This window comes from Squalius cephalus (genome assembly GCF_949319135.1).
Source record: "Squalius cephalus genome assembly, chromosome: 3".
NCBI lineage: Eukaryota > Metazoa > Chordata > Actinopteri > Cypriniformes > Leuciscidae > Squalius > Squalius cephalus.
In genome coordinates, this window is record NC_137124.1 from 10,178,987 (window position 1) to 10,322,192 (window position 143,206).

A 143,206-nucleotide genomic window follows, 5' to 3' on the forward strand; every position below is an offset into this window, starting at 1 on the left:
TCATAAAGCCTAATAGAGTTGATACAGAATGTTGGAATCGCAGAAATGCTGGTAGCACTTTATTTTACAGTCCTGTTCTGCATGTACATACTATGTACATATTGCAATAACTGGGTAATAACTGGTTAATAACCTTAACCTATGTAGTTACGTTATATCCACTAACTTGCTAGTGGGCAACATTACTTTTCCTTCAGTCACATTTACCTCCTTATAGGGTTGAGAAGGGGTTGTGTGTGGGCATAATACTGTATGTTGTGATCATAGTGTGTGTGTGTGTGTGTGTGTGTGTGTGTGTGTGTGTGTGTGTGTGTGTGTGTGTGTGTGTGTGCGCGTGCCAGTGAGGGGCACTTCATGTGTGAAGTACATGTTATATGCTCTTGAACAATGTTTGACGCTTTATGTTTGATATGTCACATATCCTTGAATAATGTTGATATTTTAATCTGTGCTGTATTTATTTGTACCTGGGGACTGCAGATGCAAATTAGCCTAAGGCTAACTCTGGTGTAATGCATCAAATGTTTACATTTATGTTTTTAATTGCACATGGTCCCTTTTAAATAAAAATCAATCAATCAATATATTACCAGTACTTTCACCAGTTGATTTTAGATGAATCCTGCTAGTGCACTAAAAACAAAAAAGGTAACATCTATGATATAATTGATCAAAAATATTCACTTAATCAAGCGAAACGCATTACGTTACACCAACAGAACTAGAAATAATGAAAATTCGGTCATGATTTACTCACCTTCGCGTCGTTCCAAACCTGAATGACTTTCTTTCTGCTGCGGAAACACAAAGTAAGATATTTTTAAGCTTCTTTTGACTGTTTATTTTCATGCAGTGAAAGTGAGTGGGGTCCAAAACAACACCGAACCCTATGGACTTTGCTGTATAAAGAAAAAAACATCATCTTTTTTGTGTCACACGAGAAGTCATACAATTGCCGTTTTTCACCTCGATGTGCAGGTGACACATTTCAGTAGGCCGTGTTTAATGTTTAATGTTTGAAAATGACAATGAAATGCAACGCGTGCAACTGCCCTGTTTCATCACTATTTCATGCAGAGATTCTGACGAGTTTGACAAACAACGGTATTTTTGATATTGAAAGTCACACTTTTGATGAGGATGATATAGAGTTTGGGGATGATGATGATGATGATGATGGTAGTGATAATGGAGGTGGTGATGATGAAGATGGGGTTCGAGATACCAGGGTTTATAAAGTCTAGTGAATGTGAGTAGGCTGTAGCAGTAAAACCGAGAGTCAGGCATGACTGAGCATTGTTCGGTGAGGAGTTTCACATCAACAGGGCGAGAGGGGGCGTTGTGTCGTTCTTTCTCTCTATCTATCTATCTCTTATTGAGAAGGAGGGAGGAAAAGGAGAGAGAGAAAGAGATAATAAAGCCTGTACAAAACCCGAATCAGATGAGAAGACGAGTTTTGTGGTTGAAACTTAGCAGAAATGTTTCCTGATCAAGGCATTTCAAGCGAATACCTTAAGTTGAATAAGATAAGGTGCTATGTGATTTGACTCCATTTTCTAACTCTCAAAAAACCCGATTCACTGCCGTCAAAAGTTGCCCAGAGTCAAACCGAAACCCCCGTCCCCACAGAAAAGACACACACAATCACATATGTACAGACACACACACACAGACACATCTGACAAATACATGTAACACACACACAGGTTTGTGACCACACTCTGTCATCTCAAGAGTGCGACGCCGTGTTTTACCAGAAACCTGTCGCTGTCTCCGTCGACTCTGAAATATCACTGTACCCCCGCTGACATTCATATCGACACTCACATGAACAAACAGCTGATGTTAGAATGTCATTTGTGACATAATTAAAGTATCAAAACTATGTTCACAAATATTGCTCCAAACATCTTTATATAACAAATAATATTAATAATATCGAAATCAAATGAGTTTAGGGTTACACTTTATTTTGATGCTCCACTTTAGACTTTCTACTAACTACATGTCAACTAACTGTCATTAGGGTATTAGTATACTGTCTTCTTAATATCTGATAACACTTTATTCTGATGCGCCACCCCTAACAATCCACTAATACTCTGAGAGTTAGTTGACATGTAGTTTCGAAGTTACTTATAATTAGCAGAATGTGGACCGTCGAAAAAAATTCTGCCCTATTTTAGTCCTGATTTAAGATTATGTACCAAGTAATTTCCAAACCCAAAACGTAGCCTTCGGTTCACTACTGTTATCCACTATCTTTGCAAACTAATAATAATTTTATTTGTTTGTACAAAGAAGCATTTCATACCTCATATTGTACATTTAATTGCAATTCCTTTAATATACAGCTAATATTACAAAACAAAGTCACTAAAATTATTTTTTTTTTTTTTTGGTTTTTTTTTAGGAAATAAAGCATGTTATGTTTAAATAGTTTTTAAATTTAATATAGCCGGAAAGCACATGCTTTCTTCAATTTTGTCAATTTGAATGTGTTTAAACCACAAAACGCTAGTGGTGAAATATGTTTATGTAGAAACGGTGTTGTTTTGTTCAGTCTTTATCTAACATCTACTGACCTGGTTGTTTTTCCCTTCTGATTTTAGTTTTTCCCCAACACTTTTTAGTTCTCACCAAACATTTCTTCGATCTATTTATATTCTAAGTACATATATGTTGATTTAATTAACATGAAATACTTTTAAAAGCATTGAATTGAACGTGATTGTGTAATTGAATGTTATATTAGATGAGTGGATTTTTTTATTATTAACAGGCATTAGAGAATATATTGCTCGTACTTTTAAAGGGTTTTGACGGTTTGTCACTCCAACTTAAGAAAAACTAAATTCATTGTGCTCTACCATTGTAGTTCAATATCTTAATTTTGAACTTTTCTCTACCACAAAATTCTTCTTGTCTGTGGGAGGACATGCAAACGAACAGCCCTCAACACCTCTTATATCAGGGAAAGTTTACAATCAAGAGTTAGACAAAGATTTCTTCCATAAAATCTCTTTCTGTCTCTCTCTCTCTCACACACACACACACACACACACGTTAACGTTAAATTCAAGAGCAGCATAAGGCTTATTGCCAAAGAAAAAACGACACCGGGCCATTAGATACACAAGGTAAGTAAATGAGAACTACATTGGAATTTCAGATTTGACCTATGACCTCACAATAATCAACACTAGATTGTCATAACAATTTACAAGATTTGGTCAGTTTGTATTTTACCTGATGCCCCATTTGTTTGTGTTATAACTGAAAAAATAAGAACTTTGTCTCATATGTAGTGCAGGTCCTGCGTAAAAAAAATATTTTAAGAATATTTTTATTTCTCTGTATAAACCAATTTTAGTTAGCTATCGTGTTACTTAATTCTCAACTGAAGAGCTTAGATTTATGACCTGATCCTGCATGTCATGCCGACCCCGTTCAGCATTTAGATGCTGGAAGAAATTGCCCTTCTTTTTTACAAGCTAAAGTGTGCAGGAAGTAATAGAGTTTTATATAGTACATATCGTGATCGCACATGACACACATACACACACCTGTTAACTTTAGAGTCTTCCTTTTCCTGCCCTGAAAATTAACGACAAATGGCATACAGCCAAGACACAAGCGCACAACAATAATGTATTGTGTGCATAAAATCACACGGAAAAAAATTCAAAGCCGTAGACAAAAAAAGTCACATTTCTGCATTATAACACACACAAATGTTTACAAAAAGACAGACATACAGCAGTAAATATATCAGATTTGTAATTAAGCTGATTTATTTATTGTAATATGGCTTTGCACTGAAAGTACACTTGACAAGCCTTTTTAATTCAACTTTTTATTAGTAGAGAAGAGAACTAAAATGTAATACACACACTGATTGACACTCAAAAGTGTGAAAGCCCCTTTCCGCCACATAAGAAAAACAACCATGCTTTGGTAAATCATAATTTTATGAGATGATAAAAAAAAAGTCATAATTACGAGATGAAAAGTTGAAATTATGACATACTAAATGGAAATTATGATGCAGAAAGTCATAACCATGATATTAAACATATATTAAACCATGATGTTAAACATGATATAATCGAGATTATGGCCAAAAGTCATACATTTCAACGATTTAATCTCATCATTTCTAATGCGTCATAATTTAAATTTTCTATGAGATAATTATGACATAAAAAGTCAGAATTATGTCTTGGTATTTCATGATTTTTTTAAGTCATCATTTTATTTTTGGGCCTGGTTTCACAGACAGGGCTTAGATTAAAGGGGGGGGGGGGGGTACAATGGTGTTTCATGTATTCAGAGTTGTTTACAGTGTTAAAGAGATGGATTCTCATGCTAAACATGGGCAAAGTTTAAAAAAATATTTTGGACGAATAACGGAGAATTTCTATGCTGAAAATCTTACTTCCGGGTTGGTACAAGTTTCGGCTATTTTTTTTTAGATCGTGGATCTAATGACGTAGATCAGAGTGCAACTCCTTATATGAGCATTTCTCTCGGAAAAGCTCGCCCGCGCACACGTCGACTAGAGGAGAGCGAGACCGCGCACATCAACGCGCTTCAACAGGAAATCATCGGCAGCGCTGCATAGGATTTGTTCAAGAATGTCTCCAAAAAAGTGTGTATTTGGATGTGAGGGAAAGCTTACCGTGTTCAGTTTTCTAAAGAACCCAGTGTTACAGGAACAGTGGATGCAGTTTGTTTTTCCGGGGGAGCAACGGAGTGTAGGAAGTGCGGTTGTGTGTTCTGGCCATTTCAGTGACGAATGTTTTATTAACAAGGCTCAGGTCGACGCTGGATTTGCAAATCGTTTGCTATTAAAACGTGGAGCGGTCCCAGTGATAAAAGACCCCATTCATGTAAGTACAACTGGATCAGATTTCTGTCTTTTGCTTGAAATCAAGCACTACCGCTTGACTCTATAGCTCCGCCTCCAGGACCTCGGCTTTTTCCGGAGAGAATCGGAAAGCTGTATTTTTCTTTTCTAAATATAATAAAACTAAACACTTTTTTGAGATATCAAGGATGCACTACTACTCTATAGGTACTCAAGATTAACATGAGATTAGGTGAAACTGTGCATGTTATGTACCCTTTAAGCCAGGATTAGGCCTAGTTTAATTAGGACATTTAAATAGCTTTTATAAACGTGCCTTAGAAAAAACATTACTGGTGTGAATCTTGAGACAAAACAATGGCACTGACATATTTTTAAGATACACCAGTGCAAGTTGCTTTCAGTCAAACAGGCATTTTAGTCTGGGACTAGACTTAAGCCGGGGGTGTATCTCATAATTATGTCATAATTTTGACTTTTTAACTTGTAATTATGACTGTTTAAAGCATGATTTTTTCCCCCAGTGGCATAAATTGGTTTCATAAACAAAAGTCATCCTAAATCACTTTAATTTCCAATGTAAATGCATTTCTACTTTGACCACTTAAACTTGAAAAAGCAGAAAGGGACTAAAACTGGCCTCAGAGAATATAAAACAGTTCTGAGACAATATGAGGATCTGTATGTGTGCGTCTAACCAGGATAAGGATAAGACAACAGAACAGCCTGTTTGGGCCCAAGCTCTAGCTTCTCTACCGACACCTTGCTATCCACGGCCAGATTCACAGCATCTGTGGTGAGGCGAACCTGAGCTTGAGCCGGCAGGTCACTATTAGTGAGCTTCATGGTTACAGAGTCATTTCCCCAGTTCACGGCGGTAACGAAGCGTTCGCTCTGATCCCAAAGGCGGAGAAATGCTAATGAAGTGGCTGAACTGTAAAGACTGACATATTCTCCGTGCAGAAGCGATCGCTCTTTTCCTTTCAGATCACTGAGCGCTTTGAAGAAGTCGCGTACTGCGATACGCTCCTCCTGCAGAGTCTGAATGAGTGGAAGACACACAGTGTGCTGGTTTTAAATTTGTAATTAGTACAGTGATGAGATCACATCTACTTGTTATGAATAGCCATGAAAATAATGATGAGAATGTACCTTTGCTGTTGCATTCGTCGCTTCTACTGGGTTTTCCAAGTCCCACATTGTTTGAAGTTTTTCCTGTAAAGGAGGAATCTTAAGTCATCAGCATTATGACAATAACTTGGCTAAATATAAACATTGCTATTCTCAGGCCTTATTCTTAGCATAGAAAGCTGAGAAACTAAAGACTTTCACCGTCTCGCTGAGAACGTTAGTCAGTATTTTTATGAAACCTAAAGTGAATTTTTGAAAAACAGTTTAAAGTTGGCATGAAATGAAAATGCACCCTAGCTATTTTCCAAATGCATGTTATTGATGTAATTGTGAACAATTAATCCGTGCATGTGTTTATTTTTATTTTATTTTTATTTTAACCTCAATTCTTAAGTCACTATATAAAAGAAAATATCGGTCGCTACTTCCATTTCATCGCAACTTTAGACATTTTTTGGAAAGTTTGTATAGGCCCTAAATATCGACTAGATAGATAGATGTAGATAGACGAATGGATTGATGGTAGATGGATGATATATGGATAGATGGAAGGACAGATAGATGGAAGGACAGATAGATGGAAGGACAGATAGATGGATGGATAGATAGACGGATGGATAGATGGATAAATTCCAACTCAATATTTGAAAGAGGGCCAATTCTGATATTTGTGCCAAAACACTGATTCAGTTTCCCATTTATTCATCCATCTATGCTGTTTTCAATCATCTCCCTTGCATGCTCCACTCACCCCTGCCTTGAGTCCGACCTCGTCTCCGGCGCTGAACACAGGAGTGCCGGGCAGTGTGAACAGCAGTGTGTGAAAGAGCCTCACTGCTGGAGATCCCAGAGACCGTCCTCTCAGCCTCCAGCCCAGACTCGTCTGCAGGTGACCAGAGTACAGCTTCTGTATCACCTGTGCCTGTGTCACGCCGGACTCGGTCAGATCAGCCGGATCAGTCAGGAGCAGGTCAACACCTGAGCGGTTCAGCAGGAGAGAGACTTCATCCACAGGGCCGGTGACTGATCCCATCAGAGCTCTGAGAGAGATCAGGAGAGATGGAGAGGTTTAGGTAAGGGGAAACTGTCCAAAAAATAGTGAAGGCTAGAAAAATAGTTGGTGCTTGTAAACAGAAGAGAATAAATAGATGGAAAAACAATTTGAGGGAGCAAGTTGCAGTGCTCATTTGCCCATCTGGCCAGCAGGTGTCTCTATTTCATTTAAATAAATCAACAGAAAAGAAATTACAATAGGTGCAGCAAGCTATTTCTGAGAAACTCTGTTAAACATTTAAATACACCTAAACTAACAATTTTGTGAATATTTGTTAAATGTCTGTTATGTGTGTGTATGCTGAAAAAAAATGTGTTTGTACATAGTCCTGGCTGTGCAAATTGGAGAAAAAAACTAAGTGGATCAGAATGATCCATGGAGCAACAAAACACTGTTGTAGCCAATCAGCAGGGGCAGTAGGGGGCGTGTCCACTCATGAAAGGGGAGGAGAGAGAGTGAGCCAATCAGCAGTAGGGGGCGTGTCCACTCATGATGGGTGAGGAGAGAGAGTGAGCCAATCAGCAGTAGGGGGCGTGTCCACTCATGATGGGGGAGGAGAAAGAGTGAGCCAATTAGCAGTAGGGGGCGTGTCCACGCATGATGGGGGAGGAGAGAGAGTGAGCCAATAAGCAGTAGGGGGCGTGTCCACTCATGATGGGGGAGGAGAGAGTGAGCCAATAAGCAGTAGGGGGCGTGTCCACTCATGATGGTGGAGGAGAGTGAGCCAATAAGCAGTAGGGGGTGTGTCCACTCATGATGGGGGAGGATGCCAAGATTGATTTAATATGTAACATTATTTTTGTTGCTTTTTGACTGAACCAAGATATGCTGTTGTCACAGCTGATTCATTCATACTTGCGTTCATACCTGAGTTTACGAGTTGGGGGCGTGTCAGTGAGAAACGTGTCGGAATACCACAATAGCTACCACTTATAAGTATTTAACATTGTCAGTTTTTTGTTTACAACAAAATAAGCTAATTGCCTGCACAAAATATGATAGCATTGTAATTTAAACATTTACAGTGTAACGATAAAGTTTACAGTGGCTTCAAAAATAAATAAAAAAACATAAAAAGCAAAACACACCTGATCCACATTCTTTGTTCTAAATCTTTTAAGACCTAGACTTTAAAAACCTTGCTTTATTTTTGTGTAGTTAATTAAGAGAAGGTACATCGCCATCTTGCTCTGACAAAAGTGAATTGAACGCAGCTGATGTCGTAAACACGACTTCCCAACTCGTAAATACGGACTTTCCAGGAGGACTTGAACGCACCAATAGTTTGGGTGTCGATTTCAATTATCACGTGTTTCTCAGAAATTGCTTACTGCACCTTTAAGAGTTTTTATAAGTTTTAAGAACACAACTAAAGAGACGTACACTTTTTTAGTATTATCGGTTTGGTTGAATACGACTTGTATAGATGGCCAGTAGTGTGATTCTGCGATGTCTTTCAGGTCAGACAGGAAAATGCCATCAAATCCTTTAGTCAACCAGTATGCACATGCTTCCTAAAAAATTCAAAACAAATTAAATAGTGGTATCATATACTTTTCTATACATGTTGTAATTCTAATATCTAAAATCTGCAATTTTTCTCATACAAGTTTCTCATCTTTTCATCTAACCGTATTCTCCGTCCACATGAATAGGACTTCCTTCACAATTTCCTCTGTCTTATCAGCACTTACTCTGATTTTCTCAGCAACAGTGGTAACATTCTTGGGTTTTTCATAGTTGGGTGTTAAATTCAGCACTATGGAGATACCTGTGAAAGAGAGAGAGAAAGAGACAGAGCAGGGGAAAAAGAGTGGGAAAATAAGACGATCATCTATAAAGTTTGCACAGGTTTGTATTGTAGTGTTCATTTAATTTTATTTGCATTTACAAAATCCCTCATTTGCTGAAAATAGTCAAAATTGCAACACTTGGCTCAGTCAGCAAAAGCTTCCGAACAGTCTTTTTAGAGTGCTAACAAAATGTTTTTTAAAAAAAATAAAAATAACCCAGTGACTCACTACAGATGTCAAGGGTGAACTTGTAACTTGCAACTTGTTATACTGTAGCACAGAAGAATCAAAGACCAATTGTAAAGTGGCTTCAATGTTTAGATGTCTATTTTAAGGTGTGGATGTTGTCATCGAGGATGATTCAAATGTACAGCTATTAGCAAACCTTCAGTGGCAGTCAGAATTAAAAATGTACTCCTGGATGAAAGGTCATTCAGGGTCAAAGGTCACCTTTTTTATGCGCTTGCTCCAGCAGAGATTTCAGTTCATTCTCAGTGCCTACTTTAGAGTTAATTAAAGTTAGATTCGGTGTATCCGGCCGGTCTGCTTGCACAGTGTGTATCGGACCCAGAACAAGCCCCTTCACCTTCATCTGGCTCAGATAGTCCAGCTTCTCCTCCACTCCTACAGAGAATGAGAGCACGAATAAAAGGAAAGATGAGGAGTATTGCACAGCCTCTTTTTACATTATGAACTTAAAACTAAAGTAGACATTTATAATGCCTATAGTACTAATGTAGTAGGCTACTTTACACACACACACACACACACACACACACACACATATATATATATATATATTTAACTTTTATATATGTCGATTCAGATATATAAGAATCAAAATAAATTTGTTTTGGCTACTGCATGTATATATGTGCAGAAGGGCTGTCAAATTAAAATGCGAATTTTTAATATTCGTCTTGTTTAAAATAAAAATCCATATTAGAATGCAAAAACGGTGCATCTGAAATGTAGGTGTGCGTCACTCAGCCTGATGCAAGATGTGCGACGATGATGTACGGGTCGTTGTTGCGTTTTAATGTTTTTCTTATCCTGTCCAGTTGAATGCATTGGCGCTGTTGCGTTGTTAACTAAACACATTGCAGAAATGGAGACGCTCAGTTCGGAGAAGATCTTGGTTGAGTCAAAACCGTAACCATTTTCTGCGCTCCTTTTCCATTGATTTAAATGTAAATAGACGGTAGAGCGCCAAATAGCGCTAGACGGACAACTTTGACCCTGCACTCGCGTCTCGCACAAGAGAGCCGCGTGTTTAGAAGACATGTAGCAGGCCTAAAGTTGAAAGACGTTTTTGAGATGCTGTGGGTTTTTCGAGATGTGGGTTTTTCCCCCCATTCTACTGCATCTCATGTTTTAAATGCAGAAAGTACTCTGTGTGATCGGCTCTTTGTAAACGGTGCATGAACAGGTGCATGATGCTGTTTTTTACATAATTGTTTTAAATGCAATTTACGAAATTATATTGGATTAATATTTTGATCATTGTGCCCTCTTGTGGCCTCAGGATAAATGCTTTTTTCCCCCTAACTGAAATTATGCTTTTTAAATTAGAATATAATTTAAATATTAGTAATATTTAAGTATACATTTCGAATTTAGTTTTTCAGCCATTTTGACAGCCCTAATGTGCAGTTTGCAATTCTGTAATATACTGTAAAACAAGGCTAAAAAAAACAAAAAAACATAGCAAATAGAATTATTCAAATAAAACACATAGACATGGGGGATGAAAAAAGAAGAAGATATTTCCATTTATCTCACCTTTCAGTCCATTGTCAGAGAAAGCGCTCACGTCAGATATCTTGTACAGAAGACCTTTGTTCCACCAGTTCATCTCAGGAATGGGTTTACAGCGTGGAGCCTGTACTATGATCACTATTGCTCCAGCTAACATGCCGACCCAGCCGAGCCAGAACAGAACCAGCAAAGCCCAACGAGTCCGAATCCACCTGTAGAAAACATGCAAATGATAGATAGATAGACAGATAGATAGATAGATAGATAGATAGATAGATAGATAGATAGATAGATAGATAGATAGATAGATACAACTATTGATAGATAGAATGATAGATAGATAGATAGATAGATAGATAGATAGATGGATAGATAGCATACCCAGTTGTACCAGCGATTTGAATTAACTCGTCTTTAGAGAGGCCATACTTCACTCCAGTGTTGTCTGGGACCGTGACCTTCACGCAGCCGTTGTTTTCTCGGGTCATTAGCTGTTTTGCCTGATCCACCTCCTTCAGTTCTACGTCCTTCATTTCTTTTCTCTTATGTTAGTTTATGTCAGAATACTGAATAAAAACATACAAAGCAAAAGCTATTAGTACTAATTCATTACATTTCAGGCAACAAATGGTTACCATGTATGTAAACTGCTTTTAAGTGAAGTTTATTAATTACAGGCAGCCATAAAAGTTTAATAATGAACAGACCATGATAAAAATCATTCTTTTTAACAATACAAAGCAACATAGAGTTATAATAACTACTGCTGTCATAGCTTCAATAGCACATTATAGTTTGATAACATAGAATAAAAATATGATAAATAAATAATACAAAAACAAAAATACCTGAAGATTGCTCAGTTAAATATCTGTGTAGAGTTCAGGCGAGTCGTCCTCAGTGTTGTCGGGCAGAACACAGTGGTTTGGTGGTCAGTTCACTTTTATGAAGACTTCATTTGTTCCCGCCCCTAAAAGCCAACAAGTACACACACAGCACTGGAGGAGTGACGGTGGTACAGAACCAAAGAAACCACAGAAAATACAAGCAACTTAATAAAATACGTGTTTAAATGTCACGTGTTACCTTTGTATGCACAAACAGCAACTTTTTTTATTTTATTTTGGTCGGGCAGTGAAAGCATACCTAAGCAAACCTATTCCCACAAACACTTGCTTTTAATGCACTTACCACCGAGACAGAACCAGACACAGAGCTGATTATTATGATTTTTTTTCTATTGCAGGAAGATGTAAACGTTCTCAAAGACACATCTTCCCTGTCTCCTTCCCTCAGTTTAAGATGAACAATAGCAGCTGAGGGGAAGAGGAAGAGTCTGAGGAGTGCGGTTTGTTTTCTCAGCTCTGCACGGGGTCCTGAGGTTCACAGATGCTCTGCAGGGGTCTGGGTGGACCTTCCTAAGCCTGTCTGATCCTGCTCTCCAGAACCTCTTTCACACACACACACACACACACACACACACACACACACACACACACACACACACACTACAACCAGATGGAACTGCTCTGTTTTCCCCCAAGCGTGTTTATTGTTTCTGTTGTAGGCTTTGAGGAGTCGGTGTGTTGTGTGAGTTGTGCTTCATTCCAATGCAGGTCACTAGTTTCTGTAAGGTACTGTATTCATTTTTTTGGGAGATGTGAATAGTATGCATACACATCAAATTTATAGTAACGTTTATCTTAATTATTTTCCTGGATGGATATTGGCTGAAAACAAGAATTTGTGTCTAGAAACACAAAGTAAATTAAATAGACAAAATATAACTTGTTATAATGTTTTCCATACAGATTAATGTTTTAATATTATCCCGTATCTTTATCCTGTTAGTATAGTTTAAAAAAAAAAGTTCTTACAAGATAAAACATGTATCCTACTTGTAAAGTATATGGTAGAGTAAATGATTGGGTTATGCTTTATTTTAAGGTGTCTGTGTTACAGTGTAATTATACATAAGTATTGAGTAATAATAATTAACTACATGTACTTACTATAGGGTTATAGGACTGGGGTTTTATTTAGGGTTAGTTACATGTAATTATGCATTATTTATAGTTACTAGTGCAAAATGCCCGTGCAAAATCAGTTTTTGTGTGTGTTTTTAGTAATTGTTGGTTTGTTGTGTTTGAGTGCTCATTGTTACACAGTTACAATTACACAGCAAAAGTTCAGTGACATTTTTATTTGTGCATGGTAGAAAGCACACAGTGAACTCCGAGAAAACGCTATGCTTGAGCAAACATTTTGTGAATAGGCTGTGAAGTGTGAACGCATTGAATAGGATATGTTTAGTTGGTGAATAGCATGGGCTACTATTACACAGTAGCGATAACGTTAAGCGCACCAGAATGAAATATAATATTCAGAAGTAAACAGCATAGCTGACATATAGATTCAGTTAACATCCACAAATGAATAAGCGCATCGATTCAGGGAGCAGTGCAAAGTGCCCGTGCAAAATCAGTTTTTGTGTGTGTTTTTAGTAATTGTTGGTTTGGTGTATTTGAGTGCTCATTGTTACAATTACACAGCAAAAGTTCAGTGACATTTTTATTTGTGCATGGTAGAAAGCAAATACTGATACTGACATAATGACACACAATAAATATGGAAAATTGAACTACTCTATTCAGGGAGCCGGCTACACAGCTAGGGAACTCCGAGAAAACGCTACTTAAGCTCCGTTGCTTTCTTCGACCCTCTCTGTCTCTGGGCCTGCGCTGTGCTCATTCATGAAACATTCGTAAATATATTTTTTTACAGTCTATGGTAAATATATATGAGTAAATAGGGTGAATAGTGGTAAAGTGGGACAATGGGTAAAGTGGGACAGTTAAGCTTAATAATTTATATCTTTGCATGTAAATTATTCCATTACTAAAAATCAACACTGAGCTCATCATAAGCAAGTATGTGATTAAAAAATATAGATTCTGTAACTATGACATCACTTCCGGGGGTGTGGCACACCATATTCAACAACCTTACAGTGAACCATGGGGGTAAAGTAAAATGACATAGCATTCTGAGGTGAATAATGTTAAGATTATAAAAATTAAAACACTTATGGACCATTTGTAATTGTTATATATTTTGTTATAGGATGTAATGGTGAATCAGAATTAGTAAAAATCACATTCATATGAATCTTTTTTGTTTGTTTTTTATGTGATTTTGACACTGTCCCAGTTTGCCATTAGCGTATTGTTAAACTGGGACAGGGTATTACTGGCAAACTGGGACAGCCATTTAAGTCATTCTAATGGGGGAATTGAGTTCCCTTTTTGTATGCCCCTCATAAATTTAGTTAGCTAGCTGGATATTTCAACAAAGATTGTAAACTGATTTTAAAAAACAATGCCAATTCCAAAAAAAAAAATCAAAAATAAAAAAAATAAAAAAAACAAGAAAGATGGAGGGTACAAGCTTGGATGCCTGGACATTTGCAATATTTGCAAAAAACTTTTCAACAAAAAGAAATGAAACTTAGCCTGTCTGTAATAAAATTAGCCTATAAGAAGAAATGTTTATGAAGATTTCTATTTTTTAAATTTATATGAAATAAACTAAACCCAATACAAAATATTGTGGACAGGCGAGGGAGGGAGGGGTGGAAAGAATGTGCTGTACCTGCATCCCTCCTTAAAAAAAGTGATTTTTATTATTTTTGTTGTTGTTGTTTATATTGTTATTGTATATTTAATTCATTGGGCCTACATTTGAATAACAATTTAATGTGTTTGAAGTGTCCCAGTTTGCCAATAAAGGTGTCCCAGTTTGACAGTAGCGCCTGGAAAAATGTGGTTTGGGGTCTATGTGTGTTTGAGGAAGAGTCATCCATCCTGTGTTTAATATTTCTTTCTTTTTTATTCTGTATAGTAGAGTAGAGCACTTAAGCTATTTAGAATAGTATCATATAAGCGGCTAAGACATTTGGATCATAATAAAAAAGTATGCATAATATACATTTTCAGAAAGTGTCCCACTTTACCAATATTCACCCTATGTGAGTGATTTGCGCCTAAAGAGACCTTCCCGAAAACTCTTCTCCTGATTCACAAATACTTCGTAAACGTCAGATGTGATAGTGAAATGTGTGTGTGTGTGTGTGTGTGTGTGTGTGTGTGTGTGTGTGTGTGTGTTAATGAATTCCAATCAGTCGTAAATGGGACGCGCGTGCACGCTCATTCTCAATTACCATAAATCCCGCCCATTAAATCCGACTGACAACTATATATGGGCATCATATTATGACACCAAACAAGGATTTCAACATATCTTCTCAAAAGCGAATGAAAAAGAGAAATTTCTCAGATGCAGAAATTGAAGTTTTATTATCAGAAGTTCATTAAAAAAAACACATTTTATTTTCAAGCGTGCATAGTGGCGTATCAGGTCCTAAAAAAAGGGAAGCTTGGCAGCATATTACAGATGCAGTTAATGGAGTTTTATCTGTTAATCGAACAGTCCCAGAAGTGAAAAGAAAATGTTTCGACATGTAACCCTGTCAAATAAACCCAATTAAGGTGAATTAAAATGAAGCCTTATTAATGAGCAAAACGTTCGGATGTTAAACGCACTATTTACGCGTGGCTGGGAGCAGGTGTAGATTTCTTTCGTACCAACTAACATTTGGAAAATACGACCATCTTAATGAATCCGAAAATTTACACACGATTTACACAAAAATTTGTTCTGCTCGTGTTTCATGAATGAGACCCAATGTGTGCTTCTTTTACCGATATATTTGACAATATCTTTTGTATTTCTAATCCAAACAATCCTTAATTTCTCAATCCTTAATTTCTAATCCTTAATGAATCCGAAAATTTACACACGATTTACACAAAAATTTGTTCTGCTCGTGTTTCATGAATGAGACCCAATGTGTGCTTCTTTTACCGATATATTTGACAATATCTTTTGTATTTCTAATCCAAACAACGTCAAACTTGGCACTGCACTTACTCGTACCCGTAGCAAGACACCTGTCAAGTTTGAAAGCCATCGGACAAACGGTTCGAGAGATATGCGAATAACAGACATACAGACACACACACAAACAGACACACTGACAGACGTTTCTGTAATTTATAGATAGACTACTACAGTAACTAGTTTTTTTGTGATTTCTCACATCAGGTTAAACGTTTAATACACTTTTTATTTGGCTGTTTAATGGGCAAAGTGTTGTGAGTTTGTGCGTGTTCATTTTCAGGTCACGTGATTTTTCCAAGTCAGACATATTCCTGGATCAACATATTTTGTTGATCCTGGAACAACATTCCTGTCTGAAGATGTAGTCCTAACCTTATCCCTATCCCTAAACCTAACCCTAAAACCAGAGGGGAATGATATGTGAATAAAACTGATGTAGAAGCACCTAACCCTGGTGCTAAGCCTAAACTTGTCCCTCAGATCAGATGTGATTCTGATTTGAATCTGATTGATTGGAATGTTGTTCCAGGATCAAGAAAGATGTTGATCCATAAACATGTTGCACTTGGTAAAATCATGTTTACCGTTCATAAAGTGCCCTCTAGTGACCAACTGACCAATACGGCCACTTACAAGCCTTTCTTTATAGCATGGGTGACTAACTGGAGATGAAACCATTCAAAAGTTTACCCAGATAGCAAATGACATCTGGCCCAGTTGTGGCCCACATCTCCCACATTCTTCTGGCCCATATACCATATGGAATGACAGCGATGACTCAACCTGAGTGTGGCTGGCAATAGCATACACATCCTATGGCACATGGCTCAGTTCTGGCAGCGGCAAAGGTCACATGGGTCACACACAGCAAACCACAACTCACACTAACACCAGCTTGATGTATGTAGGCCAGACACTGCCCATATGACTTTGCCGCTGCCAGAACTGAGCCGTATGTGCCATAGTTGGCCCAGATATGTATACTATCTGGGTAGGGTCAGTAAGATTTCTGAAAGAAGTCTCTTCTGCTCAGCAAGGCTGCATTTATTAAATCGAAAATACAATAAAAATAGTAATATTGCAAAATATTATTAAAATTTTAAATATATTTTAAAATGTAATTTATTCCTGTGATGTAAAGGTGAACTTTCAGCATCATTACTCCAGTCAACATTTCTTATTATTATCATGTTGAAAACCGATATGCTTCTTAAAAGTTAGATAGAATGACAAATAGATAGACAGATGGATATAGATAGATAGATAGAGAGAGAGATAGACAGACAGATGGATATAGATAGATAGATAGATAGATTCTATGGCTCATTGTCCAAGACCAAACATATAACATTGTCATATCCATTACCATGACAAACACTCAGAGAGTTGTCAGGACAGAAATATATTTGTAACTCTACTGTCACTTTGATCAATTTAATGCATCCTTGCTGAATAAAAGTAAAAACTTTTTATTTATTTATCTTACTGACTCCAATCATATGAATTGTAGTGTACTTTTGTGTTTAAATATTTGTATGCATGGCAGATTTTTCTGTTAACTTTGAACTTTGTATATTTTATCTACAAAAGTAACGTCTTGTTTTAATTAATATCATTTAAATATCTGGTGAACACTTCAAGATGTTTCTCCTATCCTGTGGTCTGCAACAACAAACAAGTCAATAAATTCAAGACGGAACAACTTTCTTTCGATATACTGTAAGCATTAACCACACCAGTGCAGTAAAGTGGACAGTTTCACACAAAAACAGTAGCCATTTTTAGTGTTTTATTATAGCAGGTGTTTTAGATCTACATGTCTCTGTATAGAGATCATCCTCTATTCTACAACAACTGTGACAACTGGCCTTTCATTGCTTCAAAGTTAGTGCCCCTAAAATCATTCCTATAACTTCAATATAAACTATTCCACTCATAAGACAAAGTCTTTCCAAACATGTGCACAGTGTTGACTCTGATCTGAGACATTAAGGACTGTCTGTGTGTGTGTGTGTGTGTGTGTGTGTCTAACCAGGATAAGGATAAGACAACAGAACAGCCTGTTTGGGCCCAAGCTCTAGCTTCTCTACCGACACCTTGCTATCCACGGCCAGATTCACAGTATCTGTGGTGGCACGGACCCGAGCCTCGGCCGGCAGGTCACTGTTGATCAGAGTCATGGTGTCGGAGCCATTTCCCCAGTTTAAGGCGACCAGGAAGCGTTCGCTCTGATCCCAAAGGCGGAGATATGCTAATGAAGTGGCTGAACTGTAAAGACTGACATATTCTCCGTGCAGAAGCGATCGCTCTTTTCCTTTCAGATCACTGAGCGCTTTGAAGAAGTCACGTACTGTGGTACGCTCTTCCTGTACAGTCTGAGTCAGAGGAGCGAAAGGAAGAAACAGAGTGCAAGTGTTTTTAAAATATGCATTTACTACAGTGATATTAAGAGAAATGTGAAAATGCGATAATGTAAATGTACCTTTGCCGTTACATTGGCATCTTCTGCTTTACTTTCCAAGTCCCACATTGCTTGAATTTTCTCCTGTATGGGTTTAATTATGTCAACTTCATAAATAAAGTAAAGGTTTATGGACATCTTGTTTGATTTTCATTGCATGCTCCACTCACCCCTGCCTTGAGTCCGACCTCGTCTCCGGCGCTGAACACAGGAGTGCCGGGCAGTGTGAACAGCAGTGTGTGAAAGAGCCTCACTGCTGGAGATCCCAGAGACCGTCCTCTCAGCCTCCAGCCCAGACTCGTCTGCAGGTGACCAGAGTACAGCTTCTGTATCACCTGTGCCTGTGTCACGCCGGACTCGGTCGGATCAGCCAGTTCAGTCAGGAGCAGGTCAACACCTGAGCGGTTCAGCAGGAGAGAGACTTCATCCACAGGGAGACCGATGACTGATCCCATCAGAGCTCTGAGAGAGATCAGGAGAGATGGAGAGGTTTGGGTAAGGGGAAACTGCCAAAGAAAATTGCATTTTTGACATTTCTTTACTCTGGAAATTCTGTATTCACTAGCTGTGAGCAGTACCCCACTCTGTCCACCAGGTGTCTCTGTTTAACTAGTTATATTTTCCCAACAGAGTTCTGACCCCATTTAGTTCTTCACTAGCCACAAGCACATACCTTTTTTTGGTCTCTTCAGTTTGGTTGAATATGGCTTGAATAGACGGCCAGGCTTCTGTGTTGGCGATGTCGTTCAGATGAGACAAGATGATGCCATCCACCCCCTTACTGAGCCAGTATACGCATGCCTCCTACAATGAAGCCATAGAATGGATCAAATACATCTGTTTATATGGCATTGATTACACTGTCGTTCAAAAGTTTGGGGTCAGGTATTTCTTCTGCACACCAAGGCTGTATTTATTTGATCAAAAATACCGTAAAAACAGTAATATTGTGAAGTAGTATTACAATTTTAAAAAACTGCTTTCTGTTTTTATAGATTTTCTTCTTGTAATTGCAAAGCTGAGATTTCAGCAGCCCATTCAGTGTCACGTGATCCTTCAGAAACAATTCTAAGGCCCTGTTTACACCTGGTATTAAAGATGCATTTTGGTCGATCGGATCACAAGTAGACGAGGGAGACTCATTCCCGATTACACCTGGTGTTTTAATCCGACTCTTTTAACCACTTTCAACCACTTCTGTCCTGATTTCTTCGAGGGGAGGGTCTATGGGTGGGGAAATGTATGGGCTTTTTCAAATCTTTCGATCTAATGGACAAAATAAGCTCACGCAATTTACATATGAACGCACACGGATACAACAGAAAAACATATGGAGAGCATCAGCTTTAGTTTCTGCTCTGACGGCCGCAAGATGTGTGTGTTAGAAATCAGGAATGGTGAGAGAACATTGTGTTTGGTACGTTTTTCATCTTCAAACCAAACTTGGGTCTCCAGCCGACAAAGTTAAATCCCGTCTGGCCAGTGCTTCCCATAATGTTACATGTTTTATGTCAGTAGACGGTCTTTTGTGGCTGTTTGAACACATTCGATCATGTGAATGCTTACACTACGAAAGAAATCCGGTCGAATGTGAAACCGAAATGCACTTTTTTTCAGGATTCTTTGAGGAATAGAGAACTTTCAAAAGAACAGCATTAACTTGAATATGATTTTTTAACAGTCTTTACTAACACTGATAAAAAGTGACCCCAGACTTTTGAACGGTCTGCTTTTTTTTCCCCCCTTCCCTGCTTAGTCTCTTTATACATCTCTCCTTATCAGCACTTACCTTGAGTCGCTCAGCAACAGCAGCAGCACTGTCGAACCAGACTGAAGCTCCCCCATAATTGGGTGTTAGATCCAGCACTATGGAGATTCCTGAGAGGGAGAGAGGAAAACAAGGAGAGGAGGGGGAGAGTTAACAAACCAGAAGGCTGTTAAATGACCTTTCCTGAGTTTATCCTTCCTGACAAAACCAAAAGCCTAATGTTTGCATTGAATGATGCCTTTATTTTCTGGAAACCACAGTGATGTTCCTGCTAAATCCACACAACGCTGTTTGATTTACTGTCAAGCCAGTCCTCCCTGTTGACACTAAAATGATACAATATCTATCTGTGAACTGCCAGGGGAACATACAGATTGTTTGTGAGGTGACAAAGTTCTGTATATTTCTATATATTTCCAATATAAGGAACTACTTAAAAAAATGACGCTAATTGTATGAAAAAAACGTTTATGCCACGTAGTCAGGGTAAGAGGTCAGAGGTTAAACTGACAATCGTTTCAGACAGCCTTCCCCTTAAACAGAGCTGAAGGATCTTAATGATGAGGTCTATTCCAGCGATTTCAAAAAAGATCAATATGCGATGAGGCTGATATTTTATTTCGAAAACCATCATAGTAAACAAGTGAGGTCACCTTTTCTATGTGCTCGTTCCAACAGAGAAGTCAGTTCCTCTTCAGAGCCAAAGTCAGGGTCAATGGCAGTTAGTTCCAGTGTGTCTGAATAGTCTGCTTGCACAGTGTGTATCGGACCCAGAACAAGCCCCTTCACCTTCATCTGGCTCAGATAGTCCAGCTTCTCCTCCACTCCTGCAGAGAATGACAGTTAGAAGAGGTAAAAAGAACAAGAGGAAGTGAATGAGAGCTCATCATCATCATCATCTTCATCATCAGATAAGCTCCAGAACGGTCTTTTAATTATTAATCTGCTTTGATTAACCACAGTACTGTGCACAGCTGAAGATAATATCAGGGTTTAAGGTCACTGTACTTGATTATCTTAATTTAGTCTACAGTCTGTGTGTGAGAGTGTGAATACTTGCACAATATCACAATTACAAACTCAACCAAAGTTGAGCTTAGAGAGGGCAGAATCTTGCACAGATCAGCACATGCTTACTCACATGAGGGAGTCACAAGACAGTCGGTATCAGCAAATCTGACATTTTTTCTACCTCCAGTTTCACAAACAAGGCTTAAGCTAGTCCCAAACCAACATGCATGTTTGAGCTGTTTAATTGCACTCGCACCGACATATCTTAAAATATGTCTCAAGATGCACATCAGTAATGTTTATTTCTAATATAAAAGCTACTTAAATGCCCTAATTAAACTAAGGCCTAATCCTGGCTTTATCTAAACCCTGTTTGTGAAGTGTTTTATCTTAGCAAAGAGCCAAAATACTGGGACTTTCATGTACTTGATGCCTGTTGTCTGATTTGTTTATTAAAAAGTATTATAGATCATTATTAAAGTATTATTTATCAAGAGCGAATGAAGGAGAGAAATGAAGGCAAGATTTGTTCCCATTTTTCAATGATTAACACAAATAGTAAGCAATTTGCAAATGACTCAGGCATTAAATGGAGACATTCTCACCTTTCAGTTTATTGTCAGAGAAAGCGCTCACGTCAGATATCTTGTACAGAAGACCTTCGTTCCACCAGTTCATCTCAGGAATGGGTTTACAGCGTGGAGCCTGTACTATGATCACTATTGCTCCAGCTAACATGCCGACCCAGCCGAGCCAGAACAGAACCAGCAAAGCCATACGAGTCCGAACCCACCTGTAGAAAACATGCAAATGATAGATCAGATAGATACTTGCACCAGATAGATAGATAGATAGATAGATAGATAGATAGATAGATCGACAGATAGATCGTACCCAGTTGTACCGGCGACTTTCATTAACTCCTCTTTGGAGAGGCCCGTAAATTTGACCTCTGTGTCCTCAGGCACTTTGACCTTTACGGAGCCATTTTTTTCCGTGCCTGTCGGAGTTTCTCCGGTCATCGGCAGTTTTTCCTGATCCATCTCGTTCAGTTCTACGTCCTTCATGTCGTCTTCTTTATTCATGTTTGACGGTGATTTCAGAGCGGTCTGCTTAACCCTCGGTGGAACTACTTATGAAATCACAGCTAGAAAAAATAAATGACATTATATTTTACATATATTTAAGACTAAAATCAACTTTCAAAATTCGTTTTCAAAATCTGACCCTTTGACCTTTTTTTAGGGTTTCATCATTTATTTATGGTCTTTTCTATGGTCTAATATGGACTTATTAGGGTAAATTATTGTTCACTATCATCAATACTTTCTGGAAAAGTACAGCTTTTTCTCCCTGTCTTCTATAAAACTTACTAACATCAACCTAAAACACAGGCAAAAAGGCTATTGTACTGCCTGCCAGTTAAGAACAATAGTGCCAGCTACACAGAAAATATGCATCCCCTAAGGACTTTGTCATTTATGCATAACTCACAGATCGTTTTGGTCTTTGAGTTATTGATTTTACAAAATGTGCATTAAAAATGACCAACAACTTAAGAAAACACATTCGGATGCACAATGATATATTTTTTAAACTGAATTGATGTATTTCCTAGTCTTAAATGAATTCACTATGGAGCCTTGGCAGCATGTGACCTGACATGTGCTAATGTCTCTTTCACTTCCTCGAGTTACCAAAAGTGTCAAGCATATGGCTAATAAATTTTAATTTTATTGGCTGAAGGGGAGGTCATATGTTAATACTAACCTGTCATTTTTTTAAATTATTATTATCGTTTAATATTATTGTATTCTAAATGCAATTTTCGGTGTAATTTATAAGTGACGATACATCGATTGCACATCGACTATGTATCGGCAATGATACAATCATAAATGATGATTAGCTAATAGAACCAACAATAGAACCTCTAAAACACTAACTCAAAACAAACAAACAAACAAATGTCTTAATAAAATCAACAAAAAAAAAAGAAAAAAAAAAAAGATTTTAAACGCGTTTCAAATTTGTTTGCAGAATACCATAATAGGCTACTTTATGTTTTTGCATAATTATGTTTTTATAAAAGTAGGCTATGCTAAATAATGAAAACAAAGAATAATCCTAATGAATGAATAAATGAACGAGACATACCTGCAAAAAGAAGAAGCTTCCGTTTCAAGCAGGACTCGCGCCGTTAAACTCTACAGAGACCACATCTGATGGTCAATCCAGTTTATATAGTGTCGACTCCACTTGCACCCGCCCATTCGCTATCTAAGGAGGAACTCCAAAGTAACTTGGAAACAGATAAGACTATAATAGTCTTCTGCGACGACATCAAAACTACACGCTTTTTTAATGTACCCTACTGAATTTGCATACCGCTCGAGAAGTTACACTACAATCACGACTGTAATACGATCATAGATCCTAAAGAGCTTCCACCTTAAATATTCCCTCCTGATCGAGCGCATCGTTGAGCCTGAGTTCACGTGAGTGAACTGGAATTCATCTTGAACAAACATCCCCATGAGAACCAATACAACTCTCTCTGATGAAAAAGAAAATAGTTGAGGAGAAAAAACGCTAAAAAAATCATAGTAATAAAAAAGTGCAGCAACAGCCATAAAGTGCAATGCTTAAACTGTATTTATTGCACAATCATGTCATAAAACACTGGGTTGAGCTTTCTGTAACAAAGATCCTGCACACAAAGGCTGAATAATTTGATCAAGATAATGTCTGTTAATAAGAGACAGATCTATCAAAGTAAGTTTCCCTGAAAAAAACATTAGAAACAAGATTGCTCATCATGATTGCATGGGTAAAATGTAATATTTTATTGCTATTTAAGGTTACAAAACTTTGGTTCCATAAATGTTAAAAAGCCACAAGCCAGTCACCAATGCGTGCATGATGTGTTGTTGCATGTGAATATAGGCTAAAACGCAGAGGTTTAATTTTATGTTTGTTTTTTCTTTTCTTTTCCAGTTGAAAAAATACATCCCTGCTTGCTTGACAATGGAAGGAGGGAACAACAAAAGTGGGTGATTTATAATGCCACATGCCATACTTTCCAAACTTGTTGTCGGCTCGACCACCATTGTGCAATGTGCAGTCAGTTTCTTTATCTCATGACTGTAGTTGTCATGATTCCTTTAAACAGCAATCTCATCACAATGAACATTGTACTTCCAACTCGACTGTACTTCCCTCGTTAGTCCTCGATTTTTATTTTGAACATTTATGTGGTTGTTCAGCAAATAAATACACTAAACAATTCTCTCTCCTGCCAGTGTTCACATTCCCTCTCAGCCTACCAAGAGAACAATGTGTGAGTGTTTTTCCCATGTGACAGAACAGTATGTTGGCCCCTTCTGCCTCACAGTGAGGAGAATTTCAAACAGTCCCAGGGCAGCGGGGAGGGTCACAGGGATTACCAATATAATTCTCTCTGTACTGGGAGAGTGAGACTGTCTGTTTCGAACTCTGCTTTAAAGAATCCTGTAGTGTTCTAATCTAATCAGCCTGAGATTGTCCATAAATTCCTATAGATTATTGCTTGTTTTATGCATGCATAGTTTATAATTACACTGTTCAGAAGTTTGAGGCCAGTTATATTTTTAATGTTTTTGAAAGAAGTCTCTTATGCTCACCAAAACGGCATTTATGAGATCAAAAATACAGTAGAAACAGTAATATTGTGAAATATTTTTACAATTTAAAAGAACATTTTTATATTTTAATATATATTAAAAATTAATTTATTCCTGTGATGCAAAGTTGAATTTTCAGGATCTTGTCATCTCGGTTGAAATTGTGACACGAAGCGACAAAGCGACATGATCCCATTCATTTTCAATGGAGGGCTGGCGACTTCCGTTAGAAGTCGACAGAATGTCAAGCAACGCGAGTCAGGAGACAAAAATGTTACTTTATGCAAATGAGCAGTGACAGGGGCCCCTAGAATAGTCCCCACCTTTCGCCCCGCTAGTGATGGCCCTGCCCTCACAAAACAAAAACAGCAGACGGAGTGAATGAAATTGCAAATTCACTCTCTGACAGTAGGTGGAGCTTATTGAACAACAGCGAAATAGCATGTCCTTGGTTACCGCTGTACACAAAGCAGCACTGAGCTTATAAACAGGTATTGGGAGGTAGAGAAAAAAGAAAATGCCGTCAAAACTTTTCGGTCCCCACCAAAAAAAGGTTGCCAATCGTGTTTGAAGTAAAAACCGTTCGGTTCCGATTTATGGCCGGTCGATCGGTGCATCTCCAGAAAATATAATTGTTTTTACAGTTGAAATCAGTTGAGTTGATTCATATTTTTATGGAAACCATGATACATCATTTTTTTCAGGATTTTTTGATGAATAGAAAGTCCAAAAAGTCTATTTATTTGAAACAGAAATCCTTTGTAACATTATACATTATTTTACTGTCACTTTTCAATTTAATGTGTCCTTGCTGAATAAAATAATTTCTTTAAAAAAAATCTTACAGACCCCAAACTTTTGAGCATAGCATGTGACTTAAGTCAACCAACAGACATCCATCTAAGGCGACCATTTTAATTCTCTGTAGGTCCTTATAATTGCCTAATTTTATACTTTTGTGTCAAAAAGTATAAAATGATGTTAAACCGTTAATTCTGTCTGTATGCAAAACATGCATTCTCTAAATAATCGAGGGACAAAAGGTTTAGACAATCTTCTAAAAAATACAAGTATGTCTACAATACAAAGCTCTGTCTTGAAACTCTAGATGGCGCAGGCTGATAGGTCCTTAACTCAGTCATATGCAATCACATCATTGTACTCTATATAGGCCACAGCTGATTGGTTCCTGCTGTATCAGTAGCCAATAAGCTCGCAGCTCAACCTTCAAATACTTGGTCAGCTTTTGCAGTAGAAGTGCACTTTCAGAAACCCTCCACCTTCCCCAGCTCCACCTGTATAGATCTGCTATGGTTAATTCATGTATGCTATATTGTGCAGCAGCATGTCTTGCTTGCTCACAACAGCAGTGTGTTGTGTATGTATGTATTGGCAGTAGCAAGTCCCGTACTTGCTCTGCAGCAGCAGCGTAGCAGATATATTCCACCAAGACTAAACAAACACGGCATGTACATTACCATGACAAACACTCAGAGAGTTGTCATGACAGAAATAATGTTTCAAAAAACAACATTTTCAAAAAAGTTGGTGTTCAATGAAACCTATTTAAATATCATTGAGCATTATTAAGTTCAGTATGTACTACATTTGAATGGCTTGTGTAGTTCCAGGGGGACTGTCTGGGATGATGTTGTGACTGGAATAACCTTCAACAGTAACACAGACCAGAGTTAGTGAACAAACTGTTCAAGAACAGACAGTACATTCACATTTTAATTATTCACGGTTCCTAAATTCAGATCAAAAAGTAAATGTTTTACAAATCTAAAAAGTCCACATAAATCAATTTTAGGACAGTGCACTCAGATCTTTTGCAGGTGAGCCGGGGTGAATGCCAAAGGCAAGAGCTCTCTTAGACTGGTCTTCTTATAGGTCCCGTCTGGCTTAGTGAGGTAAACGTCCCATTCAGTGCCAAACTAACACAACACAGGGTTGAGAGAAGGATAAAAAAATAAGAGAGAAAGGCCATGATGTTCAAAAGTAATTACTGATAAAATATGAGCACAGCCATACCTCCATTAACACCTGTCGACATGCACCACATGGTCCTACAAAACTATCTTTGATATCACTGTTGGTCAGATGGAAAGAAGGAAAATAAAAATTCTCAGTGATTCAAATGGCAACATTTCAGTATTTGGAGTCTATGATTTACCATGTGACAGCTATGGCTGTAAATCTTCGGTATCCTTCAGCGACCGCTCTCTGTATCGCATTTCTCTCCGCACACACGGTCAGGCCATAGGAGACATTCTCAACATTACAGCCTAGAACAAATGATGGAGGTCAAGATCGCTCTGACAGCATAATAAGATGATAAAGAGCTGAATATATGGCAGTGAAATGTGGTTGAATCGTGTTGCTTCAAAACAAACACGAACAAGTGCATCTGGTTACCTGTGATAATGGCGCCCCCTGTCGTCAAAATGGCAGCGCCGACTGGAAACCCACTGTACGGACAATAAGCCATTTCCCGTGCTTGCAAGCATTTAGCCACTAGTTCCGCAACTTTACCCATAACAAAACAAAAACGCATCAAAACACCGCGGCAATGATACCGCTGTTTTATTTACATAAATATAATGCACCTTACCACAAACTATAAGGTTATGCATTAAGTATGAGGGATGCATTGCAAAACAGGTTACTCAGGTTACTTACACATGCCAAACATATCAACTCGGTAATGTGCATTAAATGCAAATATTTGTACATGTACTATTGGATTAAATGTTTACCTACCAGCCATAAAAACTAACCGTCTCGTTACGCTGGACTAGATAGTATAATGCCTTTGACAGCGTGTTTTTTAAAAATATAAAGCAGTTCGGTGAACAATTGTTGTTGACGTCCCAGGAATAATGATATTTCTGGGACGGGTGGTGTGACAGGACAACTGATGTTGTTGATGAAGCATGTGCTGTGGGCGGGGCAAACAACCCCAACAACCTATCAAAACCCTCCTTGCTAACATGAATTATACAATCGGGTTACACTTTGTTTCGATGGTCCACTTTAGACATTCTAACTCTATTTATTTTGATGCTCCACAAACAGACATTCTACTGACTAAGTAACTTTGCAACTACATGTCTATTCTACTAACATCTAATTTCCTAACAGTCTGCAGTAGACTCTGAGAGTATTAGTTGTCATGTAGTTGCAAAGTTACTTAGTTAGTAGAATGTCTATAGTGCACCATCGAAATAAAGTGTAATATATATATATTTTTTAAATATATATAATTTATGACTTTTATTGTTTTTTATTGATGTTTTTTGATAGTTACATTTAGTTATAGTTTATACTTTCATGTAAAAAGGATATAGGCTAAAAAAGTTAAAATGCCAAAAAAGAGAGAGAAGGTGCTTAGAAGCAAAGCAAGACATGGCTATTATTTAACAGGACAGTCAGGCCTTTATATTTTTATATATAAAAATTATATATTTTTTTATACAAGTCTGTGTTTTGATTGCTTAAAGGGATAGTTCACCCAAAAATGAAAATTCTGTCATTAATTACTCACTCTCGAGTCCTTCCAAAACGATTGTTTTATATGATGAACAGATTGAATTAAAGGCTTGTATTCACATATACACATTCATCAACTCACACATCAGTCGTGGTGAACTGAAGTCTTGCAGGTTTGGATCAACATGAGGGTGAGTAAATGATGACTTAATTTAAATTTTTGGGTGAACTATCCCTTTAATTTTCAACTCTCAAGCAATGAAAAACAAATAAAAACATCCAGATCTTTATTGATGGAACAACCACTATAAGAAAATCTATTGTAACAAATGATTAATATATATTAATAATACAGCACATTTTCAGAGAATCACAGGCCTGCATGCATCTAACATACAGTTCTATCAGTGCAGACAACAACAGTACAGTTGTACAAAATGGTGTACAAACAAAAGACGAACAGTATGGACACACAGAGAAAGCATATATTGTTGAACCAAAATGCAAACAGATACAGGGTTCTATGACAGTGGTTTCCAGTGGTGGAGTCACTATTGGGAGGATATATGGAGTAAATCCAGTAGGTACCTGAAAGAACAAACATGCGACCATCATTTACTTTAGTTTCACTATTATTTATATAGCAAATATTTACTGGACTGTCAATAACTCTCTCTTTCCCTCACCAGCAATAAACCAGCACACAATGAATACACAGAGCATCAAGATGAAGGCAGAGCAGAAGCGAGCCAGCGGACGGTCATCTAAAGTGTTCCTCAGGTACATGAGCAACAGCGACAGCAGACCAGTCGCCCCGAGCACAGTCATATAGACGGGGAGCTTTGGCTGAACAGGGCACTCATGAAAATGGATTGTTCCTAGAAACATTTATCCAAACAGCCAGATGACAGTGTAAAAATCAGATGTACACACTGCACACAGCTTTTCTTACTTAGTATTTTTGTCTTGTTTCCAGTCCAAATATCAAAAAAATTCTTAAATCAAGATGCATTTACTTAATACGATACGATATTATGTCTTGTTTTCTGGGGAATTATAGAAAAATAATCTTGTTTCTGTTTGAATTAAGATCATCTTTCTTACCCCATGGACAGATCATTTTGCTTGTTTTTATCAAAAACTCACTTAATTTTGATTAATTCCCCAGAAAACAAGACATAATATCTTATCTAATTTTACTTATCTAGTAAATGCATCTTGATAAAACTTCTCCTCACATACAATTCTTAATTCAAATCGAGCATGTACAGCATTTCAGATTGTGATTTAACAATGGATGTTGAGGAGGTTAAACTAATCATCTTACGATATCTTTTATGTTGTAAATGAAAACTGCTCTTTACCTAATCCAGTAGCTGTTATTAAAATCATCCACGCAATCATGTTAATGATCACTGAAAAAAATAAGAAAAAAGAATAGTTTTTTTTTTTTGTGTGTAGCTTATTAGTTATTTGGAAAAAACACATAGCTTTCTTGATATTCTTACCAATGAAAGATTTTCTGGCAGCTCTCTCAGTAGTCTCCATCTTTAACAATTTCTTCAACAGTCCATAAAAGTGTGAACTATATCTTATTAATTTGCCTCAGGCTGTCAAATACACGAGGAGGACCTCCAGAATCAGCTTCATGGTGAAGACGTGAATAGGACTGAACAGATCTGCTCTGAGTCAGTATGTTTTCACAGTTCTGTGGTCTCCAGACTTGCAATGTATTTTTGAGACACTTCCTTTGGTGAAATGTTGAGAAACTGTTTTAGCCAACCCAAACTGAAACATAAAAACCACCACTTTTTGTGTGTGTGTTGACAAAATCTGAATGTTTTGAGTATTATACACTGCAATTATTATTTTTACAATTATTATTTTTGCAATTATTACAATTATATTTTATTTAGTAATTAGAACCTTCAAGTCTAGGCCTTCATTTTGAACTAGATGGAAATACAGTATACAGATAATGTCTAAAAAAAGGTGCTTTTCTGGATATATAACAGGATATAATGCCAAGATCATGGGTTTGAGTTTTTGGGAACATATTGATAAAATGTACAAATAGTGCTCAGTAAGTTGATTTGAATAAAGCATCTGCCAAATATAAAAACAGTAACACTTTACAATAAGGTTCATTATTTAACATTAGTTAACAACCTTAGTTAACATGAACTAAGAATGAACAATACTTCTAAAGCATTTATTAATCTTAAGCATAATACAGTACAATCAAAGGTTGTATTTGTTAACAAGAGTTAATGCACTGTGAACTAACATGAACAAACAATGAACAGCTGGAGTTTTATTAACTAACATTAACAAAGATTAATAAATACTGTAACAAATGTATTGCTCATTGTTATTTCATGTTAACTGATGAACCTTATAAAATGTTATCATAAAATAAAGTAAGTCCAAAGAAGTCTTATGCTTGTAGCTGTGAGTTTGAAGCCGATGACTGTGGTCTATGACAAGTATTTAGTACACAGATATAAAACACTGAAAATCCAATACAAAGCAACAGGACAGCCAGACAGCCATAGCAGACTGTGTTCAGCCAGAATGCAAAGAGGTACAGAGTTTTGTTGCAGTAGTTCTGTTCATTTGTCGGGTCATAACTGGGACGATGAACAGAGTATGTCCAGACACTCCCTGCAATACACAGAGAAAACATTTTTAGTTGAGCTATATATTTCTTTGATATATCTGTGAAATTTTAATAGCAATGGCGATTTTATATTTTCTCCAAATATCTTCCTGTTTAAGTTAAAGGTAAGCGAAAAATGTGTAGCCGCTAGATATCCGCCAGATCTTTGTGACAACAGATCGAACTTCCACATTTTTGTATTCCCCGCTCAATAGGCCGGCTCTATCCGAAATGGCACCCGAAACACTCACAAGCTGTGTTCGAAATCGCTCCCTATATCCTCATTCACTATTCCCTAAATTAGTCCACTCATATAGTTGGTGTTATACTGTATGGTGTTGGTATGTTATAGTTTATACTAATAAGGAGTGAATGCAAACGAGTGAGTGAATTCTCACACTGAGAGCGAAGGAAGGGCTGCTGCTTTTGCACAGTTTCTGCTTGCTATTTAATAATCATTTGAAACTTAACAAACTGGCAGCTCCAGAAGTAATGAAAAGATTTATCTTGAACTCTGTCATCTGTCCCTTTAACTGTGACTTTGCAGCCCCACATTCTTCAACCTGTCACAACATTATAGCCTGGACCCTGGACCACAAAACATGGGTCAATTTTTTATATTGAGATTTACACATCATCTGAAAGTTGAATACATACACTTTCCATTGATGTATGGTTTGTTAGGATAGGACAATATCTGGCTAAGATACAACTATTGGAAATCTGGAATCTGAGGGTGCAAAAAATCTAAACATTGAGAAAATCTCCTTTAAAGTTGTCCATTTATGTTCGCGATTGTGCTGCATTCACTCACAAAAATAAATGTTTTATATATTCACGGTAAGAAATTTACAAAATATCCTCATGGAACATGATCTTTTCTTAATATCCTAATGATTTTTGGCATAAAAGAAAAATCGATAATTTTGACCCATACAGTGTATTGTTGGCTATTACCAAAACTGGTTTTGTGATCCAGGGTCACATATACTAGAGCTTTAACTTTTATATCTCCAGAGAAAGTTTGACCCTTAATAGATTTCTCCATTGTTCTTTCTATAAAATATCTTCACCCTTCCTTCTGTAATTCCCATTTGACAAATTCACAAGCACTCACCTGTAATGAACCAGCAGACAACAAACAGGTAGAGGATGAAGCTGACGGAGATGACCAGCAGAGACAACAACAGCAGCATTTCTAAGGTGTCTTTTGCAAAAAGACCATAGAACAAGCCTAGGCTCACTATCGGAACAAGCAAAACAAATACACCAAATACTATAAGGTAGACTGGGATGTAAGGCTGGACAGGACAGTCTCTCAGAAAGTAGGCCCCTAAAAAAAGTCAAACATAAAATTCTTCAGTCTTTGGAGAAGAGCAGTGTGTGCATGTTTCTGTCAATATTACACTGGAATGCATTATCATGTCCTCGTTATTTGTTTACAATGTTTATAGCAGAGATAACAGTGATTAATGAGGTAAAAATACATGCTTTACCTATTCCAATTGCTGCAGTTAAAACCCCCAGTACAACAATAGTCAGTATCACTGAAAAAATATAAAGATTACTCAGACAAGAATATGTTTACACAATTTGCCAAGTATACAGTGAAACCAAGACATTTGGAAAACATATATTAGCTTAACATAGATTTTTTTAAAAAGTTAACATATTCTTAACATGATTGTTAATACGATTCTTACCGAACAGTGATGTCAAAAATGGTGACGGCTTTGTATTGTCCATCCTCAGAATATCATTGTTGATACGATTACTTTTAAGTTTAAAAAGAAGTAAAATAACACATCGTAAACGTGTATAAGACATTAAACAATGCGGAGTACAAGGATCTAAGGACTAGTAAGATTTAATATGTTAGTCATCATTAAAAGTCTCACCAGAAAAGCTTCCTCTATGACGGTTAAAACAGCCTAAATGTGATCATGACAGCCGAATATGCTCTAGTGTTCACCTCATAACTTTAAAAAGAAAAATCCTTCTGTTATCCGTCTTATTGACAGTAATTTCTAATATTTCCCAAGTCAAACTCTGGCGTAATGTTGTTACAGCATGTGCAACCATGTTTCCGCCGTGGACCACACCTTTCTGAAGCGCTCATTTAAATGCAAAGGAAATATTTAATTACTCACTGCTTAATCAAAACAATTGGATCAATGTATTATTGCAGTTTACAATAAAAACAATGCATAAGTTTGGGGCTCAGTAAGATTTTTTTCTTTTTAAAGGCATTCTTTTACTCAGCAAGAACGCGTTAAATTGATCATAAGTGACAGTAAAGAGATGTATAATGTTACAAATATAAAAAATCTTACTAACCCCAAACATTTGAACGGAAGTGTATGTCTTCTTTTCCAACGTGACATTTTTCAAGTCTATTCTTCCGCTTTCTCCTCAGTATGAGAAATTACATTTGCAGTGGGAAGCACATGTCTACAGCTTGCATATGGCACAATATTGTCTTATGATGACCCCTAATTACTGAACTTCAACTTAAATAATGTTTAAGTTTAAATTTATAGTAACGAAGGTTACTCGCCTATCAGTTTTACTAGTTAGATGTGATTTTTAGCCAGGTTATGTCTATCGCGTTGATCTCTCAAGTAGCCTATTATTATAGGCTATACTGTTAAGACCAAAAAAAAATGTTCAGATTGCAATTACAAAATTTAATTTCGTAAATTTAATTACAAAATGCTTTCTTTTTGAATATTAAAAAAACAACATATAGCCTAGCAAAGGAAAAAATAATTCGCTAAACTGTGTAGCAAAGGACTAAGGAGGCTGTCATGTCACTGCCTGAACGCCAGAGGTCATTGTCTCCTTCTCGCTCTCCATTGAGTTCACTTGTTATTCATTCGCTGTTCAGATTGAGTCTTGTGGGTTTGTAATGCAGTTCTGTGCAATTATGTTCATTTTCTTCTGGTTTGATAATGTCAGTGACTGGATTCTTTTATGAAAATAAAGCTCTGCACATGAGTCTGTTGAACTGAGACTGCAATGCATTTTTCACATATTTGTTTTCTTAACCACACTTTCTCTCTGTTTCCATGTTATTTTTGTAAAATTGATCAGAATAATAAAAAAACACTTTCTGCATGGGTGGCTAAAATATATGTTTTATAAAGATGATGTTACTTTGTTGAAACTAGTAGCTCAAAGAATATCCTGTTTCAAAATAGTTATTAAGGTATTAAGGAGATTTAATTTTAGATTATTATTATTATTATTTAAAATCACCATTCATTTGTAAGCAAAAAAAGACAATAACATTCATTCTCTTTACTGTCAATTCTTACAATGTTCCCAAAACCCAATTATTTCAAATACAATTCAATATTTGTTTTAAATGTGTTACTTAATAGACAAAGTTCAGTTGAGTTTATTCCCCAAACCATTAAGAACCCTGTCATCAATATCCATTAAAGGTGCAGTAAGCAATTTCTGAGAAAGTGGATCGGACCAAGCAGCACAACACACTTGTAACCAACCAGCAGTAGAGGGCGTGTCCAATCATGATGGGGGAGGAGAGAGAGAGAGAGAAAGAGCCAATCAGCAGTAGGGGGCGTGTCAACTCATGATGGGGGAGGAGAGAGAGAGAGAGAAAGAGCCAATCAGCAGTAGGGGGCGTGTCCACGCATGATGGGGAGGAGAGAGAGTGAGCCAATAAGCAGTAGAGGGCATGTCCAATCATGATGGGGGAGGAGAGAGAGAGAGAAAGAGCCAATCAGCAGTAGGGGGCGTGTCAACTCATGATGGGGGAGGAGAGAGAGAGAGAGAGACAATCTAAAGTAGAGGGCGTGTCCACTCATGATGGGGGAGGAGAGAGAGAGAGAGAAAGAGCCAATCAGCAGTAGAGGGCATGTCCAATCATGATGGGGGAGGAGAGAGAGAGAGAGAAAGAGCCAATCAGCAGTAGAGGGCATGTCCAATCATGATGGGGGAGGAGAGAGAGAGAGAGAAAGAGCCAATCAGCAGTAGGGGGCGTGTCAACTCATGATGGGGGAGGAGAGAGAGAGAGAGAGACAATCTAAAGTAGAGGGCGTGTCCACTCATGATGGGGGAGGAGAGAGAGAGAGAGCCAATCAGCAGTAGGGGGCGTGTCCACTCATGATGGGGGAGGAGAGAGAGAGAGTGAGGAAGAGGTAGATTTGAAGAAAGACTGTAGAAAGAGAGATGGCTGAGAGACATTACAAAAGAGGAAAGCTCAAAGGAATATCACTGGGAAAAGAAGGGTTATGATCAGGCAAGAGCTTTAGGACCCACGTTAATATTAGAGAAGCTTTCCAGCGCTGGAGACGCCACTTTCGCAAAGCATTATTTTGCTTCGCTTCAGCTATGAGAAAGAGACATCCTCTCTTACATTGCGTGTTAGTGCATTTTGGGTGCGGAGCAATGAAGGGAGGGGTGTGATTGTTTGGGCTGATTTCAAATATCAACAGTGTTTCTCAGTTATCGCTTACTGCACCTTTAAGATGACCCACAGTTTTTCTAACCTTTTGCTATTCCACAAATGCAAGTACAGATACAAAAACAGCATCCAATCAACAGCCCCAACCCTAACAGAATGTATCCCAGAGTGGTGGTCCAGAATGCAAACAAGTAGAGGGTCTTATTACAGTAGGGATCTCCAGCCACGGTTTGGTTGTAGTTAGGAGGGTAAATAGAGTAAATCCACACACTGCCTGTTAAAAAAAAAAAAAAAATTATATATATATATATATATATATATATATATCAGAAATATAATTTATTTTAGATTACGATTTAATGACGTTGGCTATTTGATGAAACAAGCTTCACTGATCCTGTTACATCCCTGTTTAATCTGTTTAACATATGATTTGATGAAGTTGGCATCATTCTGTTACTATAATACTGTGAAGATGCTTTGAAACAATCGCAGTTGTATAAAGCACAATAAATAAAAGCATCCTGACTTCAATTGACTATGTTTACAATTTTAACTTTTTTTAAAAAACATTCATTCACATATATTTTTTACCTTTAATAATTTTGTAATGAATTAATTAAATACTCAAAGGGACTATATGTAGAATTCAGAAACCCTTATTAGTGACACCGGTGGCCGTTAAGTGAACTGCAGCCAGCAACTTATTTCTCGTGCTCACACTCGTGCACACATAAAGTACAAGAGGCTGAACGTGATTCACGGCCTCAATGTACTCACGGCAAAGTTCTTTTCAACTCAAAAGAAGTTGGAAATACTTTTGCAGCGATATACTGTTAAAGGTGCTCTAAGTGATGTTGGGTGAAGTCACTTCTTGTTGACGTTCAAAGTATTGTCAAACAAAACGGAGGCTAGCTTGACCCTCCCTCCTCCTCATCCCTTCCCCTCCCCCTCCCTTTCCGTGCTTCCTGAAACAGTCATGAACCATTTAGAAAAACCAAACTGGATTTACACACCCATATTTTTCCTTGGTAAGTCCAGTGGGATTTTTTAATTGTTTTATAGAAAGATTAAAAATACGGGAGAAATACGGGAAAATATTTAAACGGGATGATAGAGAGATAGCAAGGTAAAATACGGCAGAATCCCGGGAAAAACAGGAGGGTTGACAGGTATGTACCCACCTGTCCAGCAAAAACAGAGCCACCTGAATTTCGGATTGGAAGTCCTTCTGCCGGTGGAGTTCTCAACACCTTTTAAACGCTTTTCCGATGTAAATCCAGGACTTTGTGCGTTCCTTCTTCTTTTCCCTCTTCTTTGTTATTTGTTCATCGGAACGTCGTCTCTTTGGTCGTGTGTATCAAATTTTACAAGATTATCAAAATTTACAAGAATATAAATTAACAACTACTTAACAACTTAACTAACTAACGTTAGTCGTTGTTAGGACATCTCTCCTCTAGCTAACTTCCCTCTTCATGCTTTTCTCTCCTCCACTCCCCACACCCCCCTTCATGTGCACGCGCACTAACCCCCCAACCCCCACCCCCAAATCATTCATGTCAGTTATTGGCTGGAACACTGTTTGTTATGTTTCGTGGTCCAGGCTGGGCCAGTTTGTTTTTGTTGCCGTTTGTGGAGCCTGGGCTGTCTACAGAGACCACGTTCTTTTACAGTGTGTTCAGGGGACAGGCAGCTAGCGGATAGTGAGGAGATGTTTGGTGGATGTGACAAAAAATGTTTCGGCCTAAAAAAACGTGTGACATCACTTAGAGAACCTTTAACAAGCATCCACACTGCTGAGAGCGACGTTTAGATGAATAAGTAAATATGTGCTGTGATATATCAATAACAAAAATGCACAACAAAAATGACAGTGATGAGAAAACAGAAGTTAAGAAAGAATCTGATTGTAGCGATGTGGATATGTTTGCATCATCAGCTCTGCAATTCACCGGCATCATGACAATAGATGAGGTAAGTAAAATAACACAGTTATGATAGTTTGATTATAAAGTATTTTTAAGACTTTATAGATCTGGTATTGTGAGACTATAGTTTGAATTAATCACTTTTCTTTGAATGACACATTGATATTACTGTACAGAATGGCTCTTTCAGCATTATCCTGAACATTGTATAAGCATTCGCTTCATGTGTCATTGAACAGAAGAGAGGCTCTCGGGAGCGTAAACGTCACATCCATTTTGATTTCCCCGGGAAAAACCTCCCGAGTCCTTCACATAAAAATCAGTACACAGGGTTTCATAGACAACCTTGAAAGTTGGGGAAGGTCTCGTTTTCTAAATTTTGTTACAAGATATTCACACATTGGCAATAAATAAAAAAAGCGATTAAGACATGAACATTCTTACATATAGCCCCTTTAAGTTAATTCATGTTAATTGTTAAAGTCTTTGTTAAAGACTTTAATTGTTAAAGTAAAAATTCTAATCTATAAAAAAAACACCACAAACACAATTAAATATTATTTGTATAAGTTCAAAATGAAATATCGGGGGTTTTTTTTGCAACATTTTTGCAAAACAGACATTGTCTGAGATATTTTACAGAACAAAAGTTCATATTCACACCCAAATTTCAGGCAGACCCACACACAAAAGCACACTGACAGTGTTTTCCATTCACAGAATTTGTTTGGCAAGTGTCTTTGTAATGGATTAACTGAACGATGCACAGAAGCTTTCAGAGACCTATGAACACATTAAATGACCTCTTCCTCCCACATACGCCACCCAATCTTACCACAGATGAGCCAGCAGAACAAGAAGGTAGAAACCAGAGCGTTCCACACACTGCAGGCGAGGCTGAGCGAAGTATGATTTCCCTCCTCCGTCTCCCTGGCGCAGGGAAGACAAGACAGCAAAGCCAGCAACACACCAAACACTCCACATACCAGCACATAGACTGGGATATAGTGCTGCTGGGGACAGTCTTTGAGATAAACGGCACCTGTGATGATATAGGCAACACAACAGCACCTTAAATAACTGAAGGTATGGGAAAGGAATAAAATACAGTACTCACATTCACTGCAACGCACCTATTGCAATCTGAGCAATGGGAATAGCCAATAAGAGTAGTTTTGAAATCACTGAAATACAAATCAGTCCAAAATGAGCTAGATTCAGTATACTTTATGGTCATTAAGTGCAGAAGTAACAATTGTAAAACTCTCATACCAAGGCAAGCTGTACTAGTTTTTGGAGGAGATTTCACGTAATTCAACATTTGCTTTGGATCCATGGTTCCTATGCAAAGCATACAACATCACAACCCAACATTAGCTGTCTGTGAAAGCAGTTAATAAATCATTATGCTCTAATGACTTTAATATATGAATTTGTATGATCATCTATCTGTTTCCTTAACAAAATTTACATCAAGTAAAGTGTAAAGATAATATCGGTTTGAGTTAGCATTGAGTATATTGAAATATTGTACAGTACAACTGCAGTATTGATCAATTTAATTCCACTACATTAACAAATAAGATTTTGTGTAAGTCTGTGAAAAATTCACTGACAGACATACCTCGTACACATAAGTGATACTTTGCTCAAAAATGCTTACCTGAAGTTCTGGTTCTAGAAAGTCTTTACCTGACACCCTCCGGGATTAGAAACAGCCTGAAACGATTCTTCATGGGGTTTTATACTCTCTGGTTTAGAAGCTTTCAACATCCTTTTTTCTTTTTCTTTTTTCAGTTGTAACATTTCAAGATAAACTGGTTTTTGCTGTGTGAACAAAATGACAAACATTACAAGCATTATGCTGGAATGTATTCAATGAGCAGTGGATAGCCTCTTAACTCAAAGATAGAATAGGTGACTCAAAGATAGATAGACCGGCCTTGGTAGATCTTCTTTAAGTGATTCAAATCTAGATGGTCAAAATCATTCAAACTCGTCTGCCATCCAATTTTTGACAAGCAGCTATGGCTAGTCATTTTCTTAATTAACATTTTCCAATATAGCAAAACTAAATCTAAACATGCTTTAAGCAACATACATTTACTTGAGAGAAGATGAAGATATTTTGAAAGTTTCAACAGTTTTTTTTCCCATAAAATGAAAGTCAGTGGAGTCCAAAACAACACTGGACCTCATGGACAAAAAACCCACTGAGACATTGCTAAAAAATATCTTATTTTATGTTCCACAGAAAAGAAGAAGTCGTACAGGTTTGGAACGACATGAAAATGTAAACTATGGGTAAAATGTAAACGATGACAGTTTTCACTTTTGGGTGAACTATGTGTAAGGTAAGGGTTATGTTCAATTTCATTGTGTTTTATTTTGTTTTCCATGTTCTCGTTTGCCTGAGCCTACGTCTACATTAATCCGGATTGATTTGAAAACAGAGTTTTTGTTTCAAAATGCTTTCCGTCCACACTAGCGGTTCAAAAGATTCTCATTCACACTGAAACGTTCATTTCATTTCACATTCACCTTACAAGCGCATGTGTAAACCTGCACAAAAGCTCACTGAGATGATACAGACAGAACAAGACATAATTAAGTTATCACGCAATTCTTCTTGCAGGATAATTTTATTTAGCAAAATGCCTCACCACTCACTGATGTTTCCAGGTCGCACTCACTCAACATTTTATATTTGGTCTAAACGCAACTGCTCTCATGTATTGCCGCAGGACAGCAAATGCGAGTGCATTTTCTGTCATCTTTGCAGGACTGTGATATGAAGAGTGTGCAAAGGAACATATTTTAGAAACTGTGAAAGTGAATAGAACATAACAGGCACAATACTTGTATAAACATGAATATCTATTGGTACAATATGCGTCACATGACTAAACATGCATCCCCGTTTTCAAAGACCTCACCACAGTACACCGGGAAAACGGCATTTTCTAAGTTATCCCCTTTGGAGAGTGTTTTCAAAAAGCTTCATTTTCATTAATAAAAACGCCGTCTCAGTGTGAACGCAAGGCCAAAATGGAGAGAAAAATATGTGTTTTCAAATGAAAACATATTAGTGTGGACAAGGCCTGAGTTCTAGCTCCTTGTTTGTTTCTAATGGTTTATGATTAAGTTACTCACCTGCTCCCTGTTCTGTTGATTATCTTCCCTTTTTTAAGCCTAGTTTTCCTCAGCTCCTTGTCCTACATTAATGTTATATTCTTGTGTGTAGTGCTTTATGGTTCCTGTTCGTTCTGCGTCACGCATCTCTCTCTTGGTGGATTATCTATAGACGCTTCCTGTAACATTGTTCTTTTACATATAAAATAACTATAAAACGGTTTCATTGCTTTTGCCTTGTGTTCAAGAATCCCACTCACCCATCATCATCATTGCGGGTCACTCGAGGCGAGTAAGACTGTCCTCTCCGTTGGGTCTTCAGATGGCTGTAGAGGCCAATCCGCGATCCACATACTTTGGTGCAGTGTGGGCTGGGGAAAGTGGTCATCGTTCACCTTCATGCACGGATTTCTTAAAGGAGCTTCAACTCCAGTGCGATGTGTTCCCAGTTGGTCGATGTGTTATGGAATTTCTTCAGAATGGCCTTGATATTGTCCTTGTAATGTTTCTTTTACCCTCCCGTGGCTCGATGACCTTACTTCAGCTGGGAGTACAGTATCTGTTTGGGAAGACGTGTATTGGATATGCGGATGACATGGCTTGTCCATCGACGTTGCATTACTGTAGTGATGATGCACAGACGTCTCATGTTGGCTTCCTCCAGGACGCTGATGTTGGTGCGTCTGTCCTCCCAGCTGATCCTCAGAATCTTTCGTAAGGATCTTTGATGGTATTGTTCCATGGCTATAGGTGGTCCATGACTCTACTGCATACAGCAGGATGGGGAGGACAAAGGCTCTGTAAACCAGGAGTTTTGATTGGGCTGTTAGGTCTCGGACTACGAAGACTCTTTTCCTGAGACTGGTGTAGGACCTGGGTCTTCTTGATGTTTCATTTTAGGCCCAGGGCCATGTACGGCCTTGGCAAACACACACAGACGTTGGGTTTCCATGTTTTATGAGGACTTTCGATGATTTGTATACTGTACAAACTGTATATTCTACCTCTAAACCTACACATCACAGAAAACTTTCTGCATTTTTACATAAAAAACAAACAAACAGAATTCTGTATTATTTATAAGCTGTTTTCCTCATGGGGGCCAAAAATGTCCCCACATCATAGTGTTTGCCAGGGCTGCGCACACACACACACACACACACACACACACACACCAGTGGTGTTCTGAAACGAGGAGGTCCTCAGTTTGTTTTTAACAAATCAAATGTAAATTCATGTCCTAGTTAAACTTAATGTTGTCACATTCTTCTGGTTAAATAAACATTACATTGTATCAAAAAATAAACCAAACAATTCTCGTTTTTAGTATTTTTGTATTGTTCTATTTATTAAAACCAAGTATAAATCTCATCACACCATCAAGTAAGTGTTTTAAGCATTGGTATATTTATTCCAAAATATTAACTAAAGGCAGAAACAATTTAAACAATATATTTTATTTGTGTATTGATGTTTAGCTGTTCTTTTCAATAGTCAACTCACTTTCGTCATGAAGCTCGGTAAACACTGATCACAGACACGAAGATTTACCTTTAATTTCCTCAAGCTGATTGCTCACTAAAAAAAACCAGTCATCATGTTTTCAGGCTGTTTCAGGTTTGATTTTGGATATTTTAGTGGCTGAGCTGTTTACTTACTTTTTCATTAGTCTTCCCATTAACGCCATCATTTTGTTTAACCACATACTAACAAAACTGACTGAAATCAGTACAAAAACTACAAGCTTTGGCAAGTTCACAGATTCATTTAAATATTAAACAAGCATTTTCTGTTGAAACAATGTGTATCATGAACTGAATTAAGTAACTGAACTGAATTGACAGATTTAAATTGAGATGTTTTGCAGAATTTAAATGAGATGTTAAGGGCCATTTTAAGATGTTAGCAGAGCCCTTAAAAAGCTCATTACCACCCAGTCAAACTGAATAGTAGATTAGTGTAATTATATGTAGTGCACACTAAGAAAAGGGGCACAATGTACTCTGTTAATATAAAGGAATCATCCGTATTGATTTTCCACAGGTGTTTTACCCCTATTTTGAATTATGTATTGCATTGAGTTGTGTTTTAGGTGTTAAAGGAAATATCTGTAAGCTTTTTTTGCCCTGGCAGAAAATGTTGATTTAGTTCTGTTGTATTGTTCATCAATTATTAAATTAGTTCATTTCAACAGCTCGGTTCAGTTTTCATCCAAAAGTATCAGTGCAGTCAAATCAAATCCTTGAGCAAAGCACATAATCCACGGATGCTCGAGGGGGATCGTCCCTGTAAGACGTTCATGGTGTCCATGGATTCTGTGCTGAAGTTTAGTTATGAAATGTAGTTGTTTGTCTTGTTCAGTTCATTGACGGTATATCATCAGTCATTACCTTGAGCACACCTGCCAGTCACAGGTCTGTCAGGCACTGGCTGGAGGAGATCTCTACAAAAACACAGCCTCGTGATTGGCCACCCTGCAAGTCAATCACTCTGTTTTGTCCTTGTTCGTTTCCTCCTGTCTGAAGTCGTGCTCCACCCAGGAATGAGTCCAACAGCAAGCCTCTTCTCCACAGCTATGCATAATCCAACACACACAATTACCCTTTGCCTCAGTCATACAAACTTTATCAATATATAATGTAGTATAGCATCTGACCTCAATGGAGATCTTTGACTTTGGGTTCCTGCTGTAAAATATGGCTTTGGTGTTGAATTCAGGGCTTCCATCTTTTTGGAATATTCTAGTCCTGACAGAGTCTTCCTCACACCGGATTACAGCATACACATCAGGAGCTGAAATATATACACTCTTAAACGGGTTCAATGGGGTTCTATATAGAACCCAAGAGTTCTTGACTGAACTTTAAAGAACCCTATATCCACCTTATTGCTGACTATGGGTGACACTTCCGGTTTGGGGAACTTCCATTCAAAAAGGGCTGAAACGAATCATTTAAAATCATAAAGTTGTCCTACAAATAAAGCTGATCCGTCAGTTTGACTGGATGAGCTGTCAATTTTCCTTCACGATTTATTTTCAGACATCATGAGAATAACGTTATACTTGGTATTTTTTACGTGACATGTTATAACAAGAATATCTATGGCAAGAGCTCTTTTCAGTCGCTGCTTTCTTTTCCTCCTCATTATTTTCTTTTTTCCCTTTGCAATCCGCTGTAAAAGTATGAAAAAGGACAACATATCCTGCACATTTGTGGTACTGTATGTTCTCCAGAATTTAATTTACGATATATTCCATTAATAACCCGCTAGAATGCACAAAGAATCTCTCGTTATTCTCCTCAAATCCTCACGTCTCTTTCCAGGTTTGTTTTCACAGGTAAATGCAATTTATAATCTGTCAAAATGACGGAAATCACTTTGAAATAGTATCACGTAATGCTGAAGTTAATGAATATTTTTGATTAAGGCAACATAAGTTACAAAATACAGATAATATATATACTACAACAGTGATATTTCACCCGTCCGTTATTGCTGTGGAAAGACTCACGCTCTTGTGGTTGTTTGGTCTGTTGAAATACCTTGTTGATGTTTTTACACTTTTAAATTTCCTTTTAATGTTCGATGGTTGAAGGGTGAGTAGATTAATGTCATCTCATTGTTACACTTTTTTAACATAGAGCGAACGTTTCACTGATTGTTTACTGCTTAACGGAAGTTGCACCCACAATTTGCGCAAAGCGTCATGGGGCGTAGGAATAATGTGGATAGATTCTATATAGGTTTTATATAGAACCTTTTCTTCTAAGAGTGTATAGGTATAGAGTATAATTAAATTTGAAACAGTGTTTCTTCCATGCTAGAAATAAAATATGCTTGCTAACAACTTTGTGAAAGCAGAAAGAGCCCGTTACCCAAATATTAATGAATTAAAACAGTTTTCTTAAATGGGATTATTTCATTATAAACAACATGAATCAACATGAATGTGAGTAAATAATGACAGAATTTTCTATTTGTTAGAATGTTTTACATAATGTTCTACTACTTGACTATTTCTTTAATTTTCAAAGATGTTTTCAAGACCAATTTGCTCTCTTTTAATTTTATTAGTTATAACTAAGGGTGTGTTCACACTTGTCATGTTTGGTTGGATTAAATCAAACCCTGGTGCGATTGCTCTGTTAGTGCAGTTCATTTGAATAAGTGTGAACGCTGACATCCGAACCCTGGTGCCACCAAACAAGCAGACCGAGAACGCTGAAAAGATGAGTCTCCTCGCAGCAGATCTTTGTTTGTGTGTGTGACAGAGGGATTCGCTGTTTGGACTCCTTTACACATTTCTCAGCTGGTCAAAATACCATCATATACAGGCTAAGCACATATGAGCGCATTTAGCCAAGCACACAGCATGGTTTCGGATGTTTGACAAGTTTCTGTTGCAGAAAAGCCTTTTTTTATCTTTAGATTTGGTGTTAAAAATGACAGTGTGAACGCTAAGTGAACCAGAAATAAATGTATCATTTTCTTTTTTGGTCCAGACCAAATGCACCAAGAGAACCAAACTAGAAGTGTGAACACACCCTAAGACCCAAACATAAAATGCTCACTAAAATCATAGTCCTGTTTGTTGTTCTATTGGTCAATTGTTTATGAGTTGTAGTGTTGTTGAACCTGTTTGTTTGGGATGGCTAAGGACAGATGCTTTGAGCAGATGGACTGTAGTGACAGCGCTGGGCTCAGGAATACAACACTGCCAAACTGAAGGAGCAGGTCGTTCTTCCTTCAACTCCCTGAAGACAGTAGACACAATAAAAGAATAGGTAGAGACAGTGAGTGATGGGAGGCCTGAGAATCGTCACCACTTTTAGTGACGGCCCGGCAAAAAAAGTTTTTTTATATATCAGTAGGTTTTTTGAATTTGAATGCAAAACAGCAGATTCACAGAGTGGCCCAATCTCCTGTACCTGAGACGCACGTGTGAGTGTGAGAAAAAACGCAGAAGGAACCGACCAGTGGCTCCAGGCTGGAAAGTAGTGGGAAGGATGACGTAGCGTCCAGGACCAAGAGTCACACGCAAAGTGACGCTACGTGAGTCCATATACACAGAGCTAGCAGCCTGCTCACATAAACACTGAACACGACACACGCGATTCACCTCCACCTGACGGAGAGAAAAACAGAGGCCCAGCTAGGACAGGGAACATTCTCAGAACTGAAGCTAACGTTCCGGCAAACTTCATCCAGTGAAGTTAATAGAATGTTCGTTCAAAATGATCTGGTTTTTAAGAATGTTCAGGGAACATTCAAATGTAACATTCCTGTAAAATAGAATGTTTCCTTAGCCTTCGCATAACCAAGAAAAAAACATTTAAAAACATTCAAAAATAACATTTACATAACTTCATGGGAACATTAGCAAAACATTCTTAAATATATTTTAGTTAGCTGGGGGGACAGAAAGAGGAAGACCAAATAAATGTACATTTATACGAAAGTCTTTTAGTTAAAGGAGACATATCATGCTTTTAAATCGTTCCTTTTTACATATAAATCATACATTTGTGGTCTATATAAAGCGGAACTGCAATGCTTGGGTCTGAATTCCTCATTATTATAGCTCCACAGGCCCCTTTTCTACCCCTTTTCTGATGTGCGTCTGAGAGCAACTCGTTTTGGTGCGGTCTCTTTAAATACAACTGAGACACTTCATACCCCGCCCCCTCTCCAGGTGACACTCGGTTCAACTCCACCCCGTTCGGCCATTTTTGTAGTTTGATAGCAGAGATACGATTATCTAGCGGCACAGAAACTTTTTATTCACACGTTATTAACAAAATGTCAACAACGGAAGACTTGTCCAGCCAGCCTTACATGTTCGAGCCAGAGTCGGAGCCGGAGTGAGATGAAAATGAAGACGACGAACCTGCAGAACAACGTCTTCATATGGATGTATCGCAATGGTGTGTTACTGTATTTACACATGAAACTTTGGTCTTCCGACCTTTTACCACCGTGTCGATTTATTTTGATTAATATGTGCGAGGGAGAGAGAGCAAGACAGCGTCTAGTTTGGAGACGGTGTCTTGTTTACACTTTCGCCTGGCTCTGAAGAGAGAGAGAGTGCGTGCGCGCGACCGGGTCTCTCTCTCTCTGCTCGTTCTTTCAGTTAAACATGCGCCACAAGCGCGGCAGTTCATCTACATTAGACGGTGTAATGAAGCGTGTGGGTTACTACATCCAACAACCGAACATTTTAACTTACCCTCTCGTAACTTCTGCATCTTTTAGCTTGGACTACAAAATTGCAGCGAGAAATAAAAATGGCGGATTGCTCGAAGTGTTGGGCTGGAAGTCAATGTCCTTATTTGGCAGTTCCACTGCAAATACTGTGACGTAATAGTTCACAAAACGTCATAGATAACAGAAAAATTACAGGTTGAAAAATAAGGCCAAAACAGAATATAAAGATATCAACGAAGCACCTGAAGAGAATAATTTCAACTTTTCTGTACTTCTAAACACTCCAAATATACAACAAAATGCATTAAAGGGCTAAAAAAGTGGATTTAGCATGATATGTCCCCTTTAAAATTATTTATTACATGGCTTGGCTGAATTCCAATGTAGAATGCGGTCTGTTATTTCTCGATAACAGACCGCTGCGAAGTATAACAGACCGTTGCCATGAAAAACAGCGCGTTGCTATGGACGCGGAACGGACTATTTTCTTTGGCGGAAGCAATACAATCGTTTTTATATCAATAAACTCCTTTTTAAATAAATAATTTGCGTCAAATTATTTATTTATTTTGTAGGTAGCCATGTAATAAGCGGGATAATGTATAGTGAGCCGGTTGTTATACTGAATAACAACCCCTTCAGGCTGATTCAAGATCCCTCCGCTTCGCGTCGGGATCCCGTTCAGCCTGTCGGGGTTGTTATTCACTATAACAACCGGCTCACTATACATTATCCCTTACATAATAGTTAGTTACATTCCTCAATTTGTATTTGTATTTGTATTGCTCTGTTTGCTTAGTAACTCTCTTAATGAGTGAATCATTCACTCAAACGTTTTGTTCCAAAACACTGATTCATTCAGGAACAGATATGTCAACTCTTACAAATAAAAATATCAAATACACAACTACATGAATATCAGCTGATATTCGGAACAACACCACTATTGCTTGTGTGATATTGCGTAGACTTGATTTTTTTATGTACAAAATTAAACAAACCCCAAAATCCACATAAGTGAAACAGACACAGTCAAAATCTGTTCTTTGAACATCTCTGACTACTCAGTCACTTACCCTTAGAACCTCAAAGCCGATTGGTAGGTTCTCCCCCCTTCCTTCCCTCCTTTTCATCCTCCTGTCCTCCTGTTGCAGACTTATCAACACCTCTGCCCCGTCTCCAACCAGCTCAAAAATGAACTAAGAGAAGGATGGAGATAGAGATGAATGACAAGCATGTGAATGTGAAATTAGGGAATATCTGATTAAGAGTGCTAGAGAGAAAAGGTCACACGGGAAAGGTGAGAGAGATACAGTAGATGTAGACTTGTTAAATACATTGTAGTGAGGTCATTTTCCAGCTTCTCCTAAGCCCTATTCGGACGGGACTTGTTTTCTAAACGATGTCCGAGTTACAATTCTTGTCACCTGATGTCTGTAATTTCATTAGAGATTTCTCATATTGAAATAAAATGAAAGCATGTGAGATCGGTAGCTCAGGTATGTCAAAACACTCAAGAGAAGCGTAAGGATAATACAACATCTGCAATCACAGACATTCACATTCGACGGGGTGAGATTTCTCAGAGTTTCTCTGAGTTTGCCGAAAAACAGTAGGTGATTTGCTCAAGAAGTTTTACTGAGGTTGAGTGAGAAAAACAGACATGGCCGATTCGGACAGGATTAAAATCACAATAAGCCTGTGAAACACAAATTTCTCTAACATCCTCCATGAAAATAAGTCCCGTCCGAATAGGGCTTAGGATACCACAGGAATGATTAATTAAAGTCTGTTTCAGCTCTGCAATAATTGACACTTATAGCAAAATTAGCAGGTTGAATTTTCTCAAAAGGACTTTTCCATTAACCCTAAATATAAACCTAACCATATACTATATGTGACCCTGGACCACAAAATCAGTCACATGGGTACATTTTTTGAAATTGAGATTCATACATAATCTGAAATATTTGGCTGAGATGCAACTATTTGAAAATCTGGAATCTGAGGGTGCAAACAAAATCAAAACATTGAGAAAACCGCCTTTAAAGTTGTCCATTTATGTTCACGATTGTGCTGCATTCACTCACAAATTTACGGTAGGAAATATACAAAATACCTTCATGGAACATGATCTTTAATATCCTAATGGTTTTTGGCATAAAAGAAAAATCGGTAATTTTGACCCATACAATGTATTGTTGGCTATTGCCACAAATATACCTGTGCGACTTATGACTGGTTTTGTGATCCAGGGTCACATATATACATATACTTTAATATAATTTTGGTTATATTCAGTTATTCACCTGGGGGTTGTGTAGAAACGTGTCTCTGTGATTGATACATCCTCCACATCGACTTCTCCTGTCAAGTTGCCTCTCCCATCTCATCTCCACCCCTCCTTGTTTATTCACACGCTCTCGTCCTCCCTTCATTTGCTTTGGTTTTACTTCTGCACGCTCTTTCTTTTTCTGTTTTTCTCCTTGGATTGGTCCCTCCTTCTTTCTTTCACTCAGTCTTTGCTCTTTTTTATCTCGTCTCTGAGCTGGCCTTTGATTGGACCACTGGAGCCCAGCTGAAGGCTTCTGGTTCTTGATGCTCAGACGACAAGAAGACGAGGAAGGAAGTGGGATACCAGATGCGTAGGTCCAGGCCCCGTGGCAGCACACCTCCCTCCAGTGGGTCTGTGGCCAGAGGAAGGATTTTTCTGCCAACCTACACACCACCATGTCTGTGAAGTAACGGCAGAAGTCCTCAAACTCCATCCTAAAGAAAACGTGAAATGTACAATATTGAGTCAAAACATGTTTCACAAAAGAATAATGTGTGCAATTTATCTCTACTACTTTTTTTTGTGCCAATTGTAGCTAGGGATGCCGATATATATACACCGATATATATCAGTATTGGCAGTATCGTCATCGGCCCAATAATTAAATTTGCCAGATATATTAAAGCTGATAAAAAATGGATTATTTCCTGAGACACTTCAGATGCGCACTGTTCTCCATGATGTCTTTGGATTGCTTGAAATATGATTGGAATCACTTCAAAAAGGGAAAATACAGTACATACATACATAAATACATTTCAATACAGTGCTACATGCGCAGCGATGCCTGTCATATAGGCTACATAAAGTTATAAAGAGAACATTATAATTGTGTGCTTGGGATGTGGCTTTTAATGGTGAGACTTTTGTTTTTTTAATCAGGCTCTTAAAAATTATAATAAAATTTTGATCTAGATTTATCAGCCAATATATCTGTTATCAGCTTTCAAATATGTGACCCTGGATCACAAAACCAGTCATAAGTAGCACTGGTATATTTGTGGCAATAGCCAACAATACATTGTATGGGTCAAAAATCGATTTTTCTTTTATGCCAAAAATCATTAGGATATGAAGTAAAGATCATGTTCCATGAAGATATTCTGTAAATTTCCAACCGTAAATATATAAAACATTTATTTTTGTGAGTGAATGCAGCACAATCACGAACTTTAAAGGCGATTTTATCAATGTTTCGATTTTTTTGCACCCTCAGATTCCAGATTTTAAGTTGTATCTCGGCCAAATATTGTCATATCCTAACAAACCATACATCAATAGAAAGCTTATTTATTATGTATACATCTCAATTTTAAAAAAATGACCCATGTGACTGGTTTTGTGGTCTAGGGTCACATATAAAGAATTATCGGTTATCGGTATCGGCCAAAATGTTCATATCGGTACATCCCTAATTGTAGCTTAATTTACATTACCAAAACTCTCCAACATCTCGGACAATGAGGCCCATCTTCTCCCTTTCTCTGCGGCTAAGCTGCTGCCACTGTGGAGACCTGCGAAGGGAAACAGTGTGAACACATTGAAGATATCACAAGCATTAAATCTCAAATACTTTCATCATAGTTTGTCCCTGTTGTAAAATATCGAAAAGTCTCATTCGACAACATACGCTAAAGATTTTCTGTTTCAATTGAAGATAGTCAGTCAATGTTAGACTGGTCTTTTGCATTAGATCCTAAACTCTTTTCTTTCTAGAATGTCTCTTGCATCCTAAAAACTACATTCCTGGTGAGGCTTAAACTCACAACCTCGGCATTGCTTTGCTTCGTACTGCCTTGTAAGTATCATGTGCTGATCGATTGCACCACTGGAGCGGTTTTCAAAGAATTATGTCACAAAATATCATGGGAAAAAGCCTGGGCCTGGATTATATTATTGGCTTAGCTTGAATATAAATATGAAGCTGAACCTCCAAGTGTCACTTGTTGGAACATTAGCACATGCGCTACAGAGTGTCTGCCTCGATTGAAGATGGCCAACAAAAGTTAGAAGGGTTTTTCACATTAGCCCTTGAACTCTTGTCATATTGAAATGTCTGTATTCTAGTATAGTCTTTCATGAAAGGCCAGTTATGTTAGTATATCAAGTTTTAGCTCAAAATACCTCACAGATATTTTTATACAGCATGTTAAAGTTGTCACTTTTTGAGGGTGAGCAAAAACGCACCTTTTTTGAGTCTGTTCCTTTAAATGCAAATGAGCTGCTGCTCCCGGCACAGAGGGCGGAGCTACAACAGCTTGTGTCCTTTTATCTCACACTAACATGCACTGAAAATTTCAAAAACTTTTAGCCTTTTATGTTCAAACCGAAGTCAGAAAGATGGAGAGACTCAAGAAGAAGTGACAACATGTAGACAGGTTAGTTGGTGAAGTTATGTAGCTTATGTGTAGTTATCTTCTAGTCATTGATTAGCATATTCTGTCTGAATGCTGATATTTATGACTTTCACACGTTAGTCTTTGACCTTAGTTTTATAAATATGGTTCTTGCATCCTAAAACCATGCTCCGGGTGAGGCTCGAACTAACCACTGGACCTAGTGTTGCAAAGGTGTATTACAAAACACTATAGGGAATGCCAACCAAAAATGTTGATTACAGAAATGGCCTATATGGAGCTTGAATACACCAATCCAAACTTCCATGTCTCAAACTCTTGAAAGATTAGCACCCACAATACAGATTGTCCACCTTGTGTTTAGACGGCCAGCCAATGTTAGACCTGACTTTCATGTTAACCCTTGAATAAAGACTTTCCAGTAGGTCCAGAGTTCTAGTATAGTCTAAAATGAAAGACCAACATTGGCCCTTTATGTGTTTTCCCACTTGAATCCTAAAACCATGCTCAAACTCACAACCTCTGCATTTCAACGCTCTGTACTGTTATATTAACACCCCACGTTAACCAATTGCTTCCCTGGAGATAAAGCTTCTTAGCTTGAATACACAAAATCGAAGTCTCGCAACATAGAGCCTACCTCACTTAAATATTGCTAGCCAATGTTAATTAGACAAGCTCTTGAACCCTCTTCTCACTAGAAAGCACCATGTGAAAAGTCAAGAGCTCATTTGTGGGGTCCGCTAACCAGTGGCGTAATCATTGATTATGGGTTTCTGAGAGAGATAGGCAAACATGAACTCACCCCAGGCTCCAAGCTCCTGTCCAGTCTGCCGTGCCCCAGGGGTTCCTCATCCTAACCATGTACAGACGAGCTGCGTTACACATGACGTGCAGAGTCTCCGACATGCGCAGTTTCCTGACTGCAGTCACACCGTATGCATGACCCTTTATCAGTCCACAGCCCAGAACTGATTCCACCTGCTCTCCTTCTGCTGGCTTCAACAAAGAGACACAGAGTGTGTACAAATGAAAGAGGTAATAAGGGCAGTATGGCTGAATGAGTCATTATTGTATCAGGCCACACAGACCAATTATCATGTGGTATTTGCTTGATTTGAGGGTGTTTAGAATGTTTTTTTCCTTATGATTTCTGACCCGAATGGAACAAGTGATGAGTGCTTTGTGGCTGTGTGCGTGGGCTAGTGTCTGGAACAGCATTTTTCTCTGGTCAGCGTGAATGATCAGCTCCTCCTGGTTCAGACTCAGTGGTTCAGAGACGCCACCAGTAAAATCAACCAGAGCTTCGGCTGTATTACCTCCCTCTAGAGCCTCATAACACCCATTGAGCCTGGCAAAGACAGAGAGAGAGAGAGAGAGAGAGAGAGAGAGAGAGAGAGAGAGAGAGAGAGAGAGAGAGAGAGAGAGAGAAGAATAATAGGATTTTGAAATAAAGGAGCTTGGTCTACTATGTATGTAGACATAATTTCAGTCCTAGTCCAGCACATAATTTATTGAAAGTGCATCTATGTTTAGATTCTGCCTTATTTCACAAGTGTCTCACTTGGCATAGGCTTTCTCCAGCAAAGCACTCCAGAATTCCCGTGGCGTTGCAGAACGGCAGAAGAGCAGCGTTCCCTCCTCGCTGACCGGTAAACGGTCATCCACCACGACATCTGTCCACTGGCCCAGTCGCCAGAAACGAAAGTGAAAAATTCCAGCATACAGATCCGGGCGCTTTGGGTGCCACTCCTGTTCAGCGTGGTCTGGGATCACCTGAATATGAGACAATACAAAAGTAAGAAGTGAAATCTCGATAAAAGAGCAATATATAGTATATGTTTCCATTTTAATGTATTATGTTTAATGTATTTTCAAACCATGCATTTGTATAAGTTGTTTGTTATGTTGCCTGTTATGTTGATTGTAAGAAAATTAGAATGCAGGTTTGAAATAAACATCATCATCATCATCATTTTAAAATTTTCAGTCTTCAGTGTCACATGATCCTTCAGAAATCATTCTAATATGCTGATTTGTTGAAAACAGTTGTTTTACTTAATATTTTTGTGGAAATCGTGATAAAATATTTTTCAAGATAGAAAGTTCAAAACAGCATTTATTTGAATTTTGCAATATTATAAAGGTATTTTCCTCTTATATTGATTTAATGCATCCTTGCTAAATAAAAGTGGTTTCTTTTTTAAAAAATCGTACAGCCTCCAAACTTTTGTGTTTGTGTGTGTGTATATATATATTATCTGACCTTCTTCCAGAGTGAGGATTCTGCTGCCAAACATGATGTGGCTGCCACCATCCAGCAGTTACCCAGACTGCCCTGGTGCAGATCTCTTGTGCTGATCCCATCCACAAATAGTCGGGGGTCTTTACACAGTTCCTGCGTGTGAGAGAAAAGACCCTCAAACTATTTGTATGCGTTTATGGTTAGACCCATATTATTAAAGGAATAGTTCACCCAAAAAAACATTAATTACTCATCATATAAAGCGATTGAGTCTCTTCAGAAAATATGGACTAAACCGCTCATTTCATTTCAGACATAATTTTCATTTTTGGGCTAACTATCCCTTTAAAGACATGTTTCAGAATAATATACTGTTTTTTGTTTGTTTTTTTCAAAACTAGATAATGAATAGAAAAAACAATAACAGAAGGAGAATATTAATTCACAAAAAAAACAACAACAATGGTTTAATGACATAAATGGTTATTTTAATTAAATAATATTTAATTCAATTTTAATGGCTAAAAGAAGATTGTGTGCATTAGTAGTCAAATAGCAGATAACAGTATTAAACAATGGCAAAGTACTAACGTTTTATTAATTTATTCTCTAAATTATATTTTCTGATCAAAACCTAGCTTTTTACATTTTACTCGCAGTTCTAGAATATTGCTTTAATTGTTCTCTTGTTTTTTTTAAATCAGTATAGCATGTGTAAATGTAAAACAAAATGTTGGTAATCTCCCTCATTTGAAGCCGTACACGCGAGGTGACACACACACACACACTCTCCAAAGAGTCAGGTTACCGACGCCTTGCAGCCGGCAGAAAGGCCTTTAATTAAACATATCTCTAACGCTGCTGACTGCGCAGCCACATTTAGAATCACAAGAGTCACCAGGACAGATCCACTCACTGATACTAGAGCGTCAGAAACTACTGACCTGCCACCAGACCGTATGTACACTAACATCAGACTTGGGCAGCAAACTTTGTTTAAAAACAATACATTTTTTTAATATAATGGTGTGAATCTTTTAGCTCCAACAAAATCTTTGAGGCCATCTACATGGTAATATACTTCCAAAAGTTAACAAAATTAACTATTAGCACATGTGCACAGACATACATTAAAAAAAAAGCAGCAGTCCACGGTCAGCTCCTCTTACCCTGGGTCTCTTCCACGTCAGTCCTGGAGGAGGCGTTCTTTTGTAAAACAGTGACTCGGCTGAAGGAGGAAAGAACGGATCTTGGAACAGAGCTCCTCGCCTCAGACATGATCTCTTCAGCTTATGATAACACTGACCTTGAAACGTGCACACTTTCTCTGGCATACTGCACAGGGGAGAAGTGGAAAGAAGGGAAGGAGGAAAGATATGAGAAAGGAAAATGTAAAGAATTCAGAAGGGACGAAAAATATGAACAGAGTTGGGGGAATATAAGATGAGGGAAAATGGATCCATTAAATATAAATACAATTCAAGAAAATACTGTGTGTAAAATGACACATCCAAAATTTGTGTTTACATAATATATGTGTGTGTACTGTGTTTAATTTTGTATATATAAATACACACATAGGCATGTACATATTTAAGAAATATTTGCATGTATACACTGTATATATATTTATACATAATTTATATTATATATAAATATTTTATATATAAATAATACATTTTTCTTTAATATATACACGCATGTGTGTGTATTTATATATACTAAATAATTATAACCAGTACACACACACACATATATTATATAAACAAACTTTTAGTTTGGATGCGAATAATCATTGCCTAGCACTAATATATATATATTGTAAAGTATGGACTAGTGATATATATATACTGTATGTATGTATATATATATATATATATATATATATATATATATATATTCTGTGTATATATAGCGATGCTTTTGTCCACATACAGCAGTAACGGATCAGAATCTCTAAACCACAATGTTAAGTCTTGTTCTGTAACCTGGAGTTTAGCTTCAGTTTCGGGGATGATTGGGTAATGGTGTATTTGCAGACGGTGTAGTTTCCCTTGGAAATGGAGAAGGGTTAGACATGCCCTGGAGAGGTTAATGTGTCAAGAGTCCCTTTGTACCTAAAACAGCTAAATAAAATATGTAGGTAGAGTTGTGTTTAGAGAGGTCTGATGAGAAGTTTGGGATCAGGGTTTAAGAGTTATTGGATATCTCATATTAAAGTCAAGCTTCCAGTCAAGTGTGTTTGTGTGCAAGAGAGACAGTATGTGTATGCGCAAAAGGATCTGATTTAGGGGGACATTTTATCTATTGGGGGTCTGGCAAGGGTCAAAGGGAGGCCAGGGGCCAGCTAAGTGTGCTGCTGAGTGTTTGCATGTTTGTGCTAGTATGTGTGTGTGTGAAGACTGGATCCAAGTTGTGTGCACATACCGGACAGGCCAACACTAGCACTGCACTCTTGACTTGAGGGAAACACGCTAACTGAATCTGAGTACCTTTAACAAACAAAAAAACACAGAATCCCAACATGCTGTAGAACCTTGCAAACGTATTTAGAACGAGTTTTAAACACATTTTGTTCTCTTTGGTTATTTAAAGGGGCCATGGGCTATGCAAAAAATTATGTATGAATCACTTTTTTATTGCCAATGTGTGAACAGCTTTAAAAAAAAAAAAAAAAACTTAAAAAACGAGACCTTCATCGACTTTCTAGGTCATCTATGAAAGCCTGTATACTGATTTTTATGTAAAGGATTCGGGACGTTTTTGCCGGGAAAATCAAATGGATGTGACGTTTATACGAGTGCCTTTCTTCCGTTCAATGACACATGAAGCGATGATTATACAATGTGCAGGATAATGCAGAAAGAGCCATTCTGTACTGTAATATCAATGTGTCATGCAAAGAAAATAGAGTAATTCAAACTGACTCACATAGCCAGATCTATATAGTCTATTGCCTCAAATATACTTTATAATCAAACTGTCTTGTGATTTTTATTACCTCATCTGTAGACACGATGTTGGTGAACTGCAGAGCTGGTGCAAACATATCCACATTATCAGATGATATCTCAGCGCTGCCATTTGTGTGTTCATTTTGTTATTGAGAGGAAAGTGCGCAGCACATTTACATATATTAATCTAAACGTCGCTCTCAGCAGCTTCTGGATGTTTGTTAACAGTATATCACAGCAGAGGTATTTCCAACTTCTTTTTTACTTCTAAGCGAAAAACGAAGAAGAACTTTAAGAGTATATTGAGGCCTTGAATCAGTCTCTTGTTAGCAGTAAATTGCTGGCTGCAGTTCACTTAACGGCCACCGGTGTCGCTAATAACAAGGTTTTCTGAATTACACAAGTAGACCTTTTTATTAGAAAAATGTAAACAATTATTAGTGCAACACTTAAATAATATGTGTCCCTAATTCTTTACATGTATTCAAACAACGCATATTAATATTTTGTGGTGGATAAACTTGCAGCACACACTGTTCAGGTTTGATTTTGGCCTATTTGTCTAAGCAGATTTGCACCACAGGCTGTTCTGGTTAGTCAGATGCTGCAATTTTCAAAATCTGTCACAGATCATCAGCTGGACTGAGATCAGGGTTTTGACTGGCCAATTGCAGAAAAACATTCACCTTGTTGTTCTCAGGCAATTTCCATGTAAATTTGAGTCTGCATTTAGGATCATTCTCCCGGTAAAATTTGCACTCATTCCTGTTTCTATTAAACAAAATGCCTGATGTGTTTTTTCTTTCTTTTTGAGGAGTGGGCAATGTTTTACTCGTAGTACACATATGTCTTTGAATTATGACTAAAAAGTAACTTGACCACAAAATTCCTTGGACACATTTTCACCTCCGATTTACAAGAATAATTATCCTTGACAGTGGGGTTGTCAGGAAATGTGGTAGTTATTTTAATGATTCACATATGGAGGCCAATTGTAAGGCAATCGCATCCTTGTTAGGGCAATTGTTTTTCATCAGTGTAGCTCTTGAACTTCTACAACAGGACTGAACCATGTTCAAGCAACTTATTTCTTGTTAAATCTGCAAACCTGTAGTCCCAATCCCATGTACAATTACATTTCTATATATATTCCATATATATATACAATATTAAAATAATAATAAAATAACAATTTAACACATGGCACTGATGGCTGACAATGACACTGTACAATTCACAGAATAATCAGAAATTTACATCTGATACTGTATATGAGATTCATTTTTAAATCAACCCATTTTTCATTTATGATCCCAGTATATCAAACTACTGTATGAGCACTACAAAATTTCTATTGAAGCCCAAATTCAAACCCACTGACAAATAGATATAGCACTTACCTGTACCTCACCTTTGTTTTTTTGCTTTGCCTTTGCGTAATATGTTCCTTGTTGCGATGTATCCAGTAATTAAGCCAGTTTCAGGTAAGGCAGTTATTGGCAGTGTATCTGTGTAGGATGATAAGTATAAGACTTCGGTCATCAGCCATTTTGCAGAGTCCATGTGTCTAATATAACAGGAACGGGGTTGCAGGTGTTGGCTTTCAGTTTGACGTCGCTGTGACAACCAGTAGACCAGGTATGGGTGTCCTCGGGTCTTCTAAATAGGTAAATACTCTGGCATTAATTTGCATTTTCAATATAATATTTAATTAATCTTCATAACATGTAATGTTGTGTATGTCGAGTGCCTTTATATCTGTGTGTTTACCTGCACGAGGACGGTTGTTTGTTTATGGATGAAACTCCATCCGTCCAGCCAGTCTAGCTCAAAACACAGTGACATAACAATTACTGATACTGAGACGAGTGTGTACACACACACACACACACGTCTGGTTTACTGTCTTTGTGGAGACTTTCCATAGACATAATGGTTTTTATACTGTACAAACTGTATATTCTCTCCCTTTACACTAACCCTACCCCTAAACCTATATCACACAATATTTCTGCATTTTTACATTTTCAATGAAACTCATTCTGTATGATTTAAATGCTTTTTTTCCTCATCCCAGGTGACACGAGTCCCCATGAGTCAGTGTGCATTTAGGTTGAAGTCCCTGGTTGATGTAGGAAAACAAGCACACACACTAAACCACATCTAAACCTAACCATCACAGAAAACTTTCTGCATTTCTAAATTTTCACAAAACATCATAGTATGATTTATAAGCTATTTTCCTCACAGGGGCCAAAAATAATGTCCCAACAAGGTCAAAATTTACTAATAAAACTATATTTGTGGGGACATTTGGTCCACATAACATAGGGTTTACACACACACACACACACACACACACACACACACACACACACACACACACACACACACACACACACACACAGTCTTCTAGCTTACAATGAAACAAAAGCTTCCCTATACAATAGCTAGGAAGGGTCATCAAATATTAATAAATACCACAAAATGTATAAAAGGTTCAAGCTTCAAAAGATAATACAGTGTGTGTAACTCTTTCTTGTGTAACCATTTCTCTTTTTCTGCCCTCTCCCCTTATTTTCAGTGTATTTGGACATGCCCTCTGTCTGACCCACAATTCCTCTCTCTCTGCCACCTGTCCCCGTCATCGCTGTCTTCCCGTGTCTCTCTCTCTCACATTAACACATGGGCTTTTCCTCTTTTACAAGTCCCTTAATTACTGTAGTCATGCAGCTCCCCCTGCAAACACGTGCGTTCATGCGCATAATCACTCTCGCTCACCATTTGGCCTTCGTGTTCATCTGAGTATGTCCAGTTTCTCACGTAGTACTTATCTCAGTTCTCTGTCTGGATTTGTCATCTCTCTCATCATTCTCTCTCCTTCCTTCGCTCCTCGGCCCTCCTCCCTCACAGGACCCACCAGAAGGTTCATCATGCCATATCGGCTGTCAATAAACCTGTGGCACTGACACCTGAATCCCTAAGAGGGACGGGTAGACACCCCTTATGAAGGCACACAAACTTTAACTAATTCCCTCCCAACAGCTAATCCAATACAGGCATATTAAAACCATACAATACATTTTTTTTTCATCTTCTCCAAATGGATTTTACAGATGACAGAATTGCTTAAAACTCAAGTGCCAGCCAATTGAGTTAATGCAATCTACATGTCACTGTTATAAATACACATCACTTAAACTTTAAACCTGTTCAACTCGCTCAAGGACAGGAGGAACAGTAGATCACATAGACACTGCTTCTGTCTTATTGACAGCCAAAAGGTCATGGGATTAAATCTCTATTATCAATAGTATGTATAGTTGAATCTACTGTATAAGCCACTAGGCATTGGTCGGCCTTTATGTTCTGACCTATACAGAATGTACTACAACAATGACAATGAGGGAGTACCTGATTTCTCTCATTTCTCTCATAAGGGAAATGCAGACTATTTTTTTAAATAATATTATATGATAAAACAACTTACATTTTTAGGTTTAATTTTTATGCATTTTTTGTCAACAGAAAAGGTTCTTTAAAAAGATGAAGGCTATTTTTTATATCGCTCTGCTAAATTTTCAACGCGCATGTACAACTCTTTAAACAAACTGTACACATATCCTTTTTCTATCTCTTTCAAAATCTTACCTGTAACCATTGCAATTTATGTTAGTAATTTAGAACTTATCAGATCTTGAATTAAGATTTAAAAGTAAAGAGTTTGAGGAGGCCAAAAATTATGGAAAATAATCCATATTACAGAAATAAAACAATACAAATCAAACACAAAAACATCCCCTCTCGAGCATCCTTGGATTATGTGCTTTGTTCAAGGGAAAAATATGTTTCCTTCAAGGAGGCAGTGCATCCTCCAATTTTTTTTTATAAAAAATAAATAAGATGAGTTAATAACCTATAATTCAATGCAAATATTACACAACGTGACATTAAAAAGTGTATAAGTCGCTCTTTTTTCTAAAGTAACACTGTCCAACAGCGACAGTCGCAGGTAAAGTTACAGCGGGGCGGCGCGTCTCTCTTGCCTCTCCTGAGCCCATTGACTTTTAACAGACCCCCTAAAGCGTGCCTTGTGTTTGGTGGGGGGTAATTGAGAATGAATGGGGGAAATCACATGAGAGGAGGCAATGCCTCCATCCCGCTATGATTGGATATGATTGGTTCGTACAATAATCCCGCCTCTTATTTTTTCTAACTGTAAAAAGTAAGTAAACAACTGACCCACTTAGATATCACTGCATTGTCACATCAAAATCAAACCTGAAAACATGATGACTGCGGAGGTTTTTAGTGAGCAATTAGCTTGAGGAAATTAAAGGTAGATCCATCTTCATGTCTGTGATCAGTGTTTACCGAGCTCGATGACTGATGATCCGAAAATAAGATGACTATTAAGAAGAACAGCTGAACATCAATACACAAATAAAATATATATTTTAAATTGTTACTGCCTTTAGTTAATTTTGGAATAAATGTAAAAACTGCTTAAAAACACTAACTTAATAGTATGTTTACTGAGTTTTAATAGCCTAAATAGAACATTATTACATTAATGTAGGCTATTAATAGCCATAATAGAATTGCATTTGGTTTCTTTATATATATATATATATATATATATATAATGTAAAGTAATGTTTATTTAAAATGTGACAACATTAGTACATGATTTTACATTTAATTGATATTGGGGGGAAAACTGAGGACTTTCCTTTTTCAGAACACCATGCCACATAGTCCCGGTGTATCTTTAGAATTAGCCTAATGAATGAACCTACTGTTGCACTCTCCACAATCTTAGGAGATCGTGCGTCTTACATTTTCTTTACTTTAATATTGGCATAAAACCGCACTTTCTTTCAAGCCCGGTCAGCTTTCGATTAGCTATGCCTAAATCGATAACGCGTTTTTCCCGTTTGCCATCACTTACCATCGGCTATGGCAGTGCGCATGCTCGGTTCCACTAGCCTGAAGTGACCATCCTCAAACATGTCGATGTGGCTTTAATATGAACGAGCATTGAGTCAAAGTTTGTAAACAGAGGTCACTATGGAAATGTTTGCAGTTCTCTTGCTTTGTATGTTCAGCCTCGTTTTGGCAAACCAAGAGGAGCGATTGCCGAATAAATGCGAGGGTAAGAAACAGAAAGTATCTTTTTTTCCCCCTTATGTGTTGTAGAACGATAAAATAAACGCTCATAAAATCATCCTAAAATGTATTAAACTTATTCTACAAAGTTCCACTAATGCAGAGATAGTATTGTGCACTTATATTTACATTTTAAAATAGCATTCAAAGTTATTGCATTATTAATATTCTAAGGCATCTGTTGTTGTTGTTGTTGTTGTTGTTTTTAAATAGTTTGTAAATTACTGACGGTGGAGTTGCAGGACGCCCTGGAAAAATCTGGCCGCTCGAAGGAAGTTCTGGAGATCGGAGAAGTTTTGGACACTGGCAAGCGCAGGCGCAAAATCAAATACAACACCTCGTAAGTAGTGAAGATGATACACACATTACTCACTCCTCCGTTCTATGGCAAGCCGTTTTGACTTTGATTCATTCCCAGGATGAACTCTTGATATCAACAATTCAGTTTTCACTAGTTAAAATGCAAATTCTTGATATCAGGAATTAGATTTCTACTAGTAACTATGGCGTTTTTTTTTTTTAAATCAGGAATTACATTTTCCACTAGTAAAATTTTTACTTCTTGATATCTGTAATTGTATTTTCACTTGGCTATGTCACCATATGCTGCCATTCAAATTCAGTTGTTGATATCAAGAGTTGATCTCTTACTATTTTCACATAAATACAATTCTTATTAGTAAAAATTAAAATTGTGATAGCAATAATTACTGTTACTAGTACAAATATAAATTCCGGATATCAAGAACTCAGTTTTCACTTGTTGAAATCTTAATTCTTGATATCTGTAAATGTATTTCAACATGTTACATTTGTTATTTCTGATATCTGCAAACGTATTTCTGATATCAGTAATTAGGAGAGTAATTTCAGATATCTAAAATGGCGTTCTTACTAGTAACAATTACATTCATGATATCAGAGATTAACATTGTCACAAGTGACAATTCAATTCACATTTACTTGTATAGCGCTTTTCACAATACACATCATTTCAAAGCAGCTTTACAGAAAATGCATGTCTCTACATTACAATTTAGAGTGATCTGTTATCAGAGGTAACTGTCTAAGTTATGTATTTCAGAAATGTTCGTATACAAAATCACAGTTAACGAAAAATGTATTAATTTAAACAATGTATTAATGTAATGCAGAAACAATGAGCTCATTGAAGCAATGAATACTAGCATTTTAACTAGTGAAAATTGAGTGGTTCATATCAAGAATTTATATCCTGGGAATGAATACAAGTCAAAACAGCTTGCCATATCTGTTCTGTCCCTATGAGAAAACTGCCAGAGAGAGAGAGAGAACCCTGAAGTTAAGGAAAAAAATAAAATCTATTGATGTTCTCCCTCCTATTGCCATTATTACGATTTATTTGTTTCCAGAGAGACACGACTCACTGAGGCCATGGACAACATCTGTGAAAGAATTCTGCAGTATAAAGTCCATGCTGAGAGACCAGGAAGCCTTCGCTATGCCAAAGTATTAAGCTCACCTTAGCACTATTTCCCCAGTCCTCAATTGCATGAAATTCTGTCAATCCTCATTTAAAGAGATACTATAAAAGTTGCAGACTAATGATGATTGATTTTTGACTGCTGTGTTCGTCAGGGCACAAGTCAAACCATGAACACACTTAAGAACCTGGTGGATAAGGGAGTGAAGGTAGAGCTGGGTGTCCCTTACGAACTATGGGATGAACCATCAGTGGAGGTGGCGGAGATGAAGAGACAGGTAATAATACACATTCATTCATAGTTAGTTTGTATACTAAAGTGGGCATGAACAATACAGTAGGTTCTACCTATCAAGTCAATCCCTGAATATTGAATTAATTTCTAATTATTTTAAATAATCAGCTAATATTCATTAGGAATATAGACAAACTTTATATTACTGTATTTGTCTAGATTGGCAATATGAGGGTAACTTTTTTTTTCAACACATAGTTTTAAACATTTTCTTTTATACAACATTTGTGTTGTAAAATTAACTTTAGAGAAGATTTACATTTCTCATTTTCATCCATGGAGATGACATGGAAAATGTGCCATGCTTTAGTGGAGGATTTCTGTCACTCTCTGGTGGAAAACAAACACTTTTAACATGTAAATGACATGAAATTATCACTTAAACCAGTAGATGGCTGCAGAGGACCACTCATTAGCACATTTGCCATTTCCACTCACTTTTACAGTTCTTTTTGCATCTTTTTCTTTTGGATTTATTATAAAATGAAAATAACAAATTTTAGCAATTTTATTGCACTGAATTATGAAGTACATCAAGATTAGGAAAAGTCACAAAATCTCATGCCATTGAGATGAAAGGAATTTCATACAAATACAATAAATAGAAAACGCAGACAGGGGATGAGCCCGTCGCCGGTTTCATATGAGTTTTAAAGGGGACTGAGGCGATCACGAATTAGTGTACATATTACGGAGTCAATCGCAAATTTTTAGGGGGACAAAGCCCTCCTAAAATGGGCTCAGTGACCCCCCTGATTGAGGTTAGTAAATATAATGATTGAATGGCAGTGATAATTTAATATATCTGGATATCCAAATCAAAATTCCTTTTGGGACAGTTATGTTATGTCTTTTTATGTTTATATTACAGTGTGAGACCATGTTAGAAGAGCATGAAGAGGTTGTGGAGAACTGGTACTTTCATCGTCAAGATGAAAAACTTGAAAAATTCTTCTGTGCAACACATGTCCTCAGAGACTCGGACCAAGGTAGTAAATACCCATCCTGAAAAACATGCACTTACACACACATCAAGCCACTATTTTCAGGCCTTATGTCCATCTCTTTCAGAGTGCCTGAATGAGGTATGGAAAGGTGACATGGGAATGAAAGGATCCAAAGAAGAGAGTGAGGGAGAGGATGGAAGACAGACCCACGATGCAGGAGAACTGTGAAAGCAGAGCCGTAATGGTTGATGAATATATACAACCTGTATGACGTATTTGCACAAAGCTACATAGGAACCAAGCATCCTCTCAAGCATCTGCATGAGCATGAACGATCTGTCAGTGTTCAACATTTTCCAAATCTGTTATTTTTCTGCCAGATCACGGGATGGGAACTGTCCTTGATGTTTTACCTCTTTGTCCATGCAGACATTTTGAATTTCTATTTTTATGCAGTGTTACAGAATGTGCCTTATATTGTATACTGTCTCATGTGCTAAAGCAAATACAACACTAACTGTTTTTAATGATAGACCAGTCTGGGAATTATATTTTTACTGATCGTTACTGCACAACTATGCACAAACCAAACAAATGGTGTTATGATTTTGTATTTTGGGGTACTTTTAAAATATTTTCCTAATGTGATATGTACAGTAGGCCTAATATTTTTTCTTAAATGCCTTGTTGCTATAAATCATGAGTCTGTGCCTTATTCATTTGTGTGTGTAAGTACGAAGTCTTTCGGTCCAGATTTCCAAGAAAAAAAAGCGATCCTACCCGATTAAATATTGACGGTCACGTGAGGATGCGATATCACTTTAATGTGTAGAGCTCCAGTGGCGCAATCGGTCAGCGCGCGGTACTTATACAGCAGTACAAAGCAGAGCAATGCCGAGGTTGTGAGTTCGAGCCTCACCTGGAGCAGTTTTAAAATGCATATGTCCTCTAGTCATCGTGAACTCCTCATCCCGTGTATGTAAATGCTTGTGTCCAATTCGCGGGCTTAATTGTGTAAGCAATACAGGACGCCTTTTATGTGCTTACTGTGCAAATGGTTATCGAACTTTAATATTATATACATATATATGTAGGCCTATGTAAAAAAATATTGATTTTGCATGATAGATAGTCCATTCTTGTTGATTCCAATTGGCTGAAGCTATTTGATGTGGATGAACTGTCATCTAGTGGTTCAATTCATGACAAGTGAATTCATGCTTCTAGGTCTGTCGAAGCACCTTCAAATTATAACACACAAAAAATAACGCCCATAGAGTTCAATGCAACACTGACCCTTATTTACTGGGTTATTAACTATGCAGGGGTTTTAAGGGAAAATGCCACAATGGCGACCAAAAGGGGACTTAAGTATTAGACACCACAAGGGGGCAGGAGAGCTCCAGTCATAAAACATAAACTAAAAAACAAACCGTCCATTCATAAAGTGGTCCAGATGATTAACTGCCAGTCCGTGTGAATAAACCGATAACTGATGCCTAAAGCGTTATGTGACATCATCACGAGTGGGTGTCATAAGGGCCGTAGCAAAAAATATTGATGTGCCCCCCCCACCACCACCCTCCACCAATATCATATTACTGTACAATAGATGAGCATGGAGGCCCACATAACAGAAGATGGTGATGTTGTTGTAAAACCTTTATTTTAAAAGTTAAATGTTTATATAAAAATTACAACTAATAAAAACAAAATAACAAAGAGCAAGAAATTGTTAAATAATAATAAAAACTATTTTAAAAAAGTAACAGCAAAATAATGTTTTCCCCCCCATCAGTCTGTTATAATTCATAAATCAAAAAGTAAACATTAAGAAATTGACAAGAATCCAGTCAAATAAAAAAAAAAAAATCATTTATTGTCTTTTTCTTTTTTTTAAAAATAAAGATAATATGGAACTGGTAATATTATTAAATAAAGCTATAATTTATTCATCCAAGTGCAGTGTGTTGTGATCGTGTTTTCTTGATGTAGGCTAATAAATAAAAACATCATCAGCCGGCAGGTCAGGTGCATAATGCAATGCAATGCGTCGTGACTCGTGTCAGTTTTTAACTCTATTTAGGCTACAATAGTGTAAAAAGACAGGGATTTTGAACACGTAATCATTCGGTCGATTGTGGTGCGCACCGATAATGAAAAGTGACAGTACCCGGCAGGCTGTGTAGACGGTAGTTGTCTTATTCCCAGCGAAATAACAATACAACCTGTCTTTAAGAACGTCTTGATCGACTCGGACAACAACTCTCCTGGCCTCCCTCTCCTTCTTTTCATGGCGTTTCTGGTACCCTGATTTATGTTTTCTTTTCCCCGACATTTTATCAGTCAGTCAGTCTCCAGCTCTTCCACCAAGTTCATCGTTAACTTCAAGCACTGCCGCCTCAACTCTGATTGGTTCAATCTGTTCACGAGCTGGGTTGGGTCCATCTGATGTTTGTCACTGACTGAATAATTAATAAATAGGCTACTTAGATCGGTCTAAACCATTTTTAGGGAGGTAAGAGAAGCAGATATTTGAAAATATTTGGATATTTTTTTGTGGTTTTCATTTAAATCTCAGGCATACAACTAATAGGCCTATAAATATTAGAATTATTCATTCAACAGGGGCCGAATTACATTTACAAATAAGGGCTCCAGCTCACTACACGTACTCCAGTCTAGAATATAATGAATGATATAAAGATTGCTTTGAAATTCTGACCTTTTAGGAAGTTTCGTTTTTTTATTTTATTTATTTTTTTACTTTATGACGTCTAAAACGTTAAAGGTAGGCTAGACTATTTCACTTTTTTGTTCAAATTAACAATTTAAATAGAGAGAAGTTGCTCCAGCTACTGTCAGGTGTGGGAGTGGCAGCGGTTAGTTTCACAACGAGAAAGGTTGACATGGAGCAGCTAAATCTATTATCTCATGGGAATCACCCGTTATAAAAATAAAATAAAATAAATAATTAAATAAAAACCTAACATAGTCTGCTAGCAAAAAGAGAACCTAAAGAGCGTAACAAAACCAAAAGCAACATTGGCTTGGCTTTTCAGAAATGCGATGCGGAGATTAGGTGTTTCTTACTCAACATGTGAGTAAGTTATTTTACTGATAACAGATAAATTGCCATAGTAGATCACTAACTGAGTTCAGTCAAATTGTATCTATAGCGGAAGGTCATAATTCATCCACAGCACAACCATAAGCACAACCAAAACAATGTTCTTCCACAAAATGCATGCTAGAATTACAGCGTGTACCTTTAAATCAATGGATTGTGTATTTAAATCTCTTATATGGTGCACTTTTTCTTACTCTTTTCACTCTCACCTTTCCTAAAAGATTTCAGTTTAAAAGGTTTTGTTCAATAAACTTCTTAAATTCTCAGGAGAAAGCAGGGCTAGCTGCTAATGACTTCTATGACCAATTGCAGTCATTAACTTTACTACGCATTCTTTTAAACATTATTAATCACACATGTATGACTTACCACCAGTGCAGTTCTTTTGTTCTTGCTCATTTATAGGTCATTTTTTGTAGAGCGCAGATCTGGGAACAGACCTTTTTTCTTGAACGGTACTATACCTGCATCACATGATTCAATGTCAGTTTGAACATTTGCCTTTGATGCATGCATTGAATACCAATAGCACTCTGTACTACAATATAGTTTTGAAATGAAACCTTTCTGCTGGCTTGCACATTATTCAGAATAATAACCTGGGGATAACTAATAACTAATATGATTTCCACAACAATATAAATTCAAATAGTAATTTGAACTTGTGGAAATTCTTTATTCAACATACTACTCGTATTAATATTCTCTGGATTCTGTACAAAAAAAAAAAAAAACCCAGAGGAAACATTTACAAATGCGATTTTAAGGTTTCGACATCTATTTTAATTTGGTTTAATTTCTGCCATCGTATATTAAACTATATATTTTTCTGGCACCGTTACCCCTCAAATGTTGAATGTTATTCTATGTGATAGTCGATCCAAACATTTATGAAATGTGTATCCATGGAATTAATTATGACGTGTTTCATCTGAAATCAAAACAGAAATGATGCCAAGGATTCTGACTTCCTCTCGTCTCCAGGAAAAACAAAGCTCTCACGAGCAGCTGTTTGAAAATCAAACACAGTTTGCACTGTTTGCATCATCAAATACATGAAACCTAATTAAGGATGAAATGAGTGGAAACGAGACGAGTTTAGACAACAAAAGATGAAGGAGAAAAAACTCAGTGATAAATGACTAAAGCTGGTTTTAATATTTAAAGAGGTTACAGAACCTCTAATTGCAATCAAAGGCTAATAGCCTACTTTTTTTTTCTTTGAAAAATAAATGAAACCCAAAACTTGATAACACTGACAAATGAAGTGCCATTGTAATATGTATTTTCTGAGCTGTTTTGCAGTCCGACCACAGTAGCTCTCACCTCTTTTTTGGTGACATTTGCACTTCTCTCCAACACTCTGGACCTTCTCCAGCCTGCTTTCAATCTCACATGGTGTAATAGATCCAGCAGACACGTTTGTGTGTTGTAGTTCCCCAGTCAAACTGATCTGTGTGGTGAAAGAATGCCAAGAATATGTGATATGCTCAATTGTACCAGTTCATCCCTCAATAAAGTGTTGTTGTACTTGACAAGCATCCAAAAACATCAAACCTTAAAACTGCATGCTATGGGTACACACACACACATCCATACACCTGGGAAACAGTCCTCCAGGGAAGTCATCAATCAGTTTTATGGGACCGCTCTGGGAGTTTCTTTTGTTTCCCTTTTAATTCAGTTGTTCTTTTTTCACTCTCTCCCCTTGCCTCACCCTCACTCACTATTTCCATATGTGTCAGCTTTAGATCCTCTCCAGAGAGGGAGCGCCTCGTTCCTGCAGGGGTTACCCAAAGTGGTGTTTCAATTGCGCATTGAACTTTGAATTGACGCCCGCAAGAGTGCAAGTTCAAGACCACGGTGCAGAACCAAAATTGCCTTAGGTGATATTTACTCAGCTGAAGAGTGAGAAAACCAAAAAAGTTTGTGCATATATACTTAAAGTGGTTAATGCATGGCATTCCGCGCGCGCGCGCGCGTGTGTGTGTGTGTAAAGGGGTTGACGTCAGGGTGATACGTAACCCTGCTGACTGAACGCGCTGCTCCGAGAAGATCTGTCCACTTGTCGTACTCTTATTGATCAGCCAGGACTCGGATACACTGGTAACCCGCATTGACACGCACATGGTAGGTAAACTCAGTTTTGCATGTGCACCTTTTCAGTCTCCGCTTCTGGAGCTAAATTAAAACCGGCTTGTTCGGGACTGCTGACAAGAGATTTAAATTTAGACTAACACACTGAGCTGTTGGTTAGTCTTAACCGGGGATAGTGCTAAAGTAAAATTTGTTCTTTGAAAAAAAAAAAAAAAAAAAAAAATCACATGGCGATTTTTTTCGTTGGATTTTTCAAATCAAAATCAATTTTAGATAGCCTACATGCTGTGTGCATGCATGGGGCATAGCGAGTTTTTTTTCTTTTCTTTTTTTCTTTTCTTGCAACATCTAGCAAGGGATTTAGTTTAGGCTCTATCACAGTATTCAGACAGATAATTTATTTATTATTTTTTATCAGTTTATTCCCGTAAAATATAAAACGTAGCCTATGGCTAATAAAACAAATTAAAAAAAGATTTTGCATGTTGCTTACCTTTTTATTTTCCCCAAGGCTTATCCGTATTCCATATAGCAAATTGTTGTTGTCCTGTAAAAAAAAAAGAAAAAAAAAAGAAAAGGTAACTATAGCCTAAATAAACAGTTTTACCTATTAAAATGCATAGGTCTATTTTAATATTTAGCCAAATAAAGCAAACCATTTGTAAATAAATAAACACATATTTTATTTCTGTATTATTATTATTATTAGCTAGCCTATTGGTAAATATTGCTTATCGGGTCTTCATAAAGCCTACATTCTAATAACTTTTTTCTTTTGAGCGCTATCATGACTCAATATATAGGCCTACTTAAACATAAAGCGATGTTAAACACAGGCCTATGAAACTACGTGATTGATCGTGATAGTCAGGACTCGGGAACCTGTAGCTGTCAGTTGCGGATGGGTTGGATGATCTGTGAATTGTACAAAATTGTTCTGCCGGAAGGCTACGCGTAATTTAAGGATAATGAGACCATTCGTCTACGCACACACCGCTAATCTTGTCAAACAAACCTGAAACAGTATTTAGGCTAGGCTAAGTTAAGGAATATATTCTTTCACATTCCCTTGCATGTTAAGAATAATGTTGTTTTCATTATAACCGTTGTTTAATTATAAAAATATATACAGGGTAGATTTCAGGCTGGAGTAGGCTATTTTCCAGAATCGCGCGCGCAGTTCAAGCAGCAAAACGTTCAAATCTGGCATTTTGTAAAGACGACAAATGATCTGTTATTCATATGGTGTTTTATGTCTTAATAAAGTGCATGATTATCAAATGTAATGATGCAAAACTAATTTAGAAAGTCCATAATTAATTTTAAATAGCCTAGGCTAATTTCCATCGGGTTAACATGCATATAATGGGACACAATCAGTTAGATCTTGCAATACAACGAGGTAAAAAAATAAATAAATAATAATAATAATAACAGCTTAAGGACATGTAGGTGGCCAGCTGCGAAACCGTTATATTTGAGTAAAAATGCAATTTCCGTTCCCTGTTCTGCGGGCGCACTTCGTGCCTCGTTATTCTGTGACATATGTCGGGTCAGCTGATAAACACGAATGGTTGTAATTATAGCTCCATAAAACTGAATTTTTCATTAAATGATCATTATAGGGTTCGCCTTAGTTCACATCCCATGTGATTTAAATCTCATTGCACAATTCAAACACAGATTACAGTGAAATATATAGAATTGGGAGGAAATCTTGATAGGCCTGCAGAGATCAGTTATATATTTTTATATATAGGATGATCTGAATTTGAGTGGAAAGACCACCTGACAGCATACTTGACAGGATGATGCATCTGGTGCATCTTCTAAAACACATGGTTAATCTTTATTTTGAACGTTTAATTAAGGATAAATGGGGTGAAACCCCCTTTGCTAATTGTTCCACCCTAGGTTCATCATGGAATGTTGTGCTTGGCATAACTGGAGGATGGAATCACGGACGGCGATTTCATGTGCATCTGTTTTTCAACATTGAGACGAAACCTGCAGGGAGATTTCATGATTTCACTGCCAGGGCACAAAGCGTGGGAGAGAGAGAGAGAGAGAGAGAGAGAGAGAGAGAGAGAGAGAGAGAGAGAGAGAGAGAGAGAGAGAGAGAGAGAGAGAGAGAGAGAGAGAGAGAGAGAGAGAGAGAGAGAGAGAGAGAGAGAGAGAGAGAGAGAGAGAGAGAGAGGTCTCTCATTTTCCCTTCTTTCTCTCCCTGTGCCGCTGTCTAATGTAGCTCTATACTGCATGTGTTTTCCCATTCAAACATGAGGTATCCTTGCTTGGACCGATTAAGCATATGTTAAAGTTGACATAAGCGCACTATGAATATTCTTATGTAAACTTCAAAGCACAAAAGGTTACATATGGCTTGGCTGCTTGAATAAGACTTCACAAAACACTTCTTTTTCCTCTCCTTCGATGTTTCGGGGTGTTTTTTTTCCCCTTGTACATGCTTTGGTTGTGCATCAGGTTCCCAGAGCTGTGTGTGATTATACTTGTGATGAAGGATGTTATTGTTCGATATATGTTCTTATATTACTTCAAGAGTAATGCTTCTATACTTTGCACATCTTTAATTTTATGTAAGAGGGTCATTTGTAATTAACCGGAAGCTAGCAGAGGTGTTACTGACAGCTGCTACATTGCTAAACAGGTGTGTGTGTGTGTGTGTGTGTGTGTGTGTGTGTGTGTGGCCTGGTAACTACATTATGGGCACAAAGTGTCCCCACAAAGATAGCAATATCCGAAATCCTGGTCCTTGTGGGGCCGGTTTTTGGTCCGCATGAGGAAAACAGCTTATATTTTTATATGTTGTGATGTTTTTTCGAAAATGTAAAGATGCAAAAAGGGGTTGGGTTAGCGTAAGGGGATATAATATACAGTTTATACAGTATAAAAATCATTATGTTTATGGAAAGTCCCCATAAAACTTGGAAACACAACGTGTGTGTGTGTGTGTGTGTGTGGCATGAGAGAAAGCGAGCTTGGATCTCCCTCTTACAACTCTGTCAGGTATTTGGAAGAGCAAGAGAATGTGCTTTGTGTTCTTGTTGTTGCTATTCTTCTGGGAAAAACGAACAGACAGACAGTGATTGATTTATTAATGATGGACAGTAATAAATCACACAATTTTAAACCGGTCCATTTCAAGGACATGGATCCCACGCGTATAGGCCTATCTCGGGGATCGCTTGTCAAGGATTCAGTACAACCTTGGCTGGCTGTCGTCCATGAGGAAGAACGATCAAATGTGTTAAGCAGGCCAAATCTTTCTCATCTGTCCGACATCATACCCAAGGGTTAAGATGAATTTAAGAGGAGCCCTGCGAGCGCGGCAACTGACAGGTATCCAGCTCTCCTAAGAATAGATCCGAGTCCTGCCAAATGTGTGCAAAATCATATTTCAGGGAGAAAAAAAAGGAGACTTTCTATCACATTCTAAATCATTGGCTTTTATTGCAAATATGGTGATTTTATGTATTTTTTTTGTTTTTATATCATGATATAGGCTTAATTCCTATTCTTGTTTTTGTCACAAAGTTTTTATGTATTTGTCAGTCATGTTTTCTTCTAGCTAACTTAATTCGATCTCTGTTCAACTTGTAAAGAGCTTGAAAAGAATACCATAGATGTGTCAAAGTAACTTGTTCCTCACTGTAAAAAAAATTGCTGCCTTAAATTTAAGTGCAATCAACTTGGATGTTTAAGTCATTTCAACTTAAATTACATTAAACTGACTTCTTGTATAACTTTACTGAATCTTGTATTACTTATCAAAATAAGCAATTTTCAACATGTAAAACATGTTTTTATATAATTTTATATAATATAAAATAGTAAAATCTCACCTCAAGATGCAGAGACAACTAAGTAAGCCATTAGCATTTTCTTGAAAATTATAAACACTGTTTCGATATGAAAATCACTCTATTTGTTTTGACAACAACACTGACTCGACCAATGGCGTGAGCTGGGGGTGTGGTCATATGTTTAATCGATGTCTGATTGAAAAGCACTTACTTTCGGTGGCTAAGAAATTTCTATATAGAATCCTTTTGAATTCTGAAGTTGTAATTTCTATGCGGAAATTTCTTAGCCATGCACCGAAAGTAAGTGCGGAAGAAAATCGCTTTTCAATCAGACATCAATTAAACATAGAGCCTAACCACACCCCCAACTCACGCCATTGGTCGAGTCAGTGTTTTCTCAACATTTTGTCCTCTTAAATTACCAGGCTAAAGGAAATTTACTTAATCCGTTCATTTTAGGATTAAGTAAATTTCCTTTAGCCTACTAATTTAAGTGGACAAAACGTTGAGAAAACGCGCATAAGTTCATTTTAAATCTAAATAAGTAAACCGAACTTTTTTATTTTATAAATTTATTGTAAATATGTCATCGGTTATTCTTTCTGCTCAAACGTGGTTAAAAGTCCAGTAAATTCAGAGTAAACAATAATCTTTCAGTCCAATCATTTTTGTGCCTGTGAGCAAATTTTAAGTCAACACTTGGGCCTCGTCTTGTTGGCTCGAGCACAAACAAAGCTGATCCGATCATTTCTTTTTGACTTTGTGATAACTTATGAAGAAGCGCCCCCGATCGTTTTCAAAGCTAACTTCTGGAGAACAGGAAAGGACACTTAGCAGCTCTCACACTACGCTGGGTGTGAATTTATGGTAAATTGTGGAAACTGTATCCAGGGTAATACATACGTGCTGCAGTAGACTGAAGCCTAGAAACTGAACAAGTCTGAATTTGTCCTTACGAGCTCAATAAACACATTGGTTAAGCTTCAATCCATCAAGCTATGTGTAATGAGCTATGTTTAATTAGAGGTGCAACGAAGTCAGGGACATAACACAAATCACGCTAAGAGTGTATCAAACCCTCCCTTCCCGAGACCCGACAGCCGTGAATATCTCCACACCCTCATCACTTTCCCAACTTACAGTCTTACGCATCGCCCTCAGAAACTTCACCGACTCTCTGAAACCGGAGATTCAATTAATCAGGCGATCAATTAATGCGGAAGGGGTTTTCACAGTGTTCTCAGTTTTCCCCCGGGGCACGTCTCAACATGTGAGGAATGACCCTGGGAATGTGCCACGGTGGGTAAGAGCGCTGGACTGTCCCGCAGCTGGACGCTCATTAACCTCGCGTTGTAGAGTCGATTTTTCAGAGCAAAAATGCTTTAACTAAAACAAATTAAAACGTATAGAAACCCAACGAACAATACATAAGAAAGTGTGTGGTTTTCCGTCTTGGTGCGCGTTCTTTGACCTTCATGTCCCTCAGTGGGTCCTCATATTTCAGCCTATGAGCTGATTGAGCCAGTGGCTCCTCTCGTGAATCTCTCAGTGTTCCCCTCTCCTACCGGGACGTTTATGCATCCCTGCTGACTTCGCTGTCGATGTCAAACGCTTGTTAGGACGTCATCAATCATCAGCACTTAGGAATATTTTCAGAACTTTGAAGGCAGGTGAGAATAGCTGAGGGAACAGTTCAAAAGTGTTCATAACAAGACACACTTCTAACAGTTCACAACTGATCATATGAGGCACAGACCGAACACCGAGGATTTTACAGTGCGTTTCATTGGAAGCGAAGGGTGTTAGCTCTCAAATGCAACCCATCTGCCGGCCTGTTTTTAAAGCCACAAGTTGTCAGGGCTGTACATCACTCTGTCTAAGGATAAGTGAGCGCATTGTTTCTCATGTCTGCAGGCGAGAGTTCTGGTGTAGATTCTCATCAGATAAATAAACACACTCCATCATCGGGCCAAGAAGACAGAGATTCATTACCGAGGGCCAGGCGGGTACAGGCTTATACGCCGTCTTGCCAAAGGAAGTGGCTCAAGTCGAACACGCATTTCTCACATTCATTCTATAAATCTGCCACTCTATTTTATCTTCTAATCTTAGCGCAGATCCCCTCATTTCTCTGTCATTCTCACTTTCTCTGCCTTTCTCTCATAATCTTTCTCTCTGTCCCACACACAGAGCGAGAATTAATTTCTTTAGCCATCTTGCCGCAAGTTAATTATTTGGGATTTATAGTCGGGGTTCAGGATTACAGACTGGGGTGACAAATCAAACGTTGAGTCCTGGAATAGATGGGAACCCTAAAGTGGCGTATTAACACTAGAATGCATAAAGGGGGTCAAACTGAACCAATCGGGTGTGATTTATGAAATGTGTTTTGAATAAAAAGCGTAATCTATGCATTCCTCATATATGTTGTATGTGATTTCGACCACGGTTTACATTTTGTGTCCATAAAGACAAACATGCATTTCCTAAGGAATTTTGACCATGGAGTTTTATTTTGTCAAAATAATATTTTATTATATTTTTTATCAAAATAATAATAATAGCCTACACTCTTTTTTTTTCCAATATTTATATTTAATTCCTACATTTTGGTTTGTGATTGTGTCAATTGAAATTTTTCGTGTTTCGTAACAATTTCAATCTATTTAAGGGTCACTGTACCACAGGATTTTGTATGTGTTATCATTATCATTTTCCATCTTTACCAAAAACATTTTCATACATGCACTACTCAGCCATAGTTTCGACACACCTGTTTTAAAGTTTCTCTCTATCTAAGGGTGTGTTCACACGACAACAATTTACTTAAAAACGGAAACGTTTTTCCTTTGCGTTTTTTTTTGCAAAGTTTAGCGAACAGTCGACAACATTGTCGATCTCAGTTCTCACGGATTCGCGAAAACGACTAAAAACGCTGTATTTTGCATGTCTGGCCAGTAGATGGCGATGTTAGAATTTGGCGTTAAGTAATGCGTCTCCGCTGGTCGTAATAGGCTAGTGGTGCCGTAAACCAACACTTTGCTGGAGAAGCATTAATAAACTCAGTATCTTGAGCAGCAAAAACACAGAGACGATAATGGTTTCGTTTTTAAAAACTTGCACTCTGAAAACCTTTTTCAAAAGTGTGTGTTTTCTGGCCCTGAAAATGAAACTGAACGGCCAGAACGCATTAAAAGATTTTCCGTTTTTAGTTGAAAATGGTGGTGAGTAAACAGCCCCTAAAAGACCACAATGTGTAGGTCTGCCCAAACTTTTGAATGACATTGGCTAAAAAAGGAAGTGGTGTAAAATCAGTCCACGCTGAAAAAGTTGTTTTTTTGTGAGATGTGCTGGCCCTGTCTGCAAGAAACATGGCCAAATAATATGCAAAAGATGCCAGAAATGAAAAAACATTTTAGTTATAGTTATATTGAATTTCATTTTTACTCTATGGCAAGTGAACAAAGGAACAAAATTCTTAAGAGAGTTCATTGCACTGAACATAAAGGTAAAAAACAGGATCAGGTTGCCTTTTCTTTGTAGAAAACCATTGATTCGAAAGTGGTTCACTGGCCATGTGCTTAAGGTAAAAAAATAATCCTTTAGTTCCTTCTATCCTGCTTCTTCCGATCTCCACTGTTAATTCCCCTTCTGCATTGGGCAGGTTTAGATTAAAAGAGTGGAAAGCCATAAATATGATAAATGAGAAAGGGGTTGGAGCAGCTGCGCCACATGCTCTATGTCATCTCTTGCAATCTCTCTATGTTTATACACTCGATTGCCTCTGTTCCTTCTTTACAGGGTTGAAAATGTCAAGATGAATATATATTGAAAAGCATTACGTTAAGACGCATTGACACAGGCCAGATAAAGCGAGGCCTCCTACTGACAAAGGTCTCTGATTGGCTGGATTATGTGTGTAAAATGGTCGACCTAGAAGCTAGAATGAGTGTCGTGAGCTGGGATGTTTGAGAAAATCCATATCGCTTCACTCAAATGTCATGTAAACCCATCAGTATCCTGACTTCTTATAAATGTCTTCATCTTTCTTTTTCCTCCTTCCCCACTGTTACAGGCTTGATGACACCATGACCAGATATCACTCCCCTCCTTTCCAGACACTCTCCTTCCTCCCTCTTTTCCTCTTCACCCTCTTCCCTCTCTCCCATCTTTCTCCTCTACTTTCTCAAACTCCTCTCAGCTGGACCTCTCCTCATGACCCCTGCCACCACCTGGATGGGCGTCCGCGCCACTGCCTGTCTGAGTTCATCAACACGGCCTACGGGATGCCTGTGACGATGGAGGACCTCCAGCAAGGACCCAAGACGAACATCAGCGCTTTAACAGACCTTCATAACCCCCACAATCTAACGTGCTGGACGGCCGCCGAAGGCTCGGCTGGTGGGGATTGGACTTTGACGGTTCCCCTGGGAAGACGCTTTGAAGTCACTTACATTAGTCTTCAGTTTTGTCAACAGGTGGAGTCGATGGAGTCCTACTCCATCTCCATCTTGAAGTCAATGGACTTCGGCCGGAGCTGGCGCCCTCTACAGTTTTATTCAAGCGATTGCATGGGCGAGTTCGGACGTCCCGCACAGTCTATCGCTCTGACGAAGCACCAGGAGACGGAGCCGCTGTGTTCAGATCCCAGACCATTGCAGAAGCATCGTGGGAATGTCATGCTGGCCTTCTCGACTTTGGATGGACGTCCTTCCTCGCCGGATTTTGACTATAGCCCAGGGCTCCAAGACTGGGTGACTGCAACAGACATAAAGATAGTGTTTCATCAATCGTTGGACAAAATGAAAAAAGGAGAAGAGAAACTGAATGAAGTGGGTGGTGCGTTTAGATGGAGAGAAAGGGGAGATAAAGTCCTGAGGTTTGGCGAGAAAAACACTGGCGTTAAAACATCTGAAATTTGGGGAAATAGTCGAGAAAAACAGACTTCGACACAAAGAATTAGGAATAAAAGCAACGTGCAGCAAAGTGGTCACAATGTTACACAAAAGGAGATGGGATCTCAAGGTAGAGTGGGAAGGGGCCGTAAGAAGGACGGTTTCAAGCCATGCCAGGATGGGACGTGTGATTGGTCCCTAAATATCCCGCAACAGGGCTCCAAAGGGCGAGAGTTGAGGAGAAGGAGAAACAATGGAGGGAGAGGGAAGTCCCGCTCTAAATCGAGAAAAAAAGTCTCGCAGCACCTCGTCCCATCTTCTATTTATGCCCCACCGAAACCCCCTCTCGCCCTTTCCGACCTGCAGGTGGGAGGCAGGTGCAAGTGCAATGGCCACGCCTCTCGCTGTCGCCGTGACAACCAGGGGCGTGCCGTGTGTCAATGTGAGCATCACACATCTGGGCCGGACTGTGACGTATGTGAGCAATTTTTTTATGATCGCCCATGGCAACGGGCCACACCCAGCCAACCACACCCGTGCGTCCGTGAGTTTAAGCCTGTGTGTGTGTCCGGTGGTCTGTCTGTGCTTAAATGTCCATTTATAAATATACGATTTAGAATAATTCACTGCTGATTACTTTTGGAAAAAAAATGATGTATGGCATATTATGTTCCACACAATATCATATAAAACATGTTAACATCTGCATTATGATCATTTAAAATCCACTGTAAAAAAAAACAGCATTAATGAGTATTTTTTTTTTATTTACCAGTATAAACAGCTAAAAATCCTTACATGATTAGCTATACTTCAGAAAATGTTATAACATCCAACACCTTTTATTTTATGATTACATTGATGACATTCATCTATATTTTACAATCCTGGTGAGTAATTAGATCAAACTCACTCTGACTCCAGTCGTAATGCATGCTGGGTAATTAGCAGTGCCACATATTAAGGCTGTGTCCTAAATCGCATACTTCCCTACTATATAGTAGGCTAAAAACATTATGTGACAAGTGTCGTATCGTATGTCCAAATTCACAATAGAAATGCACGATTCTGATGAAACAGAGATCACGATTCTTCCACGATTCTCAACAGATAACTAAACAAAATAACATGCAATTTATTAGAGGTTCTGACAAGATGTGAATTGCTGCAGTCTACTTAAAATGTTTAATCAAACTGAATGAAGCATTTTAAAAATGGTTTTGAGTGAATGATTCAATGACTCACTCATTAATGCTTCAACTTGTTTCATTATTGGATGAATCAGTGTTTTTGAATGAATCTCTCGAATGAATGATTCAATGACAAATACATTTTTTAACAGTCAAGTGTCATACCGGACAAGTGATGTAATCAATACAATCGTTATTTGAAGTGCCAAGTCACTTTCAAAAGGTGATTTGCTCTATTTTGATCGCTACCGTAGACATCAGTGTTTATATCCGAACTATAAATTTTATCCCAATACTTGAGTGATAATATGAATACTTGACAACACAGAAATAACAAAACTGTGTGGTTGAAAAGGCTGTTTGTGAAGCTGTTTCATACCAATAACTGCAGGGTCAGCGGCAGCGAACTCAGATTTGAATGTTTCAGAGTGATTTTGTAGTGAAGCCTCTCCTCCATTGACATCCATTAAAAAAAAAACGGCCTCTGGTCTCCTTCCCTGTCTACCGCAGCATTAGCAGGCGACAGGCGTTACGATTTATATCAGCTAAGGTTGCAGACTTGCCTTCAAGTTGCTTTGGTAGTACGTCCGAATTACATCCATACTATATAGAACATACTTTTTTTAGTACTTGCAAAGTACTTATTCAAAATAAGTACCTTCCAAAATCCGTACATTTAACAGTATATTAATGTAAAATTACATAAAATGTCCCGTGAGAGCTATTACAGTTTTTCACTGTATATAGTAAGGGTACATACTGTTAAGGAATTAACATTTCTTTTCCGTTGCTTTTTTACAGTTTTTTACTGTTAAAATTACGAACATTTTTTACAGTGTATTCAAGAGAGTATGCGGTTTTGGATGCAGCCTAGGACTTGGTGTCAGAGAATCTTTAATAGGAGTATATTTTATTTTATTTAAGTAAAAAAAAATCTGCAAGCCCAGTAAGAAAAAAGAAAGATACGATCTAAATGCGTATATACGGTATTGTTTCTCAAATAAACGTAAGGATTATTCAATCCTCAACCTGCCCTCATCTTTCTTCTGTTTCTTTCTCTTCCAGCATGTGAATGTAATGGTCACTCTACTAAGTGTAGGTTCAGTATGGCCGTGTATCAGCAGTCTGGTCGAGTCAGTGGAGGCATTTGCTTGAAGTGCCGGCACCACACAACGGGACGCCACTGCCAGTTCTGCCAGAACGGATACACGCGTGACCACACCAAACCTCTCAGCCACCGCAAGGCCTGCCAACGTCAGTAACAATTGATCTGTCAGTGTGTTTTGTGTGGAAATCATGTTTAATCTGGTATGTCAGTGAGTGAATCATTCTTACAGTTCAACAAATGAAAAAAGCATGTTTTTTTTTGGCTTTGCCATCTGTGGGGTCTGAGGTGTGTGAATTGTGAAAGGCAGCATAGTCTGTGTCTATGTTATGGCTACACTATGAGTGATGGTATGTGCACTGACACTTGCCCTTTGACTGCTCTCATGTCTATGGCACGCTCACGGTGCATTTTAGTCAATGTCCCAATATACTCTGCATACATATCATACATCAATGTTTACTTGTAATTTAGTGCGCAACTTTGTAAGATGTATACAAACTCTAAATTATGTCCTGGAAATACCATAAAGCCTCTGCTAACACCTAAATATTTAAATTGAGTGATAGAATTATCTTAAAAATTTGGGAACTGAAAGATTTAGAACGTGTTAATGTTAAAACAGACCTGACTTTTTAAGCATATATAAATGTTTGTAGGACAGTTGGAGCTTTGTTTGGATGAAAAAGGGTTGAGCAGAAGCAGAGAAGCAGATCTTTCCTCTCAATGGTCTCCCAGCCATCACACATATGTTTTACGGAGGAAAATGTTGCTCAGGGGTCAATGAGACTTGAATTACAACTGAAGACACAAACCACAGATGCCTTGTTCTGTGTAGTATTACTCGTCATTTCCCTTCAGATGTTTAGTCTTACAATAATACCCTTAGTCTTATGATAATTCCCTTCTCTCTTCCTAACACATTTTTTTCCTGCACTCAAGTCGTCTTCTTACTACATTACTGTCCTCTTTTCAGTTCTTTTAAAGGGATAGTTCACCCAAAAATTAAAATATTAACTCCACAAAGTTGTTCCAAACGTGTATACATTTCTTTCTTCTGCTGACCACAAAAGAAGATATTTTGAAGAATATGGGTAACCAAACAGTTTATGGGACCCATTGACTTCCATAATACGGGGGAAAAAAATACTATGGAGGCCAATGGGTCCCATCAACTGTTTGGTTACCCATATTCTTCAAAATATCTTCTTTTGTGTTCAGCAGAAGAAACTCATTCAGGTTTGGAACAAGTTGAGGGTGAGTAAATGATGACAGAGTAAATGAGGTGAACTATCCCTTTAAAAATCCCAATCTCGTTCTTCACTTTCATCCTTTCCATTTGTACTTGTGTCTCTCAGCATGCCAGTGCCATCCCCTGGGTGCAGTGGGCCGCTGGTGTAACCAGTCCACAGGACAGTGTTTGTGTAGAGAAGGAGTCACAGGACAGAGGTGTAACCGATGTGCTCCCGGGTACAAGCAAGGCCATTCCCCCCTCCGGCCATGTATCCGTAAGTATCACACCTTGCGCTACTCATTTCGATTGTATTCTGTATTATAACTAAAGTTGCCGGCCATAACAATGGCTGTGTTTAGTAATGATATACTGAATCTTAATATTCAACAATATTATTGATCTGCATGCATGAATGACACTATTATAGAGCGGGATACATGAACTGAATTAATAACTTTTTTGACGCTATTTTCTTCTAGATCTGCTGTACAGCCGAAACAAACTTTGTTGCATTATTTTCCTGTTATAAAGAGCTGCTTTGAAACAATCTGTATTGCATTGTACCTCATGTCTCAAAGCACAAAACATAACATTACAATAATAATGAACATAACTTTAAGAGCTCTGACCTGTATCCCCTGACTGCTGCAGATTCATTTCGGCGTTGATAGTGTTGGCATTGAAATGCATAAATTCGAGTCACGAACCGCTCCGAGTATAACATCACGGGTTTCCATCTCTTCCAAATGACAGTAGTTATGGTGTGAACGCAGTATAAGCTCGTTGTTTTGGTTCACGAGGAACTGTAAAAGGCGGATGCTGTTTCGGTTGCGCTGCTCGGTGACTGACGTCTGTCTAGCATAGCATGAAATGCACTGATGACGTGTGATGTCTGCGCAAGGCATGGAAATACATACGTTGAATGCAATGATTGGACGAACTACATTTTATGGTCCTACTCCTTCCACAGACGACATACAATCACTGGATGTGAAGAGACTTTCAACCAGCAACAACAAATCGCCTACCCTGCCTTTAAATGCATGTCGTGCATCGGTTCTGTCTTGCATGCACACTATGAAGTCTGATTAACATATACATAGGCTACTGGACAATTGTCGAGAGACTTTCACATTATCTAGGTCTGACTTCAGAATTATAATAGGCCTACGAGTTAATAGAAAAAAATTCTGTATTTTTGTAAATTTGACTACATTTTTAGTTTTATTTGTGTGTACTACATCACACTTGCTATCATTGTATTTCTACACTATCGTGAATGCTGTTCTTTGAGACTATTTATAATGCACATTTAAAAACAACCTTGGTTGGCCAAAGTGCTTGCATTAAAAAAAGGGAAAAGAGAGTAAACTTAAAAGTTTACAGTTACACAAGTTAAAAGTTACAGAGAATTAAAAACACAAATAATCATGAAAAAAAGTATCATGGTTTCCACAAAACTATTACGCAGCACAACCGTTTACCTGTCCCATTTCTACATTTACCAAATCGGCACATTAGAATGATTTGAAGGGTCATGTGACACTGAATACAGGCGCTATCAGGGTGGCCAGGGTTCAGTAGACAAAAACTCCATAAATGTTGTGAGTTGTAAAAATGATCTAGGACCTTTACGCAGTGTGTGCCAGCCCCGTTTTCATCCGTATTAAATTCAATGTGGCATCAAACCTGACTAAGGTCTATCGTGTTTCTTTTTTTCGTGCTATTTTTCACCCCGACTGTCCTTGACCCGATTAACCTGCTTAATTTATTTAAACTCCAAAGTCAGTATCATTGTCACTCTGCAAAGCACTGTTTGTTTATGCAGGATTTAGGAGAAGCCGCTCTCTGAAACTCTAACACCTTCCCCTCATTCCTGTGAATAACTAGTTCCATACAAAGTCCTGAAATTTCTCAGGTTGTGTCACTTGGCTTTCTTCAACATTGCAATCATCTTTCTGGATTTCTGGGTACTTCACTCTTAGTAAGTGATAATCCGATGTGTATTTCTGCATTTTTATATCTCAGAGTTCACGTAACGCTGCAAGCTAACATGGTCTTTGCGAACAGCACCTGTCGCGCTGCACAACCAGACCCGTTTCCCTCCCAGCATGACAGACGCATAATTCTTCACGGGTTACGGCTCAGTGATAGAAGAGCTTGTTTGTTGTTCTACATGGAACGTCTCAACATGGATATTTATAGCGTGAGCTCCCGTCTTTCCAACACCAAAGGCGAGCCGCGGCTAAAAACATAACCAGCACCAGCGGACCAGGAGCAGGAAACGCAGCCGTCGTTTATCACAGGGAAAGTGACCCAGACATTAGATATTATTAGCACGTGAAGATTTGTGGGGTTTTTATTTTGGATAACAGTGACCAGGAAGTCTCATGTTATCCATGTTAAACTCTATCTATATACTACATCCTTTTTTAAAGCAAATGGATTTGTTCGGGTCTGCATTCGCAACACAATGCCAGCTCTTACGCCCACAGACCTACTAAATGCCTCCCAGGCTAAAAACACTAAAATGAGTGAAGCATCTGAAGCATCAAGCGTTTGACGCTTGATATGAGTTATTGCTGAGGGAGTTTGGGGGGTTGGAGGAGTAGGATAAGGTGTCAGTGCCCCAGTTGTGTCAGAGATATGGGCAGAAGTACAGAACTCATGGGTAATATATGGTTGACCCAGCGCTCCAGACCTATCATGGGCCGTATGTATGCGTGTGTGGCAGAGGGCGTCCTGATAGGTGGCCCTATTGACCTTTAAGACCACACACATGCACGAAATTGTCTGGGCTCATTCACTGTGACAAACGTACGCTTGTTTTTTAACACAAGCATTCCACACGCACTAAAAGACAACAGGGCGAACTGCAGTCACAGCACACACGTCCCCTTTCTCCCTCACAGACTCACAAATGGCAAGTATGCCCTAATGAGCCACCGTAGGGATTAGAGCCGGTCACCCACAGCGGAGGTGTGAAAAAGAGGGAGGACAAAATGAAAGACACACAAATAAACTTGTCACTGCTTGCTGTAATTTAATGAGAGCCTCTTCCCCCTTTCTGCCCGTCTGTTGTTCGTTCAGGTATTCAGGAGGTTGCGCCGCCCACCCCAGTTTACCAGCCTCAGTACAGCATTGGTAAGCAATTGTCTTTTCATTTTACCTGCACCTATATATAGGGCTGTCAAAATGAATGTTAAAGCATGCGATACATTATTTCACTTCAGCGCATTAAAAATATTTATACCATGGTATGTCTGAATACTCGATTCTGATTGGCTGGAAGGTGTGCAGTGAGTAAGGAATAATTGAAGATAGGCCGTTGAATTATTAGAAAAATAATGCGGCCATGACACGTAGCGTTACACCTCAGGTGTGCATTATTTTTCAAATAATTCAACGGCCCGGAGTCAATTATTCCGCTTATATTATGGTTACCAAACCTCAAAACATTGTTCAGATGACGTATTTCAAGATGTTTGTCAGGTTTTTTGTAATTTTAAACGCTATTGTGTGGGACTAATTTCTTACGCATCTCATACCAAGCCTCCATTGCTAAATCAAAAACGTCACTTTAGAGCTAGTAACGATGTGCTTTTCCATAATAACTAATAAATGCATATTACATATAATAAACTTTGAAATAATTTGGGTTTTTTTATGCTATTGATTACTCTATTTATTTGCTCTGCCTGAAACTACCTTGAAAATAATTGCACATCTTAGACCGTTTGACAACCAATCAGAATCAAGCATTCAACAGCCCCGTGGTATAAAACTGTTTAATGCACAGGTAGATCCAAGTCAGTTGAATCACCGTTCTATATTAATGCGCACACACGCATACGTCACTCGCACACAGAGAGCGGAGATCACACGCAGAAACATTCAGGAGCTCAGAAACTTGTTATCAACGCTGCCCAGTAGCTTTTAGTAATAAAATAGCTTCACTACTGAATCGCTACATTATATTTCTCAGCACAGAGGGGGACACATTGCACTTTTTTAAGTAATTTAAGTCACAGGCATAGCTTCCCCAGACAGCAACATAGTTTTGGCCCAGATCCGGCCCACATCTGGTACGTGTGGATTCTACATGGGTCATTGTTAATGGAGAGAGAGGCGCTAAAGAGATGCAGGTATGCTCTCTCTTTCTCTCTCTCAATAATTTATTCAAATAAATGCTATAATTCATTCATTCTACACACTACTTTATCTCTGTGTCTGGTTCAAAGTGGGAAGAATGCTAGATCTAGGAGTCGTAAGTGACGAAAATGACCGTCATTTTAACCCTTCCGGTAAAATATTGCGCTGCAAACATCAATAACAGCTTTAAGTGGTCAATGCTGGCAAATGGCCATGGTATAAGCGGGATAATCCACGGCTAGCAGTGCATTAAACAATTTGAATGCACTTCTTTGCCTCCAAGTCGTGCATTAAATGCAAAGCTAGACTATTATCCCTTACGCAATTAATTCTGCATCCGTTTTTTCCCATCATCCTTTGGCTAGTGTTACGCTCTTATTCATGCAAATACTCTTAAACCATTCAAGCGCGATAAGACACAAAAGAGAACACAGTGCAGTACAGGCGTGTGTGTCTGTGAATCTCCTGTCTGTGTGACACACACACACACACTCGTGCGCACAGAAAGCCACTTCAGACAGAGCTTGAACGGACGAAAACACACAATTATGCAAAAATGCCCGTTTTGTGGAGTATCATTGTAAGCACAGTCTAAATGCACATAAAGAGCTGTGAGAAAATAGGATGCGTCTCAGATCAGGTCTTAAAGTGACAGCAGCCTAATAAACCCACTACTGTCTGTCATTAAGGATAATCAAAGAACAAAAGAAAAAGAGAAAATCACTCACTTGACTGAATAAAGATTAATCCTTATCAAAGCTACAAAAGTTATTTAATTTATAATTTATGCAGTAGGCTAATGAAGTGTTTGACAACTTTACTCAATTTCTGTATATATCCTACCATAGATCTACACAGATATTTCTGTATAGATCTGAAAATCTTAAAGCACTGTTTACAAGGTTACATGGGTCAAAAACCATAAAAACAATAACTTTTTTTTGTGCATTTTGGCAGGGCAAGTAAAAATCTGAACTGGTCTGACTGGGCCAATAGAAAAAAGTCCTTAGCATTGAGCCCTGATATTGAAGATCTTTGTACATGTGACTTTCATTACAATAGGTTTATGTGAAGATTGTTTTAAGTTCACTTAAATTAAAAGTTGTTATAAATTTTAATACTTTTTAAAGTTAAAAGCTTTCAATTATACTATAATGTTGAATCGCTATAATTAATGGCTTAAATTGATATAAAAAAAAATCCATTTAATAGAGACATTAGTATCAGTGATGGCATTCATTCATAAAAACGATGCCATTAAACAAATATTTAAAATATACTGACTTTGTGTTGTATCTACATTATTAGGAGATTGTGTGATTTAAAATGTCTTACAATATAAAAATATATTAAAAACTAAAAATGTTAAGTGTGATTAATCACGATTACTTACAGAAAAAAAATCTATTGACAGTTCATATATGTGCAAACACACAATCATTTTATTTTGAGCTTTCTGGTCAGATACACTTCATTTATCACAAAAAGTAGGACTCTGAACTGTCATTTTTCTTAAAGTTTTTTATTTTTCAATTTAAAGTACTTTATTGTCATGATACATACAATATTGCCAAACAATAACAAATAACAAAATTTATATTAAAATAAGGTGCATACAGTTTACTGCAAATAATAGAGCATATTAATTGTGATTTACTGCCCCCTAGTGGATTAGCTTTGTGCTGTAGCATTTGGTGTGTAACACAATTCTGTTCATGTTCATATGCACAAGCTGCATGTAGTTTAGCACTGCTATTCATTCCTTTAGTGTCACTATAGCTTTATGGCTCCATTAAAAATTTGAATCATTAGATGCATTAGATAATTTAGAAAAGCAATAGTATATGTCTCCTTAACAAGATGCACAACTGGAATCATTCACGTCACGTCCCTATTATTAACAGCGTGAGATAATGCACCAAAACGTGAACATATAGGTATATAGAGGTAATACAGTATATAGATCATATATAGTATACCAATAATGATCATAGTCATAATATAAACCCAAAATAAATCTGAATGTATAGAAATAAGTCTACATTAGCATCATCTCTTATTCTAAGTGTTAATGCATGTTTTCTATACACAAAGGAAGATCAGAATCACACTTTTAATATTTTTTTATTCAGTGGCGGAAACAAGCCTACATAAAAAAAAGAAAACCTGGAACTGGCTCTACCGGTCACAATTTTCTGAAAAGGAGCTCCTGCTGTTTATACAAGAGCCTCTCGTATGAGTCTCAAGTCGACTGAGTGAAGTATTTTCCAGTGCCATACTATCTGGAAACCTGGCCTGCGGACAGTAAAACGTTCTCTTTCTGAATAAAACGTGTTTTACCATTGACAGCAACAGAATATTGTAAGGTCTGCCATGATTATGGTAATATATACCTGCCGCAGCTGCTGCTAATATCTAAGAAAGTGCAGTGCTGATTGATTTCACACACATTACTGTGATCTACACTGAGTAGACAGGCCAACTCGAGCTCTCGGGAGACTCCAGAACTGCCTTTTACTCATGGACCGCTGAGCTCTATTAAATTCTTGAATAGAGAGATAGAGCAGCCTTTCACTTTCCCTTCTTGGAGAGATTGATACAGGTGGTCTAGTTTATACAAACTGCAATTTAAAATATTTTCCGAAATGTTCCCAGGTTTGAATTCATAAGTGCGATTCACCTTTTCATTGGACTTTTAATGGTCCATTATTGCTTTCATTAATAAATAAAAAAGCAAGTTTAAATAAAAGTGTGTAATAACTTTCTCTCTCTCTCTCTTTCTCTCACTGCAGGCGAGGAGTGTCTTTCTTACTGTCCACCTTCCCAAGCAAGAGTCAAAATGAATTTAGAGACATACTGTCTCAAGGACTATGGTATGTCCTCTTAACTAAGGAAGTTTGTTTACACCTCAGAATAAAAAAATAAATTAATTAAAGTAAAATTAATAAATGAAGTCACTCTATGTGATATAAAGTCACTAATATGGGAAACAAGGTCACAGTTGTGAGATATGTAAATCATAACTGAGATTATGAGATTATTTTTAAAAAATAAATTCAAGCACTTGTAAGGACCTGTATCTATGTATGTTTATTTTCAAAAACTTTCCAGGGCCTTGAATTTATTTTATCAGATTCACAAACGTTCAAGGATTTCAAGGACCCGTGGGAACCCTGGTTAGAAGAATGTCTAAAGTGGACCATCAAATAAAGTGTTACCGATTTTTATAACTCCAATTGCTGAAATTCTGCAGACTGGCTCTGACTAGCGTCCAGAACACAAATGAAGGCAAAAGTCCTGTAGTCTATTCCAGTCTTTAGTCAAGTTGTCTAACATCCTTGTCCCTGTTTTCTGTCATATTTGTGTTCCAGTGCTGAAGGTGCAGGTGAAAGGTAAGGAACGCTCTGGTCCATGGTGGCAGTTTTCCATATTGGTGCAGTCTGTTTTTCGCATGGGCTCTTCGCACGTAAAGCGAGGCGTTCAGGCCCTCTGGGTTCCCGATCGGGATGTGAGCTGCGGCTGCCCCGCGCTTCAGATGGGCCGAAGCTTTCTCCTGATCGGTTCGGAGGAGAGCGGCCGGAGCTGGGTCCCCGAAGAGAGGCGACTAGTCGCAGACCGCACCACGATGGCCTTGCAGTGGAGGGAACACTGGAGCCCGAAATTAAGAGGCTTCCGCGGGCAGGACACCCGAGGAAAGTGCCCACAGGGAAACACCACTGCGCAGAAACACTCTCACCCGAACTCATACGAGGAATACACACCCCCACATCTCGACAAACTGCAATCTGAGCCACACAGACCACATAAACATACACACACTGCACATAAGCAGTCTCATTTAACCACACAATCCGGAGGATCAGACCTCACACACGCACGAGGAGGGACTCATGGAAAACACACAGTAACACACCTTGAAGAGGACCGTACGGATGAAACCGTCACGCCACCCTTCCTTCAGGAAACACAGCACGTGTTGCAGGACACCCAGGATCCTCTCTCAGGTGATTCAAGGACAAGTCAGGACAACAAACACGAGCGGTACCATCCGACAGCGTGTCCAACATGGTCACCTGGCTGAAACAGGGAGATATTATGAGCAGGAATACACAAAAGGAAGTTAAGGAGTGGGTTTGGCTCAGACAAATGCATGGTGAGGGATATTTCGGTTGTCTGTGTCTTATACAGAGCCACTCAGTGAGTATTCGCACGCTTTGCTGCGAGTATCTCAGTATTTTTGTATTTTGTCCTACATATTCATTATATTACAGAGCTGTTTGTAAAACATGCAGGTATTTTTCATGCTCTTCTTCATGTCACATGCTCTGCACCTTCAGTCAGGAAAAGACGAGTCTAATCCAACTATTAAAAGACGGAAAATCACCATGTTTTGCTCACTTGAGTTGTTTCTTAAATGCCGTCCCCGTTCAATCCAGTGTTGCGCTAAAATCCACAGTTATTATGTCTGACAGTCAAACATGTAAGACTCTTATTGTTGGACTGTAAGAGATACATTGTTTTCAGATCAGCAGCTGACAAATCTTACCCAATCTGGTCTCGGTCATTGACAGACATGTTAAGTGTGGCTAAAGAGAGTAAAATGTAAAATATGTCAGTGCGGATTATGTGCCCACAGTAATTAAAGTAGGGTTTTTTTTGGTACCACTTTATTTTACAGTCATGTTCCCCATGTACATACGATGTACTTATAACAGTAATTACTATAACTTGGTAATAACTAGGCATTAACCTGAACCTACCCCAAAACCTAACCTTAACCAATGCTGTTACCGTATTTACCCAGTATTTTCTCACGGAAGGACACGTACTGTAAAATGAAGTGCAACCGTGTGTTTTTTTTTTTTATCTCAATGAATTCAGGCTGTATACAACAGATTGTTAATATGGTGCCTTTTTAAATGGATAGTTCACCCAAAAATTACTCTCTCTCTCTCTCAAAATTGTTCCAAACCTGTATGAATTTCTTTCTTCTGCTGAACACAAAAGAAGATATTTTGAAGAATATGGATAACCAAACAGTTGATAGGCCCCATTGACTTCCATAGTATTTTTCCCCCTTGACGATGAAAGTCAATGGGTTACATCAACTGTTTTGTTATCCATATTCTTCAAAATATCTTCTTTTGTGTTCAGCAGAAGAAAGAAATTCATACAGGTTTGGAACAACTTGAGGGTGAGTAAAAGATGACAGAACTATACCTTTAAGTCTTATTACTTGTGAATATTTTAAACTATCATACAATATGTAAATGTTCAAAATATTTGTGCATCAAATGTGACAACTTTTTTCTGATTAACTTAACGCTCTACCTCATAATAAATATTGTTAACAAGACTAGTAATGTTTATTCAATTTCCATTTAAATAAATTCATTTTAAGAAACAGAAGGTACAAAATCAGTGATTTAAAAAAAAAAGTGTTCGAAAGGGAGAGGAAAAAGACAACAACAAAAAAACCATACACACATGTTCATATGACACACAATGAAGTATAGTTCATGCATGAGACTGAAAGGGGAAAGACAAATGGAGAAAGACCGTAAAAGCGAGCAATAATGCACCTGCTATGTTTGCGAAGGAAACACCTGTTTCCAGTCTTCCTCTCTGGCTGCTGACTGACGAGTTAATTTAGTGTAAAATCTCCCACAGCTTGAAGGGCAAACTGCCCTCTGCTTGCCTTGTTTTGAGAACAATATTGCAGGAAGTCTTTCTCGCTAACTCTCGTGCCCTAATACCCACATGTCCTCTATTTTGTCTAGCAGCAGCCAAGTACGTGTATCAGATAACACACTCTTAACACTTTCTGGACACACAGTTGTGAAGTGTAGATACATGGCATGTGTGACATTTTATTCACATACAAAATAGTTCCAACTCACCTGTACATTTAACCATGAATTTAAAATTCTGGGTTCAGTACAAGAAGACATTACAACAAAATAAGCTTCCATTTACCCCCTCATTTTCTTCTACATAGGGGCTAAATGCAGAATTCAAAAACACTTGTTATTAGTGACACCGGTGGCCGTTAAGTGAACTGCAGCCTGCAACTTCAACTTCAACTTCAGCCTGCAAGCTCGTGCTCGCGATTTTCCCGGCAAAAACGTCCCGAGTCCTTCACATAAAAATTCAGTCTACAGGCTTTCATAGACAACCTTGGAAGTCGAGGAAGGTTAAGTTTCATTACAACTGTTCACACGTTGGCAATAAAAAGCAATTAATAAATGGAAGTTCTAGCCCCTTTAAAAAATATATATATTACAATGTGAGTGAAAGTGGCAGATCTGCAACCGTTAAAATACTCACTGTTTTGGAAGGAAGTAGCCTCCAGTAAGACATAGACATGTGTGTTATTATACTTTGTGTTAAAAATTGCTTAATAATCTTTTCTGTGAATATCCCATTGTAGCAAAACAACTTTAACAAATACAAGTTTGAACAGAATGTAAGTTGTTTTATACAATTATAGCCTTTTCATTTTTGCTATTAAACAATTCCAATTCCTATTTTGTCTTGTTTGAGAAGCAGTATATCATATGTCACAATAAGGAAGAAAAGACTATCACAACTTCGGTTTCATGCCAGCTTTAAAGGGGTGGTATAACCCTTTTCACAAGATGTAAAATAAGTCCTTGATGTCCCCAGAGTGTGTATGTTAAGTTTTAGCTCAAAATACCCCACAGATATTTTTATATAGCATGTTAAAATTGTCAATTTTTGAGGGTGAGCAAAAACGCACCATTTTGTGTCGGTTCCTTTAAATGCAAATGAGCTGCTGCTCCCGGCACAGAGGGCGGAGCTACAACAGCTTGCACTCACACAGACATGCACTGACAATTTCAAAAACTTTTAGCCTTTTATGTTCAAACCAGAGTCAGACAATGATGGAGAGACTCAAGAAGAAGTGACAACATGTAGACAACATTGCTGAATGGTTAGTTGATGAATTTATGTAGCTTATGTGTAGTTATCTTCTAGTCATTGATTAGCATATTCTGTCCTGATAATCTATAAATCGTGTTCCAGGGGCGGTTTATGTAAATTTTAGGGTTGGTGATGTCACTAACCCGGGAGGAATGTCGTCTAGTCCCATACCAGCCGCTTGTTGTAGTCCTTAAAGGGGGGGTGAAATGCTCATTTTCACTCAATCTCCTGTTAATCTTGAGTACCTATAGAGTAATATTGCATCCTTCATATCTCCAAAAAGTATTTTGTTTTATTAAATGTTTAACATAAAGATAGGCTGTACCGAGTCTTTCCGGAAAAAACCGAGCGGCTGGGGGCGGGCCGTGTGGGCGAAGCTTAGCTGTGCTAACGCGCCAAGCTAGTGACAACACACAGAGACATTTGTTCAACAAACAGTTTTACTCACCGTCCGGTTCCAACGCACGACCGCGAACCTTTATCATTGTGACTGCTCGATCCTTAAGCATTAGACGATCTGCAAATCCGTGGATCTGGGCTTTGTTTATAAAACAATCATCGTCGAAATGCAGGGAACAACAGTCTTACAACACAACTCCGTTTATGCTCAGGAAAACAAACTCCATCCACGGGTTCCTTAACGCTGGGTTCTTTGGGAATCTGTGCAGGGTTGTCTTGCCCTGGCAACCAAAAACACACTTCTTTGGTGACATTGACTTCCCAAAAGCCGGGCAGGGCGCTTTGATGGCGAACTGCTTTCACTCTCTTGCTCTAGTCTACGAGTGCGCGCGCGGCCGCGATCTTACCGGAGAAGTGCCCTTAGAACCCATATAAGGAAATTCCGCCCTATCTTACGTAAGACAGAGCCATACTCGAAAAAAACTTTCCGAAACTTGTGACAAACCGGAAGGAGTATTTTTGGAACAAAAATACTCCTTCAAACGTACAACTTAGTTTTTGAAACTTTGTCCATGTTTAGCATGGGAATCCAACTCTTTACCAGTGTAAAAAACTCAGTATGCATGAAATAGCATTTCACCCCCCCTTTAAAAAGTGATTTCTTAAAAAGCAAATATCTTCCTTTGCTTTGAACTTTGAGCGTTGTGACTTTGCAGATGTTGTTTATGCTCAGACAGCAACATTACACACTAACTAAAGTTAAAAAAGTGAAATCATAATCATTAATAATTTTCCTTTAAGGAAAAATGAGGGAGAGTCAATTTGACTCATTTCTTTATTCTGAGGAAATCAACATTATGCTACTATGCTGTCAACTTGTACTGAACCCGGAATATTCTTTTAGGAAACATACAGAGTGAATGCAGGTGGAATAAACGGCGAGTTCTGGGTCCCGTGTGTTTACTGGCTGGCAAGGGGAATTTTTACGAGACATGAGGCCTACAGTGCATTACAGAGGCAAAGTTCAACAACCTCCACCGCATTCACGCTCGCTCACGTTCTTCTGTTCTTTCTCACAGTGTGAGTAATGATACCCCAGATTGAACCTCACTGTTTAATAAGCCTTCGCGAACATGTTGCTAACACACTCTTGTTCAGATCACGCATAGACGGGCACAGGGAACCAGATACACACACGGCTTCTGTTAACCCGAGAGTGAGGAGGTCAATCCAGTTGATCCCTTGCATGCATGCCTCTCATACGAACACATTGCGTCCATGGCAACAAGATCCCCGCTTGGTGTTAACTCTAATAAAACTGGTGCCATCTGTGGTACATGGTTCACGGTGCCACACTAATGAACCTCAACAGAACACACAAATATATATAAAAATAAAAATGCATCCAAACAGTGACAAAATGGCAGCCGTGAGCTCAGTCGACGGAATTACCTTTAGGTTAGTGGATCTGCATCTGTGTGTCATCAGGATGTGCTGCTAGTTGGGTTTGCTAAAATTAAAATGAACTTTGACCTTCCAAACCTTGATTAGGCTAACTGACGGACGGGTTATACTGTACTAAAAAAGATTGGAAACACCTACCTTTCAGAACTGTTACTCCCACAGGCGGATCTTGCTTTTTCCGTACAGTATGTGCAAGTGAGAGCTTGGTTTAAATTTTAAAGAGTTAATTTAAACTTTTTCTACAAAGCGAAAAATCAGTGTAAAGTTGATCGTGACATATTTAATCCAATAAAATAGCTAAATAATTTCACTACATATTCTGAAGTTTTGTCTGCTTGTCTCTCCTTCATTGCAGCGTAAACTTTTCAGTAAAGTTTTTTTGTTTTTGTTTTAGTTTCCATTTTATGTGCAAAATTGGAATATCGCATAAAACATTTGTGAATAAAGCAGGGTTTCCATCCCATGTGTTCAAGAGAACAAAATCACCACATCTTATTATCTGCAATAAACATGGATGTTGCTGCAATCGGGGAAGAAACTGTGGCTGTGTCTGAAATCCCCCCTATACCCTAAATAGGGCACTATTTGAGTAGACAGCCATTTGTAGTGGTGTTGTCCGAAACCATAGTGGACGTTATCGAGTGCACTCATTCAATCCCACAATGCACCGCAATAACGACTGTACAACTGCCCTCCAAAACTACAAAACATGGCGGATATGCGCGACTGAGGGTGAGAGGTTTAGATAAAGGAGTGACTAATAATCAGTTTAACCTGATAAAAAATATTGATTTGATGTTATCCGTGTTATATTTAATCTACAATAACAATGTGGACTTTTATAATCCGTTCATAAAAGCTGGGAAAAAAAAGTTTACTATTTTTCACACAGTACAAATGTGTCATATATATACATATATATAATGAGTTATTTCATAGCTATATATATATAGCTGCTCTATGTATAATACATGAATATATAAAGCTGATTTTATATTTTAGGAAGGTGTTCCCTTGCAAGGGGATTATCATATTTAGGGGTCCTTGGCATCAAGATGATTGAAAACCCCTGTGCTAAAGTGATCTGATCATATTTCATGTGGCTATTTTGTCTGTTAGCATCTGACGTACATTTCAAACTGCGCCTCAAATCTAAGCTTCAGTTCGACCCCCTACAGAGGTACAGCCGTTGCTAATAATGTCCATCTTTCATTGTGCTTTCCCCCATTCAATCCATCATTCACTCCTTTTTATACTAATATCCAGACCTTTTCTGATCATCCCGTCTGCGTTAGCACTTAACCGCTGGAACCTGTTTTATTGGTGTCCGTCTTAGCGTGGGAGCACTGATTTTTTTCATAACTCATTTGATGCTACGTTGTAACCGGGTTCATGTCTGGATGGCGTTACTGCACACATCTGACATCGCTGCACTTTTCCTGACTGGAACGCTGGGAACGGGAGCGCTTTTCCGAGTTTGGATTATGGATCAAAGTCAAAATCAGGCCGAGGGAGGGAGAGAGAATCCCACCCCGGCCAGGTGGGGCATAAGCTGAGGTGAAAAGCAACACCCAGAAACCGCGGGAGAGAGGTTAGGAAGCATGGGTCTCTTTGAAGTGCTCCTGCATGTCATGGTGAACTTGGTCTTGTTGAAGCTGAACCATAGCGGATTGATTTGCATGGAGGTGGGGGTGAGGGGGTGGGGAGAGCGGCAGAGTTATTGTTAACCCCCACAAGTGTGTGTGTGTGTGTGTGTGTGTGAGAGAATTGGCCATCTGTGGTAGGATATTACAAGTGTCTCACTTCACCTTTCTCCCCTATTACCCTCTCGGCCCACCCAGAGTGTCTGTTTCTATAAGGTCCCAGTCAGTCGAGGCCTTTACATACAACAAGAAAATACTTTTCTGTCCTGGATCAAAGGACGCTCGGCCCTATTTACACCTGGTATTAGTATGCGTTTTGGTCGATCAGACGAGGGAGACACATTTCCTGTTTACACCTGGTGTTTTAATCTGTCTCTTTTGTCCACTTTCAACCACTTGATTTCCTGATTTCTTCGAGGGGAGGGTCAGTGGGTGGGTAAATGTGTGGGCTTTTTCAAATCTTTTGATCTAATGGATAAAATAAGCTTGTGAAATTTACATATGAACACGACCGGAGACGACGGAAAAACATACGGAGAGCATCAGCTTTAGTTTCTGCTCTGACAGCCGCAAGATCAGCCGAACGCTGTGAGTGTGTGTTAGAAATCAGGAATGAGAGAACATTGTGCTTGGTATGTTTTTCATCTTAGGGTCTTGGGTCTTCAGCCGATAGTTTAAATCCCATCTGTCCAGCACTTCCCATAATGTTACGCATTAGATCAGTAGTGGAGAGTAGACGGTCTTTTGTTGCTGTTCGAACACATTTGACCACATTAGCATTTACACTATGAAAGCAATCCGGTCGAATGTGTTTTTGACTACTTCTGGAAGTGGTGGGAAGTGGACAAGCTCAAGACATTTTAGACCCTGTTTACACCTGTATTTAACGTCGTCCACTTGTGATCCGATCGACCAAAACTCATCTTAAAGGGGACATATCATGCTAAATCCACTTTTTTAGCCCTTAAATGCATTTTGTTGTATATTTGGAGTGTTTAGAAGTACAGAAAAGTTGAAATTATTCTCTTCAGGTGCTTCGTTGATATCTTTATATTCTGTTTTGGCCTTATTTTTCAACCTGTTCCGATTTTTCTGTTATCTATGACGTTTTTTGAACTATTACGTCACAGTATTTGCAGCGGAACTGCCAAATAAGGACATTGACTTCCAGCCCACCACTTCGAGCAATCCGCCATTTTTATTTCTCGCTGGAATTTTGTAGTCCAAGCTAAAAGATGCAGAAGTTACGAGAGGGTAAGTTAAAATGTTCGGTTGTTGGATGTAGTAACCCACACGCTTCATTACACCGTCTAATGTAGATGAACTGCCGCGCTTGTGACAGGGCGCATGTTTAACTGAAAGAACGAGCAGAGAGAGAGACCCGGTCGCGCGCACGCACTCTCTCTCTCTTCGGAGCCAGGCGAAAGTGTAAACAAGACACCGTCTCCAAACTAGACGCTGTCTTGCTCTCTCTCCCTTGCACATATTAATCAAAATAAATCGACACGGTGGTAAAAGGTCGGAAGACCAAAGTTTCATGTGTAAATACAGTAACACACCATTGCGATACATCCATATGAAGACGTTGTTCTGCAGGTTCGTCGTCTTCATTTTCATCTCGCTCCGGCTCCGACTCTGGCTCGAACATGTAAGGCTGGCTGGACAAGTCTTCCGTTGTTGACATTTTGTTAATAACGTGTGAATAAAAAGTTTCTGTGCCGCTAGATAATCGTATCTCTGCTATCAAACTACAAAAATGGCCGAACGGGGTGGAGTTGAACCGAGTGTCACCTCTGCAACCTGGAGAGGGGGCGGGGTATGAAGTGTCTCAGTTGTATTTAAAGAGACCGCACCAAAACGAGTTGCTCTCAGACGCACATCAGAAAAGGGGTAGAAAAGGGGCCTGTGGAGCTATAATAATGAGGAATTCAGACCCAAGCATTGCAGTTCCGCTTTATATAGACTACAAATGTATGATTTATATGTAAAAAGGAACGATTTAAAAGCATGATATGTCTCCTTTAATAATACCAGGTGTAAACAAGGCCTTAGAGGAATGAGTCCCGAAATGCCCCATTCAAATAGCAACTTACAGAAGTTCTGTATGAGCGTGCAATGTGAGTCAAACCCGTATTCTCTTACGAAACTCCCAAACGTGCAGATTTCTATTGGAATACCGGGATTTTGCCCATGAAATTATACCGAGCAATGGTAAATGTGACTGTATTTTAGTACTGAAACATTAAAACATGGTCAACTTGTGGTCATGTCATTTTTTAATAAACTTCAAATAAAATATGAAACATCTGTAAAATAAAGTGAGTTGAACATGAATATGGACATGCAGACAGACAGGAGTCTGGGTGTTGAAGGCTCATGTCTCTAGCTCATCAATGTCCAGGTGTTTTGTGAGAAGAGCTTCTGGGAGGTTCTGACACTGCAGATAGAGGAAAATCACCTGAACCTGTGACCAGAAAAACAAAAACACACATGTGGATGTGAAAAATCATGTAAGATGACACAGGATTGGCTGATTAATCCTTCAATTTGATAACGCTTACTTCACACTTGGTCTACAAATCGGCCTGAATGGGTTAAACTGATATACATTAATGTATACATGCAGTGTTTACCAAAAATTTAAATAACTAATGGTCTGCAAAAAGGTGACTATTAAAAATAATATCCGAATAACAGTTATAAGCAGGGATGCACGGTTAATAAAAATAGAAACAAAATAAGGATATGGCTTTTCAAATCAGCATGGGTGCGATTTAATCAATTTATATGAACTGCAATGTTTCAGAGTGAAAATGTAATGAGAAGTGCTTACAAATTGGATGTGGTCAAGAAAAGAGAAGCTTTAATGGCTCCCTGTGGTATTCTGGCAAGATATAAGCTTTATGATTTAATGTTTAAAAATGAAGAAATTAAGCTATAAACATTTGTATTGTAATTTTAAGGTAAAATAAAATTATTTTTCTTAAATACTACATTTTTAATTTTACATTGAAATATTACAATAGTAATATTTTTATTTAGATTAATATTTTATTTTGTAATAATTATTAATATAGTAAAATTGATATACAATGATTTTTCTTTTGGAATCGCAATTTTTATCAGATTTTTTATTTTTATTGCAATTATTTTATATTTTTATATTTTTTTCTCCTAAATCGTGCAGGCCAACAAAAAAAGCTGGAAAGAAATATCCTTTTTACTGTATTACTGAACAAAAATATAACTGTAAAGAAGATTAAAAATGCATTAAATTGTGTTGCTTGTTAAGAGAAATAGGCCATTAACTCAAAAATTGTGGAAACAACACATGGAAATGAAACACCACACTAGATAAAAAAAAACCACACAGAAAGGGGACTTTTCTTCCACATTTCATAAGTCCACATCATTGTGGGGACGTATCCACTGAGTGTAGAAATGTGCTGTTTCACTTCTTCTAAAATAAACCCCAGATGATCAGAATACAAAAAATGCATGTGTGTGCGTAAACACTCAGGCTTCCAGGAAATGATCTCGCTTATAATACCTCAATACTACACTGGACACATCAAACGTTTATGTTTTGTAATGAAGTAGCAATAATAACTCACCTGAACCTCCACTTCTTGAGATATGTCGACTCGAGCCACTGGAGGGCGCAAGAGGCTGGGGCCAAACACTGTGGCCAAATTACTCAGAGACATTTTATTCTCTTCCTTTCTCTCTGCAACACTGAGGAAGCCAAGGAAAGAGAGGGTTATGTGCATGAGAGGGAGAGAAAGAAAAGAAAACAGAGAAACATATTTCTCTTATTTACATCCATCAATGGCAGAAGTGATTTCAGGTCGGTCTGGTGTGAAACTAAATCAGTGTTTTGACAGTTACGTGTTCAAAGGATGTTATGTACCGTCTCAGGTGATGTAAGAGGAAGAGGAGAGTGTTGCGGTTTACATCTGGCAGAGCCTGCAACAGAGTCAGCATGCTGTCAGCCCTGAGATATGGATCAGCAATGTCTAGAGAGAGAGAGATTTTCATTACAAATGCTTCATCATCATCATCATCATCATTGTTGCATGTGCAATTGTTGACCTTGGCAATTTTGCCTTCAGGTGTGTGAAGGGCTCACCTAGTGCATCTGAGAGCTCCTTGAATTGCTCAGAGGGAATAAGAGTAAAAGGAAGCTCTCTGAAGTACAGTTTCAGAGTGCCTGTTACAGCATTCACATCTATACTTCTCAGTTTACTCACAGCCTCGCGGTAATCTACAGAGAGAGAGAGAAGGACTGTGAAAATCACACACACTAGGGTTTGCACAGACTGGTCGGCTTTAATGCTCTACCATGACGCTTTAATGTTGTCAATCATTTTATCCCTTAAAACTGACACAATGACATATAAGCGTTTTTTCCTTGAAAAAAAATTTGCTTGAATGTAATTCTACACCCTTGCCTCATTAAGGCTGCGTCTCATTTCTCTGTCTTACCCCTTACTCTTACCCCTTCCCCTCGGTTTTGCGCGTTCATGTGAGGGGAAGTGGTGTCCCAATTCTCATTTTGATTAAGGGCTAGGGCCAAGGCGTAGGGCTACATAGCCCTTGAAACGAAGTTTGCGGAGGACCACACTTGAAAGAGAGGGGTAGGAATTTCCCAGAAGTGAGTCGCACAAATGTAAGTATTTTCAGCAGTTTAATGACACTCGTGTTTTATGATACTTTTAATAAAATGTTCAAGCGGTTTTAATTGTAATGTTTTTGTTTTGAATCGCTAGTTAACCGCTGGCTAGCAGCTATGCGCTATTTGCCGTTTGCTAATGTTTTGCTTATATGGTGCCGCCGTTAAATAGGACACCATATAGACAAATAAACAACATTAAAAACTTGATGTTCACCGCAGGGGGACTTTAAGCTTGACGTCGACTAGTCTCTGATCATGGCCTATAGAGGGCGCAACAGGATAAGAAATCTTTGAAGTCCACTTTTACACTCCGTTTCCAACAGTTAAAATGACAAATAACTGCATACACTGAGAGCTCTGAGATATGTTTGATTATACCATCTAGATGCTCAAAAGTGATCAGGTGAATGCATGTTTTAAACAGCTTATTATACATGTAAGTTAATCGCCGTTCTAAACTAATGAGTGCTGAATTGTAACGCACACACATACAGACAGTAGCTTCGCACATCACGTGCAGATCACACACACAGAATCATTCGCAGAAATGTATTGTCAACATTTCTGTAATTGAAAGATTCTGTGATTAATCTGTTCTGTGATTGACAAATTCTGTAATTTATCAATAAAATAGCTTAGAAACTGAAACATTCTAGCACATTTCTTGGTAACTAAAATCCACAAGCTTCACTATTAATAGAGAAACACTGCAAGGTAGAATTAATTCTCACGCAATTAATGCATTCATATAAATGTAATCTTTACTATGTGCTATTTTATCTGTATCTGATTTAGAACGAGCAGAAATCTGTGAGCAATATAACAACCAAAAGACAAAAGAACTGATAAAAATAAGCTATTATGTGGGAGCGATAGCCTTGTGGGCAGCGCGGTGTCATCATAGCTGTGCACAAGGCAACCCGCGTTCAGTCTCAACTCGAGCTTCAGGCTTATTTGTTCATTAATGACATCTTCAGTGACTAACTCGACTTTAATCACATAAATGTCGACTTTATAAAATCTGAAGTTGTTCAACCCCTTACACACACACAGACTCACTAGTGTTGAATGCATGTTTAAGTGCTTGTATTTCGCTACTGGCTCCTGAGATTCTGTAGATGCCCTCTTCAGTCATGCCTCTCCTCTCAACCTCCTCCACACAGGAACGGACAATGTGAGGGACCAGCACACTCTCTTGCCTGTAAACACACAAAGAAAGGCACAATTAAGCCTTTGAACACTTCTCACTCTGTTTTCATTTTCCTCTTCCTTTTTTGATGACAAAACAGCTCTATTTCTTCATCTCTTAAAAAGCAGAATCACAAATGAAAACCTCATGATGACAGAAGGAAGCTTATTAGAAGATTGCAACATGTCTTCCTCCTAATTTACAGATTATTTGGACACTTATATCACTTTGAAATTGTATGAATATCATTGAATAGAAGTGTCCAGAAGTGTACATATTAAGATTTTAAAAATAATATTTTGAAACGTTTAGCTTGAGAAGTGTTAAAGATTTAAATAAATGAATGCCACTTGCTTTTATGTTTTGCTTTAATATTCTTGCTATTTTGCTTTGCTATCAAACGCAATAGCATTAATACATTTTTAATTGTGGCTTAAAGGTGCAGTATGTAATATTGAGCACTAGTGGTTAAAATGGGTACAAATCTGTGCAATATTTTCAAAATACTACTTCTGGCGAGATTCTGAAGTGTGCATTCAATGGACACTTTACTGTCCCATGAGGCCATGGGAGAAGATTTGTGAATGACAGTGAAGCGAGACAACTGACGCTGGTAGGTCACATGATAATGACAACATGGAGAATGTAGTGCAGGGTTTCTCAAACTCGGTCCTGAAGGGCCACTGTCCTGCACAGTTTAGCTCCAACCCTGATCAAACACACTTAGCTGTGAGTTTCTAGTGATCCTGAAGACATTGATTAGCTTGCTCAGGTGTGTTTGATCAGTGTTGGAGCTAAACTCTGCAGGACAGCGGCCCTCCAGGACCGAGTCAGAGGAACCCTGATGTAGTGCATCGGGATTACATTCATACTACACACACTCATACTATATAGAACAAACTTTTTAGCGGTCATGAAGTAATTACTTTTTCAAAATAAGTACCTACTCAAGAGAGTATGCGCTTTCGGATACCAACTGGCAACCCGGGGTGTGAAAATACTATTAAATTGGCAGAGGGCGGGAACATACAGACCAAAACAAAAACAGACATTTTGACAAGGAATGCACATTTCAAAGTAGAATAACTGGCAGTAGAATTGTTTTCTGGAGAAACAAGTATGTGAACTTATTGCAAACATATTATGGTATTTTTATTCTTAAGTACAGTAACAACAACAAAAAAATACATACAGCACCTGTTCAAATACTTTATAGACTGAATAAAAACAATACTGAATAAATACAGCATTATGGCAGCTTCCTTACAGTATTAGTAAGTTGTGATCTGTAAAAATGATTTGGATTGTAAACTCACATTGCCACTTGTCCAATCGGCACACAGAACACTGGTTCCTGTACAAGAGGGGTGGTGCTAGGGGGCTCGAGAGGGTGGGGCACGTATTTGATTGACAGGGTTACATCAACTTGGCCCAAAGAACAAGTGACTTTCTTCCACTTCTTATACATGTTGTCAGGGTCCAGCTGTCAAGCACACATATACAGTTCCTTTATACATTACATCAACACCTAAATGGACAGACTGAACCAAAACTGTATATGTGTAGTTTAACCTAAAGCTTATAACAGATGATGGTAAAACCGTCAGTGAGTCTTAATGATTCAGTTATAGACCATAGTATTATGCACACTGGACTTAGACATTACCCGAAAAATGAAAATTTTGTCACCATATTTTTTGAGCATCATTTGGCTTCGGATTACATATAATACAGTACACAAGAAATATCCTTTTGGAGCCACTTACACATTCTGCTAAATCCTACATTTTGTGTTCCACAAAAATAATTCTGGTTTCAAATAAACCTGTTGTGCTGCTTAGTTTTTTGTGCAAACCATAATACGTTTTTTTTTTTGTTGTTTTTTAAGTTTTAACAAACAGTATTTATTTGAAATTTTAATATTTCGTAACATTATAAATGTCTTTACATTTGACACGTTTAATAAATTGAATGCATCCTTGCTGAATAAAAGTATTAATTCCATAAACAAAAAGTCTTACTGACCCCATAAGTTTGAAAGGTATGTGTATGTGAACTCACATTTAATACCACCCTGCCCACAATGTCATCCTGTGTGTCATTCTCACACTGCGACACAAATACCAGAAACAGCCGCTGAGCTCCGTCCACTTGAAACACAAGCTCCTATATGCCATTACACATACAATTCAAATCAATTCAGTAAATTAAGTACATTAATACAAATCACAGATTGTATTATCTGATTTCTAAAAATTCACAATGGCTTCCCACCACTTACTTCATCCCATTGTGGTGTAACACAGAAGGCTGAAAGGCTGGTTTGTTTTCGTCTGTCGTAAAACTCAAAGCCGTCTACCTCCACACACACATATGCACCTGAAAGGTCCGGTGAAATAAAGACAAGATGCTTATTGGAAGACATTGTTCAAAGCATTCATTGCATGGAATTTTAATTAAAGGTGCAGTAAGCGATTTCTGAAAAACACTGTATTTATTGGAAATCAGCCCCAAAAAAAAAACACCCCTCACTTCATTGCTCCGCACCCAAAATGCACGAACACGCAATGCAAGAGCTCTTTATCATAGCTTAAGCAAAATAATGCATTGCATAAAATAAATCGAAGATGACGAATGAACGATAAGGAATGACATAAAGTGAACATACAGTACATAAGAGTAAATACAAACAAGAGTTTGGTTGTTAGTCGCCAGCAGCAGCAGATCCAGACAAACAATGACTCTCAAAACTGTCCTGTTACTAGAGCTCACATTACAACAACAGTATATCTTGATTCTGTGAAACATGAAAAAAAACAATGTTACTCACGTATGGAGCAGAAACAATGCTTCCCGCTCAGGTCTCTCCAGCGCTGGAAAGCTTCTCTAATATTAACGTGGGTCCTAAAGCTCTTGCATGATCATAACCCTTCTTTCCCAGTGATATTCCTCTGAGCTTTTCTCTTTTGTAATGTCTCTCAGCATCTCTCTTTCTACAGTCTTTCTTCAAATCTCCCTCTTGCTCTCTCTCTCCTCTGTCATCATGAGTGGACACGCCCCCTACTGCTGATTGGCTCACTCTCTCTCCTCCCCCATCATGAGTGGACACGCCCCCTAATGCTGATTGGCTCACTCTCTCTCCTCCCCATCATAAGTGGGCACGCCCCCTACTGCTGATTGGCTCACTCTCTCTCCTCTGTCATCATGAGTGAACACGCCCCCTACTGTTGATTGGCTCACTCTCTCTCCTCCCCATCATAAGTGGACACGCCCCCAACTGCTGATTGGCTCACTCTCCTCCCCCATCATGAGTGGACATGCCCCCTACTGCTGATTGTGTTGTGCTGCTCGGTTTTATACACTTTCAACAGCACTTCTCAGAAATTGCTTACTGCACCTTTAAAAGACTTTATACTGTATATTGATTGAAAATTGGTGCTTTTTTTAATTATTAATTTTATATGAAGCTTATTGGGCACATTGTTTCTTTGTAGTGTGTTACTTCAGAAACAGCTTTTATGAAAGCAATTTGTGCTTCATTTTTAGGGCAGAATGTATTGGATGTGTTTGTGGGTTTGATGTGTGGCTGGGAAACTTCCATTCGTCTAAAGACAACGTGCGTTTTGTCACTTACTGCTCGGGTGTTGCAGACCACACGCAGACTGAACCATCACATATAAGCTACCACATATGTGTGTACTCTCATCTGTGAAATTTAGACAGAGAGAGAGAGCATTCGTTGTGCACAAGTGTGATAGCAATATGAGAGCAAAATTTACTGAGTAAAAGTTAGAAAGAGAAATACAGAGGTGTCTTTACTGGATCGAACGCAGTGAAGGGGGGGTTGTTGAGTCATTCTGAGTTTGATACAGGAACCGGTTACAGACAGCAAGTCTGGAGGAACTGTCTCTATACCTGTCAAACACATACATACACAAAAATGCGAGTTATGATCATAAAATCAATCATCAGGACAAAATACAGTTTGAAAAAGATGCACTCACAGTTTCCGCTCTGTTTCTCAATGGCTTCTTTCCACTCATTCAGGTCACACAAAGAAAACAGTCGGACAGTGTGACTCTGTGGATGGAAATTTTAATCTAGTCATACTTGGGTCTTTGTTCAGAAAACTCTGTTTCCTTTCAAGGTTTCTTCCTTATTTAACTAAACATCTTAGGGAGTTTTTTTTTAATACTTGGCAAGCCTTTAAGTTCATTTCAGCTCATTAGGGGTATTAAACCTTTATTCTCTATATCTATTCGACTGCTTTGGAACAGTACAGTATGTATTGTGAAGTGTATTAAAAAAAATTAAAAACTGAATCAGAAAAATTAGTGCCTATTTTAGACAGAGAGGATGTGCTTGTATGTTGTGGTGTTGTGTTGTGGTTTCACCTTTCCACTGGTGCTGTGAAGGTCTAAAGTAAAAGATGGTGTGTTGGTCAAGAGCCAGATCTCACACTCTTCAAACTTCCTCCTCAAGCGATCAACAGCACGAGAAACTGATCCCTTGCCTCCTTTCTGTAACAAACACACAATTATGAAGCTATCTAAAAGGGAACTTCACTTCTGTTCTGTTATTTAAAAAAAGTTTATTTTTCCTCTTTAGAACTTTTTTTTGGGAGATTTACCAAACCTCTGCGCCATTGTCAGCAAAACACTCCAAAATAAAGTTACACCCTGATGCATTAACACTTTTCAAGGGATATTTCACCCAAAAATGTCATTAATTACTCACCCTCATGTCGTTCCAAACCTGTAAGACTTTCATTTATCTTCTGAACACAAATGAAGATATTTTGATGAATTTCTGAGAGCTTTCTGTCCCTCCATTGACAGCTACACAACTACCACTTTGACGCTTCAAAAAGTTCATAAAGAGATCGTAAACCTAATCCATATAAATTGAGCGGTTTAGTCAAAATTTTCTGAGGAGACTCGATCGCTTTGTATGATGTACAGATTGAATTTAGGCTTTTATTCACATATAAACACTGATCAGTAAACATAAACAGAAGCTCAACCAAACCTACTTGACGCGGGAGAATAAACATCATTGGTTCTTGCTGACGTTCAAACGTGCTGCGTAACACGAGAATGAACATCATTGGTTCTCGCACATCAAGCGAACATGCTTGAGCTTCCGTTTACCACAACTGATCAAGTAGGGCTCGCTGCATTCTGTGCTGGACAACCAAACCTGCCCACATCCAAGCGTGACGTCAGAAGCCACGCCCGTGTCCAATACGTCACCTTGTGACTCCCCATCCCCGTTACGCCCCGGAAACCTGATTTGTTGTATGTAGATTTCCAATTTAAAGGGTTTTAAGGCGTAAGGGTAGGTTTTAGGTGGGTTTCATAAAAACAGAAATATAAGAAGAAAATTAAAAAGAAATAGGTGTGAGGGTTAAGTCTTCTCGATGCTTCTTCCTGCTTCAAAGTTAATGAAGGAAGCGTGATTTTTTTCCCCAAACCACTTCACCAGAAATCCCGCCCTGCAGCTTATTTCATTGGTTAAAGGGATAGTTCACTTTGAAATTAAATTTTGGTATGTTTTAGCTTACCTCAAAGGCATCCAAGATGTAGGTGTCTTTTTTTCCGCAGTAGTTTCAATTTCGATATTTTTAGGTCAAACCGTTCTTGTCTGTCATTCATTTAATGCAGGTCTACGGTCACTGTCTCAAAGAGCATGCACAGAGTCCAAATTAAAACAATTCTCCATCGTCCAAATTAAAACAATTCCCCATCGTCCAAATTAAACAATTCCCCATCGTAAGTACACATTGATGGCCTAAGACACAAAACGAGCGGTTTGTGTGAGAAAACGAACAGTATTTATATCGTTTTTACCTCTTATACACAGCCACGTCCAAGTGATCTGAGAGCGCGCGCGCTTCCTGGTGTGTGACGTGTACACAGACTGGTGCATAGATATATACACTAGATGTCGCCTTAAAAACATTCGTTCCAATGAACTGCCGTAGACGAGGCGACATCTAGTGTAAAAACGAGGTAAGACTAAAGGCCTGTTCACACCGGGACGAATTTTGCGCGCGATATTCGCCGACGTTTAACGCCTCATGACTAAACAAAGGGCGCCAATGTGAGTGTGCACACCGACGCGAAAAACGCCACGCGTAAAAGCGTCATTTTTTAAAAAACGCCTCGGGTTCGTTACTATCCAACCAACTATCCAACCAATGAGATTGGCGCTTTTGCTCACGTGTCTGGACTCTGGAGCTTCTGAAGTTACAGTAAAACACAACTTGGGGGCGCTCAAACACAAAACGGTCTTGCCGAGCACACATACGTAACGGCGAAGAAGATATACGCCAAGTAGCGTCTACACTGCCGGGAAGAAATAAGACGAGGAAGATGCAAGGCAAGATGAATGTAGAGCTGCTGGTGTCGGAACATAAAGAACTATATGACAAACGTGACAGCGACTACAAAAATCTTGATAAAAGAGAACTGTTATGGAGTGGTATTGCACCTTGTGTACCGGGGTATTTCTGTTTCACATTAAGCGCCATCTAATGTCAGGGAATGAATTTGCATGTTCACTCGGCTCATCGTCAGCGAAAATCGCTTGGGTGTGAACACAAAAAACGCGTTGAAAAACGCTGGCGAATAACGTGCGCCGATATTCGTCCCGGTGTGTAGGGTGCTTAAGAGGTAAAAACGATATAAATACTGTTCGTTTTCTCACACAAACCGCTCGTTTCGTGTCTTAGGCCATCAATGTGTACTTACGATGGGGAATTGTTTAATTTGGACGATGGAGAATTGTTTTAATTTGGACTCTGTGCATGCTCGTTGAGACCGTGACCACAGACCTGCATTAAATGACTGACAGACAAGAACGGTTTGACCTAAAAATATCAAAATTGAAACTACTGCGGAAAAAAAGACACCTACATCTTGGATGCCCTTGAGGTAAGCTAAAACATACCAAAATTTCATTTCAAAGTGAACTATCCCTTTAATTAAGGTTACAGTGACGGGTAGGTTTAGGGATCAGTGTAGGCAATCAGGGAAGGGAGGGGAGGGGGGGGGGGGGATCATGTTATGAGAATGTGTCGTTTTTGGACATGGGCGTGACTTCTAACTAGCCTGGGTTTCCCCATGCTGCCTTGAGCGCAGCGTGATTTTATTCACGCTGCTAGGCAGCCTGGACACCATGGACCAGATTTTCGCCTCAGCGAGGGGACCAATCACAGAACGGGGAGGGAGCAGCAAGACGATGACGACGTCTTTGTGACACACTGAAGCAGTTTGTTTATATCTATGGATCCAACATGGCATCAGACGAGAAGTTACCTTTCGATGCAGCCTTAGATGGTGTTCTAAGTAGTTTAGAACACAAGTTTATTTCGTCTTCTTCCTCGTGGAATTTCTGTCGCTCTACATACGTCATCTGGTATAATTGAAACAATTGGCTATGAGCTACGTACCGGCGCATTTGATAGGCATTCGTAGCGGCCAATAAACGGCTCTGGGCATTCGTAAACCACGCCTCAAATACGAGAAAATTAACATGTGGTTCCCAGACCACGTCTCAATGAGAAAGAGGTCTGAGGTTAGCCAGGCTAACTTCTAACGTCACTCTTGGATGTCCACCGCAGGCTGCAGCGAGACGCTTCTCCAACTGATGTGTGAGTTTATGAATGTTTATATGTGAATAAAAGAATAAAGCGATTATGTCTCTTAAGAAAAATTGGACTAAACCACTAAATTCATATGGATTAGTTTTACGATCTCTTTATGAATGTTTTGAAGCGTCAAAGTAGTAGTTGCGTAGCTGTTAATGGAGGGACAGAAATCTCTCAGATTTCATCAAAAAGATCTATATTAGTGTTCCGAAGATGAAGAAAAGTTTTACGGGTCTGGAACGACATGAGGGTGAGAAATTAATGAATTTTAATTTTTGGGTGAACTAACGCTTTAAAGGTGCAGTAAGCGATTTCTGAGAATCATTGTTGATATTTGAAATCAAACAAACACACACCCCTCACTTCATTGCTCCGCCCCAAAATGCACAAACACTCAATACAAGAGTGGATGTCTCTTTTTAGCAGAAGCAATTCAAGCAAATAAAAAAAAGCTACATGCAAAATAAAGCGAAGATGATGAACAAACGACAAGAAAGAACAAAATCGCTTGTTAGTCGCCAGCAGCACACCAGATCCAGACAAACAATAACACTCAAAACTATCCTCTTACTAGAGCTCACATTACATCAACAGCATATCTTGGTTCTTTGAAACATGTCAAAACCAATGTTACTCACATATGAAGCAGAAACAACACAAAATCTGCATCCGTTTCAGGCCTTCCCGCTCAGGTCTCTCCAGCGCTGGAAAGCTTTTCTAATATTAACGCGGGTCCTAAAGCTCTTGCATGATCATAACCCTTCTTTCCCAGTGATATTCCTCTGAGCTTTTCTCTTTTGTAATGTCTCTCAGCCATCTCTCTTTCTACAGTCTTTCTTCAAATCTCCCTCTTGCCCTCTCTCTCCTCCCCCATCATGAGTGTGCACGCCCCCTACTGCTGATTGGCTCACTCTCTCTCCTCCCCCACCATGATTGGACACGCCCCCTACTGCTGATTGGCTCACTCTCTCCTCCCCCATCATGAGTGGACACGCCCCCTACTGCTGATTGGCTCACTCTCTCTCCTCCCCCACCATGATTGGACACGCCCCCTACTGCTGATTGGCTACAAGAGTGTTGTGCTGCTCAGTCCGATCCACTTTCAACAGCACTTACTGCACCTTTAATTTAGCATATTTGTTTCAAGTTTCAAGTTTGTATTTATTTATATAGCACATTTAAAAACAAGGCTGTCCAAAGTGCTGAACAATACACAAGATAAAGAACAAGGACAAACCACACATTCATGACAAAAACTCACAATGAATTAAAAGCTAAAGAAAAAAAATAGGTTTTAAGAGAAGATTTAAAAGCAGTTAAAGACTGAGCCGCTCTGATGTAAACCGGAAGGCTGTTCCACAGCCTAGGGCCGGCAATAGCAAAGGCTCTGTCTCCTCTCATATTTGTTTAGTTTAATGACTGAAAAACCCAGTCAATCACATGCAAATTGCCTTACCATATGTTGCTGGAGTGCTTGTTTGAGCTGGTACATTTTGGCTCTGGTTTTACTGATTTTCATTTGGTAGTCTGATGAGGGCAGAGGTTCAGCTGCCCAATGCAGCTTCAGGCCGACCAATGGCAGGTACCAGCAAAATCTGTACTGTGCCTGCCTCCTTTAAATGACAATACACATAAGCTCATACAGTACACATCCATATCATGCTAATACGTAACAGAATTGTTTTAAATTATGATGTTATTATGAGGTTTTCAGTGATCAGCGGAGGCTCACCCTGCACTTGTCAGTTTAGCACATAACAGCATGTCGGCGTACAAGAAGAGGTGTCTCAGGTTGTGCCCACTCTCACACACATCTACCACAAACCCATCCCGCAATAGCTGACGTCTCTGTGGACATGCACATGTGCATATGATGAAGAATGTTACATTTTAAATCAAATGTGCATGAACACGTGACACGTGCAGTGTAAGGTGAGGGAGTACCTCTCCTCTGCTAAGCATGACAGCACGTTTGCACTGCGACCTTTCATTGACCCCAGACAGGAAGCTGCTGGTGAGACGAAGCGCTTCCTGTAGCGTGACGCTATCGGGATGGTCGAGGGGCGTGTGCTTCCACAGGTCCTGAGGAGGATAGAGAAAAACGTTAATAAATCCATAGGCATGGATTAATACTTACTTATAAATAAACGAGAGATGTGATCCTGAACAGTGTCTCACATGCAACACGAGGGTGGTTTTCATCACTCTGTCTAACGGCTTATACAGGAGAGCTGCGGAGAATAATAATAATAATAATTGAATGTTCCCAGCATTTAATCATTTATTCAAAACCATAAAGAGAAGCACTGATTACCTTCAAAGGTGTACTTAGTTTTGACATGGTCTGAGCCTTTGGAGGACATCATGCTCTATAGATAACAAGAGACAAAGGGATTTGTGCACTTCCTCTAAAAGACAATACAGTTAACTAAAATGTGAACGGTGCGAGCAGTGGCAAATCTCGGCACTCTGTAGTTGCAAGGGTGTTTTGTGTGATTGCAGACATCATCCAATGTCTTTATGATGTTCTGGTGCTGAGATATGGCCCATTCATGTTGCTGTATGTTTGCTAGGTTTGCTTTGTTAAATAGATGGTATGGCACAGAGATATGATCTTACACGTCATGCCAATCTTAACTCTATGGGACTTTTTTTCCCAGAACAAGTATGAGAGATAACAATAGTGATGCTTTGCAAAAAAGGGAAATGCGTAAGACCTCTGCAAGTGTCCTGAAACGTTGGTCCGACTGCATACACTTTAGCACGATCTCCACTGCATTCTCATAGTTGTCAATGAAGCCCCGATACACACCTAACTGGTTGACCTGCAAATTACACCACAATAAAAAAAAAGCGAGATTAAGAATAACAAAGTGCAGTAAACAGTAAAACTAATGCCTTACAAATGAGTGTTTTTATAATTACGACATTACATTAAAATAATATGGTAAGAAATACCAATTTGCAATCTCAAATAGCATAACAAGCTGTTTTGTACAGCTAAAAAATAGACTGGAAGCGAATGACACCTGTCAGACATACTCAGAGACATACTCTCTCTTGAGTAGGTACTTATTGTGAATAAGTAATTACTTCACGACTGCTAAAAAAGTATGTTCTATTTAGTATGAGTGTGTGAAGTATGAATGTAATCCGGACGTACTACATTTGCCATGTTGTCATTATCATGTGACCTACCAGCGTCAGTTGTATCGCTTCACTGTCATTCATAAATCCTCTCCTGTGGCCTCATGGGATAGTAAAGTGTCCATTGTATGCACACCTCAGAATCTCGCCGGAAGAAGCAGGACATCCGGATACTTTTTGCCTACTCTTTTATGAGTACCGTGTATTCAGAAATACTTCTTTTGTCAAATACTGTTTTTTGCCTACTATACTGTAGGGAAGTATGCGATTTCGGATGCAGCCATTGAATTTACAAATGGCCACTTCAACTCTTACATGAAAAATAAGGTGGAAACAATATAGGCCAAAGTTATTAACAAATGAATATATATGAGCTATTCTGTAAACCTGCGTTTTTTCAAACTGGGGTTTGCAAAGTGGTCCATGCAAAGTGTGAAAATGTTCATTTAATCTCTCTGTTCGTTCATTCGAAAATGTTCATTCACTTCTGTTTATGTCCGCTGATATAAAGCATAAATTCAATCTGTTCATCATATAAAGCGATCGAGTCTCTTCAGAAAATTCGGACTAAACTGCTCAATTCAAAAGGATTAGTTTTACGATCTCTTTATGAACTTTTTGAAACGTCAAAGTGTCAGTTGCGTAGCTGTCAATGGAGGGACAGAAAGCTCTCAGATTTCATCAAAAACATCTTCATTTGTGTTCCGAAGATGAACGAATGTCTTACAGGTTTGGAACGACATGAAGGTGAACAAATGATGACAGAATTTAAATTTTACATTCCTTCCAACAAATCCTTCACTTAACAAACTCACCGAATAGGTCAGAGCTGCTTCATAATCAACATATAACTCACTTACTGAACTTCAATTTCATGAAATTGATAAATGATTAATATTACCAAAAACAAAGTTTAAAAGTTGACATTCAATCTTTTTAGGTGGGAATTGGTGCGACCAAATGGGTCAATAGAGTCAAACCTTTGATGTTCCACCAAAAATTAGGCCAAGAGAGAATATAGCGTGTTCAATTATCATTTATGTTGATGTCAATTGTGAACTGCGAATGGTTGTAAAATAAGATCAGTTTTATAATGTGACCAACCTAAACACATGTTTGCCAAAAAATATAATAATAACTCACAAACTTAAGAAACAGGTCTCCCACAGATAGATAATGCTCCGCTTGGTAAAGCTGCAAATCCGGGCCCTCCTCCCTCCCCTGGTCTTGTTGTGCCTGCTGATCCATCACTTTATCTGGCTGGAGTCTAGTCCGAAGGCTAGTGTAGAAGTCCTTGTGCAGATCTCTGAGCTCAGGGATTTGATAAAACACAGTCTGAACCTGCTCCGTGGACAACACGGGTTGAGAGGTTCCCGCTGCCGCCCTCAAAGCTCTCATGGGCTGCAGAGAAAGAGAAATTAGAGAGAGAGAACGGACAAACATCAGAGAACGAAAGAAAGATTGGGAACTGAAATTTGCTTATGAAAATAACTGATGTAACTGAAAATGTACACGTTTATAAATACATTATAGTATTAATAATGTAAACAAAAAATGCAAACCATCTGAAACATTAGTAAAACACTTAAATATACTTATACTATACTCTCTTCATATAAAACTCTGTGTGAAGTTGCCTGGCACCATTCCTGTGAGGAAGTGGTTGAAAACTTGACACTTTTCATGCATTCTGTACTTCAACATTATGTTGCATGTCATCCTGGACTTTTTGGATAACCACTAATGGTTTGACTAGAAAGGGAAGCAATACTTCACTAAGAGAAACAGAAGTTGACCTACAGGAAATGACAGAAGGTTTGATTTAAAAAACGTGCATCTGAAACTGAATCTTTAAAAAATAAGCGCTGAGAGGCATCTTGAGCGTGAGAAGAAACCCTAACTTGATATGGACTGGACAACCATGAATAATCCCGAGGTATTTAAAGACAAAACAATAAAATTGTTACCTAGGCAACAAACGGTTATTTTTATGAATAAAGGAAGTAGTTAATATGCAGGCTTGGCAATATAAGTTAGAAATAACATTTATTTATTTCTCTTATCTATGATTCTCGACCACAGTGGTTTTCACTTTCCAAATCCCAATCTGCACAGTCTGGAAAGTAAGAGTCTTCTGACACCACACTGAGGAAATGCTTCGGCCAAGAAATGTGAATATTAATATATGTATATTTATATTAAGAATAAGTAAGTAAGAGTCCTGTTTGAAAGAGTTACCGTGAGCAGCGTCTCAAGCTCTGTCAGATAGATCTCCTCGCTGGTTAAAACCCCTTTCAGGACCACCATTCTCTTCTGAAGCAGGTCATCTGGGCTATCGGCTGTCTGGAAGAAAAACATTACAACATTGTCCTCGCATCAGTCAATTATTATTTTTATTTTTTTTGTCAATTATCAGTCTTGTTATTCTGACATAGACCTGCAATATGCATCATATATAAAGTAAAGGTTTGAACTGCACACTTACTGGAGTGGATGGCAAACATGGATCAGTTTGCAGAGGGCTTTGAGAAACCCACTCCGTCTCCTCAGGGAACACATCCTGAAGCAAGTCCGAATCCACTATCTCATCATCAATCACTGTTAGGAAAACATAACATGATATATAATACACACACACACACACACACACACACACACACACACACACACACACACACATATCTATCTATCTATAAACATATGCTTCAAGGCTGAAGTAAATAAACCAGAAAAATATTGAAAGGCAAGGTTAATTTGGTTTAAGCAGTCTTACCAGGCGAGATGCCATGGGACTTCAGATAGTCCACTGATTCTGTGTAGAGCTCCATCAGAGCTGTCCAGAGTCACGACACGCGGCTGTGTAGTTCGTCTATGTGTGAATTCTCTCGCTTTCGCTCACTGGAAGTCGTTTGTGGTTAACAAGCACACGTTCTTCCTGCTTCTCAGAAAGAGCAATAAGAAATAGGCGGGGAAAGTCTGATGTTCATTCAAACACTAAACATGTCGCATTTACAGTGACAGTTAAGACAGGAAGAAATAGTGTCTGCATGTTTACTTGCTTTGTGGAAAAAAAGGGCAAAAGGACATTACATTTTCACTTCACAACAACAATAAAAACAATTGATATATTTATACATATTTATGTGTCACATGATTCTTCAGAAATCATTCCAATATGCTGATTTGCTCCTAAAAACATTTCATATTATCAAAGTAATATATTAGTAGTAATATAGTATAGTATATATATAATACTTAATGTTTCTGGAAACTGGTCCTTTTTCCCCAGATTTCTTTGATGAATAAAAAGTTAAACAGCATTTGTTTCAAATAGAGATGTTTTGTAACATTACATTATTAAGACATTATTATGTTTTTACTGTCACTTTTGATCAGTTTGTGTCCTTGCTGAAAAAATATTAGATATAAATAAAATAAATAGTTTTTTATTTAAAAAAAAGCTATAGAAATATATATAGCTGTGTAGATTTTATTACACAACAACAACAACACTATTAAAACGCTTGTTGCCAAAACTAGGCTATGTGTATAGTGAGGCGTTCACTCACTGTTTAACACTGCCACCTACTGGTAGATACTGAAATAATGACCACAATCTACATATCTCCCTACAAAATACCAGTTTGAATCCACTTTTAGAAATCAGCTAATCAGAAACCAGTAGGCTGAAAACTCTCAATAATCTCTCAATCTGTGAGATTTTGAAAACAATACTAAAAGCAGATCGTTTGGTCCTATCCAACACAACAAACTTGCTGTGCCCAATTGTAACAAGAAAATCCTTGTTTTAAAACTGTGGGTGTTTTGTTGTAGTAATGGACGCTTTCGAAACACGATTCGTGAAGCTTCGCAACCTTTGCGAATCATTTCTTTCGAACCAGCTTCAGTTTCTATCGGTTTCAACTTCCAAGTTTCAACTTCCGAATCGGAGGAGCGCGTGTCAAAAACTCCCAAAGTCACGTGATTTCAATAAAAATCACAGAACTAAAGAGATAGCCTATCATTTAAAATTGCTCACAGACCCGTGTCTCTGTTTAATACATTTAATATATGTTTGTGATGCCCTTTAATTTCAGTCTTACTGGGTTTTTTTTAATTTAATTTAGTTACTGTTGTGTTTTAAATTAAATTGCAAAATGTGCAAATTGTGAAATGTCTAGGGAAGATATATACATTTGTAGACATTTTAAATTTGTAGACAGTCTTGAATTTGTAAATTTGTAGACAGTCTAGGGAAGATTTATAAATTTTATAAATGTGTTTAATGACACATTTGTATAATATAAAGGATTAATTTGAGTTAAATAGTCTCTTATTGGCCTGTTTAACCAAGCTCTTAATAAAACAATCCACACAATTCAACTAAAGACTAGCATTACAGCAGTTGCAATTGATTTGTAAAAGGTGTTTTTACATGCAAGTTTTCTTTGCATTTACACCGCTCTCACCAGCAGGAGTCACCAGTGGACGGCGTTTCAAGATCTTTGGAAAAAGAAAAAGAAAAAGAAAAAAAAAGATCTTTGAAACCGAATCATGTTGCATGGTTAGTTAATTGCTTCCCCTCAGCACACACACACAACTGCGTGTCTCAGAGCCAGATTGTCCAGATTGTCCAGTGGACAATCCTAGAGGAGGCGCTGACGTCACACTCCCATCAGTCCTCCTCTATCTTCTAGAAAATGATCGTCAAACACTTCTTTTGATACAAAGCTTCTTTGGCTTGTCACACATGTAGATTACAAAAGAAACGAATACAAATATTAACAAAGTGCTTATAAATTACAAGGATTTTTGTTTTTAATAATGAGTAAAGATCATTATTCCACATTAAACATTTTAGTTGTTGTCACATGACTTCACTACGTTTGTCAGATAATCTGTTCACGCTGATTAAGTCAGCAAAGTGTTCAGTTTAAAGGGATAGTTCAACCAAAAATGTCATTAATTCGACAATTCTGTCATTAATTGATCGTCTCGTTCCAAACCCGCAAGACTTTCGCTCATCTTCAGAACACAAAAAATCTGAGAGATTTCTGTCCCTCCATAGACAGCTACGCAACTGACAAAAAGTTCATAAAGAGATCATAACACTAATCCATATGAAATGAGCGGTCAAAAGAAAAGAGACTCAATCGCGATATGATAAGAATGCAATGTAAGTCGCTTTGGATAGAATCGTCTGCCAAATGCATAAATGTAAATGATGTACAGATTGAATTTAGGCTTTTATTCATATAAACATTGATCAGCAAACATAAACAGAAGCTCAAACGTGATGCGTAACACGAGAATGGACCTCATTGGTTCTCACGTTTCAAGTGAACATGCTTGAGCTTCAGTTTACCTCAACTGATGTGTGAGTTGATGAATGTTTATATATGAATAAAAGCCTAAATTCAATCTGTTCATCATATAAAGCAGAATAAAGTCTCTTCAGAAAATTTGGACTAAATCGCTTAATTAATTTGGATTAGATTTACGATCTCTTTATGAACTTTTTGAAGCATCAAAGTTAGTTGTGTAGCTGTCAATGGAGGGACAGAAACCTCTCAGATTTCATCAAAATTATCTTCATTTGTGTTCTGAAGATGAACGAAAGTGTTACGGGTTTGGAACGACATGAGGGCGAGTAATTAATGACTGAACTCTACTTTTGGGTCTAGTGCCTATTCCTAATGTTAACTCTTAATCTTAATAGTTCTGTTAAGAAATATCACATGAAAAAATGATATGCTATATAAGCAGTTTGTTAGGTTTTGGAATGTGATTAACCCGTTTGAACCTGGAAACGGTTAGACTGCGGGTGGGACCAATGGATTGAGGAAGTCAAATATCTTAAAGATGACCTGTTTTAATTAAAATGTTAAAGGAAAAGTTAACACCAAAATGTAAATTTTTTCATAGTTGTTCGTTTTGTCATTACAAACATGTGTAGCTTCCTTTTTCTCTGTGGAACATGCAAGAGGATATTTAGAAAACCGTTGGTTAACAGACAGAACTGCATTTCCCAAAAATATCATGAGCCAGTGATCTCTCAACTTAGCGATGCTTTTGAGAAACACAGCCCACTTTCATTGTATGGGCAAAAAACACTAACAACTGCAACAATAGTGAGAATAGAACAGTATGGTAGATGCCATTTTGCATCTAGACAATGTAGGATTTTTTTTATTGCAGAGAACATGAAGAAGAGCATATTGATATAATACAAAATAAAACATCATATAAAAAAATTTATAATAGTAAAAAATTAAACTGCTTGTTAAGTTGTGACTTGTGACATATCAAATACGGGTTTCTGGCTCCAAACCTCTACTCTGTTTTAACTGAGAATACTAACTCAACAACCGTTTTTAGCACCGTATATTTATAGCACACATTCAAAACTAAGCTTTTAAAAATTCTGTGTACTATGTGTCAGTCTCCATGCTCACTGTGTCCCACACACCAATATTTTAAGGTGAATCTGAGGGTGTTTTCACATTTTTCGCATTCATTGTCAAAATGATTCACATTCACACGGATCAGTGAAAAACGACTAAAGCGCTGTATTATTCATGCCAGGCCAGTAGTTGGCGATGTCACCTTGTAAAGAAAAACTACATGCCTGTAGATCGTACACGTAATAAGCATGCGCATGACATCACCGTTTTTTTAGTTGAAAATGGTGTCATGTAAACGGCCACTGACACAAATGCGCATTTTTTTGTAGTTTAAACCGAGACGATAATGGTAGTTTTCAAAAAAGTGCACTTTGAAACCCGTTTTAAAAAGTGAGCATTTTCAGGCACCCAAAATGCTGTTGTCGTGTAAATGCATAAAAAGTAAAATGCATAAAACATGTTTTATGTTTAACAAAAACAAGGTTTTTTTAGTTGAAAATGGTGTCATGTAAACGGCCACTGACACTGCAATGCCCATTGAGGAAGTCCAATATCTTAAAGAGGATTTGCTTTAATTAAAATGCTGATGTGAACTCAAAAATGAAAATTCTTTCATAGTTTTAATCACTCTCACTCTATGCGAAGACTGTTGGTTTCCAAACACTTTTGGTTTCCATTGACCTCCAGTGAATGGACAAAAAACACTCAAAACATTTCTCAAAATATATTCTTTTTTATGTTTCACAGACGCAAAAGTCATACTTGGGTGGGTAAATGATGACACCATTTTCATTTTTGCGTGAACTACCCCTTTAAAAAACAAGAACTAGTAGCCAATGTATACACGCACAAAAACATAACCACATGCAAAAAAGAACAATAAAAATTCAAGGAAAATACAATTCCAAATCTTCATTTACTCCATGTAGCAAAAGTTATGGCTTTTCAATGAAAGATCCAATAGACCTCTCTTTTGCACAAGTATTTAACTCTAAGGCCTTCGCCAAGTTCTTACTATCATATCTCTATTTTCAGCGTTTGATTGTGTTTCTGTTGACTACCTCGGAAAAGATGAGCTAACAGTGTCTCCTCTATATTTATTTGCAATTTAAAGTGGTTACTTCACCTATGACGCTCCATACACACCTGATTTCAGCTGTGGTTTGTAGTTTGAATTGAAAAGTAATTGAATGCATTTGCATATGCAATGTTCATTTGATTTTCAGACTCTCTTGCATGATGTCGATTAGGATCAAATTGCCGACAATGTTCCCGACACCCTAACCGCTGTGACTAGCTGGTTTCCTAGTTTCCTTTTCAAATGGAGGTAGCTCATTCCTTGTTAATGGTGAAACGTCTTCTTAAGTGCCTTCAAACCCACTAAATCCAATTAGATTCTAATGGATCTGTAAGTTACATCTCATCTGGGGATAGATAAGAGGGGGGAAAGAACAAAGGGACTTTGATATATCGTAAATGAAATCGGGAGAGTATATGTTGTCTTTCTTGCCACAGATATTCTTGTGGTACATTAAAATACCAAGCCTTACGTTATTCCTCTGACGTCTGGAGATAAAACATGAGGGGAAATTGACACCTCATTCAGTCAAACTGAAGGATGAGGATAAGGCTATTTGTAGAGCAACTTTATAATTTGAAATGATTTGTTCCAGCTACGTACAGCCTTGTCAGTCCAAATCTGATTTTTGCGCATATCCGATTGAAATCCGATTAGATTTAGCAAGTGTGAACGGCCAAAATCACATGAAATCTGTTTCAAGCTACATTCCTATTAAATCGCATTTCTGGAAATCCGTTTCAGTGTGACTGCTCAGATCGGATTTAGTGTGACTTTCTCACACTTTCTCTGTAAAATGTAAACATGTCAGATGTTGTTATAGGAAACATGCTGAAGGTCGCTGCAGAAACAAGGTTGTGTTGTTGTCGAACGAGCAGAATTCAGTTTTGAAACCAGTGGAGACGACAGCGTGGAATAAGTTAACCCCGACAGCAACATAATGTCGGCCCAGATCCGGCCCACATCTGGACCGTGTGGAATCCACGTGTACCAGATGTAGGCCGGATCTGGGCCGACACTATGTTGCTGTCTGGGAAAGCCACTCATATACTTGCCTCCTACAGTTCTGCCGCTGCCTCAGAAGACGCCGTAGTCCAGCGCTGATGCTACACATTGCCATGCTATAAAAAAGACAGCATATGTATTGCATTTGCAATCCCCTCCATGTTGTGGTTGTTGTTGGAATATACCTACCAACTCAATGTCATTGCCATAGAAACCAATGCAGATATTCCCGAAAACGGAAGAGCGGCATGGACACACAAATCGGATCTGAACAGCTGCGTGTGGCCATCAATAATTTTAGATTAGATTCCAATCAGATACACAAATAATCTTTGACTGATAGTGTGAACGTAGTCATTGAGTGGAAGTGCCTCCTATTGTCAGGAAAAAGGTGGATAGCCTACTCACGGTGAAGTTCTTGGTCGTTCTTCACTTAGAAGTAAGTTGGAAATACCTTTTTAGTGATTTACTGTTAATGGATAGCTAAAATAAACACGCAATAGAGACAGAGAGAAATGTGGATATATTTGCACAAGCTCTGCAATTCACCGGCATCATGTCGATAGATGAGGTAATTAAAATTACTCCTACGATTGTTTGATCATAAAGTAGCCTATATTTGAGATAGTTTGAATGAATCCCTTTTCTTTGCATGACACATTGACATTACAGTACAGAATGGCTCTCTCATAAATGTCACATCCTTTTGATTTTCCTGGCAAAACCATCCCGAATCATACTGTATATGACCATCCATAACTGACATAAAAGTACCCAAAACATGCTTACACTGGTCAATAAGACATTTTAATTTGTTATTTTTACCAGTTTAAACCAACTATACATTTTGTGTTTTTCTCATTCGCCACCCCTAGGAAAACTCCCCTCACCTTTTTTTTCAGAACTTAAAGGTTGTATCAGCGATTTCAGGCCCAAACATAAATGATCACATTCATCTAATCTTTCCTAACGATCCGCTAGCTGCCCGCCCCATAAGCATGCTGTCAAAATAACGCGTCTCTGTAGGCAGCCTAGGCTCTGAGATCTGCACACAAAAACAACTGCGCTCACCACCACTCAAAACCAAAATATATAGTGTTCCGACAGGGGTGGGTGTTGTGAGGTTTTGCGCTCGTGCACGGCTGCACGCGAAAACCTCACAACACCCACCCCTGTCGGTGATTGGTTGGAACACTATTTATTTTGGTTTTGAGTGGTGGTGAAACCAACTGTTTTTGTGTGCAGATCTCAGAGCCTAGACTGCCTACAGAGACGCGGTTTTTTGACGGCATGCTTATGGGGCGGGCAGCTAGCGGATCGTTAGGAAAGATTAGATGAATGTGATCATTTATGTTTGGGCCTGAAATCGCTGATACAACCTTTAAACGTACATTCAAAATCAGGGAAATGAAATATGATTGTAGGCCTATATCTCTTACAATGATAAATATAAAAATAAATATCCTGAGTTTGCGTTACATCATTATTAGTGCATTATTTCGTCGTTATAATGAATAACAAATGTTACACTTTTTTATAAGTCTAAGGGATGAAATAAGAGAATAAAATTCTGCAAGAAAAATAGGACATTTAAGCCATTTTGCTTGAGAATGAGGAATTTTGCATACAAGATAAAGAAATTAACATATTCATGGGACAGCAGTTTAGGTTTTTCGTAATAAAAGAAAACCTCTTTGAGTACGCGTTGAGTAATGTGGGTCACATTTGAAGGGCTAAAAACATAAGTAGCCTACTTAAATAGGCCCAGAATTTATTAGTTAGGCATATAGGCTACTACAATTAGCTTACAAAATAAATGGGAAGATGTTTCTTCAACAAAACCACAAAAAGAGCAAGTTTCATCAATATCAGAATATTTATAAATTGCTGAGTTAGGATAGAGTTTATGAAGGATTGTATTATGAATTTCCTTGACTTTGTTATCCCTCCACCCATTAGACGTCCAGAGAGTTGGATATGGATATAACGTCATTTGACTCCACAGTTAGCACCACTTGAATACGGACTCAAAAGGGCTTTTCACACTGCTCTTAAAGGGATAGTTCACTTTGAAATTAAATTTTGGTATGTTTTAGCTTACCTCAAGGGCATCCAAGATGTAGGTGTCTTTTTTTCCGCAGTAGTTTCAATTTTGATATTTTTAGGTCAAACCGTTCTTGTCTGTCAGTCATTTCATGCAGGTCTGTGGTCACGGTCTCAAAGAGCATGCACAGAGTCCAAATTAAAACAATTCCCCATCGTAAGTACACATTGATGGCCTAAGACACGAAACTAGCGGTTTGTGTGAGAAAACGAACAGTATTTATATCGTTTTTACCTCTTATAACACAACCACGTCCAAGTGATCTGGTGCAGACTGGTGCATAGATAAATACACTAGATGTCGCCTTGGCTACGCAGTTCTTAAGGAATGCCGTAGCCAAGGCGACATCTAGTGTATATATCTATGCATCAGTCTGCGCACACGTCACACACCAGGATGCGCGCACGCCCTCAGATCACTTGGACGTGGTGATGTTACAAGAGGTAAAAACGATATAAATACTGTTTGTTTTCTCACACAAACCGCTCGTTTCGTGTCTTAGGCCAGCAATGTGTACTTACGATGGGGAATTGTTTAATTTGGACGATGGGGAATTGTTTTAATTTGGACTCTGTGCATGCTCTTTGAGACAGTGACCATAGACCTGCATAATATGACTGAGAGACAAGAACGGTTTGACCTAAAAATATCAAAATTGAAACTACTGCGGAAAAAAAGACACCTACATCTTGGATGCCCTTCAGGTAAGCTAAAACATACCAAAATTTAATTTCAAAGTGAACTATCCCTTTAACCCCGGGTTATAGTCGTTCTAAACCGCTTTTAACCCTGGGTAAAGGAGCAGGGGTTGGAGTGTTAACCCCGCATTGCGGTGCAGTGTGAACGAAGCGGTGTTACAATGTTAAAGCTAGACGCTTAGCAACAGACAAACAATAGCGTACATATTTGCGTGCTTTGTACAGTCATGGAAACATTGCACATGTAAACAGTAAATTTAGCGTTTGAGATAAAAAAAAGAAGAAGCATTTTTTCAAATGCTGACTGAAACCGCGACAATGTGAGCGAAGAAAGACCGTTTTATTCTTACCTTTATAATGTCCATTCAGTATAAACTCGACAGTAGTCGGCAATACAAGGATGCGCAATGCTAGAGGTTTTACGTGAACAGGTCGCGTGCTGCGTTCATCCAATCAATGACACTGACACAGCAAATATGCAAATAAGAAGGTTTAGAAATGTACAGTGTGAAACGTCAGTTTATGAATACCCAGGATTAATTGTTAACCCCGGGTAAATAAAGAGAAGTGTGAAACGTGAAGCAAGATAACCCAGGAATCAGTAGCACAGAATGCAAGTAAAAAATGTGCAACACCCGAAACACTCGCGGGCTTTCAATAGGGCTTTTCACACTTGAAATAGTTAACCCTGGGTCATTCTAAACCCAGGACATCGCCATGGTCGACTCCGAGAGAAAACATGAATTTGAATGAAATGTAAACTGCTTTGGATAAAAGTGTCCAATATAGCCTAGTATGTATAGTAAGTATAGGCCTACAGTGGTGGCCAAAAGTGATGTCCATAGGGGATATTTACTTTTAATGACCCTACAAGTTTGATTAAACCATCAAAATGTGTGAAAAATATTTTATATATTTTTCCAATATTTTATATGGTTAGGCCGTTAGGGTATTTATCCAACACAATTATTTGTCAAAAAAAAAAAAAAAAAAAAAAGGCAAACTACAGCTACAGGTTTTAATTTTCTATATGCAAAAAAGCATGGAAAAACTAAAAGCTCAGAAAAAAGCATAGAAAAGGCTACCTTGACTACAATATCAGTAATATTTTGTTGGTTCTCTCTTGTTTTTACATGTTTAGAATTTATTTCCGTGTATGACAGATTGGCCAAATTATATCTGCACAATTTCACAATTTGGCATGTTTCATTTCATCATCATCATGTGTGTGTGATGATGATGAAATGAAACATGCCAAATTGTGAAATTGTGCAGATACACACACACACACACACACACACACACACACACACACACACACACACACACACGCATATATACATTATATATTTTACAGTTAGAATGTAATATTTTGTTTATAACTTGTCTATATATATATAGAGAGAGAGAGAGAAGCTATAAACAAAATATTACATTCTAACTGTAAAAAATATGATCAATTTACTGAATTGACAAGTAAAAACATTGTAACAGTCACAACTTAAAAGTATTATGCCACAGTACATGACAGTACACAGACTGTACATGATCAGTCTCAAGTCTCAATAAAATTTTAAATACTCTGTTTAATTTACATAAGATTGCATTGATTCAGTTAGCTATGTGAGGCCTGCAAAATTTTTTGGTTTGGGAGTGCTTTGATTTTATGGATGTCTTTGATATGCTAACCCCGCAGGCAAGTGTACACACTAATGACACATTCAGAATACTCCATAAATTAGGTGTGGATCACGTCAGGCATGTCTGCTCTCCGCTATTTGCTTTGCCATTGAGCCTCTGTCAATTGCCTTACATAGCAGTTAGCTATGTGAGGCCTGCACTGATTGTTTTTTTTTTTTTTTTTACAAGATGTTCTTCAGTTTGGATAACCACCAAACCACACAGACACAGGAGTCAGCCAAGTCTGTGATCAGCAACCAGACAACATAACCGCTCTTTGTCGACTCTTGGAATCATTCACCAAAAAGTTTGAACTTGTCACCTTCAAATAACCAGTTGTTTCTCTAATTCAAACATTCAAAATAATCCAGGACTTCTGGTTTGAGGAGCTATAGAGTACACTAGTTTGCTATTTTGGATACTCCTGCAGTGTTTATCCATATTTCAATCTTTTCGTTGATAAATTTCCACCACCCAGTGTAAACATGTTGTTTAACTAATACTAGCAATCCAAAGCTTCATGCCCTGATGGCTTCCCTAAAGAAATTTCAAGATAAATTGACCCCTTTACTCTTATCACTTTATGCAGAGTCTCTTGAGCGTGACTCAAGCCTCCATAACATTACTTTTAAAGAAAGATAAAGATCCCACTTCTTGCAGTTCCTACAGGCCTCTTTCACTAAAGAATGTTGATGCTAAGATAGTGGGAAAAGTGTTGGCTCAATGACGTAGGACAGTGAGAGCTGTGCGTGGAAACCTCACACCTCTAATCTCAAGCGGCGCTCGACTGACACTAGAGACTGCAGTCTTTATCCTCCTTGTTAGGCGGATCCAACTGGAGGGACTACAAGAGCAAACAGGTTTTATTAAAGGGAGACAGCTTTTTTTTATTATTATATTTGTACTCTCTCAAACATAATTTACTCCAAACATTCTTCTGTTGTCCCTGGAGGAGGTAATTGCTCTCGATGCGTAAAAAGCATTTGATCAAGTTGAGTGGCTTTTTTGCTGTACTTAAAAAATGTGGGTTTGGGAATGCTTGGATTTTATGGATGTCTTTTATATGCTAACCCCCGCAGGCAAGTGTACACACTAATGAACATTCTCAGAATACTCCAGAATTAAGGAGTGGGTCACGTCAGGCATGTCCGATCTCCCCTTTGCTATTTGCTTTGCCATTGAGCCTCTGTCATTTGCCTTACGGTCCACCTTGTTATTTAAAGGAATTTCTTGTTCTGATATTGAAATGAAATTATCCCTTTACGCAGATGATTTGTTGTTATACGTTTGTAACCCGATCACAGCTACTCTTTCAATTATGTTGAATAAATTTGGCTCTTTTTCCGGTTATAAAATGAATTTTCAAAAGAGTGAGTATTACCCCGTAAACGCCGTGGCTCTGAGACTTAAAAATTCTGATGTCCCATTTAGGCTGAGTAGGTTTGGTTTAAATATCTTGGGATTAATGTCACTTAGATCTCTATCATCTATCTTTTCTGCCAATTATACCCGCTTGCTAGCTCAAACGAAATCTTTCAAAGTTGGTGTAATCTTCCCTGATCCTTAATTGGAAGAATTAACATAGTGAAGATGAATGTCCTTCCTAAATTTCTCTATTTATTTCAGTGTATTCCTTTGTTTTTGCCTTTGTTTGTTTTTTTAAGTCTATTGAACAAATTGTGACTCCTTTTCTGTGGAATGGTAAAGTGCCCATGCAGGATTCGTAAAGTATTTTTACGAATTTTAAGTTTTACTCTTCACACTTTCATGACATTGTTTATGAATCACTCATTTCCCCCATGAATCATTGGCCCTGTTTCTCTGGTGTGGTGCAATAAAGGACTGAGGTATTTTAAAGACTTATACAAATTGTTTCCTTCTGCGGTTACGCAGAGCTGTCCTCTGAATTTGAGCTGTCACCTCCTCCGCTATTTTCAGACCAGGAACTGTTCTGTTTCTTTACCTCCAAACTTTCCTTGTTTACCACCCAAGCTGGTATGGGAGGATTTTCTTGTGATTAAAGGATTAGTTCACTTCAGAATTAAAATTTACTGATAATTTAATAATGTCTTTCTTTGTTCAATCGAAAATAAATGAAGGTTTTTGAGGAAAACATTCCAGGATTTTTCTCCATATAGTGGACTTCAATGGGGTCCAACGGTTTGAAGGTCCAAATTGCAGTTTCAGTGCAGCTTCAAAGTCGAGGAGTAAGGGTCTTATCTAGCCAAACCATCGGTCAGTTTCTAAAAACATTCATTTACTTTTTAACCACAAATGCTCGTCTCACTAGCTCTGCGATACGCCACACATAATCACGTTGAAAAGTTGCGCGTATTCCAGTTCAGAAAGGTAGGGTAGGGCGAAAAATCCTTCTCATTTTCTCCTCCAACTTCAAAATCGTCCAACATCGTTGTTTTACCTTTTATTTTTTTGTAAATGCCGTTTGACTTAGTCATGCACGTTTGCATGCTTTGTAAACAATCGGTACTTCCACCTATGTGACCTATGCTTGACCTTTCAACGGTATTACGTAATGCGTGGCACATCACAGCTAGTGCAAGACGAGCATTTGTGGTTAAAAAGTATATGTTTATTTTATTTTTTAGAAAATGACAGATCGTTTCGCTAGATAAGCGAAAGAAAACTCTTCGAAAAAAAAACCCAACTCTCTAGTTTCATCTGTTTTGCCCAGGCTTGAAAGGCTGCATGTTCCCCAAAAAGAAGGGGAAAAAATTTCACTATTACAGACCTTATCTTTATTCATCTAGAACTTCTCCCACTCATGTCCTGCCTCTCCTCCTCTTTCTCTCTCACAGGGAGCGGTGGAGAGCTTGCGCAAGGAGCCGTGGGAGGGACGGATATATGATTACTCGGTTTCTGAGAATAATGGATGGTCTGATGGCGCACTTCCAAACGAATAAAAAAGAAAAGAGGAGTCGTAAACAGTGGTCTTTCAGCCTGGGAACACAAACCGTGAATGTGAAGAGATGTTCTAGGGCTAATTTTGCTTGTAGTCTGAAAAATTCATTCTGGGTCAAACAGAGAAGGAAGATATAAAACTGCAGTGTCTTGAGTTGAAGAAACTCCCTCAAGGTCAGTCAGATAGGAAGCTGTCCAACAATTCAAAGTGCAGCAAAATAACTTCTGTTTCACAGGAAATGAAACTGTGTGAGGAGTTTAACTGTTATTGCTGAACGGTCAAGGGCAGTGGTTGTGCTTCGTTTGCCTCAGTCAAACTTGTAAAAGACACTTTATTCATTTATGATGAATTAAGCATATTCTGATACAGGATGTCAGTGTTTTGTTCTGTTTTGTTCCCACAAGACCAAACCTCTCAACTAGCAGAGTGTGTGTTGTCCTTGACATTGCACATTCCTTGGACTATTTCATGTTGTTGATGTCATGTGAACATGAGGAAAGACACATATTAAGTTTCAGATGCATTCCTGTGCCAGCATTATATAAATTTCACACTGTACTTTTTTTTTTAGTAGTTTTTACATTAAAAAAACTGAAAAACGCCACAGTAAAAACCTGTTAATTGGTTAACTGCAAGTATTTTAAAATAGAAAAAATGATGAAATACCATATAATTTATGGTGAAAACGGTAAAAGGACATTCCCAGAAGTGTCTGTGTGACTCGTCACATGATTATATTTTATTTAAATAGTTTTGTTTCTTTTTGTTATCGTTAATATCAATTTTGGTGTTTTGTGTGGGACAATCTATGTATGAGTATTGGTCATGTTTTATGGATAGGTTTTTAGTATTTTAAAGTAAAAAGCAGATTTTTGATAGTTCCAGTAGACTGGTATCATTATATCACTTAAAACATATGGTTATAAAATATACAGGCAATCTTGTTAGACCAGAAACATTTATGTGTGTCTTGATTTTAAAGATCTCATGTTATGCTTTTTTTAAATATTAAATATTAAAAAATATATTATATGTTTTAAAAGTACACGTCTACATGACTAATAAAGTTATTGTTTCAAAAAAAAAGTATCGACTCTGAACTGCTGAAATGAGTCGTTAGTAATTCCAGTCTCACTTCCTGTTGCAAACCAATGTAACACATTTGCATAATGCCAGTCTAAGGTCTTCACTGGCTGCCTGTGAACAACGTCTACTTCGACCCTCAAACACTGTAGTTGAAGCTGGAAGAGTTTGGTTCGTGTTGTTCATGTCGAGAAGACGCTGTTTTCAGCACTGAGAATCCACTTTGATGCACTTCAGAAGGACGAGGAATTGTGGGAATTGAAGTGCTGCAATTGAAATGGTAAAACCGACGCCAGCATTCATAGGCTATCCATGTGTATGAAGTGTTGAGGCAGATCCAGAGCTGAAGTTCAGATATTGTAATGGGCGTTTGATTTCCGACATACACTACACACTGAAAAAATGGCAATGGGCAGATTGTTCAATTTGCAAAAATGCATTTCGTATTCCCTACATGATTATTTTATGTTTCTCATTTAACCATATTTTAGTCTTGTGCCATTCATGTTCGTTTAACAAACACAAATTATATATGTATCTTTAACATATGTAAATCATGTTCATTTAACAAACATAAATTATGTAGCTTAAACATATATAAAACATGTTGCGTAAACCTAACTTTAATATGTGCAACTGATGTACATATTTTTTTTATGTTAATCCAACAGTTTTTTTTTTTTTTTTTTTTCAGTGTAAGCAGTCGACCAATCACAACAAACTGGGTCATCTGACCAATCAGAGCAGAGTAGGCTCTCGGAAAGGAGGGGTTTAGAGAGACTGAATCTTCAAACAAACTGTTTTCAGACTCTTTGAGAAATGAGGTGATGTGCAGTGTATATTGTGAGACAATGTAAGATGTTTTTTTACCTTAATGTATGGAAACATATTGTAAGAGCAAATTTTCCAAAACAAAATTTTAGGAACCTTAACATAAGCAAAAATTGATGACAGGCAATTGAATTATTAGAAAATAATGCACAACCGTGGCGGTAATGAGAGAATTACCTGAATCTGTTGTGTTCAACAGCAGCGTCTCTAATAGCGAAACTGTACGTTTTTCCGCTTCAAGAACAGCGCCGTTATCACCTCGCTACACACTAAAAAACGTTGGGTTATTTTTTTAACCCAACATTTTTAAGTGAGTAGTGAGAAATGTCATGTAGCTTTTAAGTTGCTAAACTATTTTACTGATCAAATCTTCAGAGCAGCACTAACAACACGTTTCTGTGCAAGTGTGCATTTGTGTGGGAAAGAGAGTGTGGGCTTTCAGTACATAATAAATGTAATTTTGTGGCAAAAACATGGAAATAATTTGTCATTTTTATCCTATGGTTTACTATATTTATTTGCTTGGTCCAGTGTTGTTGTGGGTTTTGGATGTTGTACAAAAGCACAATAGGGGCACTTTAAAGGGATAGTTGACCCAAAAATGCTAATTCTGTCATCATTTACTCACCCTCGAATTCTTCCAAACCTGTATGAGTGTCTTTCTTCTGTTGAACACAAAAGAAGATATTTTGAAGAAGGTTGGTAATCAAACAGTTGACGGTAGCCATTGAATGCTATGGAAAAGGAAAAAACTAAATGGCTAGCTGTCAGGTTTCCAACATTCTTCAAAATATCTTCTTTTGTGTTCAACAGAAGAAAGAAACTCATACAGGTTTGGAACGACTTGAGGGAGAGTAGATGATGACAGAATTTAGTTTTTGGGTGAACTATCCCTTTAAGTCAACAAAGGTTTGAATGCAGCTAAAGTCAACTGCAGTTTGACCCAAAGACTTTACTAAACCCATGGGAGTTCGAGAACGGCATTCCACAGTTTGCAAAAACAAGAGAAAAATAGAACAGAATAATTCAAAAACAAATATCACCAAAATAAAGTAAACATTTCCACAATGCTAGTAAAAGTACAGTAGGCCTCTGGGTTTGGGGAAGTCTACAAAAGAATTCCCTTCCTATGTTTGAATTTTGCATTTGTGGAACAGCATTTCCACTGGAGCGAGTCAAACGTGATGTGTACAATCAATGAATTGTTGCCAGTGCAAACCACAGTGGATGCAAGGATTAAAATTTGCAATAACATGCTGCGAGAAGTGAAAATATGCAAAGTATTTTTCCAAATGTGAATTACCATGTGCAAAATTCTTAGACGTTTATTTGCATTTTTGTGAACACCATCTGTATGTGGAAATAGCACTTGCGCAAAGGAATATGATCACTTTTAATATATTTAGTTAGAATGTAAATGTATAGATGGTGTCACAACAAAAGTTGGTGTGTGTAGAGGAGGGAATCCATGCTTTATCTGTAAGCATCATCTTTTTTGTGTTCTCACACCTGGGATAAATTTGTGTTCTCACACCTGGGATAAATATCAATAAGCAAATGCACCAGTGCACACAAGTATAAACATGCCAGAACAGGTTTATCCCTGAAAATAACTAATACAAATAAATTGACAGTAAACTTACAGAGTAAACTGATTTGTACAACAATTTATTAAAGCAATAAGAATGTTTTTTTTTTTTTAATCTTGTTTTGATTACACAATTGCAGTACATAAACTCTATGTCTATGGTGTGTCTATGTTTTGTAATTTGTAATCTACAGAACAGTATTAAAAGAACAGAGTCACAGAATATAAGAGTTGTGGAACAGGTTAAGACAACTTATAAGAGGCAGTCATGCATACAACAATAAAAGACTTTGCCCTTTACATCTTAACACTAGGTAGGGCACCGGTTTTCGACTCCTGTATGAATGTTTGCCCATACTACTAGAACTCACAGCAAAACTGATCTCTAACTATGCATAATCTGTTGGGTGATCACAGTGCCAGTGCCAGAACGGGCACGAGTCTTGATTTCTCGAGACATCTGACACCAGGCGCAAGGATAACAGAAGCAGAGTGTGCAAAAGTCATCGCAGCACGAACCCTGAGGAAGAAACAAAGAGTCAAATGAATTCATAATTGTATAATCCTTATTGGCTCGACAAACTGTTGTATTTCCTATTGAAACAGGAAGTTAGGGTGGAGCAAATATGGGAGTGTCCCATTTAAGCCAATAGCACTTAGTTAAGTCCCAGATGTTGAACATGAATTGATATGAATTGCATAGTTGCATTTCCTTAATAGCCCAAACAGAGACTTTACTTCCTTTGATCTTACATTGAAATGTCACTTCTCCAAGCAAAGGCGGGATAAAGGGCCTTTCCAAATACACACACTTGCAGTCTTGACTAGGAAGTAAGTGTGCAAGACTGTCCCATGTCTAATAAATGGCAAAGCACAGTGCCCTGAACGCACACTAAACACACACTTCTTGAATACCGCATCGGAGCGTTATTCAAGGCTAAACGTATCCCATCATGCATTAGGTTCGGGAAATCGCATCCCCCGAAATCGGGAGATATAGAGAGGAAAACATTCCACTGTAAGTTAAATGAATTAGATTTTACATGTATTTTGGTAGTAAAACAAATTGTTCTTTTTGAAAATTCTTTTTATTGGTACAAAAATGAGTGTATTTTGTACAACATTTGCAATTGCAACTGCTTTTTTATCACTTAATTAGAAGCACCACAATTTAAAATTCTGTCTTCTGTTACATAGGGACACCTGACCAGACATTTAGAAGTTTATTTTAAAATGCAAAGTATTGAAAATCAATTTTCTCACACACTTGCAGTCTTTATGCCTACACTTGAGCCAGAAACAGGAAATACGTCATGCAAGTAGACAAGAGGTCAAGTGCAAAGACCGCAAGTGTGGGTATTTGGAAAGCCCCATAGGTGTTTCTGGTTTATTGTCATGCACAACGCTTCAAAGCTGTTACATATCATAAAACCAGCACTTGATTGGTCCTGGTTAACTATTAACTAAAACTCTCCCACACAGTTTTTTTCTTTCTTTCCTTCCCTTTGTTTTTTTAATCATCCAATTTGAAATTTCTCTCTGATCTGTTTTGCCTCCATTGCTGTCAAAAGGTGCAGTAAATGAGTTCTGAGAAACACTGTTGATATCTGAAATCATTGCAAACAAACACACCCCTCCCTCCGCACCCAAATGCACCAACACTCAATGCAAGAGTGGAGGTCTCTTTATCATAGCTGAAGCGATTCAAGCGAAACAAAATAAAGCTTTGTGAAAAATAAAGCAAATGTGGCGCTACGTATGGAGCAGAAACAACGCAACTTCAGCATCTGATTTCAGGCCTTCCCGCTCAGGTCTCTCCAGCGCTGGAAAGCTTTTCTAATATTAACTCAGGTCCTAAAGCTCTTGCCTGATCATAACGCTTCTTTTCCAGTGATATTCCTCTGAGCTTTCCTCTTTTGTAATGTCTCTCAGCATCTCTCTTTCTACAGTATTTCTTCAAATCTCCCTCTTCCTCACTCTCTCTCCTCCCCCATCATGAGTGGACACACCCCCTACTGCTGATTGGCTCTCTCTCTCTCTCCTCCCCCATCATGAGTGGACACGCCCCCTACTGCTGATTGGCTCACTCTCTCCCCTCCCCATCATGAATGAACACGCCCCCTACTGCTGATTGGCTCACTCTCTCCCCTCCCCCATCATGAATGGACACGCCCCCTACTGCTGATTGGCTCACTCTCTCTCCTCCCTCATCATGAGTAGACACAAGTGTGTCCACAAGTGGACCCTGCAACTGCATAGGAGTCTGCAAATTAGTGCCTGGCGAAAAATTAATATTTCCATCATTATGTTGGAAAACACTCTTATCAGACTGAATTCTGTCAAAATTGTGTATATTTTTAGTTAAAGCAACACTAACACCTCTTCGGTCCCCCTACAGGTTGGAAGCGGAATTGTCCATTACCGCTGTCATAAATAATTCTGCCTACCATCGCACGCACACTCACTGTTTATCCAGCACTGGCTTTGGAATGAACGATGTCCACAGACAAGTATGTTGCATGATTTCATGAAAGTATGATGTATTGCAACATCAGAAACGAAGAAAAACTAAATAATGACTATTGTAACGCTTGACATAAAGCAAGTCAAATTTGCAGTTTTCTTATTTCTCATTCGAACTACAGAAACGCGATTTGGCAAACTTACATAGTGTGGTTATAGCAGATATAGGGCCGCAAAGCGAATGCAGTGTGCCTTTCACCCTGTTACGACTTGATGAACCACTGATACGATTTTGGAAACATTATTTTAAAGTAAAAAATGTTCCTTAGTGTTGCTTTAAAGCTGTTAAGTTATTAAGCAATATCTCATGTAGGTTCCTTTTGTGTTTTACATAATGACCACTACGAGGTGCTCTAGGCATATGTTATACACTGCCTGGCCAAAAAAAAAATTGCTGTTTGGATTTAAATAGGCAAATGCTTAAGAGTCTATGATTGGATCATTATTGCTGTGTTTATTATGTTACTAGCGTGTTATATGTTTGGTAACAGTTCTTCTAAACCTAATTGATGAAGTGTGTAGCTTTTCATTTCTTAAACCACTATGTTGGAAGACACATCATGGCCATATTCCAGGATGACAATGTCAAGATTCATCAGGCACAAAGGAGCAAGAAGAATCATTTTCACACATGAATTGGCTCCTCTGAGTCCAGACCTTAAACTCATTGAAAGTCTTTGGGATGTGCTGGAGGAGACTTTACAGAGTGCTGGACTCTTGCATTGACAATACAAGATCTTGACCAAAAATGTATGCGCCTCTTGATAAAAATAAATATTGTGATGTGATTTCCATCAAGAGCTGCATACATTTTTGATCTGTGACCAGTTATTTAGATGCACAAATATAGCATTCACTTGAAGCTACACACTCAAAATGTGTTGTTATGCCATGTATTGGGAAGTAAGTCAAAGTTCAGATGGATCTGCTTCCTGATGGAGGTATGGCTTCATATGGTTTAATATCAAAGTCATAGTACAAGTCAATCATTTATAAAGGTTTATGGTGCACCTGACAGAGATGTGATACTTAAGTGGATTTATTGTATTTCCATGTTTTATATGGCCATGACGCACATCCATAAAGGAGTTTTTAGAATGTAAGATTTCGTTTGTTATGAAACAACTGCCACATCTCATCTACTTCCTCCTCATTAACATCTGTTCCTCAGTTCTGTATTAAAAATGAAAGAGGTAAGCTGCATCATACAAATGAGGATGTGAAAATTACAAGCATACCTATTCAAGAACATTGTAGCAATTGGACAAAATATGAAAAATGTTGTTCCAAATCTGTATGACTTTCTTTTGTACACGGAACACAAAAGAAGTGTTTATTATATTATGAAAACTGTGTCTTTTTGTTCAGACAATGAAAGTTTTGGACCAACGTTGTCCAATTAAATGAACAAAAACTTTCTTTAAATTATCTTGTATTGTGTTTCACAGATGAAAAAATAAATAAATACAGTATTCAACTCTATAACATAAAATCGCATAAATAATTTTTGAACTGAACAAAAACATACATTTTAACATTATTAAACGTTACTTTTTTATTAATTAGTTACTTCTTATGTATTCTTATGGATTTAACATCACAATTTAAAGAATAATAATGCTAAAATGTATGTTTTTGATGTAACCTTCACCCTTTAAATACTTTGTTCAGTTCAAGAATAATTTATGCAATTTTATATGATCTATATGAAAGAATTAAGCGAGCAGTATCATGTCTATCCTTGCCTTGTTCAACTGGTCGAGGTTTATATGGGATTATAGAGCAATTATTACAGTATTCTAATTACATTATTGAAAATGTAATAAGTAGCTAGTAATTAATTACTTTTTTAGGGTAACTTACCCAACACTGCATACGTCATACACGTCATAAACATCATACACGGAAACACATGAAGGTGAGTAAATGATGAGAGTTTTATTTTTTTTACTGGTGAACTGTCCTTCTAAGACTGCACACATATAGGTTAACACCTAAGCCATGAACGCAATGTGACAAACAACATCATGACAATACTGTTTGAAGAGCAAACACCAATATAACTGTCCCGATCTCAGCCTGTTTCACTGTTCTCTGTGTTTTCCCTGCTCGTGTCCGTGGTGGCCCTGTTTCCCTAAATCTTGTTAGTTCCCATAGTTACCCTCTTGTGTTTCCATGTCGATTAATCACTCTCCCTTGTTATCTTGTTATCTTGTTACCCCTTGTGTATTTAAACCCCAGTGTTTCTTGTGTTCCTTGTCGAGTCATGTACTTCATGGATGTTATGTTTTAGTGCACTCATTTCCCAAAGGAGGGTATTCCAGAAAGCAGGCTATGTGACATACCCGGGTATGTTTAGGGTGAGTAAGCGGATAACCTCGACTTTCAGTTCCAAAAAAACGGAGGTAACTTTCAGGATATGTAAGTAGCCATAGCAACTTACTCTCTGAACATAACCTGCTCATGTTCCTGGGTTAGTTTAGTGTTCGGGCTCTAGTGGGCGTGACGGATTGCACATAATATTATATATATATAGTTATATCGATATATAAAGAACTATCAAAATAAGGTAGTTAAATTTATAACTTTATTTTTAACAGCCATGTTATTTTTGCAAGCACAAACTGTTATTTAGTCTAATCAGTCTTTCTTTTTATTATATAATTAGCATCATACAACGATATCATTCTTATTTACAGTGATTAAATATTATTAAACTAAATGAGTGAAAAATGATTGCACAACCACCAAGTAGGTGGTGACATGCAAAAAGTATGTAAATCAGCATTGAACAAAAGAAGCAGAAAGAAGTAGTACGGCGCGTTTCTTCTTAGCGTCTGTTTCCATGGTGACTCGTCGATTCGCTGCTCTGTTGAGAATGTCTGGCGTGTTAACCGTTAACACCAGCATAGCTCGAGTAAGCAAGGTTTGAGTTAATCAACCAAGAGTTCAGGGTATGTTTGACGGTAAGATAACGCAACAATATAACAAAAGTATTTATGGTTTCTATGTTGATTGCAGCCACATTAACTTCGTCAGAATGCACGGCTACTTTTACTTACACAAAGTTTTATTGATTTTGTTCGTAGTATTTTTGTGCCAGGGCATGTCAGTGCATTCGTCAGACAAAGAGGAAGAGGTTAGCGGTTAACAAATCTTCTCATCTCCTTTGTGCGAGCTTTAACAACATCCTATTATTAGTCTTTCCTCTATAAATCATCTGCTGCACATGTGTGCGTCTGTGTGTGTGTTTGTGTAAACTCACATGGATACCGTACTGATCTCTCATCTTCTGGCGGAGACAGCAGGACACAATCATGCAGCAGTCCAGCAATGGCATGCAGAAACACCAACCAAACTGCGAGACCGTCTGACACTGCATACATGGGAAACACCACAGGGCACAGCAACCTGAAACACACACACACTCACACGTGAGTTGATTTTAGAGCTGGGCATGCACTAAAGCACTAAATACAACCCACATCTATAATTCTATAAACAGGAACAGAAAACATGAATGTACTTTTTTTTTTAAAAAGCAGTGATTGAAAAGACAACTTTGCCCTAAAGTCAACTACATAATCTCATAAAGCAGGCCTACATTAACACTCTTTCTACTTTTTTTTAATTAGTGCTTTGTGAGAGCAAGGCGGTGCCTGATTTTCCGGACATTTTCATTGCTACACTGGAACCTATTATGCAACATCAAACCAGCATCAGATTGGATTGCACATTCAAACATGCTGTGGGAAAGGGAACCGAGAGTTCATGGTTCAGTAGGTAGACTTACAAGTGCCCATATCTGAACAGCAGTCACAGATGCCTGTGGTCCAGGTCCCAGAGGAGACATGCTGGGTTGTCACAACCGTAGTAGTTGCCATGACTGTAAAGAAAGAATGGACAGTGATGGAGAGATAGATAAGGATATCAAGGTAAATGAAGTAATGTGTCACGCTTTCTACAAGTGTCACACTTTATTCCCAAGAATATTAAACTATACGATGAATCCAGGTCGATTGGGACACGTTTTCCAAAAAAAAGTGTCCCAATCACCCTGAATTCACTATTGTTAGAGTTGCAGAGACACCTTTCCGCTAAAGTCCTTTGGGGGGGCTCCCATTACACTTATTTCTTTCAGAGTCGCTGTTTACTGTTCAAATGAGTCAGTTATAAACTCCCTTAAAAGTTTTACAGATTTGCAGGTGAAAGTGAACTTATTAACCGTTCCTTTTTCCATGAATGGGGAAAAAAAACTATTTTGAGAATCTGACCGATAAAATACAGAACTTTCTGAAAATGTAGTAGCCTATTATTCTCTTTTTAGAAGCGGGCTATAATGAGATCAGTTTTTAGATTGTGTGCTTATTGTGAAGGTAAAGTATTCTGGTTAAACAACATGTGAGCATGAAATAAAAGATTTCATTGCGCATTTAGCACGCGATCATTTGAAGAAACAAACTCTTAATGCGCAGTTATTCGATAAACACGTTTAATTGTTGAAGAAAAATCTAAAATAGCATTAAGCATTCGATATATTAGTCAAAAAAGAAAAAAAAGAAGAAAAAAGTGTCATCTACCTTGCCTTCAGTCTGGAGAAGTGTAGCGCTGGGGGTCTTCTGGTAAATGAAACCTAAAAGAATGCTCTTAACCAGAAATGAGAACACTCTGGGCGATGCATCATTTGCCTGTTTGTTTTCAGTTTACCACAGAGAAGGCGTATCGACACGTAGTAAATTTCTTTTAGTAGTAGTAGTTCTGTCGAATGAGAATTCCGCTCGAGGCATTTGATATGTCAACACTGTAACACAAATGATTACGAAATAATCCATTTAATACGTATTTAAACAGTTTGTTTAAAATTATTTTATGTATGTCTACAACATGTAGTCTACAACATGTTCTTAAAGGGATAGTTCACCCCAAAATTAAAATTCTGTCATTACTCACACTCAAGATGTTCTAAACCTGTACGAGTTTCTTTGTTCTGTTGAACACACGCACAAAATGTTTTTTTTTTTTTTTTTTGCAGAATGTTGGTAACCAAACCGTGTCTGGTCCTCACTGACTTCCATATATATATATATTTTTTTTTTCCTATTATGGAAGTCAATGGGTAAGCAACGGATTGGTTGCCAACATTCTTCAAAATATCTTTTTTGTGTGTTCTGTGTATATCTTTTCAACAGAACAAAGAAACTCCAATCAACATTCCAATCAACTAATCAGATTTGAGCGACAAGTTTATTGTTTAAGTAAAGTTTAGGCTAAAAACCAGGGCAAGGTTTAAACATTAGTGTTATTCACATATCATTTCCCTCTGATTCTAGGGATATCTAATTGGTAGGGATTGGTCTAGGCATGAATAGGAAGTGTAACCGGAGGAGACAGGTGCGCTAACAAGGAAGCTAAAGTTTGGTGCCGTGACACGGATGGGTTTGAGTGTTACTAGGCCAGTAAGAGCTATACATGTAAACCTCACATCACTGGCCTTAAAAGGTGCGCAAGCGGTTGTTGTTAGCATGCCACGCCAGAGACCCTGGTTTGAATCCCGCTGGGGGTGCGTCGTGTAGGACTGGTTACATCAGGACAACATTTTCGGACGGAGATGTTGTTCCAGGCTCAGCAAAATATTGCAATATATTGCGATGACCATATTTTATTACAGATGTGAATCCAATAAATGTGTAATATTGATATTTACAGTTTGCATTTGTCATACTTTTCAGGAAAATTTGACTGACTGACTGAAGGAAATCTCAGTACAAATCGTGTCGCCTGCATCACACAGCAGCACGAGCTTCGCTCAGCTCGTGGTTTTACTAAAATAGATTAGATTAAATAATCACAAGTCTCAGAAAATCAGAGAAGGAAGGAAGGAAGGGCTAAACATTCAAAGGCGAGACGGCCTAGTGATTAAACATGATGGAAAAGTTTTGGAGTTTAGCCCACATGATTCCAATCCAATTCTTCTCTCTGTCCAGTTGATTTCTCGTCTTCTGTGTAAAATACAAAAATGTAAATAACTGTTATTTTTATATGACATGAATGGGTTGACTGCATATCATCATATATCAAATGATATATATATATATATATATATATATATATATATATATAGGTGCTGGTCATAAAATTAGAATATCATAAAAAAGTTGATTTATTTCAAGAATTCAACTTAACAGGTGAAACTAATATATTATATAGACTCATTACATGCAAAGTGAGATATTTAAGCCTTTATTTGTTATAATTTTGATGATTATGGTTTACAGCTTATGAAACCCACGAAATCAAAATCCCAGAAAATTAGAATATTACATGAAATCACACAGTAATTACACAGTAATACCATGGTCATTGAACCAGGTTTTGGTTATTTTGGCAGTGTGGGCAGGTGCAAATCCTGCTGGGAAATGAAGTCAGCGTCTCCATAAAGCTTGTCTGCTGAAGGAAGCATGAAGTGCTCTGGAAATGTCCTGGTAGACGGCTGTGTTGAGTGGACAGCACAGTGGACCAACACCAGCCGATGACATGGCTCCCCAAACCAACACAGACTGTGGAAACTTCACACTGGACTTCAAGCATCTTGGATTGTGTGCCTCTCCATTCTTCCTCCAGACTCTGGGACCTTGGTTTCCAAATGAGATGCAAAATTTGCTCTCATCAGAAAAGAGGACTTTGGTCCACTGTGCTTTATTAAATCCAGAGTCAACGCAGCCGTCTACCAGGACATTTCCAGAGCACTTCATGCTTCCTTCAGCAGACAAGCTTTATGGAGATGCTTCCTTCATTCTCCAGCAGTATTTGCACCTGCCCACACTGCCAAAAGAACCAAAACCTGATTCAATGACCATGGTATCACTGTGTAATTACTGTGTGATTTCATGTAATATTCTAATTTTCTGAGATTTTGATTTCGTGGGTTTCATAAGCTGTAAACCATAATCATCAAAATTATAACAAATAAAGGCTTGAAATATCTCACTTTGCATGTAATGAGTCTATATAATATATTAGTTTCACCTGTTAAGTTGAATTCTTGAAATAAATCAACTTTTTGATGATATTCTAATTTTATGACCAGCACCTGTATATATATAGATAGATAGATAGATAGATAGATAGATAGATAGATAGATAGATAGATAGATATAGATATATAGCCTATATCATTTGATGGGTGTAGCCTAATGATAGCGCAAGTAAAAATCACATCAGTCACAGTCAAAACGTATTCATATTAAAAACAATAAGCAAAATGCATTAAAACCACTAGAAGGCCATGCAGTGTTCCTCCGGTTCACTCGTTATTCTCTCTGATTATGTGTTTAGGCTTATACTACATCATCAGCAGTGGGACAATAAAAACAATCCAGTGATACCGAGATTAATGGGAGCAGTTGCTTTTATTCTCTTTCATGAGAAGGGCCACAAAAGAATGTCATTTCCTCTTGCTCTATTCTTCTTCACACTATTTTGTGGTAGCCTATGTTTACCACATCCACTGTGCATGTGTATCTAGTAGCCTAATATATTTACCACTGTGTGTGTGTGTGTGTAGTATGTAGCCTATGTTGGAGGGATTTTTCCACCTAAAAAATACAAACAATAACAAATAAGCATATAGGCAAAAATGACAAATCCATAGACCAATCCAGAAAAGACCAAAAGCAGGTACATGAGACAAAAGCATCTGTTAAAATGAATAAATGTGACGAGAACGCTTGCAAATGTAAACGGGAAATTAACAATGTATAGCCTACACAGGATCTTTGTAAGATGTAGGCTACAGGATGAATACAGTATCCAGTACATTGGAATGCCGTTAGACCCTTTTCACATTTCCGGGTTTGTCAGAAGCGGAAGTCTTAGGTAAATGTCTATAGTGGCGAATGAGAAGATACATTAAATATATTTTTTGTGTTCCCATTTGCTCATATAGCAAAAGAAAAAAAAATCCACAATTGTGTTTTCACACCTTCAAAAATAGAGAGAGAGATTGATAACGGTCATTTTGACCGTCACTCCCACACAGCGCAAACTATAGTTCTTTGAAATTTAATGCAAATGTAATATAATGCAAAATATAGTGTTATAAAAATGTAATTATTAAACACGTTGGAGGATTTACGATGCTCAAGACCATTAAAACCAAAATGAAGACAGGAACAAGAGAAGGACTAGTCAATGCTGTGAGAAGAAGGACCTCTGGTGGTGAACAGGAGTGATTGCAATTATAAAGTTGAGACTGGCATGTGGTTGTGATGAGACTGTGAGAGATCATGAATATTTATCAACCGTTTAGAAAATACAGTCCACTCCAACTATACAAAATGACACAATAACAATGGATATAGTACTACCGTGAAAAAACGAACAATGTATCCTGAATCAAGCAAACATTAACGTAACATTAACTCTTAATCTAATGAGGATCTGTCTTGAAATGGTGGACTGAAAAAATATTTCAC

The 143,206-nt window shown here is 38.1% G+C and overlaps 10 protein-coding genes and 1 long non-coding RNA gene across 26 annotated transcripts; 2 read left to right on the plus strand and 9 right to left on the minus strand.

The window, feature by feature from the left end:
- Nucleotides 1-3,772: 3,772 nt before the first annotated feature.
- LOC307155147 (amino acid transporter heavy chain SLC3A2-like) lies at nt 3,773-11,533 on the minus strand. 3 transcript variants are annotated; one of them, XM_079865605.1, is made up of 9 exons: nt 11,441-11,525; nt 10,988-11,172; nt 10,631-10,818; nt 9,299-9,472; nt 8,750-8,826; nt 8,439-8,569; nt 6,753-7,041; nt 6,023-6,085; nt 3,773-5,911 (listed from the first exon to the last, which is right to left on the minus strand). In XM_079865605.1, the coding sequence occupies exons 2-9, from the start codon at nt 11,137-11,139 to the stop codon at nt 5,564-5,566; spliced, it is 1,422 nt and encodes a 473-aa protein (XP_079721731.1). In that variant the 5' UTR covers nt 11,140-11,172; nt 11,441-11,525; the 3' UTR covers nt 3,773-5,563. The 3 variants fall into 3 exon arrangements, with proteins under 3 accessions (XP_079721731.1, XP_079721730.1, XP_079721729.1); XM_079865604.1 differs by having other exon boundaries at nt 3,787-5,911; nt 11,455-11,533; XM_079865603.1 differs by having other exon boundaries at nt 3,809-5,938; nt 11,455-11,533.
- Nucleotides 11,534-16,677: 5,144 nt separating this feature from the next.
- LOC307155146 (amino acid transporter heavy chain SLC3A2-like) lies at nt 16,678-23,342 on the minus strand. The gene is made up of 9 exons (XM_079865602.1): nt 22,963-23,342; nt 21,700-21,952; nt 21,411-21,598; nt 20,448-20,621; nt 19,816-19,904; nt 18,700-18,830; nt 18,197-18,488; nt 18,048-18,110; nt 16,678-17,940 (listed from the first exon to the last, which is right to left on the minus strand). Exons 2-9 carry the CDS (start codon nt 21,888-21,890, stop codon nt 17,593-17,595), a joined length of 1,476 nt encoding a protein of 491 aa, XP_079721728.1. The 5' UTR covers nt 21,891-21,952; nt 22,963-23,342; the 3' UTR covers nt 16,678-17,592.
- A 1,837-nt stretch (nt 23,343-25,179) lies between these two features.
- LOC307155148 (cytidine deaminase) lies at nt 25,180-27,412 on the minus strand. The gene is made up of 5 exons (XM_079865606.1): nt 27,231-27,412; nt 26,886-26,996; nt 26,644-26,755; nt 26,502-26,559; nt 25,180-26,404 (listed from the first exon to the last, which is right to left on the minus strand). The coding sequence occupies exons 1-5, from the start codon at nt 27,235-27,237 to the stop codon at nt 26,291-26,293; spliced, it is 402 nt and encodes a 133-aa protein (XP_079721732.1). The 5' UTR covers nt 27,238-27,412; the 3' UTR covers nt 25,180-26,290.
- Nucleotides 27,413-28,267: 855 nt separating this feature from the next.
- LOC307156304 lies at nt 28,268-29,631 on the minus strand. The gene is made up of 4 exons (XR_013820688.1): nt 29,468-29,631; nt 29,324-29,374; nt 28,646-28,837; nt 28,268-28,547 (listed from the first exon to the last, which is right to left on the minus strand). It is a non-coding gene; the product is annotated as an uncharacterized lncRNA (long non-coding RNA).
- A 527-nt stretch (nt 29,632-30,158) lies between these two features.
- On the minus strand, nt 30,159-32,709 carry LOC307156303 (transmembrane protein 272). Its single transcript, XM_079867597.1, has 5 exons — nt 32,517-32,709; nt 32,322-32,392; nt 32,115-32,165; nt 31,736-31,951; nt 30,159-30,623 (listed from the first exon to the last, which is right to left on the minus strand). The coding sequence occupies exons 2-5, from the start codon at nt 32,362-32,364 to the stop codon at nt 30,397-30,399; spliced, it is 537 nt and encodes a 178-aa protein (XP_079723723.1). The 5' UTR covers nt 32,365-32,392; nt 32,517-32,709; the 3' UTR covers nt 30,159-30,396.
- A 1,157-nt stretch (nt 32,710-33,866) lies between these two features.
- LOC307156411 (transmembrane protein 272) lies at nt 33,867-38,795 on the minus strand. The gene is made up of 5 exons (XM_079867742.1): nt 38,642-38,795; nt 38,251-38,359; nt 38,112-38,162; nt 37,814-38,020; nt 33,867-35,321 (listed from the first exon to the last, which is right to left on the minus strand). Exons 2-5 carry the CDS (start codon nt 38,330-38,332, stop codon nt 35,128-35,130), a joined length of 534 nt encoding a protein of 177 aa, XP_079723868.1. The 5' UTR covers nt 38,333-38,359; nt 38,642-38,795; the 3' UTR covers nt 33,867-35,127.
- A 2,649-nt stretch (nt 38,796-41,444) lies between these two features.
- Nucleotides 41,445-59,242, minus strand: LOC307156235 (calpain-5). Of its 14 annotated transcripts, XM_079867522.1 has the most exons (18): nt 58,990-59,239; nt 57,979-58,031; nt 57,609-57,867; nt 55,682-55,746; nt 55,243-55,380; nt 54,561-54,589; nt 54,424-54,482; nt 53,276-53,407; nt 52,574-52,785; nt 52,168-52,360; nt 51,815-52,008; nt 50,089-50,166; nt 48,627-49,086; nt 47,394-47,516; nt 45,042-45,238; nt 44,749-44,867; nt 42,767-42,903; nt 41,445-42,683 (listed from the first exon to the last, which is right to left on the minus strand). In XM_079867522.1, the coding sequence occupies exons 6-18, from the start codon at nt 54,586-54,588 to the stop codon at nt 42,519-42,521; spliced, it is 2,097 nt and encodes a 698-aa protein (XP_079723648.1). In that variant the 5' UTR covers nt 54,589; nt 55,243-55,380; nt 55,682-55,746; nt 57,609-57,867; nt 57,979-58,031; nt 58,990-59,239; the 3' UTR covers nt 41,445-42,518. The 14 variants fall into 14 exon arrangements, 13 of the variants coding, with proteins under 13 accessions (XP_079723648.1, XP_079723650.1, XP_079723649.1 ...); XM_079867524.1 differs by lacking the exon at nt 55,682-55,746; XM_079867523.1 differs by lacking the exon at nt 55,243-55,380.
- Nucleotides 59,243-61,155: 1,913 nt separating this feature from the next.
- cnpy4 (canopy FGF signaling regulator 4) lies at nt 61,156-64,795 on the plus strand. The gene is made up of 6 exons (XM_079866719.1): nt 61,156-61,363; nt 61,591-61,717; nt 62,769-62,865; nt 62,995-63,117; nt 64,006-64,123; nt 64,206-64,795. The coding sequence occupies exons 1-6, from the start codon at nt 61,279-61,281 to the stop codon at nt 64,307-64,309; spliced, it is 654 nt and encodes a 217-aa protein (XP_079722845.1). The 5' UTR covers nt 61,156-61,278; the 3' UTR covers nt 64,310-64,795.
- Nucleotides 64,796-69,029: 4,234 nt separating this feature from the next.
- ntn5 (netrin 5) lies at nt 69,030-91,676 on the plus strand. Its single transcript, XM_079867896.1, has 7 exons — nt 69,030-69,341; nt 77,205-78,568; nt 80,280-80,468; nt 81,678-81,827; nt 84,644-84,697; nt 88,498-88,578; nt 89,077-91,676. Exons 2-7 carry the CDS (start codon nt 77,218-77,220, stop codon nt 89,784-89,786), a joined length of 2,535 nt encoding a protein of 844 aa, XP_079724022.1. The 5' UTR covers nt 69,030-69,341; nt 77,205-77,217; the 3' UTR covers nt 89,787-91,676.
- A 6,481-nt stretch (nt 91,677-98,157) lies between these two features.
- Nucleotides 98,158-115,717, minus strand: LOC307155742 (active breakpoint cluster region-related protein). Its single transcript, XM_079866665.1, has 22 exons — nt 115,592-115,717; nt 115,304-115,416; nt 115,057-115,161; nt 113,962-114,219; nt 112,389-112,496; nt 111,986-112,040; nt 111,850-111,902; nt 111,616-111,753; nt 111,404-111,519; nt 111,128-111,284; nt 106,415-106,540; nt 106,025-106,100; nt 105,840-105,935; nt 105,655-105,726; nt 104,302-104,399; nt 104,082-104,186; nt 103,337-103,503; nt 101,891-102,030; nt 100,286-100,420; nt 100,067-100,172; nt 99,771-99,891; nt 98,158-98,620 (listed from the first exon to the last, which is right to left on the minus strand). The coding sequence occupies exons 1-22, from the start codon at nt 115,644-115,646 to the stop codon at nt 98,531-98,533; spliced, it is 2,490 nt and encodes an 829-aa protein (XP_079722791.1). The 5' UTR covers nt 115,647-115,717; the 3' UTR covers nt 98,158-98,530.
- A 16,551-nt stretch (nt 115,718-132,268) lies between these two features.
- ponzr1 (plac8 onzin related protein 1) lies at nt 132,269-139,751 on the minus strand. The gene is made up of 5 exons (XM_079867305.1): nt 139,683-139,751; nt 139,313-139,533; nt 138,526-138,618; nt 137,998-138,143; nt 132,269-132,729 (listed from the first exon to the last, which is right to left on the minus strand). The coding sequence occupies exons 3-5, from the start codon at nt 138,614-138,616 to the stop codon at nt 132,595-132,597; spliced, it is 372 nt and encodes a 123-aa protein (XP_079723431.1). The 5' UTR covers nt 138,617-138,618; nt 139,313-139,533; nt 139,683-139,751; the 3' UTR covers nt 132,269-132,594.
- Between the last annotated feature and the right edge of the window lie 3,455 nt (nt 139,752-143,206).

What these genes read in the sequence shown, in the direction of transcription:
- LOC307156411 (XM_079867742.1), bottom strand. Translation starts at nt 38,332, where the DNA reads ATGCTTTGCATAGGAACCATGGATCCAAAGCAAATGTTGAATTACGTG. An exon ending in CATTGCTCAGATTGCAATAG is followed by an intron (nt 38,021 to 38,111) that starts GTGCGTTGCAGT and finishes ATATCATCACAG; the next exon opens with GTGCCGTTTATCTCAAAGAC. An exon ending in GTTCTGCTGGCTCATCTGTG is followed by an intron (nt 35,322 to 37,813) that starts GTAAGATTGGGT and finishes TTTTTTTAACAG; the next exon opens with GCAGTGTGTGGATTTACTCT.
- LOC307155742 (XM_079866665.1), bottom strand. Translation starts at nt 115,646, where the DNA reads ATGGAGCTCTACACAGAATCAGTGGACTATCTGAAGTCCCATGGCATC. An exon ending in TTACACCACAATGGGATGAA is followed by an intron (nt 104,187 to 104,301) that starts GTAAGTGGTGGG and finishes AATGGCATATAG; the next exon opens with GAGCTTGTGTTTCAAGTGGA. An exon ending in TGGGCAGGGTGGTATTAAAT is followed by an intron (nt 103,504 to 104,081) that starts GTGAGTTCACAT and finishes TGTGCTTGACAG; the next exon opens with CTGGACCCTGACAACATGTA.
- LOC307155148 (XM_079865606.1), bottom strand. An exon ending in ACAGCCATAGCTGTCACATG is followed by an intron (nt 26,560 to 26,643) that starts GTAAATCATAGA and finishes TCTGACCAACAG; the next exon opens with TGATATCAAAGATAGTTTTG. An exon ending in GTCGACAGGTGTTAATGGAG is followed by an intron (nt 26,405 to 26,501) that starts GTATGGCTGTGC and finishes GTGTTGTGTTAG; the next exon opens with TTTGGCACTGAATGGGACGT.
- LOC307155146 (XM_079865602.1), bottom strand. Translation starts at nt 21,890, where the DNA reads ATGAATAAAGAAGACGACATGAAGGACGTAGAACTGAACGAGATGGAT. An exon ending in CTGTTGCTGAGCGACTCAAG is followed by an intron (nt 18,831 to 19,815) that starts GTAAGTGCTGAT and finishes GCTTCATTGTAG; the next exon opens with GAGGCATGCGTATACTGGCT. An exon ending in ACTGAAGAGACCAAAAAAAG is followed by an intron (nt 18,489 to 18,699) that starts GTATGTGCTTGT and finishes GATCTCTCTCAG; the next exon opens with AGCTCTGATGGGATCAGTCA.
- ntn5 (XM_079867896.1), top strand. Translation starts at nt 77,218, where the DNA reads ATGACCAGATATCACTCCCCTCCTTTCCAGACACTCTCCTTCCTCCCT. An exon ending in CCAACCACACCCGTGCGTCC is followed by an intron (nt 78,569 to 80,279) that starts GTGAGTTTAAGC and finishes TTTCTCTTCCAG; the next exon opens with CATGTGAATGTAATGGTCAC. An exon ending in ATACTGTCTCAAGGACTATG is followed by an intron (nt 88,579 to 89,076) that starts GTATGTCCTCTT and finishes TTTGTGTTCCAG; the next exon opens with TGCTGAAGGTGCAGGTGAAA.
- LOC307156303 (XM_079867597.1), bottom strand. Translation starts at nt 32,364, where the DNA reads ATGGACAATACAAAGCCGTCACCATTTTTGACATCACTGTTCG. An exon ending in ATTTTTGACATCACTGTTCG is followed by an intron (nt 32,166 to 32,321) that starts GTAAGAATCGTA and finishes ATATTTTTTCAG; the next exon opens with TGATACTGACTATTGTTGTA. An exon ending in AACTGCAGCAATTGGAATAG is followed by an intron (nt 31,952 to 32,114) that starts GTAAAGCATGTA and finishes GACTTTTTTTAG; the next exon opens with GGGCCTACTTTCTGAGAGAC.
- LOC307156235 (XM_079867521.1), bottom strand. An exon ending in GGCAAAGCAAAAAAACAAAG is followed by an intron (nt 54,590 to 57,619) that starts GTGAGGTACAGG and finishes TCCCCTGTGCAG; the next exon opens with TATGCCAGAGAAAGTGTGCA. An exon ending in CTGGAGAAAGCCTATGCCAA is followed by an intron (nt 52,361 to 52,573) that starts GTGAGACACTTG and finishes TGTCTTTGCCAG; the next exon opens with GCTCAATGGGTGTTATGAGG.
- cnpy4 (XM_079866719.1), top strand. Translation starts at nt 61,279, where the DNA reads ATGGAAATGTTTGCAGTTCTCTTGCTTTGTATGTTCAGCCTCGTTTTG. An exon ending in ATTGCCGAATAAATGCGAGG is followed by an intron (nt 61,364 to 61,590) that starts GTAAGAAACAGA and finishes GTTTTTAAATAG; the next exon opens with TTTGTAAATTACTGACGGTG. An exon ending in CCTCAGAGACTCGGACCAAG is followed by an intron (nt 64,124 to 64,205) that starts GTAGTAAATACC and finishes CATCTCTTTCAG; the next exon opens with AGTGCCTGAATGAGGTATGG.
- ponzr1 (XM_079867305.1), bottom strand. Translation starts at nt 138,616, where the DNA reads ATGGCAACTACTACGGTTGTGACAACCCAGCATGTCTCCTCTGGGACC. An exon ending in CTGTTCAGATATGGGCACTT is followed by an intron (nt 138,144 to 138,525) that starts GTAAGTCTACCT and finishes TGTGTGTTTCAG; the next exon opens with GTTGCTGTGCCCTGTGGTGT. An exon ending in GAGATCAGTACGGTATCCAT is followed by an intron (nt 132,730 to 137,997) that starts GTGAGTTTACAC and finishes TTTCTTCCTCAG; the next exon opens with GGTTCGTGCTGCGATGACTT.
- LOC307155147 (XM_079865603.1), bottom strand. Translation starts at nt 11,139, where the DNA reads ATGAAGGACGTAGAACTGAAGGAGGTGGATCAGGCAAAACAGCTAATG. An exon ending in CAAATCGCTGGTACAACTGG is followed by an intron (nt 10,819 to 10,987) that starts GTATGCTATCTA and finishes TGTTTTCTACAG; the next exon opens with GTGGATTCGGACTCGTTGGG. An exon ending in CGACGAATGCAACAGCAAAG is followed by an intron (nt 5,939 to 6,022) that starts GTACATTCTCAT and finishes ATTTAAAACCAG; the next exon opens with CACACTGTGTGTCTTCCACT.